General features: G+C 44.4%; 1 protein-coding gene across 1 annotated transcript; it reads left to right on the forward strand.

Moving 5' to 3' along the window:
• Window positions 1-3,731: 3,731 nt before the first annotated feature.
• LOC126195761 (neural Wiskott-Aldrich syndrome protein-like) lies at window positions 3,732-118,553 on the forward strand. Its single transcript, XM_049934388.1, has 3 exons — window positions 3,732-3,908; window positions 94,111-94,349; window positions 118,466-118,553. The coding sequence occupies exons 1-3, from the start codon at window positions 3,732-3,734 to the stop codon at window positions 118,551-118,553; spliced, it is 504 nt and encodes a 167-aa protein (XP_049790345.1).
• The last annotated feature ends 5,848 nt before the right edge of the window (window positions 118,554-124,401 follow it).

Consider the following 124,401-nt stretch of genomic DNA (forward strand, 5'->3'; position numbering starts at 1 on the left):
CCTATAGAAATAAAATTGCTTTTCTGTTCGCGGCTTTTGAGAAATGTTTCCAGTGGTGTATTGGACCCTCTAAGGCTCGTCATGAGTGACGAGTTGTGGATCCGCTTATCTGGGTACACGTTGTTGTTGTTGTGGTCTTCAGTCCGAAGGCTGGTTTGATGCAGATCTCCATGCAACTCTATCCTGTACAAGCCTCTCCATCTCCGTGTAACTACTCCCTCAGAATCGCTTATCGTATTCATCTCTTGGTCTCCCTCTACGATTTGTACCTCCCCCCACCACCCACCCCAGGTTTCACTCCAGTACTAAATTGGTGATCCCTTTATGCCTCAGAAGGTCTCCTATCAACCGATCCCCTCTTTTAGTCGGATTGTACCATAAATTTCTCTTCCCACAGTTCTATTCAGTCCCTCCTCATCAATTACGTGATCTAATCTTCAGCATTCTTCTGTAGCACCTCGTTTCAAAGGCTTCTATTCTCTTCTCGTCTAAACTCTTTATCGTCTCTGTTTCACTACCATACATGGCTACACTCCAGAAACACTTTCAGAAACACCTTCCTGACACTTAAATCTATACTCGATGTTAACAAAAATTGGCTCTGAGCACTATGGAACATAAAATCTTAGGTCATCAGTCCCCTAGAAAACCTGCCAAGGTAGCCGTGAGCACTAACGCGCTGTTTCCTGGACTCGGGTAGGCACGCCGGCCCCGGGCGGATTAACGACGAGAGCCGGTGTGCCAGCCAGCCTGAATGTGGTTTTTAGGCGGTTTTCCACATCCCGCTATGTCAATACAGGGATGGTTCCCACGTTCCGCCTCACACAGCTCGCAGACGTCTGAACACATTCACACTACTTCATGGATTCCACTACACACAGACAGCTGGGGCACACTAATTGCGTCCTGCGGAGTACAGGGTGGCGGCAGGAAGGGCATCCCGCCACCCCTCAAACTTAACATTCCATCTTCAATTAACTATGGCCGACCCTGTGTAGCCGCGGGACTAGGCGCAAGCGATAGAATAGAATAGTCATCAGTCCCCTAGGACTTAGAACTATTTAAGCATAACTAGTAGTCCCACGGTGCCAGACTGAAGCGCCTATAACCGCTCGGCCATTGCGGCGGGATCGATGTTAACAATTTTTTCCTCTTCAGAAATGCTTTTCTTGCCACTCGCAATCCATATTTTATATCCTCTCTACTTCGGCCATCGTCTGTTATTTTGCATCCCTAACAGCAAAACTCATTTACAAGTGTCTCATTTCCTAATATAATTCCCTCAGCATCACCTGATTACATAAATCTCCAAAATAACCGCTACTGGTTGACAGAAAGTCCGCACGGGATCCACCAGCTACTCTTGCATGACGAGAAGCCTGGTGTTTGGTATGCCATTTCCGCCACACGCGTTGTGGGGCCTATATTCTTTTAGACGACAGTGAACTTTACGGACCAGTTTTACGTGCCGCACCCTGTACATAATGGACGTACAAGTACAGACTGTTGCGACATTTGAAATTTGTGGTGCGTACCTGTGGGACCAAACTGCTGAGGTCCTCGGTCTAGATGCTTACATACTACTTAACCTAACTTAAACTAACTTACGCTAAAGACAACACACAGGCACACACACACACACACACACACACACACACACACACACACACATGCCCGAGTGAATACTCGAACCTACGATGGGGGGGGGGGGGGGGGGGGAGAGAGGTCCTTGGTTCAAGTCTTCCCAGGAGTGAAAATTTTACTTTCTTTATTTTTGCATAGTTATTATCTGTCCGTTCGTTCATTGACGTCTCTGTTCACTGTAATAAGTTTAGTGTCTGTGTTTTGCGACCGCATCGCAAAACCGTGCGATTAGTAGACGAAAGGACGTGCCTCTCCAATCGGAACCGAAAACATTTGATCGCAAGGTCATAGGTCAACCGATTCCTCCACAGGAAAACACATCTGATATATTCTATACGACACTGGTGACGGCATGTGCGTCACATGACAGGAATATGTTGTCGACCCACCTAACTTGTACACTTGGCGAATGGGTAAAAAGAATCTTCTACTTTGCCCGATTTAGGTTTTCTTGTGGATGTGATAATCACTCCCAAAAAAGTGATGAAAACATAAGAGTTTGTCACATAAACTGAAAATAAAAAATTAAAGTATTCACTCGATGTAAGATTTGAACGAAGGACTTTTCGCTACGCAACTGCTCACGTTACCACGAGACCACGGCGCTCCTGTGGTCTCTGGGTCCTTGATATTGCATATCTTCCCATGAACTACTCAGTTTGTATATTTTGCTTATTTTTCCACAGTTCCACACAACTTCTTCCTGTTTTCTCAATTGATCTGTGTTCGGTTTTTCAAGGCCTATCCACTGTGACAACTTATAACTAAATCTGAGGGGGGCGCGATGGGGAGGTTCCCTTGTAAGAGGACGTTTTTGTGTGAAGATCATCTTGCTGTACCAGCTGATAATGTAAGGTGTACTTAAAAGCCGAAAAATATAATGGTTATTTTGTCAAAAGAGTTTGTGTATTTGGTCAATCAATTTTTAGTCTGATACCTGGATTGTCTTAAGCAGATGTGGGCCTTAACAAAGAATTTTCATTGTTAGGCGCCATCTTAGAAAAATCTTTAACATTTTTCTTTTAGCTCATCTACGAGACGTGCCGTCGATTAGGACAATTAACCTTATTTCAGATCCCACGAGACCGGAGGCAGCTACTAATAATTTAACAATTTTACTTACAGATTTTCTTTATATAACGAGATAACATCCCAGGCAGAAAAGGTCTGGTCACAGGATTCCAGTTCCATTATAGGATTTCATTTGTAGATGCTACTCCCGTTATCTTATATTGGGGAATCGACACGAAACCACGAGGTTAAGTTACGTATTGTAGTAGTGTACATCGAACAGGCTTGGCAAATATTCTCTGGTGTAATAAGCACACGACTTCTCACGAGCCTGGAATAATATCTGTAGTGTTGGGTAAATAGGACAAGGACAATTAATTATCGACGATTACGTAGCTAGCCTAAGAACTGAGCTAGATTACTGAGTGCTTATACACGTCGGGCTAAATTAAACAACATATTACAATGTTAATAATATTCCTACATTAGTTATTTCTCTTTTATGCTGAGTCATTGCATTAATGTGTGTTTCTTTTTTATATAAGTCACGGCTCATATTGATTCTATTACAGTACACTGATAGCAAAGAAAAAGAGTCACAGATAATTCTGATTTTATTACATTACAGGGGAGCTGCGCGAACCGTGTCAAAGCGTCCTAGATCGCACGGCTGCCCCGCGGCGCGGGTTGTAGACACATGCTTGACGACTTACAGAAGTTTGGGCTTGGCCGTGAGTCGTGCTGGAATAGCCTAATGGTTAGGTGACCGCTGGGAGTAATCGGGAAATCAGGGTTCGAATCCCGTTCCGGTACAAATTTTCACTGTCGTCCTTCCATTACACGGCTGATGATTGTTCATATTCGCAATTGCGAATACATATAGTGTGTAATGGTTATTTCATCACAGTTACATTAAGACTCTTGGCTCGTGTAGTTACTCCCTTCCCTGTTGTGAATCAATAATATGGAGACTCACGAGCACCTTTTACGCTCGCTGCACGGTGCCGGGAGGGAGGAAAAAGTCGCTTGTGGCCTCGATTGGGATTCCGTTCAGTCGTCGAAGATAACAGGAAGCGATGGCCCCGCACCGCGCCTCGCCGTCCTCCACAGGTTGCGTGACCAGCCCAGAGCTCTGCACGTCCGGTCGTCGCCGCGCCTTCCGCCTGTTGCTGCCGCCGCCGCCGCCGCCGCCGCCGGCGCCGCACAGTAAAAACCCGTCCGGTCCGCCGGCGCGCGGCCGCCGCGTCTTCAGAGCGCTGAGTCACGGCCGCCCCACTTGAGGCTTTCTGAATAACGAAAAGGCTCTGGGCTGCGACTAATTAAACGCGCTCGCTGCTATCTCGCGCTCCGCCCGGCCCTCTTTATCGAATAAAGGGCGCCATTCAGGCGGAAAGGGAAAAATACGGGCGCGGGCCCATTACACGGGCGTAACGAGCGCTTCCCGGCGAGCACAGTGAATGGGCGGAGGGCGCCGAATTTGTGCTCGCCGGAGCGCGGACGACAAATTAGGAGTCATCGCTGTTGCGAATTTCGCCAACTTTATTCCCGGCAGCCCCAGCGACCGTCTTGCCCAATTACGAACGAAAATCCCGTCTTTCCAGGTTCAGTTCAAAGTATCAACTTCTCAGCCGCCAGTGATGGAGACGGGATTTTCACATCACTGCAGTGCAAGGAACTGGAATCCTACCCGCTATTCACTTTTTGGTGCATTCGAAACTTTATACATTAACTATAAGCGTCAGTACTTTATGCTTCTGTCACTAGTACACACAGTAATGGCCGACAGTCTTTCATCACCTTTCGTAACAGCCAAATGAGGGTATCTCTAACGACTTGCTAAAGAAGGTTTTCGATAATCTTTTCATGAATCTATAAAAGAACCTGGCTACGTTTCATCCGTAGATAATCTAAAGGCAAGTCATCTGCACTACGCGTTTTGGTCTTCTGCATGCTCCATCATTGGAGATAACGACTTGAATGATGTCTACATCTCTGAAGAACGATACATTTGAGTTCGGGAATCCTTCCACTTTAGTGGATACACTGCAGTAGAATATATTATTCTCAATCTACTACAGCTTGCACGACCTTGTTCCGGGCTCGGGGAGGGCACGAGGAGAAAGATGTTCGGTATTTGTAGTACATTCGATTAACGGACATCTAACAGATAACTATACTTTGAAAGTCGACACGCGTATTTCCCAAAAAAGAGGCACTAATGAGACGCACCATGGCTGGACACACCACTATCTTCGGGAAGTAACAAGACTTTAGCCTTCAAGAGGACCAGGAAATATTTCATGAGACCCTGACAGCTAAAGACTCATTTTATACACCCTGAGTGTCATGGCAGCACAGCCCCTGTGAATCCTGAACAATGCGTCAACGTGCCAGGGGCTAACAATCTAGACGAAATTAGTTTTGCCTGTGGCACCAAGTACAGCAGCGTAGTTGGTTTTGTAATGTATAATGTACTACAGAATTATAAATTACAAAATATATGATGTAGCAATGGGGTATAGTACAGTAGAGCATGTGCCTTCTGGATTCGTATGATGGTCGTGCGGTAGCGTTCTCGCTTCCCGCGCCCGAGTTCCCGGGTTCGATTCCCGGCGGGGTCAGGGATTTTCTCTGCCTCGTGATGACTGGGTGTTGTGTAATGTCCTTAGGTTAGTTAGGTTTAAGTAGTTCTAAGTTCTATGGGACTGATGACCATAGATGTTAAGTCCCATAGTGCTCAGAGCCATTTGAACCATTTGATTCGTATGAACATACATCAGTGCATCAGGTGGCCAAAGATTAGTGTGTAGTATTGAAACGTCCCCTTTGAACATTTATACGAGACTGTGCTTTAACTGACACACAGTATTTTTAGCGCAACGCAATCTGACTTTCAAAAATCCATACAAAAGAATGGCCCTGACTAACATTAACCTATACGTTTCACAGATCACTTACCTCACAAAAATCTTCGCTACTCAAGCTACTGCAATACAGCGAGCGCCACTACTGCCAGCTAAATAAAAGATTCAAACTACTGAAGGAACTAACTACTGATAGGCATAGTTAGCAAATGAAAGATTTTGATAGAGAACAAACAATGTGTTTACCTCAATAGTACTAATATATATAGCAGTTCATGACAAATTACAAAACTCCGCCATCTCTCTCCCCACATCCACCACTGCTGGCGGCTCACCTCCCACTGCGCAACGCTACGCGCTGTTCACAGCCAGCTGCCTAACACTACAATGGCGAGTATTACAACAATGCAAAGCAGCCACAGACTGCACACAGCACAGCCAGTGATTTTCATACAGAGGTGGCGTTACCAATAAAAAAACCCTAAACAGCCTACTTACAGTATGCAGAGTCATTTTTCCTGAAAAAAGAGATCTAATACACTAGAAATTTACCGGATGGTTATACTTAAAGCCGCGCGGGATTAGCCGAGCGGTCTAAGGCGCTGCAGTCACGGACTGTGCGGCTGATCCCGGCGGAGGTTCGAGTCCTCCCTCGGGCATGGGTGTGTGTGTTTCTCGTTAGGATAATTTAGGTTAAGTAGTGTGTAAGCTTAGTGACTGATGACCTTAGCAGTTAAGTCCCATAAGGTTTCACACACATTTTGAACGCATTTTATAATTAAACGTCTGGGAGAAGTATTTCTTCTATTGGACCACGGCCTCTTAGTCGGGAAGTTTTAATTACTACTAAACTTTCTCTGTTTAGCACGTTATAACATGGAAACAAATTACCGTACGAGAACCAAACGTGGAAGGATTAATGTCCAGAGTAGGGGGTGCATGATTTCCATGCGTCACAGCGCCACTGTCCACTTCCAACTATGGCCACCATGTGCCGAGTTCAGTCATCGTGATTCACAGTCTCACGCACCTGACCAGTCGCAGTGCACTCGTTGACGTGTCAACATGAGCTTGGACAACAGGAGCGGGCATTATTGGCGAAGCTCTGTTATCAAATCAGTAGTAATGCTGAAAATGTGCTTCGAGAGTATCGCCGACTGAAAGGATTACGGAAGGGTTCTCTTTCTCCACCTGCTGTGCGGAGCATGATGAAGAATTTCGAATCAACTGGAGAATTGGGCGTCTCTGCGGGAAGAGGCCAACGACCAGTTGCACCATAGTGGTTGATGAAACTGCTGCTGCTGTGGGAGACAACGATGCGCGCAATTCCCGATCGCCAGGCAGTACGTTGGTTGGTTGGTTTTGGGGAAGGAGACCAGACAGCGTGGTCATCGGTCTCATCGGATTAGGGAAGGATGGGGAAGGAAGTCGGCCGTGCCCTTTCAGAGGAACCATCCCGGCATTTGCCTGGAGTGATTTAGGGAAATCACGGAAAACCTAAATCAGGATGGCCGGACGCGGGATTGAACCGTCGTCCTCCCGAATGCGAGTCCAGTGTCTAACCACTGCGCCACCTCGCTCGGAGGCAGTACGCATGCTGCGACAAGACAGTTGAACATCGCGTGGTCCACTGTAGGGAAGGTGCTTAGAACCATTCTCAAATGATATTCGTACAAGAGCCATATCGTACAGAAGCTTCCGCCACAGGACGCACGACGACGTGTTGACTTTGCTCTCCACATTCTGGCAAGGCTTGTAGTTGGCGAGGGCTAGCCCTGGGCCATCCTATGGACAGACGAAACTCTTTTTTCTCTGACAGGCGAGGTGAATCTCAAAGAACTGCCGAATGTGGAGATCTCCACCTCCAGTCACTATGTATGAAGTCCATCTGCATGATGAACGTGTCGCCATATGATGTGGCTTCACGACAACGTTCGTCATTGGCCCACTATTTTTTGAACAGGTTGGCGCTCAGGGACCAAGGACGTTCAGTGTGAGTGGACAGTGTTACTGCGATATGCTTCTTCAACATGTCATCCCCACCCTACAGGAGAGAGACGCATTTAACTCAAAATTTGTCATCCAAGATGGGGCCCCACCACACATCGCTCATGAAGTTCACCTGCTTCTCCGAAACACATTTGGAAACGACCGAATTATCAGCCGATCGTTTCCAAAAGCTTGGCAGGCACGATCATCTGATCTCACTCCCTGTGATTTCCGGTTGTGAGGCTACCTGAAGGAGAGGGTTTACGTGGGGAACATTCACACATGTGTTAATCTGAAGTGCAGTATATCACGAAAGGTAGCTAGCATGCTTCGTTCTGCTGTGCAGAATGCAATCCTGCGTTTTCAGACTCTTCTGGAGACTGATGGGTGACATACTGAGTCCCTATTGTAGCAGTAATGGTATGATGTACCATAGCAGCACATTAAAAGTGTTTCAATTGAACTGATTCTGCATTATTTCTCTTCCCCATGTCCTTGACATTAATGCTACCAAGTTTGGTTCCCGTACGGTAATTAGTTACCGTATTATAACGTGTTAAAAACGGAAAGCTTAATTATAACCACCCAGTATTTGAAAATAGTATATGTCATATTTATATATCGATATTCACGTGAAACAATTGCTTTGTCGTTGTATGGACGTAAGGGACTAAAGGAAACAGTAGACAAATCAACATTATCGTCATATATTGCGTTAACGGCTTTTAAGGCCTACAGCGGAGAACAAAACATAAAACCACACTATGGAGTGTAAAAACTGCACACTATAAACATTATACAGAAACACATTTCAGAAAGCACAATAAAAAGGAGACTGACTGAACTCACAAAGAAGGTGATATGCACTATAGACGGTACTTTATCGTTTCCAGTCTCTAGTTTCACTTTCCACCGCTGTCGCCTACACTTGTTTAGGAATCGTTATTACTCGATCCTTCTATCGTGTCCTTGGACAACCCTTGGGCTCCTTCCATCCTTTTGAGAATGGAGAGCTCGGTTAGGGAGAGATCCATCATCTTGAAAGCTGTGGCCCGACCACTGTAGAATTTTCTGTCCTAATATTCGGCCAATTTGTGGCTTTCCAAAACGATGGTACCTATATTGTTTCGTTCATTTTTCCATTTATCTCCCATGGTGCCGCATATAAGGTCTACAGATCTTTCAAGTATTTTGCTCTAGGATGCACAAATTGCTTCTTCAGTTGTTGGCGATGTCACCCAGGTTTCAGAACTATATAAAAGTACCGGTCGTACTAGCGTTATGTGCAGCTGACCTTATTCTTCTGTGATATTAGACGTGATTTGAACAACTTCTTCATACTCAAAACATGCAATTAGCGTTTACGATTCATTGATGCATTTCATTCCCCACTTCACATTTATTTGTGATTGTGGACCCCGTTGTTCGAATTCTTCAACTCGTTCAAAGGTTTGCCTGTCAGCAACAATGGAACGAAACAGTTACCGGCGGAGTGATATGACATATTTTACCATCATTCATCACTAGCCCATTTGTGTTCGTACTATGGAGAAATCGGGAAGTATGAGTCCATACTTTCTCCTGGATGTCGCCAAGAGTTACAAAATCGTCAGCTAATGCCAGGATTGCGGTTTCCCACCATCTCCACTTCTGTGATTCGACAGGTGTCACTGCTTACTTTTGCCAAGGTCAACTTAAATAATTAACGTGCCAATGTATCTCCGTGCCTCAATCTATTTCAAATACCTTAATGATGGCGATAGCTAGTTGCCAAACCGTACTTGACAAGTGGATTTGAAGTAGCAAGCTGCAGTTAGTCGAATTTGTTTCGATTGCATGGCAAATTCGTCTAACGTTTTCCCTAATATGAGGAATCCATACATATAAGAAAAAAATGTATGTCTGTGTGTGTGTGTGTGTGTGTGTGTGTGTGTGTGTGTGTGTGTGTGTGTCTGTGTGTGTGTATTTTCCTTATCTCGTGCTAAACGAATGGAGCGATTTCAACCAGAGTTAGTACACACTTCCTTCACTGTCAGACAATAATCAATATGCGGGTAAGAACACCTACCTAACACAGCTCAAAATATGTGACGTCATAAACAGGGAGAAGAGTGAAAAACTGCCGCATCATGTATGCCGTTTAAATGTACTAATTCTGCGCTACTGATTGCATTCGTAGTAAAATTCCCATACAGTATCCACATATGTTGATAAATGGACCTAGAAATGGGTACTATGGTACTAAAAGTATTATAGAAATTATGACGGCACGAACACTGTGATACGTGAAAAACTGCCGCATTGCACCTGATATTTAAATTTATTGTTTCTTCTCTACTAACTCTATGCTCAACACATTTTGCAGAGGGTATCTATGTGGGACGCTGAATATACCTTCAAAATTATACCATTATATGATAGATAGCTCAGGAGATATGACGTCTAAAACACCGACGTTCGTGAAAAACTGTTGCATTATGCTTGACGTTTACATTTACTACTCCGTTGCTACTAACCCCATCATCATCATCATCATCATCATCATTTAAAACTAATTATGCCTTTCAGCGTTCAGTCTGGAGCATAGTCCCCTTATAAAATTCCTCCATGATCTCCTATTCAGTGCTAACATTGGTGCCTCTTCTGATGTCAAGCCTATTACTTCAAAATCATTCTTATCCGAATCCAGGTACCTTCTCCTTGGTCTGCCCCGACTCCTCCTACCCTCTACTGCTGAACCCATGAGTCTCTTGGGTAACCTTGCTTCTCCCATGCGTGTAACATGACCCCACCATCTAAGCCTGTTCGCCCTGACTGCTGCATCTATAGAGTTCATTCCCAGTTTTTCTTTGATTTCTTCATTGTGGACACCCTCCTGCCATTGTTCCCATACACTAGTACCTGCAATCATCCTAGCTACTTTCATATCCGTAACCTCAACTTTGTTCATAAGGTAACCTGAATCCACCCAGCTTTAGCTCCCATACAACAAAGTTGGTCGAAAAATTGAACGGTGCACAGATAACTTAGCCTTGGTACTGACTTCTTTCTTGCAGAAGAGAGTAGATCGTCCCTGAGCGCTCACTGCATTAGCTTTGCTACACCTCACTTCCAGTTCTTTCACTGAGTTGCCATCCAGTGAGAATACGCATCCTAAGTACTTGAAACCATCCACCTGTTCTAGCTTTGTTCCTCCTATTTGGCACTATATCCGTTTATATCTCTTTCCCACTGACATTACTTTCGCTTTGGAGATGCTAATCTTCATACCATAATCCTTACATTTCTGATCTAGCTCTGAAATATTACTTTGCAAACTTTCAATCGAATCTACCATCACAACTAAGTCATCGGCATATGCAAGACAGCTTATTTTGTACTCATATATATTAATCTCACCCAGCCAGTCTATTGTTTTCAACATATGATCCATAAATCATTTGAACAACAGTGGAGACAGGTTGCAACCTTGTCTTACCCCTGAAACTACTCTGAACCATGAACTCAATTTACCGTCAACTCTAACTGCTGCCTGACTATCCATGTAAAGACCTTTAATTGCTTGCAAAAGTTTGCCTCCTATTCCATAATCTCGTAGAACAGACAATAACTTCCTCCCAGGAACCCGGTCATATGCCTTTTCTAGATCTATAAAGCACAGATACAGTTCCCTGTTCCACTCATAGCAATTCTCCATTATTTGTCGTAAGCTAAAGATCTGGTCCTGACAACCTCTAAGAGGCCTAAACCCACACTGATTTTCATCCAATTGGTCCTCAACTAATACTCGCACTTTCATTTCAACAATACCTGAGAAGATTTTACCCACAACGCTGATTAAAGAAATACCTTTGTAGTTGTTACAATCTTTTCTGTTTCCATGTTTAAAGATTGGTGTGATTACTGCTTTTGTCCAGTCTGATGGAACCGGTCCCGACTCCCAGGCCATTTCAATTATCCTGTGTAGCCATTTAAGACCTGACATTCCACTGTATTTGATGAGTTCCGACTTAATTTCATCCACCCCAGCTGCTTTATTGCACTGCAATCTATTGACCATTTTCTCCACTTCCTCAAATGTGATCCTATTTCCATCGTCATTCCTAACCCATTGTACCTCGAAATCTGAAACATTACTGATCGTATTTTCACCTACATTGAGCAACTCTTCAAAATATTCCCTCCATCTGGCCAAGCAATCCACAGGATTCACCAGCAGTTTTCCTGACCTGTCCAAAATACTTGTCATTTCCTTCTTACCTCCCTTTCGAAGACTGCTAATTGCACTCCAGAATGGATTTCCAGCAGCTTGACCCAAAGTCTCCAACCTGTTTCCAAAGTCTTCCCAAGATTTCTTCTTGGATGCTGCAATTATCTGTTTGGCTTTGTTTCTTTCTTTGACATAACTTTCTCTGTCTACCTGAGTTCTATTATGTAGCCATTTTTGATACGCCTTCTTTCTCCTTTTATAGGCTGCCTTGACTGTGTCATTCCACCAAGCTGTTTGCTTCATCCCACCTTTACACACTACTGTTCCAAGACATTCTTTAGCCACTTCTAGTACTGTGTCCCTGTACCTTGTCCATTCCTTTTCCAATGACTGTAATTGACTACATTCAACTAACTGGTTCCTTTCTGAGATCATTGTTATGTACTTGTACCTGATTTCCTTATCCTGAAGTTTCTCCACTCTTATCCTCCTACATATGGACCTGACCTCCTGCACTTTCTGCCTCACAGTCCCTATTTCACTGCAGATTAAATAATGATCAGTGTCATCTAAGAATCCCCTGAATACACGTGTGTCCATCACAGCCTTCCTGAATTCCTGATCTGTTATTATATAGTCAATGACAGATCTGGTTCCCCTGCCTTCCCAAGTATACCGGTGAATGTTCTAATGTTTAAAAAAGGAGTTTGTGATTACTAAGCCCATACTGGCACAGAAATCCAAGAGTTGTTTCCCGTTCCTGTTGGCCTCCATATCCTCTCCAAATTTACCCATAACCTTTTCATAGCCTTCTGTTCGATTTCCAATCCTGGCATTAAAATCACCCATGAGCAGAACACTGTCCTTGTCCTTTACTCTAACAACTACATCACTAAGTGCCTCATAAAAACTATCCATCTTATCTTGACCTGTCCCTTCACAGTGCGAATATGCTGACACAATCCTAATTTTCTTGCTAGACACTGTCAGATCTATCCACATCAGTCGTTCGTTTACATACCTTATTGCAACTACGCTGGGTTCCATTTCTTTCCTGATGTGAAGCCCTGGTGTGGGTTCCTGTAGTCATGTCCTAGTTCATGAACCACGGGCAACGTATGAGTGGCCAAGTAAGTGGTCCCGACAGTCGGGATACCAGTTACTTTGGAATAAGGCTGGGCATCTCGGACATATTCTGAGGCGTGGTCACCTTTTGTGCTCATACGGCAAAGACTACCAAATCCACCGGTTAGTCCCTCAACCGTTAGGGGCAAAACTCAATGGGACTCGGGGCAAGTAAGGCCAGCAACCTGCTTCCCTGGTACTTTAAATATGATGCTGGCAACAATCAGAGCAAAATGCCTCGGACCTTTGGAGGTGACGGAGTCCCACCTCTAACTGACAAACCAGGGCATCTTAGATATGTTTGCCAAGTCGTAATGGTAATGAGATGGGGAGCTATTAATACTAACCCTATTAGCAAAGTATTTCACAGACGCTATCTACATACGCTGCTGTATGTAGCTACACAAATGCATCATTGTACGGCACATAGTTCAAGAAATGTGGTGCCATAAATACTGATAGGCATAAAAAATAGTCGCGTAGTGCACGAAGTTTTAATACATTTATTTTTATACTAAGATCCTCCTGGAGTCGAGTCAAATAAATGAAATCCCTGACACCTGGCAGCGTTTTTGACAGTCTTAAATGCGAAGCGGAAATGGCTATAGGCGAAAACAATAGCCGTCTGTAGATTTATGAAGGTAGGAATTTGAGGAGATGGGTCCTGGATGAACTGAAAGAACCAGAGGTTGTAGGGAGCTTTAGGGAGAGCATTAGGGAACGATTGACAAGAATGGGGGAAACAAATACAGTAGGAAAAGAATGGGTAGCTTTGAGAGACGAAATAGTGAAGGTAGCAGAGGATCAAGTAGGTAAGAAGACGAGGGCTAATAGAAATCCTTGGGTAACAGAAGAGATATTGAATTGATGAAAGGAGAAAATATAAAAATGCAGTAAGTGAAGCAGGCAAAAAGGAATACAAACGTCTCAAAAATGAGATCAACAGGAAGTGCAAAATGGCTAAGCAGGGATGGCTAGAGAACAAATGTAAGGATGTAGAGGCTTATCTCACTAGGGGTAAGATAGATACTGCCTACAGGAAAATTAAAGAGACTTTTGGAGAAAAGAGAATCACTTGCATGAATATCAAGAGCTCAGATGGAAACCCAGTTCTAAGCAAAGAAGTGAAACCAGAACGGTGGAAGGAGTATATAGAGGGTCTATGCAAGGGCGATGTTCTTAAGAACAATATTATAGAAATGGAAGAGAATGTAGATGAAGATGAAATGGGAGATATGATACTGCGTGAAGAGTTTGACAGAGCACTGAAAGACCTAAGTCGAAACAAGGCCCCGGGAGTAGACAACATTCCATTAGAACTACTGACGGCCTTGGGAGAGCCAGTCCTGACAAAACTCTACCATCTGGTGAGCAAGATGTATGAGACAGGCGAAATTTCCTCTGACCTCAAGAAGAATATAATAATTCCAATCCCAAAAAAGCAGGTGTTGACAAATGTGAAAATTACCGAACTATTAGTTTAATAAGTCACAACTGCAAAATACTATCGCGAATACTTTACAGACGAATGGAACAACTGGTAGAAGCCGACCTCGGGGAAGATCAGTTTGGATTCCGTAGAAATGTTGGCATACATGAGGCAATAATGACCCTACGACTTATCTTAGAAAATAGATTAAGGAAAGGCAAACCTACATTCCTAGCATTTGTAGACTTAGACAAAGCTTCTGACAATGTTGAATGGAATACTCTCTTTTATATTCTAAAGGTGAAAGGGGTAAAATACAGGGAGCGAAAGGCTATTTATAATTTGTACAGAAACCAGATGGCAGTTATAAGAGTCGAGGGACATGAAAGGGAAGCAGTTGTTGGGAAGGGAGTAACACAGGGTTGTAGCCTCTCCCCGATGTTATTCAATCTGTATATTGAGCAAGCAGTAAAGGAAACGAAAAAAAATTTGGAGTAGGAATTAAAATCCACGGAGAAGAAATAAAAACTTTGAGGTTCGCTGATGACATTGTAATTCTGTCAGATACAGGAAAGGACCTGGAAGAGCAGTTGTAAGGAGGATATAAGATGAACATCAACAAAAGCAAAACGAGAATAATGGAATGTAGTCGAATTAAGTCGGGTGATGCTACGGGAATTAGATTTGGAAATAAGACGCTTAAAGTAGTAAATGAGTATTGCTATTTGGGGAGGAATATAAGGAATATAACTGATGAAGGTCGAAGAATAGAGGATATAAAATGTAGACTGGCAATGGCAAAGAAAGCATTTCTGAAGAAGAGAAATTTGTTAACATCGAGTATAGATTCAAGTGTCAGGAATTCGTTTCTGAAAGTATTTGTATGGAGTTTATCCATGTACGGAAGCGAAACATGGACGATAAATAGTTTAAACAAGAAGAGGTACGAAGCTTTCGAAATGTGGTGCTACAGAAGAATGCAGAAGATTAGATGGGTAGATCACATAACTAATGAGGAGGTACTGAATAGAATTGGAGAGAAGAGAAATTTGTGGCACAACTTGACTAGAAGAAGAGATCGGTTGGTAGGGCATATTCTGAGGCATCAAGGGATGACCTGTTTAGTATTTGAGGGCAGCGTGGATGGTAAAAATCGCAGAGGGAGACCAAGAGATGATACACTAAACAGATTCAGAAGGATGTAGGTTGCAGTAGGTACTGCGAGATAAGGAACCTTGCACAGGATAGAGTAGCATGGAGAACTGCATCAGACCACTCTCTGGACTGAAGACCACAACAACAACAACAACAACAGATTTATGAAGAGGAGTTTCCACAGAGATGTTCACAAAATCGCGTTGTCGACACGCGAAGCAGCCTGCACCCAGCGAACAGAAACTGTTCGGGATTACTTTCTTAATCTGTATACTGTATACGTTTCTACATTACACATATTTGTTTTCACGACTGTTTCATAATTTCAAAGGTGTTTTCACGAAACCATGGAAACTAACTTTTTTCGATACTTCACTACAAACCCACTTAATTTTTTATTTCCTTTGCTAACAGAAAATTGGTGAAATGTATACCCGGGCAATGTCGGGCTTGTAAGCTAGTTCTTGTGTCTTGCTGGAACATGAGCTTCCGAAATTTTAAGCGCAAGGCTCTAAGCATGCGCAGTGTTTTCTCATAGGGTCTCATGTTTTAAATATGAAAATTTCTGTGACATTCCCTCTATAATTGCGCAAGTTTCCTCTGTTCCACAGACGAAACAACAACGCTGAAGAATGAGCCCAAAGAAAAGTTTGTAACTGGCTTTTTTAAAAGTTACTTACACTTTCTTAGCCTTCTTCCAATTAATGTCCATTAGGTATCTACGTCTCCCAGTGCAAGATCTTCGCATTCATTCCTGTTTAATTCACAGCGAGTAGATACTTGAGGATACGGCACAACTGCGGATGACACCCGTGACAGGCCGGAATCGAAACTGTTCATCTGTTTACGCACATTACAGGTGTATATGTCGAGTGTAACAAGCCTTGATGATGTACATCTACATCTACAGAATATCTACGCTGATTTTTACCGATAAACCTAGGTCTACGTATACAGCAACTTTCTAAATATCAAATCATCGACATCCACAGCTAACTGTACGTCTGTATCTATGTCCACTTCTGCATCTACATCTACATCTGTATCTACATCATCAGCACTCCCTGATCTTTGTAGCAATTTAAAAAATACGTGACCTACCTCCTCCCTGGATCGTCTGCAGACAGCATTAGCAAGCTTAACCATTGTGTCACAGGTCGTTTCTACAAATTGAACAGTAACTGTCAAGCTTCTCTGACCCTCTACGGACCATACTCTTGTTTAAAGTAATGTGTAATAAGTACATTCTGTGGCACAAGTCACTTTAAGCACCAAGATGTACCACAAGCATAACGGTACCTACAGACAAAGTGTGTCGTACATACATACTTTTGTCAATGGTCACCAGAGACCTCAGATTTTCGTGTCAATGAAACGTCATCAATTTTTATGTTCTGCACCACCTGAAAATATAAGTAACGGAAACACGCTGATGGTCTTCAGGATACTCAAATAAGCCTCAATGAATCTGTGTCGAAAGGACCCGCTCTTCTTGGAATATTCTCTATTATCCGGTGTGCGTCTCAAATCAAGAGCAATATTGATGTATCAAATAATTTTATAAAAGGTAGTTGACGTTTTGAGTGGTATGAAAACTCTATTGAGCAGAAAATACGTACTGAGAGTAAAGAAAAATGAAGAGGGAAGTATGGAAGAGTATGAGAACGTAGATTAGCAACCCACTTAGGATGGAAATTGTGGACCAAATCTACATCCACATCAAAGTGATTACTATGCTCTTCACAATAAAGTGCCTGGAAGAGGGTTCAGTGAACCACCTTCAAGCTGTCTCTCTATCGTTCCACTCTCGAAAGGCGTGCGGCAAAAACGAGCACTTAAATTTTTCCGTGCGAGCCATGATTTCTGTTATTTTATCGTGATGATCATTTCTCCATATGTAGGTGGGTCCCAACAAAATGTTTTCGCGATCGGAGGAGAAACCCGCTGATTGAAATTTCATGAGGAGATCCCGCCGCACCGAAAAACGCCTTTGTTTTAACGATTGCCACTCCAATTCACGTATCACGTCTGTGGCACTATCTCCCCTATTTCGCGATAATACAAAACGAGTTGCCCTTCTTTTTACTGTTTCGATGTCATCTGTCCGTTCCATCTGATGCGGATCCCACACCGCACAGCAATACTCCAGAATAGTGCGTAAAAGCGTGGTGTAAGCAGTCCCTTTAGTAGACCTGCACTTTCTAAGTGTTCTGCGAATGAATCTCAGTCGTTAGTTGGCTCTACCCACAACATTATCTACGTGATCGTTCCAATTTAGGGTATTTGTAATTGTAATCCCTAAGTATTTAGTTGAATTTACAGCCTCCAGATTTGTCTGACTTATCGCGTAATCGAAATTTAGCGGATTTTCTTTAGTACTCACGTGAATAATTTCACACTTTTCTTTATTAATGGTCCACTGCCACTTTTAGCACCATACGGGATCTTATCTAAATCATTTATCTAAATCATTTTGCAATGCGTTTTGGTCATCTGATGATTTTACAAGACGGTAAATGATATCATCATCCGCAAACAATCTAAGACGACTACTGAGATTGTCTTCTATGTCGTTAACATAGATCAGGAACAATACATGGCCTATAACACTTCCTTGGGGACTTTCCGTCTATTACTACGAACTGTGACCTTTCTGACAGTAAATCACGAATCCAGTCGCACAACTGAGGCGATATTCTATAGGCACGCAGTTCCGTAAGAAGACGCTTGTGAGGATCGGTGTCGAAAGCCTTCTGGAAATCTAAAAAGATGGAATCAATTTAACATCCCCTGTCGATAGCACTCATTACTTGATGAGTATAAAGAGCTAGTTGTGTTTCGCAAGAACGATATTTTCTGAATCTGTGCTGACTACGTGTCAATAAATCGTTTCCTTAGAGGTACTACACAATGTTCGAATACAGTATATGTTCCAGAACCCTACTGCAAATGGACGTTGTGATATAAGCCTGTAATTCAGCGGCTCCTATTTCCCTTTTTGTGTATTGGTGTGACTTGAGCAATTTTCCAGTCTTTAGGTACGAATCTTTTTGTGAGCGAGCGGTTGTATATAATTGCTAAATATGGAGCTATTGTATCAGCATAATCTGAGAGGAACCTGACTGGTATATAATCTGGACCGGAAGCCTTGCTTTATTAAGTGATTTAAGCTGCATTGCAATACCGAGGGTATCTATATTTTTCTCATCTTGCCAGTTGTTCTTGATTGTAAATCAGGAATATTTACTTCGTATTCTTTGGAGAAGGAGCTTCGGAAAATCGTGTTCAATAACTCTGCTTTAGTCACCAGTGACTTCACCGTTGTTATCGCGCAGTGAAGGTATTGATTGCGTCTTGCCACTGGTGTGCTTTATGTATGATCAGATCTCTTGGAGTTTTCTGCCAGATTTAGAGACAGAGGTTCGTTGTGGAAATAATTGAAGCATCTCCCATTGAAGTACGAGCTATTTTTCGAACTTCTTCGAAACTTTGCCAGTCTTGTGGATTTTGCATTCTTTTAAATTTGGCGTGCTTTTTTCGTTGCTTCCGCAACATCGATTTGACTCGATTTGTGTACCATGGCGGATCAGTACAATCACTTATTAATTTATGTTGTATATCTATCTCAATTGCTGTCGATAGTATCTCTTCGAAATAATTCCACAACTTTTCTACGCTTACATAATCAGATCGGAAGGAGTGCAGACTGTGTCTTAAAAAGCATTTTTATCAGCTTTTTTAAATAGATATATTTTGCGTTTCTTTTTTATCTTTGTAGGAGTTACGGTATTCAGGCTAGCAGCTACTGCCTTATGGTGCTTAATACCTGTATTCGTCACGATACTCACTATTTGTTCATGATTATTTGTTGCTAAGAAGTCAAGTATGCTTTCGCAACCATTTACGCTTCGAGTGGGCTCATGTACTAATTGTTCAAAATAATTTTCTGAGAAAGCATTCAGTACAATTTCGGATGACGTTTTATGTCTGCCGCTGGCTTTAAACGTATAATTTTTCCAGCATTTCGGGCGTAGATTGAAGTCGCCACCGACTATAGTTGTATGAGTGGGGTACCTATTGGAAATGAGACTCAAGTTTTCTTTGAGCTGTGCAGCAACTATATCTCTTGAGTCGGGGCGGTCGGTAAAACGCCCCAATTAATGGTTTAGTCCGATTGTCAAGTATAGTCTCTACCCATACTATTTCGCAGGAACTATGTACTTCAATTTCACTACAAGGCAAACTACAACTGACAGCAACAAATACTCCACCAAACTGTAATTACTCTATCCTTCCTGAACGCTGTTAGATCTTAGAAAAAAAAATTTACTGAACTTATTTCCGGCTTTACCAGCTTTCTGTACCTATAACTATTTTAGCTTCAGTGCTTTCTATTAGGGTTTGGAGTTCTGCCTCCTTCCCAACACAGCTACGACAATTTACAACTACAATACCCCTCGTTTCTACAACTAATTTACTGTGTTTCACCTGCGCCCTTTTAGACGGACGCCCTTTCTGTGGTTCCCTGAGGTCCTCTAACCTAACAGGTCCTCTAACCTAACAGTAGACAAAACCAACAAATTCCGATTCTTGGAGCCAAAACTTCTTGCCAAAAAAAGTCACTAGTATCAACCATAGGCCCTAATTTGAAAAATAAGTTTTTGAGACTATGCATCTGGAGCACAGAATTCTGTGGATGTGAATCCCAGGCTGCAGAGCAACGGACGAAAACGAAAGGGTGTTGAATTCGTATACGTCTACATCTATATAGATACTCCATAAGCCACCGAACGGTACGTGGCAGAGGATACCCTGTACCACCACTTGTCATTTCCCTTCCTGTTCTACTGGCAAACAGAGAGAGGGAGAAACGACTGTGTGCATCCCTCCCCACGAGCCCTAATTTCTCCTATAACTTCGTGGGGCTCACGCGCAGTGTAGGTTGGCGGCAGTAGAATCGTTCGGATGTCAGATTCTAATGGCACATCCCACAATTGTCTCAATAGTTTTTTTCGAAAAGAACGTCGCGTTCCCTCCAGAGATTCCTATTCCAGTTCCCAAAGCATTTTCGTAACACTTACCTGTTGCTCTAATCTACTGGTAACAAATCTAGCAGTCCGCCTACGAATTTCTTCGATTTCTTCCTTCAGTCCCACCAAGTACCGTTCCCAAACACTCGAGCCTCAAGAACAGGTCACACCAGCGTCCTATACGCGGTCTCCTTTACAGGTGAACCACTCTCTCCTAAAATTCTCCCAATAAACCGAAGTCGACCATTCGCCCTACCTTCCACTTCTCACATTGCTTTGAAACGTTACGCCTAGACATTTAAACGAGTTAACTGTGTTGTGGGGTGGCGGGGAAATTTATTTAGTGACGATGGTTGTTCAGTACGCCGCCTCTATCACGCGAGCCTGGCAACTAATTTTGTAGTCAGCCAGAAAGCGTAGGAAAACTTACTGACCTTAGTTTCCAGTCTGCACAGCCACATTCTAGGCCAGCCCACTGAAAGACATGTTTTTATTCTCCTTCTACGAAAGTATAAAGTTCTAGTCCATACATATATTGAGTAATGTCTCTCACGTACAATACTTTGAAACTCATTAGGTTCAATTGATAGTAAATCTTTCTTTCATAAATAGCACAACCAGCAATTCAGAAGCGACCTCTACGGTACGTACCTACAAGATTGTCTTTCGCCCTGACTAATAATACTCAAATGAATGTTTGAAATAAATACTCGCCATAAACGTGGAAATAATAGCCACCACTTGCCACGCGGATTATAATTATTATGGACGGCACATTAACAGTTACTGTAGCAAAATCTAAGTGATCCAGGACGGTGTATAGTCCTCGCGACTCCACTATCAGGTTTTACCACAAATACGCGATTTGTCACAGTTCGTCTCTGACGTCATCCGAGGCAGAGCGCTATCCGACGTTGATCAGACGTGGATCTTACAGCGGCTCAGTGCGAAGCGAACCTTTTTCCTGCCTCTCGGGGTGTATTTATATGTGCCTCAGCGGACGTCCGAGAGAACATCTGTTTTTATCTGCCAATGCACACGGCAGCAGCCTCAGAACGACCGCTTTCTCGGACACATAATCTTTAATAACATAAAAATGAATTAATTTAGAATCTTCTTAATTTTTACATGTGTTTGAAAGCACAGAAAAAGTTTCAGCTCGCTTCAATGAAAACTTTGCCTCCTAGAACTTTTATAATGGAACTACAGTAGATCGTTACCTCTGAACCATACATACCTTTACTACTAATACTTTTTACTTTTATAAACCCAATATTAGCAACTTCCATTTTTTTAAAATGTGGATTCCGGTCGCAATTATTATTCTTTAGCTTTGAAACTTGCACCACTTATTTATGAGCTCCATAAGCACATTGTGACCAAATCCTGGCTTTCTCACTTCATTATTTAGCGCCACTTTTTTTCTTAAAAGTGCTTTTTTTACGGAAACTATCAAGTTACGTAGATTAAGACATGATAATTGAAATGTTGTTATATAATAAAATATATTTTAATAAACTTTAAAGATAAATTTTGACTCTTAATTTTATACTTAATTGTGGTGCAATACTCGTGCGCTGCGTGCAGACGCGCTAAGGTGATGTGGCGCTACCAGCAATGAACTGGGGTAAGTCCCAGCAAACGTGCTCGCCTCTGTATCTGACACACGATACAGTGCTTGATTTCCTTCATCACCCGCTATTTATTTTTGTGAAAAAATCTATTTTTGAACAAACTAAATATCTAGAAACAAGGGATGTAATGATTTAGTTTACCTCTTTTAAATAGCATTTATTGTTAGAAAATTCCTTATTACCACACTTACAAAATTATCATGCTTATATACACATAAAAATGATATAAAAAACTTTCGCGAAATCATTTACAATATTTGCATAGAAACATTACATAAATTTTTCAATAGTTACAATATTATTGTTGTTATTTTTTCATTTACAAGTATTTCAGTATTTACCTGAAAAGAAACACACATGAATTTTTCTCTTTGCAGTACTCACGTTCTTGACCACAATCGTGGGAATTAAGGTGGGCGTCCGCACCACGCCTTCCACTAACTGATTACAAATGTGAGAGGAGAAATTAATTGTTCATTCTGTTTCATTATCAGAAGGAAAGGGTGTGATTCGCTGCAGTTTGGGTCATCCTTTTGTCCATTTCCACTACAGCTTGAAGTCAGTCTTTCATGCAGCCACCATGCACCTGAGGAACAGATAACATAGCCTATGCTTCTCTTCCCAACTTACATCTAAGGGAGGACAAAGCATAACTATAGTCTATTTTCTGGCAATATTTCTAATAACTGGGATGTTGTCAGAAAGACAATTAGCAACAAGTTATGTTAGAGAAAATGAGTCATTTAACTTCATAATTTAGCCTGAATCACAAACCTTACGTTCGTGCTTTTCTTTTTTCATAAATCATGGCTTTTATGCATTCCATTTCCCTTTATGTTCTTAAATGGTGACTTTTTGGCTATTATGCGATATCTTTTATTGCTTGAGATGTTACTTTAACTTAGAACATTGAGTAAGCTTCGCAAGATTTACTTTTGTTTGTCTGAGTTGGATTAGTATACCAAAGAAGTCATTTGCTTAACAGCACTTACTTTGTCTTGTTGTTTGAATTATTAAATTATTTTATTTTCAACATATCGCCATTTTATGATCTGCATTTCCCAAATTTTTTGTAGGATTCTGTTGTCTATTTTTACCAATTAAATTTAACATCTATCTTAAGCAAGATTAAGCGTTTCTCCACCATTTTATGAGACGTGAGGTAAATTACTCATCAATTCCCCGTTTAATCATATATCAGGTCACTTACTTCGTTTCTCCATTTTCTCCATTTTTCAAAACACACATACTTCGCCACTTCTTTTTCCCTTTTTCTCTTGTTCAGCCTACTGATCTCTTTACTTCTCCATACATTTGGTGTGATCCTCACACCATTTCCCACGTCTCCCTTTAATTTATGTTAAAACGCTAGTGCTTGCCTCTGGGGGCACTACATTCTTACCCTTTCTTCTCTTCAAACAACATTACACCCACTAAAATTATTACTTTATGCAGATTGCAATAGATTAGATTTATACATTCCTAGCTCCAATAATTTCTTATAATGCAAAGTGTCTCTGTATTATTGTAGTTACTAACCCTTTTCCTGTATCTTATTTTTATCTATTTATTTTTAGCCACTTTTTCCTCTTATCGGTACCAAAAAATTTCGCCATACCTGTCACATTTATTAGTAAGTCATCGTTTGGATCCAGACATATCTGGAGTCCATTAATCACTATGAAGACTATTAACTATGAAGACTACTTAATAGGTAGACTTTATAACCTAATAGAATATATACAACATCAAGACATATGTGATTCTTACTTACTATGATAGAACAGAAGAAGGCAATGTAACGTGAAACGGAAACAAAGTTCCATTATGCTGGCACCGCACTGTATGCCAAACCGTGTATCCACCATAGAGTGGCAGACTCCCTACAGTAACTAGTTATAGTTATTTTTAAATCACTTTGCTATCTTCCTGAATAATGCTTTATGCCCTTGCATAAACTTCTTACTTTTATATCTTTCGTTATTTTTTCTACTACAAGCTTATTAAGGCTAAAACTAGTAGGAAAAAAATTTGCATAGTGTCTTCTTTTTCTTTCCCCCCTTTTTGCATTAGCATCTGGCACTTTACTACCAAAGTCCCTATCCTTCTGTAGATATCCGTCATTCCTCTTTGCTGTAATCGGCAGCTCCCATGCTTTATTATTACTACCTCTTTGCTTATATTAATGCCTCGTGTTGTACAGGACTAGAAAATTTTCCAGTAACACCTACTGTTCTTAAACCAATTTCTTTCATGTCAGTTAGTTCATTCTCCTCAGCAATTGCATCAAAGATTACTTGTAAGCACTTGCTTCACTGCCACTATCAAGATTACAATGCTGTTACTTCAGAGATGTAAGTTTTTATAATAGGGTACGTTAATTTAGTCTGATCAGGCTCCTCACAGATATCTTCTAATAAATCGCTTTCAACTTGTTTTCTGCGAAAGTAGTTTTGACAAGTTTCAAGTACACTCACACATAAATTTTGAAGTTCTTCACTCTCTACATTTTTAGCTGCCTTTTCGAACCAGTCCACTAATTTCAAATCAAAGCACTTGACGAGTCCCTCTACTTCTGTTTGCTGCCCATCGGCCAAACTATCCTCTAACTCTGAGCAACTGCGTACCTTCACAACATTGCTACTTATAATAATGCCGTCAGCTTCTACTATTTGTGGCAAGTTAATACCGCTACTACGTTCCTTCACCTCATTACTATTACTACCCCCATCATTCATCAATTCCTCCTCCTTAAAACTTTGCAAAACTGACTCTGCTTTCCCTACCTCAACTTTAGCTTTTAGATTGCAGTCATTATCGAAGATGTAAGCTTTTACCTTATCTTTGTCCGTATCAGACTCAAATCAGCCAGCTAATTCTTCCCTATCATCTACAGCGTCTTCTTGTTCCTCTTTGAACCATTACTCCAATCTAAAATACTGTCCACTATATTATGAAAGTGGTTTAACACATCACTGGTACTGTCTATTCCTATTTCACCATCCCCGTGTTCTATTTGCGTGTGTTGGCTGACTCTTGTTTGTGTTGTTGTTATTGGCTGTGTTACGGTTACCACCTGGTGAGCGCCAGTTTCCTCATAGACCGGATTTAGTTTCCCATATGCGGTCTGTTATATTCGTTTGCTACAACATTATATATGGTAGTACTTTGTTCTCCTTCTCGTGTCAATGGCACTCTGTTTACATTTCGGCTTTCGTCATAATACCTGTTACATAAGTGTGGTGGGTGTCTACCCCATCTTGCTCTACCAAGCCCTTGATTTTGATAATTAGTTTTTGTATTCCTAACCTTTTTATGCACATGCATAAACTTCTTACTCTTTTATCTTTCGTTAGTTTTTTTCTGCTACAAGCTTATTAAGGGTAAAACTAACATTCACGTTCCCACTGTCATTATTTCTGTTTTGTACGTGATTGTTAGAAGATCTAGTATTATGCTGCATCTGCTCCTCCTCAGCAGCTATTCTTTCTACTCGATTTACATATTCATTAAATTTATCAACATTATCTCTAGGTGTGGTAGTGATTCTTTTCTGCCAGAACTAAGGCAGCTTACCTTGTAAACCTATAATAATGATATCCAGTTTCATGATTTCTGTCAGATGTGACAAAGGTGAAACCTACTTCCTAGAGAAATCTTTTACTGACTCACGTTCTGGGGCAAACTTTTTACCACTCCAAAACTCTCTTACAACATTGTTCTGTTTGTTGTGTGACCAGTAATCGTTAAGAAATGCAGATTTAAATTCAAACAGTTTTACATTTTATCATAACGTCAGCTGACCAACGCAAAGCATCTCCTGACAAATGACTTCTTATAAAGGAAATTTTCTCCCTTTCTGACCTGCCATTAGGCAAGACATCTTCAAAATCATTCTACAATTTTAATGGGTGAATTTGTTTTTCTGAGAAAAAATGTAAAAATTGTAATAACCGAATAAAAGAGGCGTCAACTGAAGCCACATGCTGTGCAGTAGTATTACTAGAACTACCACAGGTTACTCCATTTTCTACGTTAGATATGTTAGTATTCAGTACTTCTACTTGTAATTCTATTGCTTCTACCCTGTCACAACATCATTTCTCCACCTCTTCACAAACTTTTTCACAAGTCTCTTTTACTTACTTAACATTTTTCTGACAGGTATCTACTTTAATCGTTACTTCTTCTATTCTTTTAGAGCAAAGTTTGGATTCGTTGCCTATTCTTTCTGACAACCTCCCTTCCAAAATTTCATCTGCATGTTGTAAATCTTTGCAATCCTTGTCAATTTCATATTAACAATACTTTGCATTTTATTTACCTGTTGCTCTACTTTAGCTTGTATATCATGGTGGATAGCATCAGTTTTATAATTTAAAATATTCATTTTTGAGGTCACTTCATCTCTTAACTTCTTATTATTAGACCCAATTTTACTTTCAAAATTCTTTATTACTAGAATCAATTTTACTTTACAATTACTTATTACCAGAATCAGTTTTACTCTCAGTCTTACTTTCCAACTCCTTATTACTATCCTTTAGTTCCTTTTGGTGAGACTACAGTTTAGCAAACAATAATTGCATTCAATTCGGAGCGTCTACCTTGCCACTTGGCATTTCCTGACTTGGCTGAATTGGTGACATATTGAGCTCAGTTTCATTATCTGATAGTTATTAGTTCTGTCTTCCCCTTTTCGACTTCTATCTCAATAGTGGTTGACATCCACTGTTTACTCATCACACTCGCACTTATATCAAAGCACTGTTCACGCACTGGTTTCTGCTTTTTCACTTCGGTATCCTGTTTGTAACTACCGAGTTCGCTGTTTCCTACCAATCACATTCACTATTCAATCTCGTCGAATTGATTTCCCGGTCGATACGCACCATATGTGAGGTGGCGGGTAAAATTATTTAGTGACGATGGCTGTTTAGTACGCCGTCTCTATCATACGAGCCTGGCAACTAATTTTGTGCTCTGCCAGAAAGCGAAGGAAAACATACGGACCTTAGTTTCCAGTCTGCACGGCCACATTCTGGTCCAGCCCACTGAAAGAAATGCTTCTAATCTCCTTCTGCTTAGAGGGATCAGGACTATGATTTTAAATGAAAGTATAAATTTCTAGTTCACACATATGTTGAGAAATGGCTCTCAGATAAAACACTTCGAAATTCATTATGTTTAATTGACAGTAAATCTACCATCTGAGCTACCGAAGCATGACTCACGCCCGGCACTCACAGCTTTACTTCTGCCAGTACCTCGTCTCCTACCTTCCAAACTTTACAGAAGCTCTCCTGCGAACCTTGCAGAACTAGCACTCCTGAAAGAAGTCGTGCTTCGGTAGCTCAGATAGTAGAGCTTTTGTCCGCGAAAGGCAAAGGTCCCGAGTTCGAGTCTCGGTCGGGCACACAGTTTTAATCTGCCAGGAAGTTTCATATCAGCGCACACTCCGCTGCAGAGTGAAAATCTCATTCTGGAAACATACCCCAGGCTGTGGCTAAGCCATGTCTCCGCAATATCCATTCTTTCAGGAGTGCTAGTTCTGCAAGGTTCGCAGGAGAGCTTCTGTAAAGTTTGGAAGTTAGGAGACGAGGTACTGGCAGAAGTAAAGCTGTGAGTACCGGGCATGAGTCGTGCTTCGGTAGCTCAGATGGTAGAGCACTTGCCCGCGAAAGGCAAAGGTCCCGAGTTCGAGTCTCGGTCGGGCACACAGTTTTAATCTGCCAGGAAGTTTCTTTTGTGTCTTGTTTGGCGATGTTGTAGGCAAACGTTACGAAAGGTAGCACCTCATCCCAGTTGCTCTGCTCAACTTTAACGAACATTGAAAGCATGACGTCCAAAGTCTTATTAAGGCATTCAGTAACCCCGGTAGTTTGCGGATGGTAGGCAGTCGTCATGTGATGAGTAATGTTGCACCGACGGTTTATCTCTGTCACAAGAATTGATTGAAAAACTTTCCACCGATTCCTAATTAACGACCTCGGGGCACCGTGTTTTAAAACAATGTCTTGCACGATGAATTTGGCTACGGCTGCCTCGAATGCTTCAGCTGCTTTCACGGCTCTTTTAATGGCATACCTTGTCAGATAATCAGTGCTAACAATAATCTATCTATTGCCACTAGCACACGTTGGAAATCGTCCGTGGAGGTCAATCCGAACACACTGGAAAGGCGTTTCGGCTGGTGGAATTTATATGAGTCGGCTATATGGTTTCTGAGGAACTGCCTTTCTCCTCTGGCACTCCCGACAGAGCGACACATAGTGACGGACACTCCTAAATAAACCTGGCACAGAGAAATCTCTTGCGGATCCTATCGTATATCTTAATAAATCCTAAATATCCGGCCTCAGGGGTGTTATGGAATTTCTGTAGAACATCTAAGTGCATGTGTTTAGGAATCACTGGTAGACACCTCTTTCCAAGCGGATCCAAGTTTTTCTTGCAAAGTAATCCATTAACTACCTTAAATAGTCCTTTCACATCCTCTGACCGATTTTAGGCAAGCGTAACTTGAGATATCTTGGCGTTCTTCTTCTGCTCAGCAGAGAGATCCTGGAGTGCAGCGAGACAGTCACTATCTTCATCAAAGTCTTGATAATCTTGCGCAGGGTTTCTTTGAGGGACAGTCGGCATCTTGGTGTTTTCTTCCACTTTTGTACACTATGGTAATGACATACTCTTGAAGACGTAGTGTCCACCTTAAGACGTGTCAACCAACGAAGTGTAACAACTGTGAATGGCCATCTATAGAGATATTGTCGAAACCTGAGCATGGCCCAGATCACAGCCAGACAGTCTCTTTCTGTAGTTAAGTAGTTTCTCTCGGCTTTTGTAAGTGCCCTAGAAGCATAGGCTATAACCTTCTCTTTTCCATCCGAAATTTGCTCCAGAACAGCAACGATCCCATACCCACTGGCATCTGTGTGTAGTTCTGTAGGTGCTCTCTCATCATACAGACAAAGTACGGGCTCAGTCATCAGAGCTGTTCGCAGCACATCGAAAGAATCTTATTGAGCACCACCCTAGATAAATTTAGCATAGGCTTTTAACAACTCTTGAAGTGGCCTGGCTTTGATACAAAAGTCTTTGATAAAACGACGGTAATAGGAACGTAATCAGAGGAAGCTTCTCACATTTGTAATACTTTTAGGAATAGGAAATTCCGTTATAGGTCTCACCTTTTCTGAGTCTGGGCGCACAGCTTCGTTTGACACAAGGTGTCCAGGTATTTTAATTGCTTTTGCTCCAAAGAGACACTTTCTTGGCTTAAGTTTCAGTCCGGCTTGTTGGAGACACTTAAGAATTGCCCTGAGTCATTTTATATGTTCATCAAATGTCACTGAGAACACTATAATGTCATCTAAATAACAAAGACACATCGTCCAGAAGACTTAGAAGATAATACATCATCCGTTCAAAAGTTGCTGGTGCATTACAGGAACCAAACGGCATTACCTTAAGCTCACACAAGCCCTTAGGGGCGATGAATGCAGTTTTCATACGATCAGCCTCATTTACTTCGATTTGCCAGTATCCCGAGTTCATGTCCCGCGGAATATTTACTGGTTATTGATCGTAGTCTGTCTTTGAATGACTCTAGAATTGTCACAGCAGAATCAGATGGCCGGGAAAAACATCCAACAATTAACTTGGTTTCACCTGCACATGTTATACGCGACCAGATGACTACTTCGACCTCAATAGAGACAATATTTTCGTCAGCTGCAATGAACACCCCACCTTTTAAGGGCTCTAGTCTGTCTTTCCGATGTAAGTTCTACGACTCGCTCAATATCTGAGAGCTTTCCACTCCAGTTTCAGCCAGATCCCGGTCCCAAGAACTAGTGACACCTGAGGTGAGGTGTCCCACGCGACCCGCCAGATTCTCCGCCACTGCTACCTACACGGGGGCAACAGTCTGAAGGTGACTCGCCGCAGCGAAATGCGCCGTCAACTGTTCGCAAACTGTGCCAGTTACTACCGCAAATTTTCGTGTAAGAGAAATAGCGGTATGCAGAAAATCATACTGGACACAAAAGATACTATGTTTCTCAAATGCCGAGGCGAGGAATGCTTCGTAAACGCTGACCAGAAAACAGATAAGGATCTAGAGTAATTACCGAGGCACTAGAAGGAGTGGTAGACAGCAGATATTGTACTGGAAGAGAAATATACCAATAATAAATACTTTACAATATTGTATGTGGCTGCACTACCGCAGACGTCCGCATCATACAGTCCGAAGGCTGACAAATCACCCCGTAAGCTGCAGAGAGCCCTAAACTTAAAATTCTAGGGGAACTTAAATTGAGTATTTTGGGAATTCGAACAACGACCAGAAATGATTGTTTCACCCACTACCGTCACCTGCATGGGTGGTGCGTATGATATAGGTGTCTGTAGGCCGATAATGTTCTATGACAAACATTTGCCTGTCTCGTCGACAGTGAATGAGCAAACTTCAAAAACAAAACCAGCCACATGTGTTGTGGCCACAGTAAAACTGTAGATCTTAGCTGGTTGTCAAAAATGGATTGTTTAGACATAATAGGTACTTGAAGACGTGTACTGACTGTATAGTTCAGCAAAATACTTCGCAGTAGCATCATTCCAATTGGAAGAAACTTGTCGCCGTGGATGGAAAAGTATGAGTACTTTGGCCTTTAAAGCGACAGAAAACTCACCAAGTTCCTCAACAAAGAAACAAAGAACTGTTCGCACAGTATAGCTTGAGGAAAAGTTATAAAACCATGTGGGAGTAGTTTCATCTTAGGGCATCACGTATTTTGACGGAGACACTCACTCTTTAGATAATACATTTGGTGACTACAGATGTACAATAATAAAAGTAACGTAGATAAGCAGTAACCCTACATAATTTTGTACACAGAGTTGAATTCTATAAATGAATTACGTTATACTGGCTGCACTGAGACAAGCGATGGCCAGTTTTTGTCGTTTCGTTGAACTTAGGTTGTTTACGCCAATAAAACATTAAATAGTCATTCTGACAGTCACTTTTGTTACATCAGAATACTCAGTTCAGGATCGTTAACATCTACATAATTTTCCTCCTCCACTTTTGTAACATCTTACACAATGACACATACGAATACAGTGGTAGTCCGGAATCAAATTTATTGTGGTAGCTAAATGTCTTATTTTTTTCTACGATATTCGAGAAATATCAAGATAAATATAAGATTACCTAATAATTAACCAACGGTCGCCCTGTCTGTGCTAAGCAAATTGCTGTCGGTATATATTTCTAAAGAGATATATATAAAACAGAAGTACAAGGCACACTGGAAAGCCTTGAGAACTTTCCATTGAGCCGAAACGAGTATTACATCAATTATTCAATAACTGTTAAATATTCATAGCGATAATACCGCACGGAAGTGTTTCAGGGGTCCTGCAAAGCTCCAGAGCTCCATGGAGGAGGGGAGGGATCTATGTTTCCGAGTAAGTTATACGATCTAAACCTCTTCCCTCTTCGCATCACAAGGGCCGCTTTAGTACACTTAATATTTTAAATGTCGAGGAGAGCGGCTTACAGAATACTGCTCTGAGTGCCTTGATGGAGAAAGCTTAGAAATTTCCCGCAATGTTTCGTTATTAATTTGTTGTAATGTGTTGCACATTTGGCAAACTCTGCGTATCGTATCAGAAATTTTCGATTTCAAAGCGGTCTACAGTAAAGGGTGACAGATGAGGCTGTTTTATTTTTTATTGAAGTCCTCGTCAACTCTTTTAATGAATAAATGACATTGTCTGCGCCAGACATACATTCTCTGTAAGTGGCAAGTAGCTGAACTATGTTTCACGACATACCAGCATCATTTCCCTGCAGTTTTTGTCTGCATTGACTTAGAATGGATTCTAAGCGTATTGGCTAGTACATCAGAAACTGAATGTCTACGTAGTTTGATTTAATTTCTGTTGTTGTTAGTAGTATGTCCATGAGAGTTCTAGCTGAAAGAGCATTTCTGAGTCAAATTTTGAGAATGTCGACCAAAGATATAATTTCCCCATTTCCCACAAAACAAGAATCTCATTTCCCCAATTCGAAAAATTAAATTTTACCTAAATGGAAAAAGAAATGATGAAAAAAAGCTTAGAAATTTTGAAAAAACTTAGAAAATTACAGCAAAGTAAATCTTAATTTAAATAAAAGAAAAAAAACAAATTTTTAAAAATTTCATTTGCCTATATCAGAAAACCAATCTAATAAATTTTATTCTTTATAAATAAGAATCAAAAAATCTCATCTCCCCATCCTGAGAAAAAACCAAAGTATCGTTTTCTCATTAAAAAAATTTCAAATGTAATAAATTTTATTCTTCATAAATAAACACCAAGAAACCTCATTTGCCCATATCTGAAAACCAAATTCTCATTGTCTCATTTGAAAAATTTCAAATCTAGTAAATTGTATTCCTTATAAATAGGAACCAGAACTCTCAGACGTAGATTTTAACTGTGAACGTTTAATTTAAAAAATCAGATTTCGTACTCTATAAATAGAATGGAAAAAATGGTCAGCAAATCTCAGCTCTTTTAAGAGCTTAGAAAATTATTTTAAAGGGTAGTCTGGATTAAGTTTAAAAGATTTAGAAAATTATTCTAATGAAAGTAGTTACTCAAATGTGACTAGAGAAGATCTGTTTGAATTTATTGAATAAAAAATAAATAAAACAGAACTAAAATCTGAAAGTCTAAAGTAACTTTGATCAGTTGTAAAATAAAAAAAAACTAAAGAATATTTGTAAACTTAGAAAAAGTCAGTTGATTGATCGCATAATAGACCCTGTTCACAATTTTAATAACAATGATAATACTAACGAATTCCATAAAAAAATTTAAAAGAACTTTAGCAAAACTGTATAGCAAAAAAATAAAAAAATACTCAATTTAGAAAAATCATTTAATTGATGTTATCAAAGGAAATGTAGTTAAAATTAATAATGATAACGATTTGAGTAAAAAATCATAAACAGAACTTCATCAAATCTGTAAAAGGGTTGGGTTGTTTGGAGGAGGAGACCAGTCATCGAGGTCATCATTATCATCAGAATAGGGAAGGATGAGGAAGGAAAACGGCCATGGCCTTTCAGAGGATCCACCCCAGCAATTGCCCAGAGCGATTTAGGGAAATCATGGAAAACCTAAATCAGGATGGCCAGATGTGGGATTGAACTATCATCCTCCCAAATGTGAGTCCAGTGTGCTAGCCACTGGGACACATCACTCGGTAAATCTGTAAAACCAAAAATTGAAAACATTATTTGACTCTTAAGAAAAACAATCAGTCGATCTTATCAATAGTTCTGAGGGTAAAATTATTAATAACGATACCGAGAATTCTTTTCAAAAGCTTGTAGTAGATAATTGTCAAGAAATTAAGCAAAAAAATTATCAGTTTAAATTTTCTAGATGACGAAGACTTTTCAAATAAGCTAAACGAATTTATATAAATGCTTGAGCTTTTGTATCAAGAATAATAACTTATGGAATTAATAAAATTGATAAAATTGTAGAACCACAGGAATTTTTTAATCAAATTAAAGAATAAATAATCACCAAATCAAATAAAATTTTAATTCAAAGAAGATCATTTAAAGTTAATATAAAACATTATTGTAATTTTAAAATACAAGATGAAATATAAGAATTTAATATTAAAACATTTAATCAAGTATTCCTAAGAGCAACAGCTTGAGACGATTAGCATCAAAAATCAATCAGTAAAATCTGGATGGACTTTATTTTGTATAGACAAAATTAGTTTGAGTACAAAAGTCTTTTAGCGTTAAAATTTGTGCATCATGGTCGGAAAGGCCATTCACAATTTTACTAACAGAATGCCCATCTACTAATGAAGAATGAATAAAAATGTTGTCAATGCTCATAATACTGTTCCCCTGAACACTGATTGAGAAAATAGTCTGGATCAGATCACATGAATTTAAGAGATTTTCCAACGTCCTTTGTCCTGCACAGTCACATACAAAATTAATATTAAACTCAACACAAACAACAAATTTTTGATACATCCTATAAAGTGAATCGAGGACCCTCTCTAGCTTGAGCAGAAATACTCTGAAGTCAAAGTTAGAGGACTTATAAATAAGAAAAATTAAATGTTTAGTTACAGTAAATTCAACTGCCCCTGCACAACATTCAAATTTCTGTTTTATGCATTGCTTTAATGCATCTACAGACTCAAATGGAATACTGATTTTAACGTACATAGCCACTCCTCCACTATGGAAAGAATTCCTTATAAAACAGCCAGCTAATCTATTTTCTGGTAAAGAAAGTCTCTGAATCGCCACATTATTTAATTGGTGCTCAGCTATACCAATAATGACAGTGTCCATAAGTAGTTCACTAACCTTATCTCTAATATCTCTTATGTTTTGACGAAATATGTTAATTCCATCACTACTTTAGATACCGACTTTCTCAGAAGTTGGTTTCTTTGTTAGAGAGACTTCCTCTAAGCAGGGATACCTATCGGCTGATTTCAGTCTAAAAAAGGTGCAGCTCTAACACCAACTACTATAGTAATTTTCCCATGAGTGAGCCACCACCGCCCACTACACTGTCACCTATAACCTTTGCTAACCTCCCCTTCCCATACCTACTGAGTTGCAGCGCATGTCTCGTGAAACCGAATCTATTGACAGACTCAACTGGCACCATTGCAATGTGAGCCACATCCTCTGCCGTCAGCGTCTTCTCAAGGCCCATATTAACGCGCCTAATAGCAGCATTAAGATGAGGCCAATCATCAAGCTGAAACAGTTTCACTATGTGCACATACACTCCTGGAAATGGAAAAAAGAACACATTGACACCGGTGTGTCAGACCCACCATACTTGCTCCGGACACTGCGAGAGGGCTGTACAAGCAATGATCACACGCACGGCACAGCGGACACACCAGGAACCGCGGTGTTGGCCCTCGAATGGCGCTAGCACCGCCGCCGTCAGTGTCAGCCAGTTTGCCGTGGCATACGGAGCTCCATCGCAGTCTTTAACACTGGTAGCATGCCGCGACAGCGTGGACGTGAACCGTATGTGCAGTTGACGGACTTTGAGCGAAGGCGTATAGTGGGCATGCGGGAGGCCGGGTGGACGTACCGCCGAATTGCTCAACACGTGGGGCGTGAGGTCTCCACAGTACATCGATGTTGTCACCAGTGGTCAGCGGAAGGTGCACGTGCCCGTCGACCTGGGACCGGACCGCAGCGACGCACGGATGCACGCCAAGACCGTAGGATCCTACGCAGTGCCGTAGGGGACCGCACCGCCACTTCCCAGCAAATTAAGGACACTGTTGCTCCTGGGGTATCGGCGAGGACCATTCGCAACCGTCTCCATGAAGCTGGGCTACGGTCCCGCACACCGTTAGGCCGTCTTCCGCTCACGCCCTAACATCGTGCAGCCCGCCTCCAGTGGTGTCGCGACAGGCGTGAATGGAGGGACGAATGGAGACGCGTCGTCTTCAGCGATGAGAGTCGCTTCTGCCTTGGTGCCAATGATGGTCGTATGCGTGTTTGGCGCCGTGCAGGTGAGCGCCACAATCAGGACTGCATACGACCGAGGCACACAGGGCCAACACCCGGCATCATGGTGTGGGGAGCGATCTCCTACACTGGCCGTACACCACTGGTGATCGTCGAGGGGACACTGAATAGTGCACGGTACATCCAAACCGTCATCGAACCCATCGTTCTACCATTCCTAGACCGGCAAGGGAACTTGCTGTTCCAACAGGACAATGCACGTCCGCATGTATCCCGTGCCACCCAACGTGCTCTAGAAGGTGTAAGTCAACTACCCTGGCCAGCAAGATCTCCGGATCTGTCCCCCATTGAGCATGTTTGGGACTGGATGAAGCGTCGTCTCACGCGGTCTGCACGTCCAGCACGAACGCTGGTCCAACTGAGGCGCCAGGTGGAAATGGCATGGCAAGCCGTTCCACAGGACTACATCCAGCATCTCTACGATCGTCTCCATGGGAGAATAGCAGCCTGCATTGCTGCGAAAGGTGGATATACACTGTACTAGTGCCGACATTGTGCATGCTCTGTTGCCTGTGTCTATGTGCCTGTGGTTCTGTCAGTGTGATCATGTGATGTATCTGACCCCAGGAATGTGTCAATAAAGTTTCCCCTTCTTGGGACAATGAATTCACGGTGTTCTTATTTCAATTTCCAGGAGTGTATGTTCCATCAGTTTGAGTAGTTATCTGTTCCTTGTCACTACCTACATCATGCTGCCCATCCCTATCAAGACTTTTCCCCGCTGCGCCCACAATCACTACCTAATCCTCATTCGAAAAATTCGTACATAGCTCCCCATAGTTAAGAGTCACCTGAGCCAACGCTGCACTATGCTTCACAATGCTGGTCACCTGACACTCACTTCCCAACGCTTCCTGCAATTGCTGGCCTACACCTCTTCCATGTGAACTACCGAACAGCAGAATCTCCATCTTTCTATCTGAAACTACAACTGACTTAGGGCCCTTAACTACTGAGGTCTGCTGCATGTTTGCTACACGTACAATGCAAGAGGCTACTCTCCACTAAACTCTGACAGTTGACCATATCTATTGGTGATACGCGAAGTGTGACTGTCTGGATATAGCCTCCTCCTACCTGCCTTCTTACCAATTGCCAGTTCCCATTCCCAAGCGCCATTATCTCTCCTCATCCTACCTAGTTCCTCCATTACAATTTCTAAATGTACCTGAAGGGAACATACCTTACGCTTCTGCTAATCTATTACCTCATTTCTGCTAAAAATTCGGCATTTCCAGGAGGGGATCTGGTTAGAATGCTCACTGGCTTCCCCACTGTATTAACCAGAAATGAAAATACTTTGAACAAATCTCACACCGTAACCCACTACTCACAAACGTACGACAAACACCACATTTCTCACTCAAGGCAAAATGTTAACAATTACGGAAAAACTATACGTCTACGTTACCTAAGTTCAATTACTACCATGAAACGATTTAATGAACTAACAATAGTGTCATCGAATTTCGCTCGCTACTAAGAAAACGACTACTTCTGTTAATGCAACTACACCAAAAATAATACCAGCAGAACAAAAACTCCACACAATTTCTTATCCAAAACCAAAAATTGAAGCGTCCATTGGAACTATCAACAAAATTACGCACAGTGAGCGGAAGATTTTACTGAAATATTTCACTACAAACAGCAAGAAACGCCTGCCGTAAACTACCCTACTAAATTCAATAAATGACCACAGCTCACAAACAACTTTGTAAAACATAGTGAGCGAAAGTTTCCGAAAATTTAATAAACCGTTAATTCAACAGAAACAGCAAGAGACACCGTTGGAAAGTACTAAATTTAATAATAGTATAACAGTGCCCAAACGCCTTTGTCAACGCTGAACTTAGGAATCGCTACAGATGAAACTGCACGCAGCGAGATGTGGACTTATTTCTCCGTAATTTTTCTGTGTCGAATTTATCTCCACTGTTGGACATTGATGCTATATTTGCTACACTCCACTGCCCCTATATCCTGTTTCCAAGCCAGGGTACTTTCAGAAAATTCAGAAATCAATATCTTAGTATCAGTGCTCCGTATTTTACAAGTCCCGTCGTCCTCGTAATTTTTTCTGAACTGGGAGCGTTTCTGCTTTCCTTTATGCTTCTTCCAGCTGTTCTACAGTTATTGTTGTAAGCCTTTAGCTGCATCATCTTCTCTTCCTCTGTCATTGCACCAAGGATTTTTACGTTGTTTCACCCGATCCTGAATTTATATTATGTACTTTTACCTGATACGCCTGTAGCTGTTCTTATAATGCATTGCTTGATGTTGTTCCATTTTATACCTAGGTCTTCTGCTGACGGTAATTTCAGCATGGTCTTATATATAGTTAGTCGTCTTTGATAAAGATATCCCGTTTGGATATAAAATAAGTTTGAAGAGCGGATCACTAACAAGTCTCCCGTATCACGGAACGCACAGAAAATGAGAAGGTGCAGATAATGGGTCCCAGGTGCATCATATCCCTGCAAGAGATACCGGTGGAGTTGTAGGAAGATTTCTCACTGTTACTTTGTCAACAAATGCTGTTTCTTCTCGATGGTGCATCAACGAATTTGTCATGTAGCGTGTGCGAACATCTCAACCACAAATACGGCGAAAAGTGGATAGGTCGATATGGACCAACTCCTTGGCCACCACGATTGCCAGATTTAACTCTTCTCGCCTTTTTCTTGTGGGGCCATAGGAAGAGTCGGAAATGTGAGAGTCCCGTACAGTCTAAAGATCTTCTTTCTATTTTTTCTGGCGTCAGCACTAAGGTTTGAGGACCCAGGTCGTATGAATGAAGCAAACCCTTTTCCTCTAAATTTCGAGGCTTAAGCTTCGAAATTTATAAATAAAATATGAAGCAAGAGCTCTAGCTTGTGGGGACAAAGCGGAGAAGGAAGCTTTTCCTTCGCAATGGCTTCTGGTTTCACCATTAGATGAACTGCGTGATTAAAGAAATGCTGTGACTTCATTCTAGAAGTAATAGCTTCAAAAATGTTAAGGCTGGTCAGTAGCAGACTTAAATTTGGGAAGTGCAGACAGGGCTCAAGTAGCAGAAGGTGTGCGCCGCGAAATACGCACCTGAGCTCGTCAATGCCGTGTAGATATCTAGGTTGTTTCAACGAAGAAAATGTTAAATAGAGTGCGACATAGGGAAATAATATGTAAAGCACTATTATCAGAACGGAGAATGAATACTTCCTCGTCGGTACACAGTTGGCCCAGGATTCCAGTCCGGCATATCAGGAGAAATGGGGTTTCATCAAACTACAGTTGGTAAAACGGTGAGTAGTTTTTCTAAAAGATAATGGAAAAGCTGACTTGTGGATCACATTTCCATCACCACCACATAATGCGACTGTAGGGATAAACGAATGGCTAGAAAAACCCTACATTTCCATGCGTAGTTGGTGTAATTCACTGTATGCGAATTCCGAGATCTACACAGTATGGCGACGAAGATATTAATAGAAAAGGTTACGCTAGTATATATGTGTGGGCTATGTACAATAGAAAGGAACAGTTCACTACCATTGAGGCTAGCTGGTTTGGATCAGTACATTACAATCGAATGTGGAGAAGTTCAGGTCAAAGTGGAGAAGTTCAGGTCTATGGTAACTTGTAAGTGAATTTAAGAAGGATGACGAAGAGAATGGCATAGATCCGTGGTCGATGACCATCTATCTTAATCCAGCAGTGGGGAATCGCAAATCATATGTCATGCAAACAAGCTTTTAAAATAAGAAATGGTCGTGAGAGACAGTTGTGTTGGTCAACTGAGGATACGGTTTCCCATTTGACAGTATGTGTGTAGAATTGCCTTAGGAAATGTCCCAACGATTATAGATTGCTGCTTTTCACCGCCCAATGTTGTCAAATATTTACAGGACGAAGATTCTGAAGATACTGCACTGGGTTTCCATGATGATGTCGATAATGAAGAACAGTCTATAACAGAGAAGGAAATTATTATGAAAAGACATGAAAAAAAGCAGCTCTAATAGAAAATGCAGGATTTTGAATTACTTTATTTACCAGAAGGTACAAAACCACTGATTGTTTACAAAAAGCTATTGGTAACACGATCTAAAGACAGTATGTGTATTAAAACTGTTTTCATTTTCATCCTCTTTCCGATCGGTTTCGTGGTTGATTATAACAGCTTCTTTTTCAATTTACCGCCCTGTCAACTTTAACTACTCCAGTAACACCAGCCTGTCTAATTCTGTGATATTGAGCACCTTAGTCAAACCTGTTTCCGGCAGACATTTAGTTTCCTTAAGGGTACCGACCTGTCATATGAACTTGCTCTACACGACGAAGATAATGAGACAGCATCATCTGCAAACAACCTAAGACTGCTGCTCAAACTGTCTCCTAAATCGTTTACCTAGATAAGTAACAGCAGAGGGTCTATAATGCTTCCCTGGGGTACGTCAGAAATCAGTTCTGTTTTACTCTATGAGTTTCCGTCAATTACTACGAACAGTGAACTCTCTGACACGAAATCTCCGTGGAAACACAGGCTTCCGTGGGACACATTTTCAGAAACACTGCGCTAATGTGCGACACAGAGCAATGGAACTGCATCCTTTAATTTTTTGTTCACTTATTTTCTTTTTAAGACTAAAACAATCGACAGTTGCGAGTCTGAAATTTCTTTGTAATTAGTCCAGCAGTAATAACCAACAACGCTGCATATTTGTAAGCCAATTTCCAGCGTGGCAGCGCGCCACTGCGACGTGGACTCGGCTTTTTAGCGCCTGGACGAAGCCCCCGCGAGTGCGTGCACACACACACACACACACACACACACACACACACACACACACGAACAAAACGAATCGCGCTCTGCCCCCGGGACCTGCGCGCACTCGCCGTTATGCTGATGTGCTTAATGAAATTCGTAATCTGGCCTGGCCAATCACCCCGCCTGGCGTTGTTTGCCGCCCTCCTCCATCCGCCACCAGCACAAACATACATACACACACACACACACACACACACAGACAAACACATATATACATACACCCACACACAACGTGTGCCCTAGTGTACATAAATACATCACGTAAAGCCTGCGGCAATTCTCCCCTGTCCACTCAACTAAAAAGGAAAAAGAAGGTTGGAAAAGGGGCAAAAAAAAAAAAGAGAAAGGCAGACAGAGAATAAAGCCGCACTAAAAAAACACAGTGGCCACGCTGCTTCATCAGTCACCTTCATAAAAATGCTGCTTTAAAACCGCTCCGGCCCCTTCTATCTCGTAGGCGGCTTTCACGCTCGGAACAGCACCTGCAGAGGTAAAAGCGGTCTGCGGCTGGACATTTTTCTTCCATGGTATCGCTAACCGCCTGACAAGCCATGCAAATTGCGTTACCGGCGCGGCGACCGCGTGCTATCATTACGATCGCCAAATGTGTTCATTTTCCGGTTTCCGCCGATGGGCCAATTCCGCGCGAAACGGCCAGCGCAAATGGCCGAAACTTGAAACTAAAATTCGTGAAAACTGCGCAGACCCCACAAACACTTATAAGTTTATATCAGAGTGCCATGTGCGTCATCTCACAGATATTGATGCTTATGCGCACATAAACCGTATCGGTAGTTTCAGCTATTTGACGCGTTGGAGTATCAGTTGGAGTATCAGTTTTAGATCTATCGATATTGTACCCAACATGCAAGGGATGGCGAATGGCCAGCAGCTACGAGATTTGAATCAGGAGGGCGGGGGGGATTAGAATATTTTAATCGGCAGCATTTGAGCGAAAATGGAGTACAAACGTGGTATCACGAACGCCCGCGACGTACCAGGTCAGGTTACACTTGTCGAAGCTATTTTGATCACCAGAATTGCCCGGAAAATGGAGCCAAAATTGTGTTGCGTGATTTCTAATGCCACTATTATGGACTAATATCATGGACTAAACCGCTAAACAGATTGATAGTGTCGGATTGAAACCCCACTTATGCCATGTACTCGGTTTTAAAATATCACTCTAGTTTCTGTGTCCTGCTCATATATCAGTAATTTCATATCAATGTCTATATGCGCGGTGTATCCTCTTAATACACGCTCGGAACAGTTACCATTTTGTTTTTGAATATAAACTTTATTGTCAATACCATCTGAAAGAAACATATACTACAATGAAGACCCGTCCATGGAGATTTGTTCTAACTCAGCACATGCTCAATATGTCCACCATTTAGTATCCTAACTTCCTTCAAACGAACACTGAAGTTAGTGATTACCCTACGGCACACGTCTTCCGTAATTTCACTGCAAGCTTGAAGAATAAGTCTTCTGAGCTCCATTAAATAACGTGGACATTTAGGGAAATTTCTTTCCTTTAGGTAGCCCCAAAGTAAAAAGTCACATGGATTGAGGTCTGGACTATTGGGGGCAAATTTTGTCTCTCATTGAAGCGACCTGGAAACCTGAGTGAAATGACCCACATGTCGAAATGCTCGTGTAAAAACTCCAACACAGTGTTGGCAGTATGTGGCCTTGCTCCATCTTGCATGAACCACTGCGTGTTGAAGGGCAAGGCAGTAGCAAGAAGCTGTTGAATGAAGCTATTGCGAAGCATGCTCAAATAACGCTCGCTGTTCACAGTTTCTTCAAAGAAAAAGGGTCCAATAAGTCCGTGACTGGAAATTGCTACCCACGCTGTAATCCTCGGAGCATAATGTTGTCGTTCATGAAGCACTTGTGGTTTTTCAGTGGCCCAAAGGCGTACATTTTGTTTGTTAGCCACACCGTCTAAATGAAAATGCGCCTCGTCTGAAAACCAAACGATGTTGAGAGTTTCTTCCTTATCCTCCGCCGACTGACCAAACAGTAGTCTCTGCTGCTTGTGTTCTTCAGTGAGATTCTATGCACAGGTCGTCCTGTATGGGTACTTTTAAGAATGTGTTGAACGGAGCGTCTGGATATTCCCAGTTGCACTGCTGCCTTTCTACACGAATTCCCGGGACTTCTCTGTACATCAACTCGTACCGCTTCAATATTCTCCGGCGCACAAACAGGCTTAGGCCGATGTCGCTTCGCTTCCAATACTGTTCCTCCCTGTACAAATTTATCGTACAACCTGTGGATTGTCTTCTTGCACACCCATCGTGTGTTAAACTTTTGTCGAAAACGCCTCTGAGTCACAACAAAACTTTTCGTTTCACGAAAAAGTAACACAATTGCCGATCGTTGCTGTGTCGTCAGTCTTCCATTTTCAGCCATTGCTGCTTACTAGTCTCCTAGCGGCAGTATCGTGAATTACACGTCCTTTCGGTAACTCATTTGTTTTTCCAACCTCTGGTGGTACTGCTTTAGAGATCCCAGCGGGATATCTAATGTGCGTCGTAAATTGTGAAAGAAGCAATTGGTAACACATTTCGTGCGCCACCCTGTACATTGTGTGCTAATAAAGGGTGATCAAGTCTTCAAATTAACTGCCCTTAGTGATACCAAAATGTGATTACTGCGTTTCAAATTATGTGGTTCATCATGAACTGCAGCACACAGTCTCCGTACTATAGGTGATTATCAGTCACCTGCGTGACACAGTGACACTTAACAAAATATTACGTTTAACAACTCTCCCTAGTCACGTTTTCACCACGTTCTAGTCACCAAAGCAATTCTCACGCCCTTTATCCAAGGTGCCAGGAAGTGAATCTCCTATTACAGATGTGTGTTCTGGGTGTCATATCTAAAATACACAACGCAACTGAAACCTGTCATAAACATTTAGTAACATCTCGTACAATAAAATACTCAGCTTTCAGTGATGGCTGACGCATGTTTCTGTTGTCAAAGTACTGCACATTAATATAACGTAATATAATGAAAGAGATCTATCTAATCTATAGAAGCCAATTCTGGATTGCTGAGTTTTTGAGTTCTAGCTCTCGATACAAATATCACTTAGACGCTCGGCGTTTACTTTCCGACAATTATTTGTAAATAGCGGCTGACTGTAACAGCGGCATATGATGATAGGTATCAGCAGACTTCAACTTGATTTAGATTAGATTAGATTAGATTAGATTAATACTAGTTCCATGGATCATGAATACGATATTTCGTAATGATGTGGAACGAGTCGAATTTTCCAATACATGACATAATTAGGTTAATTTAACAACATACTTAAGTTAATATAACAATTTTATTTTATTGTGTTTTTTGTTTTTCTTTTTTTTATTTTTTTTATTTTTTATTTATTTTTTAATATTTTTTTTGTTTTTTTTCTTAATTTATATCTAAAAATTCCTCTATGGAGTTGAAGGAGTTGTCATTCAGAAATTCTTTTAATTTCTTCTTAAATACTTGTTGGTTATCTGTCAGACTTTTGATACTATTTGGTAAGTGACCAAAGACTTTAGTGCCAGTATAATTCACCCCTTTCTGTGCCAAAGTTAGATTTAATCTTGAATAGTGAAGATCATCCTTTCTCCTAGTATTGTAGTTATGCACACTGCTATTACTTTTGAATTGGGTTTGGTTGTTAATAACAAATTTCATAAGAGAGTATATATACTGAGAAGCTACTGTGAATATCCCTAGATCCTTTAATAAATGTCTGCAGGATGATCTTGGGTGGACTCCAGCTATCATTCTGATTACACGCTTTTGTGCAATAAATTCTTTATTCCTCAGTGATGAATTACCCCAAAATATGATGCCATATGAAAGCAATGAGTGAAAATAGGCGTAGTAAGCTAATTTACTAAGATGTTTATCACCAAAATTTGCAATGACCCTTATTGCATAAGTAGCTGAACTCAAACGTTTCAGCAGATCATCAATGTGTTTCTTCCAATTTAATCTCTCATCAATGGACACACCTAAAAATTTGCAATATTCTACCTTAGGTATATGCTTCTGATTAGGGTCTATATTTATAAATGGCGTCATACCATTCACTGTACGGAACTGTATGTACCGTGTCGTATCAAAATTCAGTGAGAGTCTGTTTACAAGGAACCACTTAGTAATTTTCTGAAAGACAGTATTGACAATTTCATCAGTTAATTCTTGTTTGTCAGGTGTGATTACTATACTTGTATCATCAGCAAAGAGAACTAACTTTGCCTCTTCATGAATATACACTCCTGGAAATTGAAATAAGAACACCGTGAATTCATTGTCCCAGGAAGGGGAAACTTTATTGACACATTTCTGGGGTCAGATACATCACATGATCACACTGACAGAACCACAGGCACATAGACACAGGCAACAGAGCATGCACAATGTCGGCACTAGTACAGTGTATATCCACCTTTCGCAGCCATGCAGGCTGCTATTCTCCCATGGAGACGATCGTAGAGATGCTGGATGTAGTCCTGTGGAACGGCTTGCCATGCCATTTCCACCTGGCGCCTCAGATGGACCAGCGTTCGTGCTGGACGTGCAGACCGCGTGAGACGACGCTTCATCCAGTCCCAAACATGCTCAATGGGGGACAGATCCGGAGATCTTGCTGGCCAGGGTAGTTGACTTACACCTTCTAGAGCACGTTGGGTGGCACGGGATGCATGCGGACGTGCATTGTCCTGTTGGAACAGCAAGTTCCCTTGCCGGTCTAGGAATGGTAGAACGATGGGTTCGATGACGGTTTGGATGTACCGTGCACTATTCAGTGTCCCCTCGACGATCACCAGTGGTGTACGGCCAGTGTAGGAGATCGCTCCCCAAACCATGATGCCGGGTGTTGGCCCTGTGTGCCTCGGTCGTATGCAGTCCTGATTGTGGCGCTCACCTGCACGGCGCCAAACACGCATACGACCATCATTGGCACCAAGGCAGAAGCGACTCTCATCGCTGAAGACGACACGTCTCCATTCGTCCCTCCATTCACGCCTGTCGCGACACCACTGGAGGCGGGCTGCACGATGTTGGGGCGTGAGCGGAAGACGGCCTAACGGTGTGCGGGACCGTAGCCCAGCTTCATGGAGACGGTTGCGAATGGTCCTCGCCGATACCCCAGGAGCAACAGTGTCCGTAATTTACTGGGAAGTGGCGGTGCGGTCCCCTACGGCACTGCGTAGGATCCTACGGTCTTGGGTGCATCCGTGCGTCGCTGCGGTCCGGTCCCAGGTCGACGGGCACGTGCACCTTCCGCCGACCACTGGCGACAACATCGATGCACTGTGGAGACCTCACGCCCCACGTGTTGAGCAATTCGGCGGTACGTCCTCCCGGCCTCCCGCATGCCCACTATACGCCCTCGCTCAAAGTCCGTCAACTGCACATACGGTTCACGTCCACGCTGTCGCGGCATGCTACCAGTGTTAAAGACTGCGATGGAGCTCCGTATGCCACGGCAAACTGGCTGACACTGACAGCGGCGGTGCAAAAATGCTGCGCAGCTAGCGCCATTCGACGGCCAACACCGGGGTTCCTGGTGTGTCCGCTGTGCCGTGCGTGTGATATTTGCTTGTACAGCCCTCTCGCAGTGTCCGGAGCAAGTATGGTGGGTCTGACACACCGGTGTCAATGTGTTCTTTTTTCCATTTCCAGGAGTGTAGAATGGCAAGTCATTAATATATAATAAGAACAACAAAGGACCCAAGACTGACCCTTGTGGAACCCCATTCTTGATAGTTCCCCAGTTTGAGGAATGTGCTGATCTTTGCATGTTACGAGAACTACTTATTTCAACTTTCTGCACTCTTCCAGTTAGGTACGAATTAAACCATTTGTGCACTGTCCCACTCATGCCACAATACTTGAGCTTGTCTAGCAGAATTTCATGATTTACACAATCAAAAGCCTTTGAGAGATCACAAAAAATCCCAATTGGTGGTGTTCGGTTATTCAGATCATTCAAAATTTGACTGGTGAAAGCATATATGGCATTTTCTGTTGAAAAGCCTTTCTGAAAACCTAACTGACATTTTGTTAGTACTTCATTTTTACAGATATGTGAAGCTACTCTTGAATACATTACTTTCTCAAAAATTTTGGATAAAGCTGTTAGAAGGGAGATTGGACGGTAATTGTTGACATCTGATCTATCCCCCTTTTTATGCAAAGGTATAAAAATAGCATATTTCAGTCTATCAGGGAAAATGCCCTGTTCCAGAGAGCTATTACACAGGTGGCTGAGAATTTTACTTATCTGTTGAGAACAAGCTTTTAGTATTTTGCTGGAAATGCCATCAATTCCATGTGAGTTTTTGCTTTTAAGCAAGTTTATTATTTTCCTAATTTCGGAGGGAGAAGTGGGTGAGATTTCAATTGTATCAAATTGCATAGGTATGGCCTCTTCCATTAACAGCCTAGCATCTTCTAATGAACACCTGGATCCTACTATATTCACAATATTTAGAAAATGATTATTAAAAATATTTTCAACTTCTGACTTTTTGTTCATAAAGTTTTCATTCAATTTGATGGTAATACTGTCTTCCTCTGCTCTTGGTTGACCTGTTCCTCTTTTAATAATATTCCAAATTGTTTTAATTTTATTATCAGAGTTGCTGATTTCAGACATGATACACATACTCCTGTATTTTTTAATAACTTTTCTTAATATAACACAGTAGTTTTTATAATTTTTGATAGTTTCTGGGTCACTACTCTTTCTCGCTGTCAGATACATTTCCCTTTTCCGGTTACAAGATATTTTTATACCCTTAGTAAGCTATGGTTTGTTACAAGGTTTCTTACGAGTATATTTAACTATTTTCTTGGGGAAGCAGTTTTCAAATGCATTTACAAAAATGTCATGAAATAAATTATATTTTAAATTGGCATCAGGTTCACGGTACACCTCTTTCCAGTCTAACTGCTGTAGGCTTTACCTGAAATTTGCAGTTGTTAAATCGTTGACTGAACGTACTACTTTGGAGGACTGTTTAGTATTGCTGAATGGAGCTATGTCATATATTGTAACTAGCTGTGCACCATGATCAGAAAGACCATTCTCAACAGGCTGAGCATTTATCTGGTTAAACTTATCTTGGGCTATAAAGAAGTTATCTATCAGTGAGCTGCTATCCTTTACCACCCGAGTAGGAAAATCAATAACGGGTGTCAAATTGAAAGAACCGAGTAATACTTCAAGGTCATTTTTCCTATTACCCTCTTTCAGAGAATCTACATTGAAGTCCCCACAAATAATAATTTGCTTCCCCCTGTCTGACAGATAGCACAACAAGGAGTCCAAATTTTTCAGAAATAGATGAAAATTTCCTGATGGGGACCTATATACAGTTACAATTATAAATGTGCCTTTATTTAATTTAAGCTCACAGGCACATGCTTCTATATGTTTCTCTACACAAAAGTTTTTTGTTTCTATACTTTTTGCACAATGATAACTTTTGACATATATGGCAACTCCTCCTTTCTCCATATTTTCTCTCATTACATGTGCAGAGAGCTTATATCCACTTACATTTACCTTATCCATATCAGTAACAATGTGATGCTCAGACAGGCATAGTATATCTATTTCATTCTCAGCTTCTAAATCTTCCAAACAAACCAGAAGCTCATCTACTTTATTCTTTAAACTCCAAATATTTTGATGAAATATACATACATTATTTTTAATTATACTTTTATGAGAACCTTTCCTTATTCTAACATTTGCAGTACTCTCCTGTCTGAGTTTCTCATTGTACTTAGGCCTAGCTCCTATACCAGTGGTCACACGGTGTTCAGAGAGGCAGATTATGTCAACTGGGTTGGGTGACTTTAATTCATAAATGCAATTACCTAGGACTGAGATACAACTTGGTGGAGATAAAATTTCTGGTGATTGGTGAAAATTTATAATTGATAGCTGTGATTGGTGATCCAATGTGCTAGAATTGTGCTGTTTAATTTCTTTCCTAAACTGAAGATTTGTTTCAATCCTGACCTCTCGTAGAACTTGACATCTTTCTGTCTTACCTATCCTAAAAAAGGTGCTGCTCCAACTCCTGTAACCACTGGTATTTTACCATTCATGGCAGTGCCTCCCCCCCTTAAATTTCCTGCTATTACCCCAGCCAGTGTCCCCTTCCCTTTCCTGTTGAGATGTAGGCCGTGCCTGGTATAGTCCCACCTACTGAGATAATCAACAGGAACCACACCAATATGAGCCCCCGCACCCGACCCAAGCAGCCGTTCCAACTCCAAATTAACTCTCCCAACAGATGAGTTCAAATGAGGTCGGTCATGGCGTTTCAGGACAGATACAAATTCAACATTGGTGTGTCTCGATGCCGACGCAATCTTTACCAGGTCACACTCTGTACTGTACCCAGGATCTCTGTCGATGCTGTTCCCTGGCCCTCCCACAATAACCACGGTGTCTTCCCTGGTAAATCCTTTACAGAGTGAACCTAAATCCTCTGTCACCTGATCCAGACTAGCACTTGGTTTGAAAAAATTTGTGACCTGGTATTCTGGTCCTAACTCCTCCTGCAGAAGTTGGCCTACACCTCTGGCATGAGAACTGCCTAACAACAAAACTATCTTCCTTTTCGATGACTTTCCTACATTCTTTTTCAATTTCCTATTGAAAGTTTGTTGTGTCCTGTCTACACCTACCTCTACTTGAGGCTCATCAGTTTCTAACTGAAGCAACAGGTCAAACTTATTTTTGACATTCACCACAAAACTGTCAGACTTAGTTCTAGGCCTGTTCCTTCTGCTACCTGTTGCCACTTCCCACCTCTCTTTGCCCTTCTCCCTCCTTAACCTTTCCAGATCTTCCCTAGCCTGATCTAGCTCAGCCTGAAGGGCAGCAATTTTCCCCTCCTGTTCCACTATCTTCCTATCTCTGCTGCAAATCCTACATAACCACTGATGAGCCTGATCCAGTTTCCCAACACCCACGCCACTGCGATCCCCCCAGTGAAAAAAACTACTACATCCATCACACCAAACCCCGGAACTAACAATTCTACGGCAAGTCAGGCACTTCCCACTCATGGCAAAAATAATACTTTAGCTAGAATAAATCAATGTGACACACTGGTGCCAGACTGTTACTTCTTTCCCATTGTCATTAACTATTCAGCAGCCAGCACGAGTGTTACATTTTTGTCCTTTCTTATTCTCTATTATTCCGATTTGCATGTTAAAATGATACCGTTGACTGCAGACATAATTCCGTCCCTCTATAAAATGAATCTGATTGACACTTAGAATTAAGTTTGCATGCAGTACTTGGTTGGAGAATCTGGGCGAGTCTGCGCTGCTGCCCAGGGGTCGAGTAGGTGCTCCTAGGGGACAACTTACCTTGGGATCTAAAGGCCCTCGCCGCTGTGCAGAGTAATGTCCTGAAGTGGTCAGTCAAAACGCCGGAAGATCATTGAGCAACTACTATTGTATGTCGGTGCCAACGTAGTGACGCCCTGGCTTTTTAGAGAAGCTGCAGAGGCAAATGGTGGGCAAGCGTCGCCAGGTTGTTGTTGTTGTTGTTGTGGTCTTCAGTCCTGAGACTGGTTTGATGCAGCTCTCCATGCTACCCTATCCTGTGCAAGCTTCTCCATCTCCCAGTACTTACTGCAACCCACATCCTTCTGAATCTGCTTAGTGTATTCATATCTTGGTCTGCCTCTACGATTTTAACCCTCCACGCTGTTCATATATGAGTCTAAAGGGAGCGATAGGCATCTCAGTGGTTTTCAGTCGATGCAAATCAAAGTGACAGCAGAGTAAAGAAACCGCGAGCTCGCTGGTATATTACAATCTTCAGAATGTAACTATTGTTGGCATCTGTGCGAAAAATGGAACAGGAGCTGGACGAGTGCATCGGCGCTTCGCAGTGTATCCGTGAATGACGGAATGATGTCCATCTGGGCCGAGTGTTAGAAGGTCCTGTGTACGAAGCGTAGATAGATTCCGGTCTATCGCTCCCTTCAGCGTGGCGACTGCCTGGAACTTACAGGCCGCTCGTGTGAAGTACGCCTGTTTGGTGGCGCCCTCTGGTGCTATCAGGTAGTACTGTGTGCCTATGTACTCAGTATCAACAGTATCAGTCCTTGATAAATATAGAACCTGAAGTAATGAATTAAAATCTGTGCCAAGGCCGGGACTCGAACGTAGGCCTCCTGCTTACAAGGAGATCTGCTAACTAATGCACCATTTCGGCTATCACAGCTATGTAGACTACCCCAGTCAGTGCCCTCCCTCACACAAACTTCATTTTACACCTTAAGCGCATTGGTGACAGCATTAGACGAAGGTACCTTGTGCAGGTATAATAGCCACAATGCTACTAGCACATGTGCCTAGTAAGCACAGAATCTGGATTCAAGTCCTGGCCTTCGCACATTTTTTAATTCACTACATTACCTTCTACCTTTATGCAAGATGTAGTTGAGACTCATATATTTCCAGAAAAACGCAATTCCATGAGATCGATATAGACCCTGTTGTTTAATTCATCCTCCAGTACTATTCCTTGGTATTTATTTCATATATTATTTTAAGCATCAACTTTGCTCTGCTGCACACTCCTCTTAAAAACTCATGTAAGGTGGACAACGGCCTTGCCGGGATGGTACCACCGGTCGCCGTCAGATCACTGAAGTTAAGCGCTGTCTGGCTGGGCTAGCACTTTGATGGGTGACCATCCGTCCTGCCGAGCGCTGGTGGCAAGCGGGGTACACTCAGCATTTGTGAGGCCAAGTGAGGAGCTACTTGATTGAGAAGTAGCAGCTCCAGAATCGTAAAATGACATACGGCTGGGAGAGCGGTGTGCTGACCACTTGCCCCTCCTTATCCGCATACAGTGACGCCTGTGGGCAGAGGTTGACACGGCGACCGTTCGGTACCGTTGGATCTTCCAAGACCTATTCGAACGGAGTTTAGTTTAGTTCAGGTAAGGTGTTGTTGACCACATGTCACAGGAAAAAATTATAATTTGGAATTGGTTTTTAAATAATGAAGTATACCAATTAATGATAGTTGTAAAGTTTCAAACGTTACGTCTAATATAAGTTACATTTCCAAAGCAGTGGTTCCCACTATTCAGTGTTGTGACTTACATTACTTGAACTAGACTGAATCATTTCTCAACCTTTACTATCCAGTGCAAATCTCCAAACACACGCATAACAATTGAGCCGATTACTGAAGCCAAGCATTCCGTATACTTCCAAGCAAAGAACAGATTACCGAGATATACATAACATCACTATGTTAATTTAAAACGTATATACTGTTATTCTAGGCACAGTACTGATTACATACAGAGGGTGTATTTTACTAATGTATCTAGATATGATCTCAGAGACGTCTTTTGAGAGTAGTTTTCAGTACGATCAGTAAGTGACGCCATTTAGCGTTTGACAGCTTTAGCATATCCATGCGATGTCCTGTCTGACCAAATGTAAGATAGGTATTGAATCGTAAGGTGATCACATAGGCACTCAGCCTTCAGGCCACAAGTGGCCCATCGGGACCATCCGACCGCCGTGCCATCCTCCGCTGAGGATGCGGATAGGAGGGGCGAGTGGTCAGCACACCACTCTCCCGGTCGTCACGATGGTTTTCTTTGACCGGAGCCGCTACTATTCGGTCGAGTAGCTCCTCAATTGGCATCACGAGGCTGAGTGCACCCCGAAAAATGGCAACAGCGCATGGCTGCTGGATGGTCACCCATCCAAGTGCCGGCCACGCTCGACAGCGCTTAACTTCGGTGATGTCACGGGAACCGGTGTATCCACTGCAGCAAGGCCGTTGCCCGCGATCACATAGACGTGCCTTGAATTACACTGAAATATCCACGGCGTCCTAGGATTTCCAGATTCAGATCTATGTGAACATCTTTTGACCATATTAAATAAAAGAGATACACTGTAACTAACTTTATATTTCTACTGTAATGCATACAACATGTTCTTACCTAATAAACACCAGTTTCGTTCAAATGGTTCAGATGGCTCCAAGCACTATGGGACTCAACTTCTGAGGCCATCAGTCCCCTAGAACGTACAACTACTTAAACCTAACTAACCTAAGGATATCACACACATCCATGCCCGAGGCAGGATTTAAACCTGTGACAGTAGCGGTCGCGCGGTTCCAGACTGAAGCGCCTAGAGCCGCTCGGCCACACCGGCCGGCTGGGTTTCTTTACACCATTTCTGTGTAGGCACTATGTGCTGTGTCGTCCGGACAAGACACAGCCAGGGAAAAGGCACACAGGCGCAATGATGCGAGCTGGTGCCAGTGTCGTAGAGACTCGACACTTGCGCGAGTTCCACCAGCGCAGGAACGTCGTTTCGTCAACTCTTAGAAGTGAATAGACAGTTATTGTAAATTGCATTTCCTATGTGTAGAGAAGTTTACCTACGATTATTTACACTAAGCCATTGAAGGTCTTTTTTGTGTTATACTACATGCAGTGGTGCAGACTTCATTATTTAACTAGTCAGCAAAGATAAGTAAACCTTTTTAATTCATTTGTGTCACTATGTTCCTATTGTTGGAGTGTAGTAGAACCTTCGTTCTATCCGGTTTCCTGACCCTGGGGCGTAGCTGTGTAATAGTCGCAGGGATGAAATGTCTTAGCAGTGTACTGCACCAGAAGCCGTTCCACGAACTCGCGAACTCGGCCTATCGCTCAGAACAGGGGCAACTCTGCCTCCACCGGAGTAGGTACAGGGTGTTTCAAAAATGACCGGTATATTTGAAACGGCAATAAAAACTAAACGAGCAGCGATAGAAATACACCGTTTGTTGCAATATGCTTGGGACAACAGTACATTTTCAGGCGGACAAACTTTCGAAATTACAGTAGTTACAATTTTCAACAACAGATGGCGCTGCAAGTGATGTGAAAGATATAGAAGACAACGCAGTCTGTGGGTGCGCCATTCTGTACGTCGTCTTTCTGCTGTAAGCGTGTGCTGTTCACAACGTGCAAGTGTGCTGTAGACAACATGGTTTATTCCTTAGAACAGAGGATTTTTCTGGTGTTGGAATCCCACCGCCTAGAACACAGTGTTGTTGCAACAAGACGAAGTTTTCAACGGAGGTTTAATGTAACCAAAGGACCGAAAAGCGATACAATAAAGGATCTGTTTGAAAAAATTTCAACGGACTGGGAACGTGACGGATGAACGTGCTGGAAAGGTAGGGCGACCGCGTACGGCAACCACAGAGGGCAACGCGCAGCTAGTGCAGCAGGTGATCCAACAGCTGCCTCGGGTTTCCGTTCGCCGTGTTGCAGCTGCGGTCCAAATGACGCCAACGTCCACGTATCGTCTCATGCGCCAGAGTTTACACCTCTATCCATACAAAATTCAAACGCGGCAACCCCTCAGCACCGCTAACCATTGCTGCACGAGAGACATTCGCTAACGATATAGTGCACAGGATTGATGACGGCGATATGCATGTGGGCAGCATTTGGTTTACTGACGAAGCTTATTTTTACCTGGACGCCTTCGTCAATAAACAGAACTGGCGCATATGGGGAACCGAAAAGCCCCATGTTGCAGTCCCATCGTCCCTGCATCCTCAAAAAATACTGGTCTGGGCCGCCACTTCTTCCAAAGGAATCATTGGCCCATTTTTCAGATCCGAAACGATTACTGCATCACGCTATCTGGACATTCTTCGTGAATTTGTGGCGGTACAAACTGCCTTAGACGACACTGCGAACACCTCGTGGTTTATGCAAGATGGTGCCCGGCCACATCGCACGGCCGACGTCTTTAATTTCCTGAATGAATATTTCGATGATCGTGTGATTGCTTTGGGCTATCCGAAACATACAGGAGGCGGCGTGGAGTGGCCTCCCTATTCGCCAGACATGAACCCCTGTGACTTCTTTCTGTGGGGACACTTGAAAGACCAGGTGTACCGCCAGAATCCAGAAACAATTGAAAAGCTGAAGCAGTACATCTCATCTGCATGTGAAGCCATTCCGCCAGACGCGTTGTCAAAGGTTTCGGGTAATTTCATTCAGAGACTACGCCATATTATTGCTACGCATGGTGGATATGTGGAAAATATCGTACTATAGAGTTTCCCAGACCGCAGCGCCATCTGTTGTTGAAAATTGTAACTACTGTAATTTCGAAAGTTTGTCTGCCTGAAAATGTACTGTTGTCCCAAGCATATTGCAACAAACGGTGTATTTCTATCGCTGCTCGTTTAGTTTTTATTGCCGTTTCAAATATACCGGTCATTTTTGAAACACCCTGTACGAAGCCTATACAAAACTGTCGACGAGGGCTTACAAAACTATAAACCACAAGACCACAGCAATACGTCGTATGTATTTTAATTTCGACACTCCCAAACAGTGCGAGAGCTGTAACCTTGTGAAAAGGGGCACTAAGTGCCTGAAACAGCTTATGGAAATAAAAATTCTGTTATGCAACTGGTTGCTTATTATTACATAAAGACAAAATACGTACTGGAACTATTTATCCATACACATTATTGTGGATAGAATATCAGAACGGTAAAGGAATTACATCCCACAGCACTGACGATTGAAGTTTCACTAAGCACACTACCTTCAGCGCTTACTAGGCTCAACAGCAGCTTTCTTGTGTTTCAGCGGATACTCAATAGGCAGTTCAAGGAGGCTAGCTCCGCCTCACTCGTATGTACTGTAGCCAGCACTAATCACTGTAAGCACATTCCCTCCGTCAGCTCCGCAAACACGCCGCAGCAACCATCTCGCCACTCCCAGCTGTGCCACATTCCTCGGATTGGCCAAGCGTAGCATCGGCCGCTGCTGCAGCAGGAAGGATGTCCCGTGCAGGCAGGAAACAGCTAGCTGTCAGCCCGGGCCGCCCGCACCCCAGGCTGCGTCGCTGCCCTACCACACCACGCAGCAGCCGGCCCTCCAAGCTGCTGGAAGCGTTCCGTCCACTCGCTGGGTCGCACCTGTCTCGGGTCCACAGCGCGAGCCTGTCTCCGTCCTGTGGTGGTGATCCGACCGCGCGCCATGCTCTGTTCGCGACGTCTCGAGTGTTCCACCAAATTAGTTTGGACACGCACGCCTGGTGATGGGAAATACTAATGTGCTGCAACTCACAGCATTATCCCTGCTGCCGAACTCTTCACCGCTCTCTTTCCACATCAGTGAGCAAAACACTGTAAGATAAAAAGTATACAAGTAAACCATTTACTCACGCCCCGTCCTCACAACTTTATTTCTGCCAGTACCTCGTCTCCTACCTTCCTAACTTTACAGAAGCTCTCCTGCGAACCTTGCAGAACTAGCACTCCTGAAAGAAAGGATATTGCGGAGACATGGCTTAGCCACAGCCTGGGGGATGTTTTCAGAATGAGATTTTCACTCTGCAGCGGAGTGTGCGCTGATATGAAACTTCCTGGCAGATTAAAACTGTGTACCGGACCGAGACTCGAACTCGGGACTTTTGCCTTTCGCGGGCAGGACTCAGCATGACCAGCCATACCTCTGAGGATGTCCAACGCAGTATTGGAAGAAACGTTAGGAATAGAAGAATTCCATGGACCACGGCCATATAACCCGGAAGAATTATCAACAACAGTAAGTAAAATACTTCCTAATATCAGGGTGGCCATATTAATGTATTCCTCTTGCTGCAACCCCGTAACAACTGGTCGTTTTCTCCGGCAGCTGGCGTTTGGGAATCTGGTGCTATAGTTCCTCCTGTTTTCCAACTCCGTTGCTGCTATAGACACACACCTTTCTCAGGAACAAAAGAAGAATTTGGCTAAAGCATGCTGGCAAGGCCAAGTTGCACAGTGATGTTGCTAATACGGCAAATATCGCTGCCATTAACTTAATATTTATGCACTTAACAAAGAGGTTTAGCATCGCCCCGGTTCCCAGGACTCCTGAAGATAGATGTTGACTGTGGATATTGTATCAGAATACAGTCCCTTTGATTGTTCAGGGATGTCACTAAATCCGCCAAAAGATGTAAACAACCATGAATGAGCAGCGCCTATTAGACAGAGGGGGTCAGACAGCCGATCAGTTCCAGTCATTCCACCATGAAGGAGGTACACGGCTCCTGTTGTCTACAGTTCAACCATGCCTAGATGGTCAATACCGCCGTTCGATCGTGTCCGCATTGTTACTTTGTGCCAGGAAGGGCTCTCAACAAGTGTCCAGGCGTCTCGGACTGATCTAAAGCGATGTTGTTTGAACGTGGAGGAGATACAGAGAGACAGAAACTGTCGATGACATGCCTCGCTCACGCCGCCCAAGGGCTACTACTGCTCAGAGGAACCCTGACAGCAACGCCATCATGTTGAATAATGCTTTTCGTGCAGCCACAGGACGTCGTGTTACGACTCAAACTGTGCGCAATAGGCTGCATGATGGGCAACTTCACTCCCGACGTCCACGGCGATGTCCATCTTCGCAACTACGACACCGTACAGCGCGATATAGATGGGCCCAATAACATGCCCAATGGACCGCTCAGGATTGGCATCACGTTCTCTTCACCCATGAGTGTCGCATATGCCTTCAACCAGTCAATCGTCGAGACGTCTCTGGAGGCAACCCGGTCAGGCTGAATGCCTTAGACACTCTGTCCAGCGAGTGTAGCACGGTGGAGGTTCCCTGATGTTTTGGGGTGGCATTATGTGGAGCGGACGTACGCCACTGGTGGTCACGGAGGGCGCCGTAACGGCTGTACGATACGTTAATGTCATCCTACGTCCCATAGTGCAACCATATCGGCAGCATACTGGCGGCGCATTCGTCTTCATGGACGACAGTTCGCATCCTCATCGTGCACATCTTGTGAATGACTTCCTTCAGGATAACGACATCGACTAGAGTAGCCAGCATGTTCTCCATGCATGTACCCTATTGGACATGAATGGGATAGATTGAAAAGGGCTGTATATGGATGACGTGATCCACCAACCACTCTCAGGAATCTACGCCGAATCGCCGTTGAGGAGTGGGACAGTCTGGACCAACAATGCCTTGACGAATTTGTGGATTGTATGCCACGACAGATATAGGCATGCTTCAAAGTAAAAGGACGTGCTACTAGGCATTAGAGATACCGGAGTGTACAGCAGTCCGGACCACCACCTCTGAAGGTCTCGCTGTATGGTGGTACAACATGAAATGTGTGGTTTTCATGAACAATAAAAAAGTACAAAGATGATGTTATGTTGATCTCTATTGTGATTTTCTGTACAGGTTCCGGAACCCTCGGAACCGAGGTTACGCAAAACGTTTTTTGATGTATGTGTTTCTGTTATATCACTGTTTACGATGCACAATCTGATTATTTATCATTTGGCTGATGCTCACTAACAGTACGTGTTAACAACTTCTGTAGTACTCCGCGGCTGGGAGATAACATGGCCTGAGCAGTGACAGAAACGGTCAGGTGTGATAAGCTTTCTTCTGAAGCTGCTATTAGTTAAAGAGGTGGTCGGAATGGAGTCGCGTTCTGCAGGGGTGGTTTACGGTGCTGGAGGCGGCTGTAATCCCGTTGCGCAGACTCAGCGGGCGGGAGGTTGCTCTCTGGTGGAACGGAAGAAATTTCGGGGTTGCGTATCTGGAGAAAAGTGTCGGGGGAACAAGAAGACCAAAGGACATTCAGTGCAAAGTAATGCACGGAGCAGACCTCCGAGGAATCTTCTCGCAGGAAGCGCACAGGCATCCTTCCCGCCGGGAAGCAGAGACGCAGTTTTAATTGCCGAATTGCTAAGAGGGGAAATGGAACGTTTCAGAAAATCTTCCGGAGAGAGTATGAGCTCCGAATGATTAGCTGGAGATTCCTGCAGTAGGAGATAATGTTCTCGTAGCAGCCGCTGGAATTCGTCGCCTGTGCGGAAACGTAGACGCTGCAAGACCAGGTGGGGGCGGAGTATGACGCGAGCAGGAAATTCCCTCCAGGCTTCAATCGAGGGCACTTGCCCGTTGGGAGCTCTATAAGAGAGGTCCTTCCAGGAATAGAGCTACGGATTTCACTGGCGAGAGTTACAGTGGAGAATGTGTTGTGTACCGGGGCACTATGGTTTCACTGCACGTGCTCGGATTAACACTTTAGGAACGGCTAATCGTGGGTGGTGGGGTGCTGGCAAAGGGGGGCGGGGGTGGCGGGAAGGGGAGGGTAAATTATGAGTTGTTCCTTTATAAATTTATTTTGCCACAAAATTATTATTATTTCAAACGCAAATTGAGCACCAGATAGGTTCACAAGGCATGGCCTGCACGTCAATAGGTATGGGAAGGGAAGGCTGGCTCACTGAAAAATTCCTGTAGTAATTGGTGTTAGAGCTGCACATTTTTTAGACTGAAGTCAGCTCATACGTATACCTGCTTAAAAGAAGTCCCCTTAGCAAATGAATCACCTTCAGAAGAGGTCAGGAATCCAAGTAGAGAAGGAATTGGCACATTTCATCAAAAATATAAGAGTTATTAGAGATAAAGTTAGTGTACTGCCCATAGATGTTGACTCTGACATTTATATCGGCGCACGACTTAAATAAATTGATGTTTCACAAGCTTCCTTTACCAGAATACAGATTAGCTGGCTGTTCTTCGAGGAGTTCCTTGCGGAGTGATGGAGGGCCATGTACGTAAAAAGCAGTATTCCATTTGAGTCTGTAGACGTATCGCGGCACTCCACTGAACTAGTATTTAAATGTCGTGCAGGGGCAGTTGAATTTCGTAAAACAAAACTTCTAATTGCTCTAGTTTATAGGTCCCCTAACATTGACAGAGAGGGATCTTGGTTCACTTTATAGGAAGTACCGAAAATCAGTAATATATGTTGACATTAATATTAATTTTGTATATTAATTGTGCAAGAAAAAGGTTGTTGGTAAATTGCCTAAACTCATATGACCTGATGCAGACTTCATTATTTCCAATAAAGGTGCAAAGAAACAGTAGCACAGCCGTAGACAACATTTTCATTCATCCTTCAATACTGGACGGCCTTATGTTAGTAAAATGGTGAATGGCCTTTCAGACCATGATACACAAATTTTAACACTAAAAGGCTTTTGTACTCAAATGAATGTCACATATAATTACAAACTATGTATGAAAGCTATATCAATGGCAATAAACCCCGTTAAGGAACAAGAGTGCAGGATGTTTAAAGTGCCGATAACGTAGATGACAAATAGAGTATAAAATGCTTTCCTTAACACATTTCTCATGATCTTTGTGGTATGCTTTCCATTAGAACGTTTTAAGCGAAGTACTAGCAGTAAAAGGCAGCCTGGGTGGCTGACTAGTGGAATAACGCTATCATGTGGAACAAAACGAGAATTATAAAAATGGCTCTGAGCACTATGGGACTCAACTGCTGTGGTCATAAGTCCCCTAGAACTTAGAACTACTTAAACCTAACTAACCTAAGGACAGCACACAACACCCAGCCATCACGAGGCAGAGAAAATCCCTGACCCCGCCGGGAATCGAACCCGGGAACCCGGGCGTGGGAAGCGAGAACGCTACCGCACGACCACGAGATGCGGGCGGAGAATTATATCAAAATGCTAGAAGTAGTGACAATCAAGCTACATTTGCGCATTACAAACAGTATTGAAGGTTCTTAAAAATGTTGTTAGCAAGGCAGAGAATATATAGTGCATATTGAATAGCTACAGTAATTCACAGAGTAAAATTAGAACCATTTGGTCAGTTGTGAATCAAGTGTCTGGTCAGCAGCACAATTTCGACGATATAAGTCAGTTGTAGTAAAAATATTTCTGTTACTGATACGTCAGATATATGTACAGTATTTAACAATCATTTTATGAGAATCGCTGGTGAATTAAATAAAAACTCAGTTTCTAAGGGGGATCATATAACTCTCTTGGAAAATGCCTTTCCGAGACTAATGTCTGAAATACTCCTCTGTGTTGTGACAAGGAGGGGATTGAGTCAATAATTACATCACTGAAAACTAAAGACACTCCTGGGTATGATGGAGTGCCTAGCACATTATTAAAGTACTGTGCTGCACATGTTAGCTCTGTACTTTACCATATTTGTAATTTTTCCTTTAAGAATGGTCAGTTTCCTGAAAGAATACTCAGTAGTAAAGCCGTTTTGTGAAATGGAGAAAGGGATAATTTAGATAATGTCAGACCTACTTCTATCAACTTCTGCTACAGTTATTAAAACGGCTGTCTCTTTAAGGATAAATGATCATTTTATATCACATAATTTGCTATGAAATGTACAGTTCGACTTTAGAAGTCGTTGAACAACTGAAAATGCTACACTCTCTTTTCTCCGTGAGGCACTGGATGGATTAAACAAGAGGCTCCGAACGCTATGCATATTTTTTTATGCATGTAAGGTGTTTGATTGTGTTGATCACAACACATTGTTCCAGAAGTCGGTCCATTATGGAATACGGCGAGTAGCTCACAACAGACAGCGAAAGCTTATTATGCACAGTTCTGAGAAAGACTGTGATGTGCGGTCTGGGTAGAGTACAGTCAAATGGGGGGTGCCCCAGGAATCAGTGTTGGGCAACTGTTGTTCCTTACTTATATAAACGATATGCCCTCTAGTATTACAGGTAACTCTAAAATATTTATGTCTGCTGATGGCACTAGCTTGGTAGTAAAGGATGTTGTGTGCAACATTGGCGCTTTTTCAAATAATGCAGTTCGTGGATTGTAGAAAAAAACTAAAGCTAAATAACAGTAGGACACAGTTTTTATAGTTTTTGACACACATTTCAAAAAAATCTGACGTTTTAACTTCACGGAATGGGTATTTGATTAGTGAAACTGAACAGTTCAAATTTCTAGGTGTTCAGTTAGATAGTAAACTGCCGTGGAAGGCCCACTTTCAGGCACTTGTTCAAAGACTTAAGGCTGTCATTTTTACTATTCGAACGGAATCTGAAGTAAGTGATCGTTCGACACGAAAATTAGTCTACTTTGCCTGTTTTCATCCTCTAATGTCATTTGGTATGATCTTGGGGTAACTCTTACCATTCTCAAAGGGTATTTTTGGCTCAGAAATGGGGAGATCGGGCTATAAGTCGTTTAAGTTCGCGAACATCTTGTCAACCTCTGTTCACTAGTCTAGTTATTCTGATATTGGCCTGTAAATATATATATATATATATATATATATATATATATATATATATATATATATATATATATATATAAGAAGAAATGACAGTAATATATATATATATATATATATATATATATATATATATATTCCTGGAAATTGAAATAAGAACACCGTGAATTCATTGTCCCAGGAAGGCGAAATTTTATTGACACATTCCTGGGGTCAGATACATCACATGATCACACTGACAGAACCACAGGCACATAGACACAGGCAACAGAGCATGCACAATGTCGGCACTAGTACAGTGTATATCCACCTTTCGCAGCAATGCAGGCTGCTATTCTCCCATGGAGACGATCGTAGAGATGCTGGATGTAGTCCTGTGGAACGGCTTGCCATGCCATTTCCACCTGGCGCCTCAGTTGGACCAGCGTTCGTGCTGGACGTGCAGACCGCGTGAGACGACGCTTAATCCAGTCCCAAACATGCTCAATGGGGGACAGATCCGGAGATCTTGTTGGCCAGGGTAGTTGACTTACACCTTCTAGAGCACGTTGGGTGGCACGGGATACATGCGGACGTGCATTGTCCTGTTGGAACAGCAGGTTCCCTTGCCGGTATAGGAATGGTAGAACGATGGGTTCGATGACGGTTTGGATGTACCGTGCACTATTCAGTGTCCCCTCGACGATCACCAGTGGTGTACGGCCAGTGTAGGAGATCGCTCCCCACACCATGATGCCGGGTGTTGGCCCTGTGTGCCTCGGTCGTATGCAGTCCTGATTGTGGCGCTCACCTGCACGGCGCCAAACACGCATACGACCATCATTGGCACGAAGGCAGAAGCGACTCTCATCGCTGAAGACGACACGTCCCCATTCGTCCCTCCATTCACGCCTGTCGCGACACCACTGGAGGCGGGCTGCACGATGTTGGGGCGTGAGCGGAAGACGGCCTAACGGTGTGCGGGACCGTAGCCCAGCTTCATGGAGACGGTTGCGAATGGTCCTCGCCGATACCCCAGGAGCAACAGTGTCCCTAATTTGCTGGGAAGTGGCGGTGCGGTCCCCTACGGCACTGCGTAGGATCCTACGGTCTTGGCGTGCATCCGTGCGTCGCTGCGGTCCGGTCCCAGGTCGACGGGCACGTGCACCTTCCGCCGACCACTGGCGACAACATCGATGTACTGTGGAGACCTCACGCCCCACGTGTTGAGCAATTCGGCGGTACGTCCACCCGGCCTCCCGCATGCCCACTATACGCCATCGCTCAAAGTCCGTCAACTGCACTTACGGTTCACGTCCACGCTGTCGCGGCATGCTACCAGTGTTAAAGACTGCGATGGAGCTCCGTATGCCACAGCAAACTGGCTGACACTGACGGCGGCGGTGCACAAATGCTGCGCAGCTAGCGCCATTCGACGGCCAACACCGCGGTTCCTGGTGTGTCCGCTGTGCCGTGCGTGTGATCATTGCTTGTACAGCCCTCTCGCAGTGTCCGGAGCAAGTATGGTGGGTCTGACACACCGGTGTCACTGTGTTCTTTTTTCCATTTCCAGGAGTGTATATATATATATATATATATATATATATATATATATATATATATTTTACTGTCATTTCTTCTTAACAGTATGAGCTTATTCCCAAGAATTAGGAGCTTTCACTCAGTTAATAGTAGGCAGAAATCCAGTCGGCATTTGGGTCGCACTTCCTTAAGTCTTGTGCAGAAAGGTGTGCAGTTTACTGCTGCATCCATCTTCGATAACCTAACATAAAAATTCAAAAACCTTAGCAGTAATCAACGCTCTTTCAAATCGTAACTGAAAAGTTCTCTCATGAGTCACCCCTTCTATTCTGTAGTGGAGTTCCTTGAAAAATTAAGCTGATTCCTATGTTATATTGTTGACTGCGTTTACTTAAACCTGCGGCTTGACTTTTTTGGGTTCATAAACATTTTGTTTTATCTTTTATTACTTTCATTGCAACGTCCCCTTAGAAAAATTAGTGAATTTCTGTGCTGGTTAACCCCTTACGTTATTTGAACGTACTCAGACATTTTGCTCTTTACCTATTCTGATCAACACTAAACTGACACACAATATTTTTAGCGCAACGCAATCTCACTTCCAATAATCCCTACTAGAGAATGGCCCTAACTAACATTAAACTATATCTTTCACAAATCACTTACCTCACAAAAATCTTCGTTACACATACTACTACAATACGGTGAGCGTCACTACTGCCAGCTAAAAAAAGATTCAAACTACTGAAGGCACTAACTACTGATAGGCAGAGTTAGCAAATAAAAGATTTTGATAGAGAACAAACAATTTATTTACCTTAATAGTGTTCAAAAGTCATAATATATATGTAGCAGTTCATGACATCCATTCTTACAAATGTACTGTTTCTGATGGGCACACGCCCAGATCATCCGCTCTCAAAAATCCGCCATCTCACTTCCCCACATCCACCACTGCTGGCGGCTCACCTCCAACTGCGCAACGCTACGCGCTGTTAACATCCAGCTGCCCAACACTATAATAGCCAACAACAATGCAAACCAGCCACAGACTGCACACAGCACGGACAGTGATTTTCATAAAGAGCGCTACGTGGCGTTACCAATAAAAAAACCTAAACAGCCTACTTACATCATGTTGTAATTTCATGTACCAACAAGTTCCATGACCTTGGAGATTTGCTCCTCAATTTGGTCCTACGGAACCAGACTTGTAAATAAATAAATTAATAAATTATTGTCAATTACAGTAGTTCTAACAACTGAATTACTGTTCATTCGAAAGAACATAAAACACAATCATTAAAACTTACAAGACAGCTGACTCTTTCAAGACTCGCTTATGTTTCGTCCAAATGTCATAATAAACACGCTTAAAATTCTTTAGTTTAGGAAAACACACACAGTCACACACATTAACAAACATTACTAGTGCTAAAAGATAAAAACACCAAACATAACGGGCAGTCGGCCGCGGTGGCGAGCGGTTCTAGGCTCTTCAGTCCGGAATCGCGCGACTGCTACAGTCGCAGGTTCGAAACCTGCCTCGGGCACGGATGTGTGTGATGTCCTTAGGTCAGTTAGGTTTAATTAGTTCTAAGTTCTAGGGGACTGATGACCTCAGATTTAAGTCCCATAGTGCTCAGAGCCATTTGAACCCATTTTTGAACCATTTGGACCATAACGGACAGAATATAGACAGAAGTGGTGCCTCTAAACCGTAATTACCAAAAGCATGTCCTAAAACTGGTCAAGGCTACCAGCTGATACGTCAACCAAAACAGGCACGCACAACGACCACAAAGGCACACACCAAGTCTCACGTTAGGGAGCACATTATAACTGACTTCTGGAACTCACCAAAGCTCATTAAGACTAGTGAGAAAACACGTATTCCAAACGCCCTTTTTAACGTAAATGAAAAAAGGCGGTGCCTAGAGACAGGCAGGGCATAGCGTTGCTAGAGCCACATCAACATGCCGAAGTGCACTAAATAAGGAAGATAGTAATGAAAAACAAATGGGCAAGTTACTGAGTAATATTCCAAGAACTGTCCTAAGATCTAAAGCAAACCTCCTTTTTTTTTCTTTATTGTGATTTTAATACCAGTATAACAGGTAGGCTGGCAGCAGCACAATACGCCGCTCTTCAGCCAAAGATAGTACAATGATAAAACAGAGAAGAAACATGAGTTGGAACAAAACGGCGGGGAAAAAACAGTAGACATGTGAACATAAAAAACATGAAGCCGTTCACACTCGAGGACAATCCACACTACAAACTGTTGACACGAAGCACAAACACTGAAGATGTCGATGGCACTGGTGAACCATGGAGTGTGACGATGAACACTGAACACTAAACACGACGGCACACACGAGACACTGATGGCGATGATCTCCACTTAGCGTGTGCGAGTCCGGGGACCTGTCAAGAGGGGACGAAGGGTGAGGTGGGGGAGAGGGGAGAACAAGGATGCCAATGGCTGAGGAGATGGTGGGAGAAGGAGAGGGACAGGGGAGGGGAAGCCCAAGGAGGAGTGGCGAGAAATGGAGGAGGGAGGGAAGAGGGAGAGAAGGGTGGGAGGGTGCCCAAAGGAGCAAACACAGGAAGAGGGAGGGAGGATCAAAGTGGGTAGGAGGGTTAGATGGAGGGGAGGAGGGCATCATCAGGGAGAGGGAGCTGGCGGAAGCCACCTTGGGAGAGGGTAAGGAGGGTGAAGAGATGGAGACCGGGTGGGACGTGGGAATATAGGCGCGGCAGCGGGCGGGGGCAGGAGAGGATGGGCGAGACAAGCGGGTGAGGAGGATCGAGTTTGCAGGAGGTGTACAGGATCCGTATCCTTTCAAGGAAAAGGAGGAGGTGGGGGAACGGAATGAGTTCGTACAGGATCCGCGTGACGGATGCAATAGGCGAGGCGGAGAGCATGGCGTTAAAGATTTGAAGGGATTTATAAAAGGTAGGGGGGGGGGGAGATCCAGGCCGAGTGGGCGTAACAAAGGATAGGGCGGATGAGGGATTTATAGGTGTGGAGTATGGTGGAGGGGTCCAGACCCCACGTATGGCCGGAAAGGAGCTTGAGGAGATGGAGTCGTGAGCGTGCCTTGGCTTGGATTGTACAGAGATGGGGGGTCCAGGAGAGTCGACGGTCGAGGGTGACGCCAAGGTACTTGAGGGTGGGGGTGAGGGCGATAAGATGGCCAGAGATGGTGAGATAGAAATCAAGGAGGCGGAAGGAAGGGGTGGTTTTGCCTACAATGATCGCCTCGGTTTTGGAGGGATTGACCTCGAGCAACCACTGGTTGCTTACCAAGCGGTGAACCGGTCAAGATGGGATTGGAGAAGGTGTTGGGAGCGCTGCAGGGTGGGGGCAAGGGCAAGGAAAGCGGTGTCATCGGCAAACTGGAGAAGGTGGACGGGCGGTGACGGCGGCGGCATGTCCGCTGTATATAAAAGGTACAGAAGGGGAGAGAGGGCGGAGCCTTGGAGCACACCGGCAGAGAGAAAAAAGGTGTAGGAATCCGTGTTATGGATGGTGACGTAGGAAGGACGGTGGGAGGGAAAGGAGCCGATCAGACGGACGTAGTTAATGGGAAGGGGGAAGTTTTGGAGCTTGAAGAGGAGACCGGAATGCCAGACGCGGTCATAAGCACGTTCGACGTCCAGGGAGAGGACGATTGCGGAGCGACGGGATTTAAGCTGTTCGGAAAGGAGATGAGTGAGGTGAAGGAGAAGGTCGTCGGAAGAGAAGGACGGCCGAAAGGCACACTAGGTAATGGGAAGGAGGCGGTGCTGGCGGAGATGCTGGTGGATGCGGCGGGTGAAGATAGATTCCAGGACCTTGCTGAAGACCGAGGTAAGGCTGATGGGACGGTCGGAGGAGACAGTGGACGGTGGTTTACCAGGTTTAAGGAACATCAGGATACAGGAGGTTTTCCACAGGTCGGGGTAGTAACCGGTGGACAGGACTACATTGTAGAGCCTGGCCAGGGTGGAGAGGAAAGTGACAGGAGCTTCACGAAGGTGACGGTAGGTGACACGATCGTGACCAGGAGCGGTGTTGCGTTTCGTGCAGAGTGTAGCAATGAGATCCAATAGGGGAATTGAGTTCCGTGTGTGCAATGTTGTCCAAGTACTGGAAACCAGGTGCAGGGGGAGGGACAGAGGTGTCAGTTCGATTGCGGACATCCTGGAAGAGGGAGTAATCGAACTGGGGATCGTCGAGGATGGAAAAGACATTGGAGAGGTAAGAGGCTAAGTGATTGGCCTTACTAAGGGTGTCAGGGAAGGGATGATCATCATGGAGAAGAGGATAGTAGGGGGAGGGTTTAGTTCTAGTAACGCGACGGAAGGTTGACCAGAACTTGGACGAGTTTATAGGTAGGGTAGCATTTAAATGGGTGCATGTCTGTCGCCAGTCCCGGCATTACTTAGCCGCGAGCAAATTTCGTATGTGTCGCTGGAGTTGCCAGTGGCGTCGGAGTGTGTCCGAGTCATGCCTGTGGAGGAAGGCACGGTAGAGACGGCGGGATTCATGGAGGAGGAGGATGGCCTGTGTGGGTAAGGTAGGACGGTGGGGGTGGATGGCGACAGTAGGGACGTGGGCCTCCACGGCCTCAGACAAGGTCTGCTAGAGAAAGGAGGCGGCAAGGGTAACATCGTCAGGGTGGTGGTAGGTGAAGGGGTGGCTATCGACCTGGGTGGAGAGGGTATCCCAGTAGGCATTCCAGTTGGCACGGGAATAGTCATGGACGTACTTTGGGGGAGGGTCATTATGAGGGTCGGGGCAGGGGCGACGACCGTCTGAAATGGTGAGGAGGACAGGGAGATGGTCTCTACCAATAGGCTCCAGGACATCCACCGTTATGCGGCCAAGGAGGTTAGGGGAGGAAAGGATAACATCGGGAGTGGAGTTGGATTCGGGACAGGTGTGCTGGGGGATGGGGATGAGGTCGCCTTGAAGGGAGGAGAGGAACCGATGCCACAGCCGTAACTGGGCGGCAGAACGACTATGGATGTTGAGGTCGGCGGCGATCACGTAGGAGGAGATGAAGTCGAAGGGAATAGGGCGTTAGAGCGGACATAGATGGTGGCGCAGGTGATGGTAAGGCCGGGGAAGAAGAGACTAAGGATCAGGAGTTTGGTGGGGTCGGGAAGGAGAGGTTGGAGCCGAAATGGGATCTGGCGGTGGTGACCAATGGCAACTCCGCCACGCGCAATCGGGAGGGGATTATCGGAGCGGTGAAGGAGGTATGGCGTCGTGTTGACGGTGTGGTGGGGTTGGAGGAAGGTTTCATTGAGAAGGAAGGCATCCACACGGTGGGTGGCAAGGGTGTGCAGGAAGAGGTTCTTGTTGGCGGGAAAGGAGCGGATGTGGTTGAATAGGATACGGTGCTGTCGCGCCATGACAGGGATTTAGACAAGGGTGTCAAGACGGGAGAAAGTGAAGTGGGCCTGGTTGTTGGAGTAGGTGGCATACATTTTTAAGTGGAAAATAGAACGTGCAGCGAGGGAGACCTGTTGGAGGGTGTGAGGGCGCTGAAAAGGGAGCAAACCACCAAAGTACGTGGATAATTAAGACGCTTGCGCAATCGTAATAAGTTCAGGAGCAGAAATGCTTTATCTCCTGATAAGCCAGCACTAACAGCGACGTATGGAAAAGAGAAGTATCCACAGTCACGAAGGTCCCCAGTTGAGACACACTATGTGATCAAAAGTATCCGGACACCCCTAAAAACATACATTTTTCATATTAAATGCATTGTGCTGCCACCTACTGCCAGGTACTCCATATCAGCGACCTCAGTAGTCATTAGACACCGTGAGAGAGCAGAATGGGACGCTCCGCGGAATTCACGGTCTTCGAACGTGGTCAGGTGATTGGGTGTCACTTGTGTCATACGTATGTATGCGAGATTTTCACACTCCTATGCATTCCTAGATCCACTGTTTACGATATGATAGTGAAGTAAAAACGTGAAGGGACACATACTGCACAAAAGCGTACAGGTCGACCTCGTCTGTTGACTGACAGACACCGGCGATAGTTGAAGAGGCTCGTAATGTGTAACAGCCACACATGTATCCAGGCCATCAAACAGGAATTCCAAACTGCATCAGGATCCACTGCAAGTACTATGACACTTACGCGAGAGGTTAGAAAACTAGGATTTCATGGTCGAGCGACTACTCATAAGCCTCACATCACGCCGGTAAACCCCAAACGACGCCTCGCTTGGTGTAAGGAGCGTAAACACTGAACGATTGAACAGTGGAAGAATATTGTGTGGAGTGACGAAGCACGGTACACGATGTGGCGACCCAATGGGAGGTTGTGGGTATGGCGAATACCCGGTGAACGTCATCTGCCAGCATCTGTAGTGCCAACAGTAAAATTCAGAGAAGGTAGTGTTGTGGCGTGGTCGTGTTTTTCATGGAGGGGGTTTGCAATCCTTGTTGTTTGGCGTGGCACTACCACAGCACAGGCCTACATTGATGTTTAAAGCACCTTTTTGCTTCCCACTGTTGAAGAGCAATTCGGGGATGACGATTGCATCTCTCAACACGACCGTGTACCTGTTCATAATGCACGGTGTGTGGCGGAGTGGTTACACGACAATAACATCCCTATAACGGACTGGCCTCCACACTGACCTGAATCCTATAGACCACCTTTGGTATGTTCTTAAACGCCGACTTCGTTCAAGGTCTCAGCGACCGAACATCGATACCTCTCCTCAGTGCAACACTCCGTGAGGAATGGGCTGCCATTCCCCAAGAAAGCTTCCAGCACCTGATTGAACGTATGCCAACACCATATTGAATTCCAGAATTGCCGACGGAAGGCGCCACGAACTTGTATGTCATTTTCAACCAGGTGTCCGGAAACATTTGATGACACAGTGTACGTCCTCCTCGGCGTGTTTACGCCGTTTCTCCTTACTTGCCCACATAGCCCCAGAGTCCTTCCGTACTGACCACCTCATACCCAAAGCAGACATCCCGAGATCTCTTTCAATGACAACCAACAGAAATCTCTTCCCGCTCGCAGCCCGAGCCTGTTCTGTCGAAGGAAACCAAAGACAGCCTCACATTGCTGCACCACTGACATACCCGCGAGTCAGGAGCGAGATATCGACCCTGTTGCATGACTCAGACTCCCCCGAAAAATTCGACCACCAGGACGAGACCGACCGACGCGCTGTGATCAGTTGGCACCAGGACGGGTCTGACCGAAGCGCTTTGATCAGTTGGTGCTAGCACTTTTGACTAGGCTAACATGTACTGTCTGGACTTGCCCTTCACTTCTGGAGGTGCAAAGTGACCGGTATGGTCAACTCCAAGACGCGTCAGCGGCCGATGAAGTTAAGCGTTAATTTTCTCGATATCGCACCTTCCTGCTTCTGTCCACCAAAATTTTAAGAAAAACTGTGTCGCCTTCCTTTAAACTTAGCAAGTTCGCACCCACGGTCATAACGCCCCGCCTTTCTCTTATGGGCTCTTTCAGTGTTCCTCCTTACCCTTTGTCAAGTGTTGTGTGGTGTCACCGCTAGACACCACACTTGCTAGGTGGTAACTTAAATCGGCCGCGGTCCTGTAGTACATGTCGGACCCGCGTGTCGCCACTGTGGGATCGCAAACCTAGCGCCACCACAAGGCAGGTCTCGAGAGACTGAGGAGACCTCGTCCCCAGTTGTACGGACAACATAGCTAGCGATTGGACGTGCTAAGCCTTGCTCTCATTTGCCGAGAGATAGACAGTAGAATAGCCCTCTGCTAAGTTAAATGGCGACCACCTAGCAAGGCGCCATTTGTATCAGTGCCAATAGCTTACGAGTATGCAGGAGAGATGTATTCCAACAAGAGAATAAAGTTAAGTATTAAAAAAGCTACGTATTTTCCTTTAGTGCATTTATAAGTCTCATGTTCCAGACTTCACGCCCGTCTGCGTTAGCCTTGCGTGCCCTATCGGCTACAGCATTGTGTCTGGGCTGTATGGTCTAGACACAACATTATTGGCGACGAGAAAAAGAGTTTGTATTAATTCGTTTGTGTCATGGCTTCGCCACAATCTCCGGATGTACTGTCCGAATTTTTTCGCTTGCAGAATCAGCAGTCGCAGGCGTTATTGGATGCCCTGGGACAGCTCGTCCAGGGTCAACGTGTGCTGCAACACGATGCGGCAGCCGCCGCTTCATCGCTACCGCAGCCACAACACGCCATTGCACCGCCCTTCCGTCATTTTGACTCCTCCTTGGAGTCCTGGCCGGAATGGTCCCGCCAGTTCAGCATTCATCTAGCCGCCTACAGAATTCAAGGTAATGAGCGGCAGCCGTTTTTGCTTTCTTGTGTCGGTGTGTGCACCTACCGTGTGATAGTGAAGTTGTTTCCCCGGCGCGACGTAGCAACTCTGTCCTACGAAGAAATTTTGTCGGCGTTAGATGCCTATTTCAAAGAAACAGTTCAAAAATGGTTCAAATGGCTCTGAGCACTATGGGACTCAACTGCTGAGGTCATTAGTCCCCTAGAACTTAGAACTAGTTAAACCTAACTAACCTAAGGACAGCACAAACATCCATGCCCGAGGCAGGATTCGAACCTGCGACCGTACCGGTCTTGCGGTTCCAGACTGCAGCGCCTTTAACCGCACGGCCACTTCGGCCGGCAAAGAAACAGTAAATGTTGTTGCACAACGGTATACGTTCTTTCGTACAAAACGTACGGCCGGTCAGACTAATAGGGAGTGGGTTGCGACATTGCAAGGACTTACTAGGGAGTGTGCGTTTGAATGTGAATGTGGCCTCCCTTATTCAGATACTATGGTGCGTGATGCAATTGCACAGAACGTTTCTGATGTTCGCATACGGGAACAGATTTTGAAACTAGTAAATCCCTCCCTTCAACAAGTGATAGACATATTGGATAGGCAAGACACACTTGACTCTGCTCAGGACTCATTTGAAACTTCGCCAGCAGTGTGTCACATTAACCGGCCCGCCGGGCCCGCTGCACGGGACGCTACGCGGCCCTCGCGCCCGTCACAGCAGCGGCAGCCTACCTTGCAAACACGTGCGCCGCGTAAGCAAGCAACTGTAGTCAAATCATGCCCGCGGTGTGCAGCTAGACATTCGCGTGAAAATTGCCCGCCACGCCAAGCTATTTGCTTTTACTGTCAAAAGAAAGGACATGTTCAAAGTGTTTGCCAGAAAAAGCTTAGATCAGACAATCACAATAATTCCAGGCCCTTTGCTTCGCGCCGGAATCGAACCCAGGACAATCAGGCTCGTGGACCTTCGCCCATGGACATTCATGTAGTTCATTCCCACCCGTCCAGTGACTCTTTAGCTAACGGTGATTGTGTTCGTCCCACAAACAGTGTGCGTCGACGTCGCCGAAAATCCCGTGAAGTCGCAAGTGCTTCTGTACCTGTATCAGTTCAAATTGCACGTGACAGTCGCTCTTGTCGTCAGCAGGACAATAAACTTTTTGTGGACTTAGACTTTGAAGGCAAAGTGATACCCTTCCAGCTCGATACCGGGGCTGCAGTTTCATTGCTCAATCACGACACATACAAACAACTGGGCAAACCGCCATTGCGTGCCGCAAATGTTAAGTTACATAGTTACTCTGGACAGCATACACCTGTGTTAGGACAGTGCAGCCTTCTTGCCACATACATGGGACAGACAAAACTTGTATCATTTTACGTTCTTCGTTCTACTTCTGCAGTGAACTTGTTTGGTTTAGATTTATGTCAATTGTTTAATATGTCTATAGTAAATCAGGTCCTATCAGTGAATCAGACTGTGCCTTCCGCCTGTGTTTCTAGTCTTTGTGATGAATTTGCAGACATTTTTGCACCGGGCCTTGGTTGCGCTAAGAACTATGAAGCGCATTTGGAACTGCAAGAAAACGCGCAGCCGAAATTTTTCAGAGCGCGCAATGTTCCCCACGCATTGCGTGATGAGGTCGCCAGAACATTAGCCGATTTAGAATCTCAAGGTGTAATTGAACGTGTGCAGGCTTCTCTCTGGGCCTCACCCTTAGTAATTTTGCCAAAACCTTCCAGTAAACTGAGACTTTGTGTGGACTTCAAGGCAACAGTGAATCCACAACTTGTGACTGCCACTTTTCCTTTGCCCCGCCCGGAAGATCTTTTTGACAAACTGTGCCCGGGAAAATATTTTTCCAAATTGGACCTAGCAGATGCGTACTTGCAAATACCTGTGGACGAAGAATCCCAGCGCGTCTTAGTGGTTAACACGCATCTTGGCTTGTATCGCTTCAAAAGACTACCGTTCGGGTGTGCCTCCGCTCCTGCTTTGTTTCAGCAATATTTACAAACTGTGTGTGCGTCGGTCCCTACTGCTGCGAACTATCTGGACGATGGAATGCGACCGCGCCTTTCGCCAGTTGAAATCGGCGTTACTTTCAAATACGTGCCTTACGCCATTCGATCCCCGAAAACCTCTTTTGTTGATGGTAGATGCCTCAGATTTCGGGATCGGTGCTGTGCTTGCGCACAAAGATGGTTCGCATGATCGCCCTATTGCCTTTGCGTCCAAATTGCTCTCATCTGCGCAAAGAAATTATTCCCAGATAGAGAAAGAAGCTTTAGCTCTCGTGTTTGGTGTTACAAAGTTTCATGATTTCTTGTATGGTCGTCACTTTACAATCATCACGGACCACAAACCTTTGACATCGCTTTTTCATCCGAACAAGCCTGTACCTCCACGTACAGCGCAGAAATTCATTCGCTGGTCTCTTTTTCTCTCGCAGTACCGCTACGATATCTTGTATCGGTCCACTGCTAAGCACGGAAACGCTGATGCGTTGTCCCGTTTGCCTGTTGCTGAGGATAAAGCATGCGATTCTTCCGAACTTGCTTGCATGTTCATTGATTCGGAAACCGATGACGTGGTCGAATCGTTTCCGATTGATTTTCGTCGTGTAGCTACAGCCACAGCTGCTGACCCTGTCCTTGCTACTGTTTTGCGTTTTGTTGCTACGCAATGGCCCTTGTCAAAGTCACGGATCGAGGATCCTTTGGTTCGCCGTTTTTTTGCTCACAAGGAGAGACTTTTTGTACGACGTGGTGTTTTGTTGTTGCGTTCCGATAATGATCAATACAGAGTCGTGGTCCCACGTTCGTTACAGTCCTCTGTCTTAAAGCTTCTTCACCAAGGACATTGGGGTATAGTGCGTACGAAACAACTTGCTCGTCAGCACTGTACTTGGTTCTGAATCGATGCTGCGATTACGAATATGTGCTCCTCTTGCGTGGCGTGTGCCGAACAGCAATCCGCACCGCCGCGGACATTCTTTGCATGGCCGAAAGCCACTTCCCCTTGGCAACGCTTGCACATCGATTTTGCTGGTCCATTCTGGAATGCTCGATGGTTGGTTGTGGTCGATGCTTTCAGTAATTTTCCTTTTGTTGTCCGGATGTCTTCCACGACGTCTTCTGCCACAATCCAAGCCTTGTCTGCTATCTTTTGCATTGAAGGTCTTCCGCAGACTATTGTTTCCGACAATGGCCCACAATTCATGTCCGCAGAATTTCAGTCCTTCTGCGAGGCCAATGGTATTCAACATCTGACATCCGCGCCGTTTTCGCCTCAGTCAAACGGTGCCGCTGAACGATTGGTCCGGACTTTCAAGTCACAGATGTTGAAATTGAAAGAGTCGCATTCTCGGGAGGACGCTTTGTTGCTCTTTTTGTCTTCGTATCGCTCTCAGCCCCGCGATGGTCGCTCGCCGGCTGAATTGCTCCATGGTCGTTCTCATCGCACCTTGATGTCTTTGCTGCATCCGCCACATCAGGTTCCTGTGCAGCGGCAGACTCCTGCTTTTGCTCCTGGCGACGTTGTCTATTATCGCACCTATCGCGGTTCACGGCGTTGGCTCGCAGGGCGCATTCTTCGCTGCCTCGGCCGCGCGATGTATTTGGTTTTGGGGGCCTCTGGTGAGGTGCGTCGGCATCTCAATCAGCTGCGCCTCTGTCGTCGCCTGGGTTCTGCCGCTCCCCGTCTGCTTTCAGCGACGGAGCCGTCCGGTCAGCGCCTTGGGGACCCATCTACTGGCTCGTCTCATCCCCAGGTGTTACCGACGCTGCCTTCCCTTTTGCCTCATGGCGTCGCGCCGCCGCCGCAGCCGCCGCCGGCGCCGCCCGCAGTGGACGCTTCGCTGCAACCGTCCGGCACCTCCCAGGGTCACGCGCCGCCGCTCGCTTCCCGTGACCAGCCGTCCTCCGCCATGGACCTCTTGCCCGCTCCGGACCAGATGTCGTCATCGCGCGTCGGATTCCCCGACGCAATGGAGGTCGACCCTTCGGCCCCTCCTGTCTCATTACGTGCGCATACACCGCATGTTGACGTGCACCCTGGACTAGGTTTTCAGGCGTTTCCTAGCTCCCCTCGGACCGAATGGCCGGGTGCGGGTGGCACAGCCTCGCCTGTTGTTAGGCTCCCCACCTCATCGCATACGTCAACATGCGGTCCTCCCCACGGCGGGCGGAAGCCTTATCTCACGACCGTTCGCCGATTTGCGGGGGAGGAATGTGGTGTCACCGCTAGACACCACACTTGCTAGGTGGTAACTTAAATCGGCCGCGGTCCTGTAGTACATGTCGGACCCGCGTGTCGCCACTGTGGGATCGCAAACCTAGCGCCACCACAAGGCAGGTCTCGAGAGACTGAGGAGACCTCGTCCCCAGTTGTACAGACAACATAGCTAGCGATTGGACGTGCTAAGCCTTGCTCTCATTTGCCGAGAGATAGACAGTAGAATAGCCCTCTGCTAAGTTAAATGGCGACCACCTAGCAAGGCGCCATTTGTAGCAGTGCCAATAGCTTACGAGTATGCAGGAGAGATGTATTCCAATAAGAGAATAAAGTTAAGTATTAAAAAAGCTACGTATTTTCCTTTAGTGCATTTATAAGTCTCACGTTCCAGACTTCACGCCCGTCTGCGTTAGCCTTGCGTGCCCTATCGGCTACAGCATTGTGTCTGGGCTGTATGGTCTAGACACAACATGTTGCTTTTTTTCTGGGAGTAAAGCCGGAATGTCCCACAAGCTGACTGACTGTGAGGTAACCTGGTAGGCCAAAAGCAAGGATTCAGCGGTGGACTGATGGGCCTCATGTCTCGCTGTGTCGAAAGCAAAATTCAGCCACGGCAAGGAACGATCCCATTTGGTTTGCTGCTCGGCATGGAAGGTAATTAACGCTGCCTTTAAGTTTCGATTAAACCCTCAACAAAAGAAGGTTGAGGATCATATGGCTGACACCATACCAAAAGCAAAAAAGTTGAAATTCCCGAGAAACAAAGGCAGGACAATTGTCACTGACCAATAACTTTGGCAGACCATATAGCGAAAATATTCGACTCACATGTTTGCCACTGATATTGAGAGTCACATCCCTACCAAAAAAACCTAGTGAAAGTGTCAACAGCCACGAATATGCATCTGTACCTGCCCTGAGTACGTTTTAACGAGCTCACATAAGAAATGAAAATTCTTTCCGTGGGCCGTTCTGCGCGGAAGGACTACAGCAACCCCTTTCAGTTACCTGAATTGGGCTTCGCTAACTTTCACGCCTGGTATTAGCCGAATGGCCGCCTATCTGTATACAAAGGCGGCCAAGTTACGATTTCTCTAATCTTGTGTTTGGTCTTGTATATGCCAAGGTGCCCTCATAAAAGGGAATCATGATAATATTTAACGCCTGGCGGCAGCAGCGCGCGAGACAAACAAACCTTCAACTGATCCCCGCCACGAGGTCTGTAACACAAGACGCCCTTTTTGATCTGATTCTGTGGCACCTCCTCGCCTGATGCAATTCGTCGCCTAACTGCACACAGCTGAGCATCTTCCTCTTTTTCCTCCCCTGAGTAGGTAAATATAGCTGGCACTTCAGCAAGAACAGCTCCCACGACTTCTAGCTCGTCAGAGGATCGAACGAAATCTTCCACCTTCTTGCTCCTCGAACATGTGGGCATCGGCCACCGCCCCTAATGTGCCTCACTGAGAACTTGAAATCGGTAGGCGTAGTGCCCAACGTGGAGGGTAAGAGTCGTAGAGAAAGAGCAAGAGATAAATACAGTAAGCAGATTCAGGAGGATGTGGGTTGCAGCAGTTATTGGGAGGTGAAGAGGCTTACAAACGATAGCGTAGCATGGAGAGCTGCATCAAACCAGTCTTCGGACTGATGACCACAACAGCAACATGGTGGTGTTACAGTAGTGTCCCGGGTTGTTGACACAAAAGACTTATAACCTGTTATTGGATCGAGACAGTTCATTTACGTTTAGTTTGAGTGATTTGTGTCGTACCAGCATTTGAGTTAATTTTGTCGCCGTAGTTTGTGGCCATCTTGAACACGCACCCTGTGGTCGGTGAAGTTGTGATTGGCTTGTAATTCGTTTTGTTCCATCGCTGTTGTTACCGCGAGCGCCTTTGCTTCACTGTTTTGACGGGAGTTCTCTATTGATGTAGGGGAAATATTTTATAGTGAAGAAAGGTGCTATCGCAGGTGCAGCGACTAGGACTGGAATTCTGTGGATAAACCTGTACAATAGGTGCTAGAGATAAATTGCAGACTTTGTATGGTGGGTCATGTGCACCATTAACAGGTGCGGAAAATGTCAGTAGTGCCAAAAAGACTGATGCCATATGCCAGCTCGGAAAGCGTCCCACGTCAGCTGGCCCAGTGTTGTCTCATTATGTTGCTGTTATTCGGTTTGTCCAGCTTGAGGCTAGTGGCAAGCCGTGGGTTGTTCATTGTCTCCCTCTCTGTGGTCAATGCTATAAGAGTGTGCTACGGCGAGAATCTACACACTTGCGTCGGAACGTGATTTTACTCTTGTGTACTGGTCGTGCCAGATTGAATTTGCGATTGTCGTTCAGACTTCTTTCTCCGGCGCCACACGGGCGGTACAAGCAGAGGATTGTGCCGTTAGCGTCAGTGGCTGTGAAAGTATTACAAGCCTTATGTATTTTGCTGAAACGTAGTAGGATATGTATTTGAAATTTACTATATTCAGTGTGAAAATTGAACTGATGATTTTGTAATTGTGATAAACGGCAATCGGCGCGGTCTTATGATACTGGTTACCAGTGTTATACTTAAATAAATTACAAGTACTAGTGTAAGTAATTTTCTTGCACCAAATAGGGCTGGCCCCTAGTTCTAAGGTAAGGTGTACCACGTTACCTTAGGATAGTCAGTTAAATAGGTGGTCTCTAGATTTATGTAGTGCTGTTATGCGGGCCTCCTTCAGAATGGAACTACCTTAAGGCGCGCTAAGCTATTCAAGTTCCGCTGCGCGTGAAATAACTACTTTACGATGCTGAAGCTTTGGCATGTAGAGAGCATATCGCGTGGAGCCGTACTGCTTAGGTGATGCTTGGAACAGCGGTAGTCCCGTGCTGTCTGTTGTGTCCTGTGGTGATGAGTGATCAGAGTTCGTTACTTGTTACATATGGAGTAAATTGTATTGTGTGGTAATTCTCGTCGACGAAAATAAAGTGGATAAAAGATGTAGTCACTTGTCTTATTTTAATGTGGAAGTGCGTTAAAAGGAAAACTCTAGCATTCATCTTAAATTTGAATGTGTATTATAGCTTGAGTAAGGTTTCATCTTTTGAGTAACAATGACACTTCCAGCCATATTCAAAAATTTTAATATTAAATGAGAATGCGTGGATTTGTTCTATTGTTTCTCAATATCGTATTTATGAAATTTTAAACGCAATTCCTTCAGAACACCTTTGATATAAACTTATAAATTTTTTTAATATTGATCTCAGAACTTGTGTCACTATCGTTTTTAATGGTTGATAACGCTGAAAGAGGACCATGGTTCTTACACCGAATTCAGTTACAGAAAGGCGTCCGTGAACATTATTGAGGGATCGGTTGCGCCTGCGTCACCTCCAGAGCCGGTGGTCCGACAGTCACGACATAATCTCCTCTTTAGCCTCCGAGATTACTGTGCCTACCGCAAATAGTTTTCCCCAACAATTTTCAGCTCGAAATGGGCAGTTAATAAAACTTCCACTTCCAGACACCAAAACTCGGAAGATCTGTTAGCCCATGGTTTCACCAAATCCATTCTCTTTCATCACCAACCATGCAAACATAACATAAAATGTCGGTATTCACTCAGCACAGTTCACCACTCAACAAGTACACTTACCAGTACAATTAGCAAGGTGAATGTGCCGACGCGAGAGGAAAACAACACTTTTCCTATTACATGACATAATCCAGTAATCGAAGAGGCAATAAAACAAATCACCATTAATATATGAGAAGAAAAATGTTGTAGCATTGCGTGATAAATGGAGGTCCTTCTTTTAGGAACACCGCAGTAAGTAGTATTCTAGTTGTCTCAGAGGAATTACTATTCAGTATTTACACCAAGTTTTCTAGACCCTCTTTTGATTTTTACTAGCACGTTATCTTGGAATCTGGTTCAATGTCACAATAAAAATAGTCATGTACGCCGAGGCGTCAGATTTGATTACTTAGATCGAACGAGATCAGTCTGCCGGATTATAAGTAACGCATCCCTTGGCCGAGAAAGATCCGAGTAAACACATTCCCCAGCCTGGGTTTCTAAGGTATACTGTGACTGAACGACAGATGGTATTCAGGTAGAATGAACGAGTTATTGTTGCAATTACGGCATACCTCCTGTTCTAGAGGACTGGTTTTGGAGTAATCGTTCAGTCGTTCAGGCTTAGGTTATCCTTGGTTTCCAACAGTTCCTTGGATAAATGTCGGAATGGATCCTACAACATCGCCGCGGATGAATTTATTCGCCTTTTTTGTTTTATCTGTGTTAATTGGTCAACTCATGTAACCCTCTACGTCAACAGGTCATCAAGTCTCATCCTTTAGGTTCTCTCAATAATTCACTACTTTGCAATTTTCCGTTGTACTACCTAGCAATTTCTAAGCAGATCAACACTGCCCTTTAGTGTGAATACAGCTGCTCCATGTGCGGTAATTAATAAAAATAGTTGTAATTGTCACTGCAGTTTGTAAGTGCTCTATTTTGGCAGATAAATAGAAAATCTTTGTATGTATCTGGACGTAAAGATGCGCTACATTTTGGAGCGGACACAAAAAGGTCAGTATGTAACAGTTCGTTGTTGTGTCAGCTTGTGGTGTAGCTTGCTGCCCAGGTTTCGAGAGGGTGCGTTTCTGAATGAGGTATCGAATATATTGCTTCCCCCTACTTATACCTCCCGAGGAGATCACGAATGTAAAATTAGAGAGATTCGAGCGCGCACGGAGGCTTACCGGCAGTCGTTCTTCCCGCGAACCGTACGTGACTGGCAAAGGAAAGGGAAGTCATGACAGTGGCACGTAAGGTGCTCTCCGCCGCACACCGTTGGGTGGCTTGCGGAGTATAAATATAGATGTAGAATGACATATCTATACTCTGTTGGGTGCACCGCAAGACGAAACCTTAGACCAGACTATATGAGACGGCACTCTGCTCGAGACAGTAGTTAGCAGCCTCCGATAGACGGCCTGCAACGACTCGATTTGTTTCAATGAGAAGTGGACTTAAAGACGTCTGGAAGAGAGGAGGAACTGCAAATGGTACGTGAGCTCACAACATGTGTGGCACCAACGAACTGGGCGTAAGTCTCACGATCATCGACCTTAGAAGCCTTTTGGTATCAGCATTACGATTAGTATTTTTATGGGATCTAAAAGTGTATAACGTAACATGTTCAACGTGTTTAACTGCCTGCAAAGTACCTTGTTATCCAAATTACAATTGGCATGCTATTGTGTATGAAGTAATTTTATAAATCATTTGCGTCATGAACAGTACACAGGCACGCAAGATTACCACTGTGTTTCACAAATATGATGTATACTGCACTCTGCTAAGGTTCCTACCTTCTGCTGTTCTTAGTGGTTGAGCAAGACATTGAGGGCCTTCAGCCACGCATTGTTGTGAATTCTTAGTTAAATTGCCGGCCGTTGTGGCCGAGCGGTTCTAGGCGCTTCAGTCGGGAACCGCGCGACCGCTACGGTCGCAGCTTCGAATTCTTCCTCGGGCATGGATGTGTGTGATATCCTGAGGTCAGTTAGGTTTAAGTAGTTCTAAGTTCTAGGCGACTGATGAGCTCAGATGTAAGTCCCATAGTGCTCAGAGCCATTTGAACCATTTTTTAATTAAATTAAATTAAAAACCGTTTCTCAGGTACTGATAGTAAATGGAGTGTTTCCAGTTTCTCAAAGCTCAATCGAGAGTGACAACATTCAGATCCAAAACAGCTTTAATTTTTCAACACGCACATACTGTAGCGTTTTCAGAAAAATTGAACATTCAGATTGACTTTCTGATGATGTTACAGGATGTTAATCAGGTAGGAGGCGATATTAAAATTTAACTGTTATCGTTCAGTTTCTCATTGTGCCCTCATAATTTCATTGCCTTACCACTGATGTACGACTTGTGAACTGATCACGGTCTGAAAATGTGTCATTAGGTAGCTTATTAGTTACTGTGATAATACAGGGATGGATTACACGTACAGCTACGTCATTTTACAAATAACGAAAATTCTTCTTCTTCTTCTTATTATTATTACTATTATTGTTAGGAGGGCGTCTAAGTATGAATAGCTGCAAGCCGTTTGCCATTTCCCTTTTCATTTAATATGAGGATCAGATTCTACGTAGAGGGTAATGAAAGATTGAAATATGATGATATGTTTTATAAAGGGGAACTGGACTGAAGTGGCTGTAGGTATTGACTTCTGACTAACTTCATATCTTCATGGCACTTAACGTGGTGCAGATCTTCTTTATCTTTCCACTTTCTGAGAATGCGTGGAAATAAGGCGACACTGGACCTGGGACAGGGAAGGCAGTGACTGATGTAGCAAAAAGCCTCTGGCATTCTCAAAGGCAGGTAGCCTCTGGCGTTGCTTCCCTGAATGTAGTCTCCCCGGTGGACCCCCCTGGGAGCCATGCTATTGTGCATTTAGGACTCGCCTCCAGCCTAATAGAAGAGCAGTGTGAGGGGAGGAATTTGATAAGCGGATGGCCTATGCTCTCCTGCGTCCTTGAGAGCGTCTACAGCAGATAACAATCGTAAGGCCAATTGACGCTGACCGTCACGTCACGTCATGTCCCGTAGTGTCTAAAAATTCTGCAATGTGTTTCAAACGGTGACGTCCACAATGACCGTCCCATTCCATCACGTCACGTCACAGCACCGTCAACATTTCCAGGGGAAAAATGCCTTCATCGTTGGCGTCATCTGTCCGTTGTTGATCACGTGACCCCCAAGCGCATTTCCTCTCGACATAAGGCCAGAAAAATATCCCCATATTTCGTTTCGCCACCGTTTTCGTGGCTGATATCAGTTGTTTGTTCTTCGTTATTTGTTATAAACCGATTCGTTATGTTATTTCATTAGTTAAAATTTATAACAAATGACTAAAGGTTAATTGAAGCAGCGAGGCAGCACACTGAATTGTACGGCATAAGATAACTAAATTACTTGCCCTATACTACATTTATAAAATGCATTTTTACACGTACCACTACTGTATTAATATGAAATGGATTGAAATATGGCAGCAACTTGGAGTGAAAAAAGTGCTGTGGGTAGAATCAGAATGATGGTTAGGTGGAATTTATTTGTATGTAATGAGACACTTGTAGTGTTTCATAAAGAAATTGACTGAAACCTTTAGAAACTGCACTTTCTTTGTTTAAATATATCTTTGTTGGAGGCTTAATTATTGTCAAGTAGGTCCCTGGATTGTGTGTGAAACAGTTTGGAAGCATCAGTGCACAACATTTATGTGATTTCATTAGCTAACCGTACAAATAAAGCACTTGAAGTATTAAAAGCAGCCGGCCGGGGTGGCCGAGCGGTTCTAGGCGCTACAGCCTGGAACCGCGCGACCGCTACGGTCTCAGGTTCGAATCCTGCCTCGGGCATGGATGTGTGTGATGTACTTAGGTTAGTTAGGTTTAAGTAGCTCTAAGTTCTAGGGGACTGATGGCCTTAGAAGCTAAGTCCCATAGTGTTCAGAGCCATTTGTTGAAAGCCAAAAAAAGGATGTAAGCAAAACCTTTAAATCTTGAAGGGAAAGATATTGAGGGAGATATGACTATTGGACAATAATTTACACTGGACTAGCAAGTAAATTTAAGCTCAAACATACCATTTTTTCACAGCATAGGATGGCAGCTTGTTCCTTTGAGTAATTCTAGATGCGGTTTAACATAACAAATTAAAAACTGGTGTTTCGACTTCTTAAATTATAAAATGCGGATTCCTATTCCTTGAGCTCCTTGCATAGCGCGTGAAATTTCGCTTTTGTGGCACGTAATGACATTTTTTGGACCCACACTATTTTTTTTGTTTTTTTGGTGTTTTGGTCTTGTGTCTTCCTTCTATAATATATAAGCTGCCTTGCAAGCTGCAAACCATTCGAATCCAACAACTGTAGTTGTAGATGGTTCAAATGGCTCTAAGAACTAAGGGACTTAACATCTGAGGTCATCAGTCCCCTAGACTTAGAACTAACGTACCTAAGGACGTCACACACATCAGTTCCCGAGGCAGAATTCGAACCTGCGACCGTAGCAGCAGTGCGGTTCCGGACTGAAGCGCCTAGAACATCTCGGCCACATTGGCCGGCAGATGTAGATGAATATCATTTTCGCACCAATGTGCACTCCACCATTCACGTATATAAGCTTCGGTGTTGTGTACGTGCACTTTGCTTGTAAAAACAGTTGAAAATAATCATGCGAAGATCGCATTTCCCGCGAAAAAAAAGACGATTTAGGAGAGATCACGTGAATTTAATTGGCCTGACGTGCCGTTACGTGACGGACAGTTTGAATTTGCCTTGTGCTTTCTAAAAAAAACACTGCCTACAGATCTGCAGGAATATGAGGGACTAGCTTTGAGCACAGTTTTCTACTCTGTGAGAACCTCTGATGGGTGGCGCCGGTTACTGGAAGCGAAAACGCGCAGTTTTTGTGACGTCAGGAGTTTTTTTGAAAAAGGATGTTGTATCAGAGAGTCATTGGAGTTTTCCAACACGTCGCATTTTTCTTTGTGGGATTTTCATGCAAGAAGTTATCGTACCAATGGCAGGTTGAGTGTTCATATTCAGCGACTGACTGTCACGTCTTATTTGGCAGAAAGGAAAGAGGAGGTCGTTCTGTTCATTAATGATTTCATCCGGTGATGGAGAGGAGAGCAGACCTCTGTGAGCGCTGGCCCCCACACGAGCAGCCAGTCTGGGTCCAGAGCTGGTTGTCAGTGGAAGGGCAAACCAGACGCCTTGTACCTCAGAAGCTCGGGCGCGATGGCTGCGTTCTGCGCGTCTCATGCTGATTATCTAGAGTGAGCAGCACTACCAACTTAGGACAACCTTTGGTCCATAACCAGTCATAGCATTCGAGATATCTTTCTCAAGTCCAGCACTGCATTAGTAAACGCTTGCATTTCTCAATCTGTCAACCAACTGTCACTGTAATAGTTTAATTAGAAGTTACTGAGTCATTTTTTCACTGAGCTTCAAGTAACTCAGGAAACCAGCAGGTCCACCTGGTGTAATTCATGCAAGGCAGATTTGTAAAATTAATTGAAGTTTCTTCCTAGTCATATGTGTTTTATGTTTGTGTTTAACTGAATAAATTAAAGCATTCACTTAAACCCTGTTTCTTTTAATATCTTCACACAAGAATAAATTTGATATTATGGAGTTCTCCGCTTTAGGATCCAAAGATTGGGCCGTGAATTCTTCGCATTGCTCTTTTTGTTGTACACAGTAACTTCACCTTGAGTCTTGGAGGTGTGTTTGGCTCTTAAGTGATTTTCTGGCCAGGGTATTGTATGTATTGTATGTTAACCGGGGACCTAGAAACGACGGAGAGGCTCCGTCCCCGCCGCAGCCACAGTGGTCCACAGCCCCACGACGATTACCGCAGTCCACTTCACCCCTCCGCCGCCCCACCCCAAACCCAGGGTTATTGTGCGGTTCGGCCCCCCGGTGAAACCCCTTCCCCCCCCCCCCCCCCCCAGGGAACGTGTCACACCAGACGATGGTGGTGTGCGCGTACATGGAGACAGTGTTCGTGCAGCAATCGCCGACATAGTGTAACTGAGGCGGAGTAAGGGGAACCAGCCCGCATTCGCCGAGGCAGATGGAAAACCGCCTAAAAACCATCCACAGACTGGCCGGTTCGCCGTACCTCGACACAAATCCGCCTGGCGGATTCGTGCCGGGGACCAGGCGCTCCTTCCCGCCAGGAAAGCCGTGCGTTAGGCCTCAAGGCCAACCGGGCGGGCTTCTGGCCAGGGTAGCCATTTCAAAAACACATGAGATTTGCAACTTCAGTTAAACCCCTAAATTACGAGGGTCGTTCAATAAGCAATGCCCCACATTTTATTTTATTAGAACATATTTATTGTTGGGAATCAGAATTTGGTGATAATATACATCAACATATCTTGTCCATTTCCTATTTTTCTACGTAGTCTCCATCACGTTCTATGGCCGTACGCCAACGTTGTGGAAGAGCATGTACTCCCTGCTGGTAAAAGCTCTTGTCCTGTAGGTGTAGCCATGTTTTCACTGCATGACTGACACCCTAGTCATCTTCAAACTGTATTCCCCGTATAGAACCTTTAAGCGGCCCAGAGATGGAAAGATGGAGACATCGGCACGATTCAGCATGTCTGGAGCAGTGGCTGTGACAGGACGACCCGAGCGTGGGCGATCATGGAGCCCTGTTTCTGCATTTACTGAGACTGTAAATTCCTTTACCCATAGCCCAACGGCAGCATGCCTATACACACTGCACACAAAAGTTTGTGGATGTTCACAACGCTTTCTTTTTCTGCACACAAGAATTCAATAACAGCACATTGCTTCTAACGTGAGTCGTATATAGACGCCATTATGACGCTGTAATACGGATCTACCCGTACCCGTGGTCTAGGGGTAGCGTCTTCGGTCCCGGGGTCGATCCCCGCCACTGCCTAAATTTTGATAAATAATCAGCATTGGCGGCCGAAGACTTCCGGCATAAGAAGTCAGCCTCATTCTGCCAACGGCCTTGTCAAAGAGGGCGGAGGAGCGGTTAGAGGTTCAGGGCACTCTCTAATCCTAGGGGTGTGAAATTACCCTAAAGGCGGAAGAATCAGCAATGATCAACGACATGAGGATGCAGAAGGCAATGGAAACCACTGCATTAAAGACACGTAACGTGTATCCACAGGACATGTGGCCTGTAATTGAAGAAGTGTCATGATGATCTCTCCATTGGCAAAAGATTCCAGAATAGTCCCCCATTCGGATCTCCGGGAGGGGACTGCCAAGGGGGAGGTTACCATGAGAAAAAGATTGAATAATCAACGAAAGGATAACGTTCTACGAGTCGGGGCGTGGAATGTCAGAAGCTTGAACGTGGTAGGGAAACTAGAAAATCTGAAAAGGGAAATGCAAAGGCTCAATCTAGATATAGTAGGGGTCAGTGAAGTGAAGTGGAAGGAAGACAAGGATTTCTGGTCAGATGAGTATCGGGTAATATCAACAGCAGCAGAAAATGGTATAACAGGTGTAGGATTCGTTATGAATAGGAAGGTAGGGCAGAGGGTGTGTTAATGTGAACAGTTCAGTGACCGGGTTGTTCTAATCAGAATCGACAGCAGACCGACACCGACAACGATAGTTCAGGTATACATGCCGACGTCGCAAGCTGAAGATGAGCAGATAGAGAAAGTGTATGAGGATATTGAAAGGGTAATGCAGTATGTAAATGGGGACGAAAATCTAATAGTCATGGGCCATTGGAATGCAGTTGTAGGGGAAGGAGTAGAAGAAAAGGTTACAGGAGAATATGGGCTTGGGACAAGGAATGAAAGAGGAGAAAGACTAATTGAGTTCTGTCACAAGTTTCAGCTAGTAATAGCGAATACCCTGTTCAAGAATCACAAGAGGAGGAGGTATACTTGGAAAAGGCCGGGAGGCACGGGAAGATTTCAATTAGATTACATCATGGTCAGACAGAGATTCCGAAAACAGATACTGGATTGTAAGGCATACCCAGGAGCAGATATAGACTCAGATCACAATATTGTAGTGATGAAGAGTAGGCTGAAGTTCAAGACATTAGTCAGGAAGAATCAATAAGCAAAAAAGTGGGATACGGAAGTACTAAGGAAAGACGAGATACGTTTGAAGTTCTCTAACGCTATAGATACAGCAATAAGGAATAGCGCAGTAGGCAGTACAGTTGAAGAGGAATGGACATCTCTAAAACGGGCCTTCACAGACGTTGGGAATGAAAACGTAGGTACAAAGAAGGTAGCTGCAAAGAAACCATGGGTAACAGAAGATATCAGTTGATTGATGAAAGGAGGAAGTACAAACATGTTCCGGGAAAATCAGGAATACAGAAATACAAGTCGCTGAGGAATGAAATAAATAGGAAGTGCAGGGAAGCTAAGACGATATGGCTGCAGGAAAAATGTGAAGACATCGAAAAAGATATGACTGTCGGAAGGACAGACTGACTATTCAGGAAAGTCAAAACAACCTTTGGTGACATTAAAAGCAACGATGGTAGTAATCAGAGTGCAACGGGAATTCCACTGTTAAATGCAGAAGAGAGAGCAGATAGGTGGAAAGAATACATTGAAAGCCTCTATGAGGGTGAAGATTTGTCTGATGTGATAGAAGAAGAAACAGGAGTCGATTTAAAAGAGATAGGGGATCCAGTATTAGAATCGGAATTTAAAAGAGCTTTGGAGGACTTACGGTCAAATAAGGCAGAAGGGATAGATACCATTCCATCAGAATTTCTAAAATCATTGGGGGAAGTGGCAACAAAACGACTATTCACGTTGGTGTGTAGAATATATGAGTCTGGCGACATACCATCTGACTTTTGGAAAAGCATCATCCACACAATTCCGAAGACGGCAAGAGCTGACAAGTGCGAGAATTATCTCGCAATCAGCTTAACAGCTCATGCATCGAAGCTGCTTACAAGAATAATATACTGAAGAATGGAAAATAAAATTGAGAATGCGCTAGGTGACGATCAGTTTGACTTTAGGAAAAGTAAAGGGACGAGAGAGGCAATTCTGACGTTACGGCTAATAATGGAAGCAAGGCTAAAGAAAAATCAGGACACTTTCATAGGATTTGTCGACCTGGAAAAAGCGTTCGACAATATAAAATGGTGCAAGCTGTTCGAGATTCTGAAAAAAGTAGGGGTAAGCTATAGGGAGAGACGGGTCATATACAATATGTACAACAACCAAGAGGGAATAATAAGAGTGGACGATCAAGAACGAAGTGCTCGTATTAAGAAGGGTGTAAGACATGGCTGTAGCCTTTCGCCCCTACTCTTCAATCTGTACATCGAGGAAGCAATGATGGAAATAAAAGAAAGGTTCAGGAGTGGAATGAAAATACAAGGTGAAAGGATATCAATGATACGATTCGCTGATGACATTGCTATCCTGAGTGAAAGTGAGGAAGAATTAAATGATCTGCTGAACGGAATGAACAGTCTAATGAGTACACAGTATGGTTTGAGAGTAAATCGGAGGAAGACGAAGGTAATGAGAAGTAGTAGAAATGAGAACAGCGAGAAACTTAACATCAGGATTGATGGTCACGAAGTCAATGAAGTTAAGGAATTCTGCTACCTAGGCAGTAAAATAATCAATGACGGACGGAGCAAGGAGGACATCAAAAGCAGACTCGCTATGGCAAAAAAGGCATTTCTGGCCAAGAGAAGTCTACTAATATCAAATACCGGCCTAAATTTGAGGAAGAAATTTCTGAGGATGTACGTCTGGAGTACAGCATTGTATGGTAGTGAAACATGGACTGTGGGAAAACCGGAACAGAAGAGAATCGAAGCATTTGAGATGTGGTGCTATAGACGAATGTTGAAAATTAGGTGGACTCATAAAGGAAGGAATGAGGAGGTTCTACGCAGAATCGGAGAGGAAAGGAATATGTGGAAAACACTGATAAGGAGAAGGGACAGGATGATAGGACATCTGCTAAAACATGAGGGAATGACTTCCATGGTTCTAGAGGGAGCTGTAGAGGGCAAAAACTGTAGAGGAAGACAGAGATTGGAATACGTCAAGCAAATAATTGAGGACGTATGTTGCAAGTGCTACTCTGAGATGAAGAGGTTAGCACAGGAAAGGAATTCGTGGCGGGCCGCATCAAACCAGTCAGTGGACTGATGAAAAAAAAAAAAAAAGAAAAGAAAAATACGGCTCTGTCATCTGCCAGAACGGTTCGAAACTTCACCGGCGCACAGAACAAACATCAAGTGTGAAGCACCAACATGGACGTATGCCTATGTATATTATTGGCTTTCTAAAAAAAACGTGGGGCGTTAGTTATTGAACGACCCTCGTAAATGAAAATAACTGCACAGTTGTAACAGCGTAGTTAGCTCGGATAATAATCGGATAAGATAAGAATGCTGAAATTGAAATGCGGGCGTTACATACCCAATTTGATTTGTTTAATCTTTTATATTGCCGCACCAAATTTTGGACGTTTCTCTTCTTATCTGGACTGTTAACGGCTCACATTTCACTTCGTAGAATTAGGCAACACCCACCACAAAAAACTTCCTAACATTTCATTTTTTTTCCAGATATGTTAAGGCAACATAATGTGTGTTTTTGCATATCTTTACTGCTACCTCCGATATACAGGGTGAAAAGTATTTAAACCGACAAACTTTGGGAGGTTGTAGGGGACATCAAAACAAATATTTTCCCCTAATGTCATTTTTTCCTATGAGGAGTATTTAAACCGGTAGAGGAAGATTTCTGTAGCGGCTAATTAATTAAACCAACAAGGATTTTTCAATTTTTTTACGACCAAGAGACATTAACACAACCCAATTTCAGTTACAGTAGATTTTCAAAAATGCCTCCATTGACACGTAAAGAAAGGTTACACCGTCGGACCACGTTCTGTCTGACACGGGCAAAAACCCCAGGAGTATCCTGACTTGTTCCTGCTGCTGCTACTCTCCGGGCAACCTCTTCTGATGCAACAGGAGTTGCGTTAACAAGGTTGCGATTCTCTCTCCACACAAAGAAATCCAAAGGGGACATATCTGGGGATCGAGCACGCCATGGTACAGGACCAACTCTGCCAGTCCGCGTTTATGGGAACCATCGATCCAGGAATCGACGTACACGATGACTGAAATGTGCCGGCGCCCCGTCATGTAGGAACCACATGCTCTGTCTTGTAGGGAGCGGGACGTCTTCCAGCAATTCTGGCAAGGCTGTGTCGAGAAAATTCTAATAGTGCCTGCCATTTAATGGCCTCAGTAGCAGATACGGCCCAGTTAAGCAGTCCCCAACAACACTGACCCACACATTAACGAAGAACCGCCGGCCTGAGAGGCCATGCGGTTCTAGGCGCTGCAGTCTGGAGCCGAGTGACCGCAACGGTCGCAGGTTCGAATCCTCCCTCGGGCATGGATGTGTGTGATGTCCTTAGGTTAGTTAGGTTTAATTAGTTCTAAGTTCTAGGCGACAGATGACCTCAGAAGTTAAGTCGCATAGTACTCAGAGCCATTTGAACCAACAAAGAACCGCACTTGATGAGCGCTAGTAACTGTGGCATGTGGGTTATCCTCACTCCAGACATGCGAATTGTGCATGTTGAAGACTCCATCACGCCCGAACGTTGCTTTATCGGTAAACAACACAGAGGATGGAAATGCAGGATGCATTTCACACTGTTCCAGGTACCACTGCGAAAAATCTGCTCTGGTTCCAGGTTGTGGATACGCTGTAAGTGAAACGGACGTAACAATTGCTCTCGAAGGACTGTTCTTACAATCGTCTGATTCGCCCCCATGTTACGTGCAATTGCACGAGTTCTGATTGAAGGATCCCGCTGCACATGCTGCAAGACATCTACCTCAAATTGCAGCGTTCTTACCGTGCAGCGGCGTCCGTGCCCAGGTAATCTGCTGAATGACCCGGTCTCACGCAGACGTTGGTACACAGCAGCAGAGGTCGTATGGTGCAGAATACGGCGGTTAGGATATTGTTGATAAACCAGCAGTGCAGCACGTCCGTTGTGGAGCGCTACGTAGTACGCACCAACCATATCAGTGTACTCACTCCAGGTGTATCGCTCCATTAGTAAATAGAGACAATGCACTGCTTCACTGGTGGAAAGCAGTTGCCTATATATATTTTCAGAATACCTAACAGATCAAAATGAAAATTCCTGTTCCTACACTGACAATGTTGAGTGTTTATGGGAAAAGTTCAAGGCAATCGTAAAATGCGTTTTAGACAGTACGTGCCGAGCGAAACTGTCAGGGACGGGAAAAACCCACCGTGGTTCAACAATAAAGTTAGGAAACTACTGCGAAAGCAAAGAGAGCTTCACTGCAAAATTAAACGCAGCCAAATCCTCTCAGACAAACAGAAGCTAAACGATGTCAAAGTTAGAGTAAGGAGGGCTATGCGTGAAGCGTTCAGTGAATTCGAAAGTAAAATTCTATGTACCGACTTGACAGAAAATCCTAGGAAGTTCTGGTCTTACGTTAAATCAGTAAGTGGCTCGAAACAGCATATCCAGCTACTCCGGGATGATGGTGGCATTGAAACAGAGGATGACACGCGTGAAGCTGAAATACTAAACACCTTTATCCAAAGCTGTTTCACACAGGAAGACCGCACTGCAGTTCCGTCTCTAAATCCTCGCACAAACGAAAAAATGGCCGACATCGAAATAAGTGTCCAAGGAATAGAAAAGCAACTGGAATCACTCAACAGAGGAAAGTCCACTGGACCTGACGGGATACCAATTCGATTCTACACAGAGTACGCGAAAGAACTTGCCCTCCTTCTAACAGCCGTGTACCGCAAGTCTCTACAGGAACGGAAGGTTCCAAATGATTGGAAAAGAGCACAGGTAGTCCCAGTCTTCAAGAAGGGTCGTCGAGCAGATGCGCAAAACTATAGACCTATATCTCTGACGTCGATCTGTTGTAGAATTTTAGAACATGTTTTTTGCTCGAGCATCATGTCGTTTTTGGAAACCCAGAATCTGCTATGTAGGAATCAACATGGATTCCGGAAACAGCTATCGTGTGAGACCCAGCTCGTTTTATTTGTTCATGAGACCCAGAAAATATTAGATACAGGCTCCCAGATGGATGCTATTTTCCTTGACTTCCGGAAGGCGTTCGATACAGTTCCGCACTGTCGCCTGATAAACAAAGTAAGAGCCTACGGATTATCAGACCAGCTGTGTGGCTGGATTGAAGAATTTTTAGCAAACAGAACTCAGCATGTTGTTTGTGGTGTCACCGCCAGACACCACACTTGCTAGGTGGTAGCTTAAATCGGCCGCGGTCCATTAATACATGTCGGACCCGCGTGTCGCCACTGTCAGGATTGCAGACCGAGCGCCACCACACGGCAGGTCTCGAGAGACGTACTAGCACTCGCCCCAGTTGTACGACGACGTTGCTAGCGACTACACGTACGAAGCCTTTCTCTCATTTGCCGAGAGACAGTTAGAATAGCCTTCAGCTAAGTCCATGGCTACGACCTAGCAAGGCGCCAATTGTCACAGTGCATGTATCTTACGAGTCTCATTTGTATAGTCAAGAGAGATGTATCACAAGGAGTGATTAAAAGTTAAGTATATTCCAAAGCTACGTATTTTCTTTATAGCAGTCATAACGTATCCTGTTCCAGACTTGACGCCAGTCGGCGTGTGTGTACGCGTGCCTTTTGGCTTCCTTCTCAGTGTGGCGTAGCTAGCTTGTTACGTCACAACATTGTTCTCAATGGAGAGACGTCTACAGAGGTTAAAGTAAGTAAGCTTTTCGAGGATGATGCTGTAGTATACAGAGAAGTTGCAGCATTAGGAACTTGTAGCGAAATGCAGGAAGATCTGTAGCGGATAGGCACTTGGTGCAGGGAGTGGCAACTGACCCTTAACATAGACAAATGTAATGTATTGCGAATATATAGAAATAAGGATCTTTTATTGTATGATTGTACGACAGCGGAACAAACACTAGTAGCAGCTACTTCTGTAAAATATCTGGGAGTATGTGTGCGGAACGATTGAAGTGGAATGATCACATAAAATTAATTGTTGATAAGGCGGGTACCAGGTTGAGATTCATTGGCAGAGTCCTTAGAAAATGTAGTCCATCAACAAAGGAGGTGGCTTACAAAACACTCGTTCGATCTATACTTGAATATTGCTCATCAATGTGGGATCCGTACCAGGTCGGGCTGACAGAGAAGATCCAAAGAAGAGCGGCGCGTTTCGTCACAGGGTTATTTGGTAAGCGTGATAGCGTTACGGAGATGTTTAGCAAACTCAAGTGGCAGACTCTGCAAGAGAGGCGCTCTGCATCGCGGTGTAGCTTGCTGTCCAGGTTTCGAGAGGGTGCGTTTGTGGATAAGGTATCGAATATATTGCTTCCCCCTACTTATACCTCCCGAGGGGATCACGAATGTAAAATTAGAGAGATTCGAGCACGCACGGAGGCTTTCCTGCAGTCGTTTTTCCCGCGAACTGGAACAGAAAGTGAGGTAATGACAGTGGCACGTAAAGTGCCCTCCGCCACACACCGTTGGGTGGCTTTCGGAGTATAAATGTAGAGGTAGATGTAGAACTGAAGAGCGAAATACGCCCTCTAACAACTGAAGAGCGTAATACGGCCTCACAGGTTTAAATAATCCTCATAGGTAAAAAGGACATTAGGGAAAATATTTGTTTTGATGTCCCCTACAACCTCCCAGAGTTTGTCGGTTTTAATACTTTTCACCCTGTAGATGCACAGTGGTGAACAGCAGGAGGTAGCAGGAGAACCGGAAGGTGTCGGACGTCCAGCTGGTGACCGGCAGACGGCGGACGCGCCGCCGCCAGCGGAAGCCAGTCTCGCCAAGGGCGCTGGCTGGCTAGCCGGGCGGCTACTGGGCGCCCAAGTTCTGCCAACACTGCCGCCGCCGGCGCTGGCTCCGGCAGACCAAAGGAGTGTGGCCGCTGGGAGCCGCGCCGCGCTGCTCCCGCGGCAACTTGGCCCGCTTGTTATTTTTTCCCGTCGCGGGGCTTTTCCTTGCCGCTTCCCTTGTTGATGTTGGGCCAGCATCCCTCTGGCGCGTGTATCCGTATGTTTGTGCACGGCCGCGCCTGTTTTGTCCGCTCGCGAAATAAGGGAAAAAGTTGTCGTCCCGCATTTAGGGGCCAGTCCGTCAGTCCGTCACAATGGGCGCGCCGGACCCGGGGGCGGCGGCGGCGATGGCGGGGGAGGAGGGGGCGGCGCCAGCGAGGCGAGCTGCCGGTCGCCCCGCACAAAGGATACGGCAGAGAACTGTGGGCGGCGCTGCTGCGTCTGCAAGACTGCGACCGCCTCCAGCTGCCGCGGGCTGTTGTGGTAAGACATCCATTGCTTTTAAGGCCAGAGGCTGTTTCTCCTGACGTACAGTTGAAACCTAAAACACTCCGAAATAAAGTAATATCTTTATAACTGCTGGGAACTTACCATTTTAAGACGACTTCATGAATCCGTTCCATACTGTTGAACGGTCGCAGTGGCTCACACCTACTTCTTTCAATTGGTGATCCCCAACAACACTACGTGATTGTCTCCTGTTTTCATGCCGAACTTTAAAGCATCTCAGACAGCTTTAAACCCTTTACACACACGGCTTGTGTCTCATCGTCAGACATGCTACATGTATACTACTGGCCATTACAACTGCTACACCACGAAGATGACGTGCTACAGACGCGAAATTTAGCCAAAAGGAAGAAGATGCTGTGACATGCAAATCATTAGCTTTTCAGAGCATTCAAGGTTGGCGCCGGTGGCGACACTTATAACGTGCTGACATGAGCAAAGTTTCCAACCGATTTCTCATACACAAACAGCAGTTGACCGGCGTTGCGTGGTGAAACGTTGTTGTGATGCCTCGTGTAAGGAGGAGAAATGCGTAACATCACGTTTCCGACTTTGATAAAGGACGGACTGTAGCACATTGCGGTTGCGGTTTATCGTATCACGACATTGCTGTTCGCGATGGTCGAGATCGAGTGACTGTTAGCAGAAAATGGAATCGGTGGCTTCGTTCAGGAGGGTAATACGGAACGCCGTGCTGGATCCCAACGGCCTCGTATCACTAGCAGTCGAGATGACAGGCATCCTATCCGCATGGCTGTAACGGATCGTGCAGCCAGGTCTCGATCCATGAGTCAACCGATGGGGACGTTTATCAGACAACAACAATCTGCACGAACAGTTCGACGACGTTTGCAGCAACATGGACTATCAGCTCGGAGACCATGGCTTCGGTTACCCTTGACGCTACATGACAGACAGGAGCGCCTGCTATGGTGTACAACGACGAACCTGGGTGCACGAATGGCAAAACGTCATATTTTCGGATGAATCCATGTTCTGTTTACAGCATCATGATGGTCGCATCCCTGTTTGCCGACATCGCGGTGAACGCGCATTGGAAGCATGTATTCGTTATCGCCATACTGGCGTATCACCCGGCGTGACGGTATGGGGTGCCCATGGTTACACGTCTCGGTCACCTCTTGTTCGCATTGACGGCACTTTCAACAGTGGACGTTACATTTCATATGTGTTACGACCCGTGGCTCTACCCTCCATTCGATCCTTGCGAAACTCTACATTTCAGCAAGATAATGGACGATCGCATGTTGCAGGTCCTGTACGGGCCTTTCTGGATACAGAAAATGTTCGACTGCTAACCTGGCCAGCACATTCTCCAGATCTCTCACCAATTGAAAACGCCTGGTAAATGGTGGCCGAGCATCTGGCTCGTCAGAATACGCCAGTCACTACCCTTGATGAACTGTGGTATCGTGTTGAAGCTGCATGGGCGGCTGTACCTGCACACTCCATCCAAGCTCTGTTTGACTCAATGCCCAGGCGTGTCAAGGCCGTTATTATGGCCAGAGGTGGTTGTTCTGTGTACTGATTTCTGAGGATCTGTGCACTCAAATTGCGTGAAAATGTAATCGCATATCAGTTCTAGTATAATATATTTGTCCAATGAATACCCGTTTATCATCTGCATTTCTTCTTGGTGTAGCGCTTTCAATGGCCAGTAGTGTATTTTCCGTCATGCTTCCTGAATGTTCTGAAACGACCTGCTACTTGTCACGGAACTTAATGTGCTCCTCATCGTAATATACGACAGCAGCGCTCTCCAATGTCATTTCTCGGCTGCATCGGGTGCGTCCGGTAGCTGCGCGATCAGCTCGGCGGATTGGTAGCCGAAAGAGCCCAGGTTTAATTCCCTGCGGGGAATTCCACTATTCAGACGGCTGGGCAGGCACATGGCCTGAGCCAACAAATGAAAGAAGAGAACACAGTTTCTTTACGATAATGAACGCATGTGAAATAGGTCGGAGATTATCTCTCCTCAGAGACTGGGTGTTGCGTTATCCATACGTTCGTATGTTGATAACTGAAATTCCACTATTCAGATCGCTGGATAGGCACATCGTCTAAGCCAATAAATTAACAAGAAGAAGAACACGGTTTCTTTACGATAATGAACGCGAGTGAAATAGCTGCCTTACTCCTGTCACTGGAGCGTCAGAGATGAAGGGATAAAATCGCGAAGAAGATTCCTGACACGTTGTTGGTTTTGAACATTCATCTGCTGGTACAGGACCAGTACGTTATGCTGCACAACGATCTGAAGTGCATACTGGTGACAGTTACTCGTTAACGCAATTAAATCTGCAGCTCAGTTTCAGTTTTCAATTGCATATAGTTAATATAGTGTCGTGAGTCAGTTTTCGTATTTATAATGCCCATATTAACGATGTTGTGTTCGCTACTATCGCTCTGAACCAATGTTCAGATGGTTCAGATGGCTCCAAGCACTATGGGACTTAACATTTGAGGTCGTCAGTCCTCTAGACTTAGAACTACTTAAATCTAACTAACCTAAGTATATCACACACATCCATCCCCGAGGCTGGTTTCCAACTTACGACCGTAACAGCAGCGTGGTTCCAGACTGAAGCGCTTGAACCGCTCGGCTGAACCAATGTGCTTCGTCACATAGATCGGGATTCGTTTCATAATTTCATTCGAATGAAAGAGCAGATTTTTTCGTAGCTGCTCAGCATCAGCGAGAAAGATGTTTACAGGACATGAGATAGTTGAAAAACCCAAGAGATAGGTACATATACACTGAAGAGAACTTTTAACATTTCAGTGTATAATCATTTATACACCTAATGATGGCGTAACAGCCGGAAACCGGTTCGTGTTTAAATATTGTAGAATATTACACCAGTGTTATGTGTGTTTCATTCATTAGGTATAAAATATTCTACCAAGAACCGAGGGAACAATCAGGCAATTCGATCAAAATCTTTTGTCTGAAAATGACTTAATGCCGAAATTGCAATCGCAAAATAAAATTATTAGAGTGGAATTCAAGATGACATTAAAGTTTATTGAAGCTTTGGAGGAGACGTATCACAAGAAAGAATAAATATAGAATCGCTGGTTTCAGGAGGGCCATGCAGAATGGCACTCGCTCTGCTGTGTGCCGTCACGTAACGTGAGTCAGGAGCTGGACTTGTTTCCAAAAAGACAAGTATCAAATGGTTCAAATGGCTCTGAGCACTATAAGACTTAACTTCTGTGATCATCAGTCCCCTAGAACTTAGAACTACTTAAACCTAACTAACCTATGGACATCACGCACATCCATGCCCGAGGCGGGATTCGAACCTGCGACCGTAGCGGTCGCGCGGTTCCAGACTGTAGCGCCTAGAACCGCTCGGCCACTTCGGCCAGCAGATAAGTATCGGGATGTACTGTGCGTCCATACGTGGAGCATGACGGACTGTAAGTGAAGCTATCGTTGTTGCTGCTAGCGTGACGTGGCAGTAGGGAGAGAGGGGGTGAGGGTGCTGAGCGCAACAAGTCCTGGTCACGGGGGGGGGGGGGGGGGGGGGGGCACTGCGAGGTCCCTTTCAGACGAATCCCAGTCGTGTGATACATCAACCTGTGAAGGAACCGGGGGGAACTAATATTGCCAGATTTGACTTCGTTGTTACAACGACCGAGAACTTGGTTAGATGATCGTTGGTAGCCATTAGGAACACAACATGATGACCTCTGGCTCACAAAGCGTGTTGTTTGCACAGTAGCCGTTATATTTATGACTTGCCAAAGCGAGTGGCCGCACCCTAAATTAGAGGTCTCCGTGACACTGCGAGGTTATATTTCAATTAGATAAAGCGAAACGGCATGTTCTCCGTGTTCTCTTAAACTCTCTCGCGCTTCGCAGCGCGTTCTCCACACTCGATGAAAATATCCCGTCATGGTTCACCAAGACTTCCCTAAATTGTTCTTTCTTGCCAAGTTCGATATTGTTTTTTAGAAATTAGCTGTTGTTTTCGCCAAATTTGACCTTTATCTAAAAGAAATATTGATGATTTCTTTACTCTTATGTTATATATATATATATATATATATATATATATATATATATATATATATATATATAGAGAGAGAGAGAGAGAGAGAGAGAGAGAGAGAGAGAGAGAGACAGTTTCTAAGCTGCTTTCGCTGTCACATGAAAGAGCGTTACGGGAATTTGAAGATTATACCCAAACCTCAGCGTTCAAGCTAATACGCACATGAAAACAAGTTTTCCGTCACTTGGGTTACGAGATGTCCGGAACCTGTACAGAAAATTGGAAAAGAGATCAACATAAACATCATTTCCGCCCTTTTTATTGCTCATGAAAACCACACATTGCATATTGTACCAACATACTGCCAGAACTTCTGAGGTGGTGGTCCAGACTGATGTATAAACCGGTACCTCTAATACACAGTAGCACGCCCACTTGCATTGATGCATAGCTGTATTCGTCGTGGAGTACTATCCACAAACTCATCAAGGCTCTGTTGGTTCAGATTGTCCCACTCCTCAACGGCGATTGGGCTTAGATACCCGAGAGAGGTTGGTGGGCCACGTCGTTCATAATAAGTCATTTTCAGTCTATTCCAGGCATGTTCGATTGGGTTCATATCTGGAGAATTGCTGGTCACTCTAGTCGAGCGACGTCGTTATCCTTAAGGAAGTCATTCAGAAGATATCCACGATGCGGGCGCGAATTGTCGTCCATGATGTTGAACGCCTCGCCAATATGCTGCCGATGTGGTTGCACTATCGGTCAGAGGATGGCATTTACGTATCGTACAGCCGTTACGCCTTCCAAGACCACCAGTGGCGTAAGTCGGCCCCACATACTGCCACCCCAAAGCTGCACAGCTGGACAGTGTGTCTAAGGCGTTCAACGTGACCGGGTTGGCTCCAAACACGTCTCCGACGATTGTGTGGTTGATGGCATATGCGGCACTCATCGGTGAAGAGAACGTGATGCCAATCCTGAGCGGTCCATTCGTCATGTTGTTGGGCTCATCTGCACTGCGCTGCATGGTGTCGCGGTTGCAAAGGTGGACCTGGCCATGGACGTCGGGAGTGAAGTTGCGCATCATGCAGCCTATTGAACACAGTTTGAGTCGTAACACGATGTCCTGTGGCTGCACGAAAAGCATTATTCAACATGATGGCGTTGCTGTCAAGGTTCCTTCGAGGCATAATTCGTATGTAGCGGTCATCCACTGCTGTAGTAGCTCTTGAACGGCCTGAGCGAGGCATGTCATCGACAGTTCCTGTATCTCCTCCATGTCCGAACAACATGTCCGAACAACGTCACTTCGAAATGCGTGGACACTTCCCGTGTTGAAAGCCCTTCCTGGCACAATGCGGACGCGATCGAACCGCGGTATTGACCGTCTATGCACGGTTGAACTACAAACAATATGAGCCGTGTGCCTCCTTCCTGGTGGAATGACTGGAATTATCGGCTGTCGGATCTCCTCCATCTAATACACGTTGCTCATGCATACATCTTTGGGCGGGTTTAGTGGCATCTCTGAACAGTCAAGGGGACTGTGTCTGTGATACAATATCCACAGACAACGTCTATCCTCAGGATTTCTGGGAACCGGGGTGATTCAAAACTTTTTTTGCTGTGTGTTGTACTCAAAATACAAATTTAACTTTCAATAGCTATCTGTTGCCAATGTTAGCAGGTTTATAACATTTTCATACTAAAGAATTACAAATTTCACTACACTTCATAAAAACCGCCGATTTCGCGTTAATTTCCTAAAATCCGCTAATGTCGCTTTACCGTTTTCGGGAACTTTCCTGTTTATAACAGTAAATAAGGTTTTGTTGTCTGCTATCCTTGTTCGTGTTGCACGGCCGTGTAGTGACACACTGCATATACCATTTCTGTCATTGGGTAGAAATAACTAAAAACAGCTAAACGGTAATGTGAATAGTGGTAGTAATGGGATAGTAGTGTTTGATGGTCAACAACGCAGGTAAGGCACGTGTGACGCTGGACTGTGCGTGTTCAGTACGGAGTATGCATCAGTGCGGGTTGTTTACGACTAGTGCGCACCTTCGTAATTGCATTGAGAGGGCTAGGCCGACGTCCAGTGAAAGACTTAACAGAGTTACAAAGAGGGCAGATATTGGGGGCTCGATTATATGGAGCAAGAGTTACAAAGAGGGCAGATATTGGGGGCTCGATTATATGGAGCATCAGTAACCAAGACAGCCAACATATCGAATATTCGAGAGCAACGTTTTCAACAGTCATGACAGCCTACACAAAACGTCATCGTGTAAACGTAATAGTGGGCGCAAATTAAAACTAAATGACAGAGATCGTCGCACGCTAACACGAATTGTGTCAAAACGACACAAAACTACAGTAGCTGAAGTGACTGCAGAACTCAATAGCCATATTCGTGACCCCGTATCTATCGACACTGTCCGCCGAGAAGTGCGTAAAGCCAATATTCATGGACGAGCAGCTGTATGAAATCATTAGTGGCGACAACCAACGCAAAGAAGCGTAAAACATGGTGTCAGGAGCATAATTCCTGGACGGCTGATCAGTGGAAACACGTCATATGGTCCGACGAGTCATCCTTTTCGTTATTTCCACCACCGGGCTTGGTTTACGTCTGGAGAACGCCAAAAGAAGCCTACGATCCTGATTGTTTGATTCGAACGATTAAGCACGAAGCTGGAAGTGTGATGGTATGGGCAGCCTTATCACAGTATTCTGCTGGTCTCATCATCACTCTCAAAGGCCGTGTTACAGCCAAAGATTACCAAAGATTACGTGAACACTTTAGGTGATCAGGTGCACCCCATGATTTGAATGTTGTGCCCCAACAGTGATGCCATATTTCAGGACGATAATGCACCCATTCAAAAAACCAGGACAGTTTGGAGCATGCAACTGAACTGCAGCGTCTTCCCTGGCCAGCCCAGTTCCCGGACTTGAACATTATCGAACCCTTGTAGGCGGTACTGGAGCGCAGACTGCGGAGCAGATTCCTGCCTCCCTCGTCACTACAAGAGTTCGAAGAGGTTATGATCGAAGAGTGGCATAACATTCCACTGGAGATTACACAACCATTATATTCCAGTATCCCAGGAAGAATCGCAGCTATACTACTGACAACTGGAGGTCCAAGCAATTATTACTACGAGAGTCACTCCAAAAGAAATGCACACTATTTTTTTTAAATCCATCTTTTATTCTACATGTTTGAAAGTTTTACAGTGTGTAGATACATCCTATAGGAACAATATTTTCATTTCTCCACATGATTTCCATCCCTCTCAACTGTCTTACGCCATCTTGGAACCAGCGCCTGTATACCCGCACGGTAAAATTCTGGACCATCCTGTTGGAGCCACTGTTTGGCATCGTGCACAAGGGAGTCATCATCTTCAAACATTGTGCCACGAAGAAGGTCTTTCAGTTTCCCAAAGAGATGATAGTCACATGGACCCGGGTCAGGACTGTAAGGTGGGTGTTTCAGTGTTGTCCATCCGAGTTTTGTGATCGCTTCCATGGTTTTTTGACTGACATGTGGCCGTGCATTGTCGTGTAACAGCAAGAAATCCTGGTTTTGCCGATGTGGTCGAACACGACTCAGTCAAACTTGAAGTTTCTTCAGTGTCGTCACATATGCATCAGAATTTATTGTGGTCCCACTTGGCATGATGTCCACAAGCAGGAGTCCTTCGGAATCGAAAAAATCCGTAGCCATAACTTTTCCAGCAGACAGTGTGGTTTTGAATTTTTTTTCTTGGGTGAATTTGCATGATGCCACTCCATTGATTGCCTCTTCGTCTCTGGTGAAAAATGATGGAGCCATGTTTCATCACCTGTCACAATTCTTCCAAGAAATTCATCTCCACCATTATTGTACTGTTCCAAAAGTTCGCTGCATACCGTTTTTCTTGTTTCTTTGGGAGCTACTGTCAACATCCTGGGAACCCACCTGGCACAAACCTTTTTTAACGCCAACACTTTCAGTATTCTGCAGACACTTTCTTCGCCTATCCCAGCGTAGTGTGACAGTTGGGTCACTGTGATGCGTCTGTCAGCAGTCACCAATTCGTTAACTCTCTGCACATTGTCTGGGGTGTGTGCATTACGAAGCTTGCCGCTGCAAGGAAAATCATCAATATTGCCGTGCCCGCCTTCATCACGTAACCTGCTTTCCCACCGACTAACTGTACTGCGATCGACAGCAGCATCTCCATACACCTTTTTGAACCTCTTGTGGATGTTTCCCACTGTGTCGTTTTCACACCACAGGAACTCTATGACAGCACGTTGCTTCTGACAAAGTGTAGCAGCCATCTTGAAGATATGCTGTGACGGCGCCACTCACGGGAACAGGTTAAACTAAGTCTGAAAACAAGCGGGAAGGATGTATCTACACACTGTAAGACTTTCACACACGCAAAATGAAAACTGTATTTTTACAAAAATAGTGTGCACTTCTTTTGGAGTGACCCTCGTAATCTAGTCCCAAGTAAGTACAGGTGTTTACATTATTTTTCCTATTCCCTGTGGTATAGTATGAACTGGGTATGACATAAGGTATCGTGAACGTAACTGTGCGTCACAGATTGACTGGCACATCTAGGGGCCCTAAATTCAATTCTTCTGCCTCAGAATTCTCACGATCGATCGTGGCCTCTTAATCGAGGTGAGCGAAAGAATTCGGAAATGAACACGCAGAGCTAAGCGATTGAAGCTGCCAGATCCGGACGGCCCCCTATCTAAACTTTGCCTTCGAAGTAATTGTTATTCCGCGGCCGAGCGTCGTTCCCGCGAGATTAAACCGGAGCGAGTCCGCCGCGCGCCTGCAGAGTCGGGTTTTTCTCACCTCTCTGCCGCGTGCCCCCCCAGCCGACTACGGTATGACAGTCTCAAGATTGCGGCAGAACGTATTAACCGTGCCGGGCACACAATTACGCGGCCCGGCCGCCGGCTGGCCGGACGCCGACGTCACTCGCTGTGCGCCATTAATCACGCGCGCTGCCTGATGGGTAATTCTGCAGCCGCATCCAGCGCCGGGGCGGGGCGCCGCGCCGGCTTGCCACAGCTCTACCCCCCGCCCTCCTCCCCCAACACCATTAAATGGCTCTCCGCTGATTTATGCACATCCCGCGTGTATCAAGAGTGTCTGCATATTTCATGAAACCTTCGCGCTACATCAAACGGCTTCCTGAGCGTCTTAGCTCTGCATCTTCTCTCCCGCCGGGCGCCTCCCTAATCCCTTGACACATGTCGCTACTCGAGACTGGCTGCGAAAATGGCACCATACGTTACCCCTTCCCCCATCGCCACTCATCCACTATCGGTCCCTCTATCCGCCTGCCTTCCTCACACCCGTTTGTCGCACACAGATGTCTGTGCATGCTTCCTGTGAGGCTTTCGTGAACTGTTCGGTAGCGTTCCCTGAGATACTGCTCCTCAACTACGGTGGCTGAGAGCTCTCTACAGGCTTCGGATAGGTGAAGAGGTTTCCTGCACGGCACATGGGGGAATGTCGGAAGGTCATAACCAAGCCTGTACCAAATTTTTGCTTTTAGACTTGCTACAATGAAAATTTTCTAGCATCAGAATGCTTCCTTAGCATTGTTCACTCTTGGTTATGTCTGAAAGTCAATTGAAAGGAGTTTGAGCTTTAAAGTAGCTGATGAGATACAGCAGAGGAAGATTCACGAAAGTATATGGGTCATCAACTCTTGTAAAGCAGACTATGTGGTTAACAGCTTCGTAACATTACTAAATCCGTATTTGTTGGATGTGAGGTCCGCCAGTTATGCACAACACCGTACTTCTCAGTACCCAAAAATGTTTAGGCACCACTTTGCCATCATCAGTGGGTTTTCGTTTTTATTTATTCTGCAATGTGAACATTTTTGTTAAATGATTATAAAATTATGTGAATTTTTAGTTCAAACAACAGATCCTTTCTTTTGTAAATACCTTTACATTTGGTGTGCACGAATTTTATGGATCACTTGTGTGTTAATTCACAGCTAGCTTGTCATCTGCAACCAAACGATGTTTATGAGAGAGTTTTTTGCTGGGAGTTAACCTATTTCTACAATGTAATTTAGTTTTTCGCGATGTTTTCGCGCCTACATTCGTTTTTACTTACGTTTTCGTGAGGCAAGCACTTCCATTCTCCGCATGATGCTGAGGTGTTGTGATGCACACGTAACTATAACAAGTATTATCCCCAAATAACGTAGTAAAATACTTTTCAGTTTTCAACCGCTCGGCTAATCCCGCGCGGCCGTTAACCAAAGTACACGTTGTGCCCCAGTTCCGTTAGCACTGTTGCTATGAAAACTAAAAGTCATAGATTAGGTTTACAAAATCACTGTATTTAATCAAAATAGTCTCCCCCTGAATCAAAACACAGCTGAAATCGTTTTCGAAATGCTTTGACACCATTACTGTAGTCACTTCTGGAGCTGCATTTAGTACTGCGAGTTTTCTCGGCCGTCCTTAATTGGACCATAACTGTGTCCTTTCACTGCCAACTTCAATTTGGGGACAACGAGAAGTTGCGTGGGTACAAATTCGACGAATAAATTGGGTTATCCAGGACTGTGATCCACTTCCTGGCCAAATATACGTGTTTTGTGGGCTGGGGTGTCGTCATGCAGGAGCGACCAGGAACATGTCTCTCGGTATTCAGGTTGATTGCGTCGAATTCTCGCCCACAAATGTTGGAGGACTCAAAAAAATTGATGCTGCCTCACTGCTCCATTACCATTTTCCGACGAGTGTCAGATACGTGCTATTACATCCACGGCCAAGATGGCTGCTGCAGCAATGCTAGCGCTTTGACTTTCTAAAACTTCAAAGATTATAACGCCGCAACTCGCGAAGAGGTAGCATTGCAATTTGGAATTTCACACGAGCAATCCTAACGGAACTGGGACACAATGGGTTCGTTTAGTATCACAGGTAGTACCGCTTCTGAATAAATGGGATATGCCTGTAGCTCAAGTAAAACTTAGTAACAATGGTCATCGGCGTCTACTTCGCGATACGTAGTAGTAAGTTAAGAGTCATACAGAGCATGCTATAAAAAATGCACCTATGAACCAAAACATTATGGCCACCTGTTTAATAGCACGTTGTTCCAATTTTCAAACACAGTACATCAGAGATAGTGCTTGGCATGGATACTGCAAGTTCTTGGCAGTGAACCATAAGTATGTTACTCCAAATATCAACGCACATGTCAAGCAATTCCCGTAAATTATGGGATGGTGGTTACGGGCATGCAGCTGGTCCCAAATCAGCGCCTACAACCGCGAGACCACCGCGGCCGGCAACATCGTACGTGGAACACTCTCATTAGCTAAATGAGTTGTCACTCAGCAGCAGAGTGTGCACTGATCTGAAACTTCCTGGTAGATCAAGATTTGTGCCGGACCTTGTCTGGAAACTGGGAATTTTCACCATTGCGGGCAAGTGCTCTAACGACTGAGCTATCCAAGCACACGATCCAAGACTCGCCCTGGGGGAAGTAAAGCTGCTACGACGAGTCGTGAGTCTTGTTAGTTAGCTCAGCCGATAGCTCGCTCGCCCGCGAAAGCTGAACGTCCATGACTCGAGGCGCAGGCCAGCACACAGTTTTGACCTGCTAGGACGTTTCACTAACTAACTAAGTATGCTACGCTATTGCAAACTACCCACTGTAATGTTGTCAAGAACATATAACGAAACTGAAGAATGAATGTACAAATTCCACACATGTAGATGATAATAAAAGAATATGGTTCCCAAACTGGCATAAAAACATTGCGACCGCATGCCATATTAACAAAAGAAAGGGAGCGTTTCATACAGACGGCCATAAATAAATTTCAGTATATGCTCAACCACAAAAAACCATAACAGAACAACAGTATTTTTAACAATTCGTAGCTTACTATGGAATACCATTACTATAAAATGGCCATTAAAACTGTTACACCAAGAAGAACAGCAGATGATAAACGGGTATTCATTGGACAAATATATTATACTAGAACTGACATGTGATTACATTTTCACGCAATTTGGGTGCATAGATCTAGAGAAATCAGTACCCAGAACAACCACCTCTGGCCGTAATAACGGCTTTGATACGCCTGGGCATTTAGTCAAACAGAGCTTGGAGGGCGTGTACAGGTACAGCTGCCCATGCAGCTTCAACACGATACCACTGTTCATCAAGAGTAGTGACTGGCGTATTGTGACAAGCCAGTTGCTCGGCCACCATTGACCAGACGTTTTCAATCGGTGAGAGATCTGGAGAATGTGCTGCCCAGAGCAGCAGTCGAACATTTTCTGTATCCAGAAAGGCCCGTACAGGACCTGGAACATGCGGTCGTACCTTATCCTTCTCAAATGTAGGGTTTCGCAGGGATCGAATGAAGGGTAGAGCCACGGGTCGTAACACATCTGAAATGAAATATCCACTGTTCAAAGTGCTGTCAATGCGAACAAGAGGTGACCGAGACGTGTAACCAATGGCACCCCATACCATCACGAAGGGTGATACACGCTTCGAATGTGCGTACACCGCGATGTCGCCAAACATGGATTCGACCATCATGATACTGTAAACAGAACCTGGAATCCGAAAAAATTACGTTTTGTCATTCGTTCACCCAGGTTCGTCGTTGAGTACACCATCGCAGGAGCTCCTGTCTGTGATGCAGCGTCAAGGGTAACCGCATCCATCGCCTCCGCGCTGATGCTCCCTGCTGCTGCAAACGTCGTCGAACTGTTCGTTCAAAAAAAAAAATGGTTCAAATGGCTCTGAGCACTATGGGACGCAACATCTGTGGTCATAAGTCCCCTAGAACTTAGAACTACTTAAACCTAACTAACCTAAGGACAGCACACACATCCATGCCCGAGGCAGGATTCGAACCTGCGACCGTAGCAGTCACGCAACTGTTCGTGCAGATGGTTGTTGTCTTGCAAACGTCCCCTCCTGTTGACTCAGGGATCGAGACGTGGCTGCACGATCCGTTACAGCCATGTGGATAAGATGCCTTTCATCTCGACTGCTAGTGATACGAGGCCGTTGGGATCCAGCACGGCGTTCCGTATTACCCTCCTGAACCCACCGATCCCATATTCTGCTAGAAGTCATTGGATCTCGACCAACGCCAGCAGTAATGTCGCGATACGATAAACCGCAATCGCGATGGGCTACAGTCCGATCTGTATCAAAGTCGGAAACGTGATGGTACGCATTTCTCCTGCTTACACGGGGCATGAGAACAATGTTTCACCAGGCAACGTCGGTCAACTGCTGTCTGTGTATGAGAAATCAGTTTTAAACCTTCCTCATGTCAGCACGTTGTAGGTGTCGCCACCGGCGTCAACCTTGTGTGAATGCTCTGAAAAGCTCGTCATTTGCATATCACAGCATCTTCTTCTTGTCGGTTAAATTTCGCGTCTGTAGCACGTTATCTTCGTGGTGTAGCAATTTTAATGGCCACTAGTGTATTTTATTTGTAAATGTTTAGATAACTTAAGTGTACTCTCAGTAAACACTACAGATCTGATAAAACATTTGTTATAGATTAATTGTGTTTTCATGAAAACTGAAAAACGCAGACTGATGTTCAACAATAACGTTTATTTTATAGATTGTCGTAAACTGGCCTTCGGCTTTCTACGTCATCCTTGGACAACTTAGGACTAAATAGATATTTCACACAGCAGCGAGTGTTCATAGCTATAGCAAGACTGCTTTTCCAAAGATACGTGCAGTGCTGATGTTGCGTCGACGCTCTTTTTAGCCTTTATTTGTCTGCGTCTATCCGAGGAAGTCAAAAGCAGGTTCACAACAAACTGTGAAATAAATTTAAGATAATGCTCATTTGTTATTCCGTCCGATATTTAATTGCACTACATGATTCGATCACTCAGTGTCATCTTCAGATGTAACAAGTTGGGCAGCAACCAGCTCAGGAACCACATATCAGAGTAGCACTCTGGCTCCTCTGATATGTGGTTCTGAGTAGACAAGATGATTTGATGACGCTACTACTTAGATGTGAAGATGATACTGAGTGATCGAAACGTGTAGCATATTTGAAAATGTGCAGCTGACGTGGAACAGAAAGTGAAAATTACCTTAAATATGAATATGGTTGCTGTTTTTCACAAGAAAAATTCATCGGATGTAGTATAAAATAAATATTATTGTGGGACATCAGTACTGTCTTCCCCCCATGAACCATGGACCTTGCCGTTGGTGGGGAGGCTTGCGTGCCTCAGCGATACAGATAGCCGTACCGTAGGTACAACCACAATGGAGGGGTATCTGTTGAGAGGCCAGACCAACGTGTGGTTCCTGAAGAGGGGCAGCAGCCTTTTCAGTAGTTGCAAGGGCAACAGTCTGGATGATTGACTGATCTGGCCTTGTAACAATAACCAAAACGGCCTTGCTGTGCTGGTACTGAAAACGGCTGAAAGCAAGGGGAAACTACGGCCGTAATTTTTCCCGAGGGCATGCAGCTTTACTGTATGATTAAATAATGATGGCGGCCTCTTGGGTAAAATATTCCGGAGGTAAAATAGTCCCCCATTCGGATCTCCGGGCGGGGACTACTCAAGAGGATGTCGTTATCAGGAGAAAGAAAACTGGCGTTCTACGGATCGGAGCGTGGAATGTCAGATCCCTTAATCGGGCAGGTAGGTTAGAAAATTTGAAAAGGGAAATGGATAAGTTAAAGTTAGATATAGTGGGAATTAGTGAAGTTCGGTGGCAGGAGGAACAAGACTTCTGGTCAGGTGACCACAGGGTTATAAACACAAAGTCAAATAGGGGTAATGCTGGAGTAGGTTTAATAATGAATAGGAAAATAGGAACGCGGGTAAGCTACTACAAACAGCTTAGTGAAGGCATTATTGCGGCCAAGATAGATACGAAGCCCACACCTACTGCAGTAGTACAAGTTTATATGCCAACTAGCTCTGCAGATGACGAAGAAATTGAAGAAATGTATGATGAAATAAAAGAAATTATTCAGATAGTGAAGGGAGACGAAAATTTAATAGTCATGGGTGACTGGAATTCGAGTGTAGGAAAAGGGAGAGAAGGAAACGTAGTAGGTGAATATGGATTGGGGCTAAGAAATTAAAGAGGAAGCCGCCTGGTAGAATTTTGCACAGAGCACAACTTAATCATAGCTAACACTTGGTTTAAGACTAATGATAGAAGGTTGTATACATGGAAGAACCCTGGAGATACTAAAAGGTATCAGATAGATTATATAATGGTAAGACAGAGATTTAGGAACCAGGTTTTAAATTGTAAGACATTTCCAGGGGTTGATGTGGACTCTGACCACAATCTATTGGTTATGACCTGTAGATTAAAACTGAAGAAACTGCAAAAAGGTGGGAATTTAAGGAGATGGGACCTGGATAAACTGAGAGAACCAAAGGTTGTACAGAGTTTCAGGGAGAGCATAAGGGAACAATTGACAGGAATGGGGGAAAGAAATACAGTAGAAGAAGAATGGGTAGCTTTGAGGGATGAAGTAGTGAAGGCAGCAGAGGATCAAGTAGGTAAAAAGACGAGGGCTATTAGAAATCCTTGGGTAACAGAAGAAATATTGAATTTAATTGATGAAAGGAGAAAATATAAAAATGCAGTAAATGAAGCAGGCAAAAAGGAATACAAACGTCTCAAAAATGAGATCGACAGGAAGTGCAAAATGACTAAGCAGGGATGGCTAGAGGAGAAATGTAAGGATGTAGAGGCTTGTCTCACTAGGGGTAAGATAGATACTGCCTACAGGAAAGGGATGGGTAGAGGACAAATGTAAGGATGTAGAGGCTTGTCTCACTAGGGGTAAGACAGATACTGCCTACAGGAAAATTAAAGAGACCTTTGGAGAAGAGAACCACTTGTATGAATATCAAGAGCTCAGATGGCAACCCAGTTCGAAGCAAAGAAGGGAAGGCAGAAAGGTGGAAGGAGTATATAGAACGTCTAAACAAGGGCGATGTACTTGAGGACAATATTATGGAAATGGAAGAGGATGTAGATGAAGATGAAATGGGAGATACGATACTGCGTGAAGAGTTTGACAGAGCACTGAAAGACCTGAGTCGAAACAAGGCCCCCGGAGTAGACAACATTCCATTGGAACTACTGACGGCCTTGGGAGAGCCAGTCCTGAGAAAACTCTACCATCTGTTGAGCAAGATGTATGAAACTGGCGAAATACCCTCAGACTTCAAGAAGAATATAATAATTCCAATCCCAAAGAAAGCAGGTGTTGACAGATGTGAGAATTACCGAACAATCAGTTTAATAAGCCACAGCTGCAAAATACTAACACGAATTCTTTACAGACGAATGGAAAAACTAGTAGAAGCCGACCTCGGGGAAGATCAGTTTGGATTCCGTAGAAATACTGGAACACGTGAGGCAATACTGACCTTACGACTTATCTTAGAAGAAGGATTAAGGAGAGGCAAACCTACGTTTCTAGCATTTGTAGACTTAGAGAAAGCTTTTGACAATGTTGACTGGAATACTCTCTTTCAAATTCTGAAGGTGGCGGGGGTAAAATACAGGGAGCGAAAGGCTATTTACAATTTGTACAGAAACCAGATGGCAGTTATAAGAGTCGAGGGACATGAAAGGGAAGCAGTGGTTGGGAAGGGAGTAAGACAGGGTTGTAGCCTCTCCCCGATGTTATTCAATCTGTATATTGAGCAAGCAGTAAAGGAAACAAAAGAAACATTTGGAGTAGGTATTAAAATCAATGGAGAAGAAATAAAAACTTTGAGGTTCGCCGATGACATTGTAATTCTGTCAGAGACAGCAAAGGACTTGGAAGAGCAGTTGAACGGAATGGATGGTGTCTTGAAGGGAGGATATAAGATGAACTTCAACAAAAGCAAAACGAGGATAATGGAATGTAGTCGAATAAAGTCGGATGATGTTGAAGGTATTAGATTAGGAAATGAGACACTTAAAGTAGTAAAGGAGTTTTGCTATTTGGGGAGCAAAATAACTGATGATGGTCGAAGTAGAGAGGATATAAAATGTAGACTGGCAATGCCAAGGAAAGCGTTTCTGAAGAAGAGAAATTTGTTAACATCGAGTACAGATTTGTCAGGAAGTCATTTCTGAAAGTATTTGTATGGAGTGTAGCCATGTATGGAAGTGAAACATGGACGATAAATAGTTTGGACAAGAAGAGAATAGAAGCTTTCGAAATGTGGTGCTACAGAAGAATGCTGAAGATTAGATGGGTAGATCACATAACTAATGAGGAGGTACTGAATAGGATTGGGGAGAAGAGGAGTTTGTGGCACAACTTGACCAGAAGAAGGGATCGGTTGGTAGGACATGTTATGAGGCATCAAGGGATCACCAATTTAGTATTGGAGGGCAGCGTGGAGGGTAAAAATCGTAGGGGAGACCAAGAGATGAATACACTAAGCAGATTCAGAAGGATGTGGGTTGCAGTAGGTACTGGGAGATGAAGAAGCTTGCACAGGATAGAGTAGCATGGAGAGCTGCATCAAACCAGTCTCAGGACTGAAGACCACAACAACAACAACAACAACAGTACTGTGTGCTTCAGTTTTTAAAGATCTATATTCCTCGAAGTACCGACTGAATAACCGTAAATTTTCTTTAAATTACAGTCCCCAGACGATAACTATTATGAATAAACGAAACATATATGTTAAAAATAAAATAAACATTCAGTTGCTAAACACAGAAGTTTTCTTATTACCCTGATGGCCGTGAGGTTCGTTGTGAGGAATAGAAATGTGTAGGGAAATCTTCGATTCTTCTATGTAATTTATACTGTGTATGAAAATAAATTGAATCTTGCTGTTACAAACACAAATATGGACGAACTAAAGAGAACTACGCTGTTGATGGTGTATAGATGAGGTGAACGAACCACTAGTGGAATGAAAGACATTGCCGTATCTTGTAAAAATTCAGGACCAACATTAACAAATCTGACAAACTGATACCTGACAAACGGACTCCTGATCGGAAATAGAGAAAAAAATATGTTGTGAACATGGGTCCGGAGATGGACGGTGGGTGTGGAATGACAATCACATCGTACCGGAGGACAGTACAGGGATGCATGCCACGCATATGACAACAGATGTTCATAGTGGCCTCCATAGGATTCAGTGCACGCGTTCACATGTCGCACCATGGGTTGCGACGCTCTTTCGCACGTGCTGGCCTCTCTCCGGATAGCGTCACAGGCGACGAAAACACGCTGTTGAAGGGTCTGCACACGAGGAACTGGTTCAGCATAAACGACGCTTTTCAGATGCCCCCAGAGGTAGAAATCCAGGGGAATTAAGTCCGGTGATCTAGTAGGACAAGCTACAGGCCCTCCGCGTCCTATACAACGTCCGGGAAGATGGTGAGGTACCAGCGAACTGTAATGCAGAAAAACACAATGAGCGGGGTTAAGAATAATTTGTAATATATAGAGGGAAGTGATATACTGTATTTGGATGAGTAATACAGTCTAAGTAGCATGTTGGTTAGTAATGGCCTATATCTATCTATTTCAGATGAGTAGGCATCGGTACAACCTCCAGCTTTTCTCACCTGAAATGGTTTGCGCTAATGTAAGTTTACACAGACTGTAAAGATTAAATGCTGATTGAGAACTTCATACTTGGAATACATGAATTTTAGCGTCACATGAGAAATACACTTATGTTTTTTAACTCGTTAGTTGAAACAGAATACACGAGGCCTGTTCAGAAAGTAAGCTCCGATTGATTGCCAAATTGAAACCACAGTGAACATCAGAAATGTTTTACTTGGAACAATTAGCTACACCTTTCAGCTACTTCTCTACGTAGTCGCCGTTCTGACTTAGACTTCTGTCATAGCGTTGTACCAACTTTTCAATAGCCTCATCATAGAAGGCAGCCGCCAGTGCTTTCCGCCAATTCTCCACGCTGGCCTACACCTTGTTGTCTGTGTCAAAATGTTGTCTTCAAAGACAGCGGTTCATGTGACCAGAGATGAAACTCAGGGGGAGACAATTGCGGACTGTATTGTGGGTAATCTCACATTTCCATTTGAAAACGATGCAGGAGCATCTTCATTGCCCCTGCAGAATGCGGCTGAGAATTGTCTTGAAGAAGAAACAGCACGACAGTTATGTAATGTTAGCTGCATAGCTTCAGGCGAAATTTCTCACCAGGCCCTCGTACTTGGCGGCAGACACTATTTTCTAGACATCTTTACGCACTCACTGCGAGCTCAGAAATGAGAAGAGCGACGTGATGCTAACTGGGGTTATACTAGAGACACTACCCAACACATCTGTGCAAAGCTTTATCGGATTTTCATAGTCCTTTCCATTTCGCGACCGATCGGAGCTTACTTTCTGAACGCCCCTCGTAGTTCATTGGTACTTGAATGCATTATTCCTTAAATAACTTAATACATTTCTGATATATGAAATTAATTGATTATAGCTTTCAGTAGAGAAGAGGATGTACTTCTGTCTGCACACAGTAAGTCGAGCAATACATTACTGCTTGTGAGCAGTATACTTCAAACACTATGCAGGACGCCATTGGGGAGGAGGAGCCTTGGAACAATAGTTCTTCGGGCCTTCTCTTCCCGAGCGACATTACCTTATTACTACATTCTTAGTATGTGGTGCCGGTGTTTATTTGTTTTATGATTGTTGTGTTGCTTGTGACTGTGTTGTGGCATGCATTGTTATACATTGTTGGTTTTGGTCCCTTACATGTTGACCCTTCAGGGTCATGTTCACTTAGTATTCCTTCTTCGGTTTCGGAATCTGTGGTCGTGTTTGTGTCCACCCATGTGGTTTGTTGTGTTGTTTGTGCTTGTCTCTGCCTCCTTCAATATGGGTTTTGGTCCTTTAATTCTTCGTGCAGAGTGTTGAATACAATATCGGCTACGCTATTTATTGTGTTCCAGTCATCGGGATTACGTGTTATTATGGCGATGTCATTGTCATTCTGTATAGGTCTCACTTGTGCTAGCATGTTGAACAGCAATGTGACATGTTCTGGTGTTCCATTTTCTCAGCATACGCCTACTTCATCGTTAGTTAGTTCAAATGGCTCTGAGCACTATGGGATTTAACATCTCAGGTCATCAGTCCCCTAGAACTTAGAACTACTTAAACCTAACTAACCTAGGGACATCACACACATCCATACCCGAGGCAGGATTCGAACCTGCGACCGTAGCGGTCGCGCGGTTCCAGACTGAAACGCCTAGAACCGCTCGGCCACATCGGCCGGCCTTTAGTTAGTCCCATACGGTTTAAATGTACCAGATACGGCCCGTGGCCTGTCAGGAAATGGACCATCCCGCGGCTTTGGTCGACTTGTTTCAGTTGTAGTCTTTTGTGTACATCAGGATAGAAAGAGAGTACTCGGCGACCCTTGTCGGATGCATCCCACCCTCTCTGCCATGTTGGAATCCACCATTGTTTCATTTGTATTTTGTTCATAATTTTCGTTCCCGTAATTTCGGTGACTTTATCGAGCCTGTGCCCGTTAAGCCAGCGCAGCTCTGTAACGTATTGTTATGTATATAGGGCAGGTCCCCATCACAACGCAAAGTGCCTCTAGTGACGTGGTGTTAGAGGCTCCGCTCATTCTCAGGGGTACACTGCCTCTTGCAATTGTCCTGTTAGTCTATTTACGTATTTTTCTTTGACATTTGCACTGTATAAATTATATTCTCATCAACTACGTAGTAACAAATTATATGGAACCATTTTAACAATTGTTAAGCATTCAATTCGCTGTAACCTCAGAGAAATCTTTATGTATTATGTTCTTTATATTAAAAAAAAAAGTAACAACTGTATACCAATAAGACTGTAACGATGAGAAGTCTTTGCTATTAGATATAGAAGCGTCCGACCCACCTTACATTTCAAGGCGGTGGGTTACTCTGTACTATTAATCAAATGTAATGCAGAAGTGGGGTGGTGTTGTATCATGCAGAAACCACATAAACTGTCGTACTGCCCAAGGCACGCTCTTTAGCCGACCCAGGCACAGCATTCCGCAGGAATAGCAAGTACGTTTCTCCGTCTAAGTGTTGTGGAATACTCACAGGTCCGAGTATGTGGTGGCCAAGAACCCGTGCCCATACATGGATGCTAAACCGATGCTGATTGGATGTCTCAACTATTTCCCGAGCCCACAGATGACGGTTTTGCAGTTGATGGTGCCAGCTCTGGTATATGTTGCTTCGTCGATAAAGAGAACCGATGACAGAAATCCCGTAATTGTGATGATCTGGTGCAAAAGCCATCGGCAAAATCCTTCCCTTAGACGGATATTCGCTGCTGATAGTCGTTGCACTCGCTGCAGGTGTTAGGGATAGTAGCGGCTGTCATACAGGATACACAAAATGGTACTTTGGCTTACACCATGTTCGCGGGCCACTTGCCTGGAGCTTCTACTACGGCTCTTCTCGATATCCTGTAGAATTCTGGTCCTCTAAATCTGGTGTACGCACATCCCGACCCCTCCGTGCAACCGTGGGAGTGGCGCAGTGGTTAGCACACTTGATTCGCATTCGGGAGGACGACGAGTCATCCTCATTCAGATTATTCGTGATTTCCCTAAAATCGCTTCAGGCAAATGCCGCGATGTTTCCTTTGAAAGGGCACAACCGATTTCCCTCCCGATCCTTCCCTAATGCGAGCCGGCCGGAGTGGGCGAGCGGTTCTAGGCGCTTCAGTCTGGAATCGCGCGACCGCTACGGTCGCAGGTTCTAATCCTGCCTCGGGCATGGATGTGTGTGATGTCCTTAGGTTAGTTAGGTTTAAGTAGTTCTAAGTTCTAGGGGACTGATGACCTCAGATGTTCAGTCCCAATGCGCTCAGAGCCATTTGAAGCTAATCCAATGGCACCGATGACCTCACTGTTTGGCCCCTGCAAATCAACCGACCAGCCTCCCTGCACTTTCGTATAAGTTAAAGCAGTGGTTCCCAACAGGTGGTCCGGGGACCACCAGGCGTCCGCGAGCTATGTCAGAGGGGTCCGCAAGATGCTATTAGAATAAAAAATATATTAAATATATTTCGTATGATAACAGATTTTTAGTTTGGGCCGCTTCCTGCATCTGCAGAGCCTTAGCGAACGCTAACTGCTGCGTGCAGCATGTTCCTAGAACCAACTGACACTAACACATTCTAGCGCAAAACTAAAATTAGATAGATGCAAATAGTTCTGCTGTATGCTGTTAGACTACCGCGCTGTTTCTTGGCAGCTCACAACTGACAATCACTTTACACAGGCGACAGTCGGCCATTGTTAATTTATTTCCAGTGCTTTCACAGACCGTTTTATTTACATATTCAATTTTCTGTATTAAAACAGTAGTGTTTGTAAAAAGTTATTTTTGGGGAAGCTACAGTTCGCGTAGTTGAAAAATGGACCGTTGGTTAAAAAGTGGTTCGTTGAAACGAGAAAGGCCTACAGGTGAAGAGGAAGATAATGCATTTGTTTAACTAAACACTCAGATTTGAAGACAAAGAAATTTAACAATACCAACGATGGCTAAATTGAAAAGCTCAATATTTTTTCAATAATAAATATGCGAATATTTTTTCGAAGTACCGAAAGTAGAAAACGTATAAGAAGAGTCTTAATTTGGCTTTTTCAGGTACTTGATACTGTGATATGACAAGGTACCAATCATGCTCGATGAGGGGGTCCTCGAGAGAATTTTGTTGGGAACCCGTGACTTAAAGGATCCATTATCACACAAATGCCAAAAAGGGCCAGAAATGTTGTGTGATGTGGTTGGTGCCTCTGAAGGTCCCTTTTTTGGTATAGCCGCACCGATTCTCGACCGTTTCCTTGTGCTTTGCCACACGCTTGCTCCTGATACGAATAGAAAATCATTCTTTTGTTTACAGTACGCAGCGTCAGTCATACAGCCTGCAACGCACAAGGAATACACGACACGTGGTCAGGGGAACTTTTATTTGTCAGCGCCGTCTGCAATGGCAACGATGCATTTCGGAACACATGTTCACAGGACCTTCTTTCATCCATTTCCAGTCAGGTATTCGTCCATGCAGTTTGTCGATTTTTTTGCTTTTCACCCTGTATATGAGACTGCAATAGCAGTTACCGCAAAGTACTTTACAGAAAGTTCTGATAACGGAATGCTGCTGTTCGTAAGAGGGACGGGTGCGTCATGACCGGAACGGTCCAGCAGCTACGAAGTGGAGAGGAAGCCGATGTGGTTAATAACCGACTATCGCTCGGCCGTGTTTCGGGTTACGCGTGCTGGCGCGCACACCAATCTCAGAACGCAAATAAATTTACCGGCGACGGGCAAACAAGCAGCGTGCGCGCGTTTTCCATTTCATGCCGGCGCATCGGTGGGAATCATGACGCCGCTACCGCATTACCTCCCAAATAATCAGACACGCCGGCTGCGCCGCTGCTGCTCGCCGTGCGGTTAGCCGGAGCGAGAGCAACGGGCCTCTTTCAGCCGCCTGCGTCCGCCGCTGATTGGGAGTAAACAACTGTAAACGCTACATTCGCAAATACTGCGGCGGGCTCGTAAATTACAGAAAAATAAACATCCCGCAGTCCGCGGCTGCTCGTTTATATTTCAGAGTGAGTGGACGGCGCTTGTTTTTGGTCCAGAAAGGCAATTATTCTTGAAAGAGAGCAGCAGCAGCAGCCGCAGCGCTGCAAGCGAATGCGGGCGTGCGTTCAGCAGACGGTACGCTGATCCGCAGTTCGCCGCCCAACTCGTACTCTCTTCCGCTCTCTACCAATCTCCCACCTTCTCTCTTTCAATTTCTGTCTCTCTCTCTCTCTGATCTCGTCTGACAGGACAGTCCAGCAGGTGGGGCCCAGTCAGGAGTCACGAGAGCCGGATATTAATGGCTGACGGGACGCCTGTTCTTGTGCGTCTTCGGTCGAATAATTAGCCGTCCCCAGCGTTGCCGGCCGGCCGGCCGGCAACTCTTAATACCGTAGCGAGCAGTCCGCGGAATGCCCATAAATCACGCCGGGAAAACGGGCCACGGCGGGAAAGCAAAGGAGAGGAAAGGAAAGAGGATTTCTGCCGGCCGAAATTTCTCTCCACTTTCAACAAGCGCCAGGCACCTGTAATTGGTCCTAGCCTGGCTGCTACACGACCTGCACCGGCCGTTATGAATAATGGATAGTTCGCGTATTATTTTTGTAGCTTTCTCTCCCCCTTCCTTCGTTATTTCTGCAGCATACTGCTAAAAGTACGGGCAGTTTTGTTGGGAAAAAAGCTATTCTTCCGAAAACCAGGAACTGGTACTGATCAACTGTTGTCAGTGTCGTCGCCATGACCGTATCACATTCATAAAAATGGAAACAAACCGTCTTCACTGACCAATCGTGATATTTGTTCCAGTACACCAGTGAAAGAACAGACAAATTACAGGAATTGTGGAGTGGATTGAACATTCTAATGTGTACAGAAAATGCCTTGAGTGCAAATCGACGAAAGACAAAGATAATGAAAAGTATCAGAAATGAGAATAGCGAGGAACTTCACAGTTGGAGATCACAAAGTAGACGAAGCTAAGGAAGTCTGCTACCTAGGCAGCAAAGTAAACCATGAGGGTGGGAGCAAGAAGGAGACAAAATGCAGAACAGCACGGGGAGAAAGTGCATTCTTGGCCAAGAGAAATCTACATTACTGGCCATTGGAATTGCTACACCACGAAGATGACGTGCTACAGGCGCGAAATTTAACCGACATGAAGACGATGCTGTGATATGCAAATAATTAGCTTTTCAAAGCATTCACACAAGGTTGGCGCCGGTGGCGACACCCACAAGGTGCTGACATGAGGAAAGTTTAAAACCGATTTCTCATACTCAAACAGCAGTTGACCGGCGTTGCCTGGTGAAATGTTGTTGTGATACCTCGTCTAAGGAGGAGACACGCGTACCATAACGTTTCCGACTTTGATAACGGTCGGGTTGTAGCCTATCGCGATTGCGGTTTATCGTATCGCAACATTGTTCCTCGCGTTGGTCGTGATCCAATGACTGTCAGCAGAATATGGGATCGGTGAGTTCAGGAGGGTAAGACGGAATGTCTTGCTGGATCCCAACGGCCTCATATCACTAGCACTCGGATGACAGGCATCTTATCCGCATGGCTGTAACGGATCGTGCAGCCACGTCTCGATCCCTGAGTCAGCAGATAGGGACGTTTACAAGACAACAACCATCTGCACGAACAGTTCGACGACGTTTGCAGCAACATGGACTATCAGCTCGGAGACCATGGCCGCGGTTACGCTTGAGGCTGCATCACAGACAGGAGCGCCTGCGATGGTGTACTCAACGACGAACCTGGGTTATGTTTTCGGATTCCAGGTACTGTTTACAGTATCATGACGGTCACATCCGTGTTTGGTGACATCGCGGTGAACGCACATTGGAAGCGTACATTCGTCATCGCCATACGGGCTTATCACCCTGCGTGATGGTATGGGGTGCTACTGGTTTCACATCTCGGTCACCTCTTGTGCCGGCACTTTGAACAGTGGACGTTACATTTCAGATGTGTTACGACCCATGGCTCTACCCTTCATTCGATCCCTGCGAAACCCTACATTTCAGCAGGATAATGCACGACCGCATGTTGCAAATCCTGTACGAGCCTTTCTGGCTGCAGAAAATGTTCGACTGCTGCCCTCGCCAGCACATTCTCCAGATCTCTCACCAATTTGAAACGTCTGGTCAATGGTGGCCGAGCAACTGGCTCGTCACAATACGCCAGTCACTACTCTTGATGAACTGTGGTATCGAGTTAACCGCAGCTGTACCTGTACGCGCCATCCAAGCTCTGTCCGACTCAATGCCCTGGCATATCAAGGCCGTTATTACGGCCAGAGGTGGTTCTTCTGGGTACTGATTTCTCAGGATCTATGCGCCCAAACTGCGTGAAAATGTAATCACATATCAGTTCTAGTATAATATATATGTCCAATGAATACCCGTTTATCATCTGCATTTCTTCTTGGTGTAGCAATTTTAATTGCCAGTAGTGTACTAGCATCAAACGTAGGTCTTTATTTGGGGAAGACGTTTCTGAGAATGTGCGTTTGGAGCACAGCACTGTATGTTTGCTAGATTTGGACTGTGGGAAAACCGGAACAGAACAGAAGCAACTGAGATGTGGTGTTACAGAATACAGTTGAGAATTGGGTGGACTGACAAGATAAGGAATGTGAAGTTTCTCCGGAGAATCTGCGATGAAAGGAACATACGGGAAACTCTGACAAGAAGAAGGGACAGCATGACAAGACATCTGTTAAGATATCACGGAATAATTACCGAATTAGGAGAGGGAGCTGTAGGTTGTAGAAACTGTAAAGGATGGCAGCAATTGGCCTACATCCAGCAAATAACTGAGGTCGTAGGTTGGATGAAATGGTTCAAATGGCTCTGAGCACTATGGGACTCAACTGCTGTTGTCATAAGTCCCCTAGAACTTAGAACTACTTAAACCTAACTAACCTAAGGACATCACACACATCAAGGCCCGAGGCAGGATTCGAACCTGCGACCGTAGCGGTCGTGCGGTTCCAGACTGTAGCGCCTTTAACCGCTCGGCCACTTCGGCCGGCAGGTCGTAGGTTGCAAGTGCTATTCTGAGAGGAATAAGTTAGTGCAGCAGAGGAATCCGTTGAAGGCCGCTTCTTTCCACAAATAATAGGTGGCACCATAACTTCCCATCTTATGTTGCGACCAGAGGAAATTACTTCCGTCCGGCCACAACTGTGAGTACTTCGATCGCTCTGGGAGAAGGCGCATCAAACTAGAACACGTGAAATATTAGTTGCCGGCAGCTGGTGGCCGAGCGGTTCTAGGCGCTTAAGTCTGGAACCGCGCGACCGCTACGGTCGCAGGTTCGAATCCTGCCTCGGGCACGGATGTGTGTGATGTCCTTAGGTTAGTTAGGTTTAAGTAGTTCGAAGTCCTGGGGGACTCATGACCTCAGATGTTAAGTCCCATGGTTCTCAGAGCCATTTGAGCCAAATATTAGTTCACTTCATTATATAAATGAATGAAGGGTTTACTTGACTTTGACATATGGCTTTGTCACGGATTTGCTCGACAATTTGCAACTGTCATTCGCTATAAAGCATCATTAGCCTCGCAGATTAACAAGCTGTTCCCTTATAGTACAGTGTGCAACATTTATGAAAGTACATTTTAATACTGTCACGGACCTACACTATCGTGTTATCTACTGTAATTGAAGTCATGAACTGGCACGAGCTCTTGCATGCTCGACACTATATTGACCTCAGTGTGAGTGCACTTCATGACTGTGAGGGAAGTGTGGTCTTCTGGAGTGCCCCCATCGTCACTGTGGATTGCAGCGAGCCCCCGCTAATGTCTGTGGCATCGATAGTTGTTGCCAACTTTAATATGGTCATATTATATGCAATATGTATTGTTGGTAACTAAACTACTTATGCGAACAGTTAAACGTGACCCTGTTCGTGTTTATTGACTTCGTCTTCATTACATATGACTTATATGGTGACCAACAAAAGGGAAAAAAACAAAAATACTCCTGTTAACTCAGACACTGCTCTGATTGTTAAACGGCGATCTTGTCGAACAAGTTTACCGATTTTTTCAATGTTTGCATCAGTTTTTGCTAACAATGGTCTGCCAGTGCGAGTGTCATCACTGGTGTCTTCGCGGCCATCTTTAAATCGTTTAAACCACTCAAACACTTGTGTTCGCGATAATCAATCATCGCCGTACACTTGTTGTAACATTACAAACGTTTCACTTGCAGATTTTCCTAGTTTGAAACAAAATTTGATGTTAACACGCTGTTCTTTCTATACACTCAACATTTTCCGACGCACAGACAAAACGTCAACTACTTAAAACAGACGCCACGGGCAGACTGAGTGCAGGAGGCAGATGAAACTCGAGCAGTAGGCGGAGCGAGAGTCACGTGACAGGCCACGCGACTTTCAGCCTTATTGCATTCGTTTTATTGTTTCACCAGTACTAGTCCGGTTTTTTTCTAGCCACACCTCGTAAATAGGACGCAATACCTTGGGTTTGTTACAGGTGTAGTTAAAGTGAAAAGATGAAAGCCAGCTTGGGAAAGAAGAGACATCCATAGTTAATAATATTTTGCGTGTTCTCTGCGAACGTGAGTAGCTGTTCAATAGTTCCTTTGTTTGGATGTATCACGAATTCGAAGAACAGGTCATTTCAAGGCTATGCCCATTCTGCAGAGATTACATTCATGTACAGGTTGTTATCTTATGTGTCTGCTCTCCAAATGCAATTATGGCACACAGGGTACCACATGGTCATTAAGCCTGGTAACGAAATGTTCCCCATTACAAGTACCCGATCATCTCTAGAGTAATTCTAGAACTCTGAATAGAAAACAACTTTTGGTATTTTCCATAAATTAACAATAACAAGTATCCCTTTCGTTTCAAAAGTATGCTCTATGATGAAGACGAGGATTGCTGGAGGATTTTGTCGACTTACCACTTTGTTGTAACTGTGCTGCGGATTACAACCAAAGGAGACCCCTTATTATGTGAAGTGGATGCCTAGACCGTCACTCCTCGCTGTCAGACCATATGGTGAGCGATAGTCAGGTTGGTATCCCACGCTTGCCCAGGTCGTCTCCGGACACGTCTTCGGCCCTGAATCTCAGTTACTGGAGAAGAAATGTATTCAATATAAGTCCTGCCCTGAACAGAGCCAGCCAACAGGTGTCTGAAGAGGACCTGGACAGCAGTGGCATAACAGCCTGAGTGTCGCCCCCTGTACGGCCTGACTACCAGGATGATGGTCTGGGACGCTATTTCATTGCAGGATCCCTTTGGTTGTCATCCCCGGCACATTTCCAGCACCTTCATACGTTGACGATATTCTACGACCTATTTTGTTGCCCTTCATGCCAAGCAATCCTGGGCTTATATTTTAGCAAGATAATGCTCGCCCGCACACGGTGAGTGCTTCTACCGCTTGTCGTCATGATTGCTAAACCTTACCTCGGCCAGCAAGGTCATCGGATTTCTCCCCAGTGGAGAACATTTGGAGCATTGTGGGCAGGGCCCTCCAACCAGCTTGGAATTTTGAGATATAACGCTCCAACTGGCCAGAATTTGGCACGATGTTTGTCAGGAGGACATCCAACAACTCAGTTAATTGGTACTAAACCTAATAACTGATTTCACGATGGCCAGAGGTGGACCAATACTGTATTGATCCGCTCAACTTGAGAAGTTCCTTCTTGTGAGCAAGTCATTCAATTTTTCTGAAATTGTAATAATTTGTTTGTCTGTGCATGAACATTACATCTATCAGTTTCCGTCCCATTCGGATTGTTCCTTCGTGGTTCCTCGTTCTCTTTTTATCTTAGAGTCAACACTGCACAACAGAATAAAAGGATCACTTTTTAGAAACTTCGTGATTATTTCCAATTAGGACGTAGAGGTCTGAAACTTAGCTTAAAAGTACCTACAGCCTTCCCTAGTAACGATTCAAAATCGTGGCGTCCTGCGACGTCACCCCAGGACTCATCGACG

Source organism: Schistocerca nitens, chromosome 7, assembly GCF_023898315.1.
Source record: "Schistocerca nitens isolate TAMUIC-IGC-003100 chromosome 7, iqSchNite1.1, whole genome shotgun sequence".
NCBI classification, from domain to species: domain Eukaryota; kingdom Metazoa; phylum Arthropoda; class Insecta; order Orthoptera; family Acrididae; genus Schistocerca; species Schistocerca nitens.

Bases quoted from the DNA above. Each gene is read 5' to 3' on its own strand.
- LOC126195761 (XM_049934388.1), top strand. From the start codon at position 3,732: ATGGCCCCGCACCGCGCCTCGCCGTCCTCCACAGGTTGCGTGACCAGC. The intron at 3,909-94,110 runs GCGCTGAGTCAC...TTCACCCTGTAG, and splicing joins GCGGCCGCCGCGTCTTCAGA to ATGCACAGTGGTGAACAGCA. The intron at 94,350-118,465 runs GCAACTTGGCCC...TTTTTGGTCCAG, and splicing joins CGCGCCGCGCTGCTCCCGCG to AAAGGCAATTATTCTTGAAA.